The sequence below is a fragment of the Mercenaria mercenaria genome, chromosome 1 (assembly GCF_021730395.1).
Source record: "Mercenaria mercenaria strain notata chromosome 1, MADL_Memer_1, whole genome shotgun sequence".
Classification (NCBI taxonomy): domain Eukaryota; kingdom Metazoa; phylum Mollusca; class Bivalvia; order Venerida; family Veneridae; genus Mercenaria; species Mercenaria mercenaria.
The window spans coordinates 106,634,012-106,765,062 of NC_069361.1; the positions used below are offsets into that span (position 1 = coordinate 106,634,012).

At 34.9% G+C, this 131,051-nt stretch overlaps 5 protein-coding genes across 5 annotated transcripts; 3 read left to right on the plus strand and 2 right to left on the minus strand.

Annotated features, from left to right (window-relative positions):
• Positions 1-10,350: 10,350 nt before the first annotated feature.
• Positions 10,351-13,094, plus strand: LOC123563817 (uncharacterized). The gene is made up of 3 exons (XM_045356857.2): positions 10,351-10,485; positions 12,383-12,566; positions 12,961-13,094. The coding sequence occupies exons 1-3, from the start codon at positions 10,351-10,353 to the stop codon at positions 13,092-13,094; spliced, it is 453 nt and encodes a 150-aa protein (XP_045212792.2).
• Positions 13,095-37,677: 24,583 nt separating this feature from the next.
• Positions 37,678-42,182, plus strand: LOC123545329 (mammalian ependymin-related protein 1-like). The gene is made up of 6 exons (XM_045331660.2): positions 37,678-37,801; positions 39,457-39,491; positions 39,975-40,109; positions 40,825-41,008; positions 41,325-41,415; positions 41,905-42,182. The coding sequence occupies exons 1-6, from the start codon at positions 37,738-37,740 to the stop codon at positions 41,987-41,989; spliced, it is 594 nt and encodes a 197-aa protein (XP_045187595.1). The 5' UTR covers positions 37,678-37,737; the 3' UTR covers positions 41,990-42,182.
• A 3,054-nt stretch (positions 42,183-45,236) lies between these two features.
• On the minus strand, positions 45,237-98,218 carry LOC123527537 (U4/U6.U5 tri-snRNP-associated protein 1-like). Its single transcript, XM_053527536.1, has 19 exons — positions 97,844-98,218; positions 91,408-91,477; positions 87,847-87,902; positions 86,026-86,158; positions 85,094-85,196; positions 84,553-84,633; positions 83,676-83,772; positions 83,002-83,147; positions 81,272-81,418; positions 77,002-77,058; positions 76,611-76,729; positions 66,734-66,792; positions 56,745-56,866; positions 53,953-54,117; positions 53,178-53,288; positions 51,183-51,361; positions 50,373-50,598; positions 49,444-49,559; positions 45,237-46,246 (listed from the first exon to the last, which is right to left on the minus strand). The coding sequence occupies exons 1-19, from the start codon at positions 98,076-98,078 to the stop codon at positions 46,219-46,221; spliced, it is 2,250 nt and encodes a 749-aa protein (XP_053383511.1). The 5' UTR covers positions 98,079-98,218; the 3' UTR covers positions 45,237-46,218.
• On the plus strand, positions 57,784-64,105 carry LOC123527544 (uncharacterized). Its single transcript, XM_045307068.2, has 2 exons — positions 57,784-60,233; positions 61,378-64,105. Exons 1-2 carry the CDS (start codon positions 60,224-60,226, stop codon positions 63,126-63,128), a joined length of 1,761 nt encoding a protein of 586 aa, XP_045163003.2. The 5' UTR covers positions 57,784-60,223; the 3' UTR covers positions 63,129-64,105.
• Positions 98,219-115,498: 17,280 nt separating the features above from the next.
• Positions 115,499-125,359, minus strand: LOC123527528 (signal recognition particle 9 kDa protein-like). Its single transcript, XM_045307047.2, has 3 exons — positions 125,200-125,359; positions 120,761-120,829; positions 115,499-115,962 (listed from the first exon to the last, which is right to left on the minus strand). Exons 1-3 carry the CDS (start codon positions 125,269-125,271, stop codon positions 115,867-115,869), a joined length of 237 nt encoding a protein of 78 aa, XP_045162982.1. The 5' UTR covers positions 125,272-125,359; the 3' UTR covers positions 115,499-115,866.
• Positions 125,360-131,051: the final 5,692 nt, after the last annotated feature.

Here is a 131,051-nt window from a genome sequence, read left to right on the forward strand (position 1 = left end):
TCTGTTACTGGATTTTTATTAGGTGTCTTTTAATCATAGATTTGTACCTCTGAAAACTTTCAATTGATTTAAATTTACCAGGTAAGGAGTTCCAATCCTTTATACCGCTGTAATAAAAAGTCTGTATACATATACTATTGACCTTGGGTACACTAAAATTACATTCATTAGATCTTGTGTTATGTTTTACCTTGTCGCACCTTCGTACAAAATTATCATTTAAATAAGGTGGACATTTGTTGTGAAATATTCTATATACGTGATTTAATCTTAGTTGTGTAACTCTATTTCTAACATTCAACATGTTCAATTCAACAAAATTTCACTTGTAAGGAGAATAACCTTCAATAAATTTAATAACCCTGTTTTGCATAATCTGTAGCTTGTTTTTTTTTTAAATCTTTGTTTAGGCCCTCATACCAGGATGAACAAGAGTAGTCAAAGTGGCACTGTATTAACGCCGAGCATAAAATCTTTCTTGTATTAAAGTCTAAGGATAAATAAGACTATACTAATTGAAATTACATAGACATGGGGAACCCCCAAAAGCCATGCATGTATACTGAAGCCACAGCATTGGTCCCTTTTCTGAGCGGTTGATCTATGTGTCTTTTATTTGTAGCACTGTTATCTTTTAATCGTACACTTTGTGATATCTTTTTCAGTTTAAAAAAATGACACACGACTTGCGCCTCCACAGTTCAATCGTTATTGATTGTTTGGAGTGTTATATGTAAATGCAGATGTAAATGTCTCAAACCCCAAACGCCTTTCTATGACCTAGATATAATTGACTAACTATTTTAATTACACACCTGGGAATAAAAGAATATTCAAGGTTCTACATAGTCTTACACCTCCCTTTTTTAAGGACATATAATATGTCACGCGATTTAACTAACTATGAATAATGACATTCGTCATATTGTCATAATGTGTGTAAAGAAAGTTCATTCCAGTTGGAAAAGTAAGGCAAAAACAATGAAAGTAAGTCATGCTCATCTTCTAGTCAGTTAAATACTGACATTTTGTTATATGTCCCTCCAAACCAGACCAAAAAAAAAATAATACTCGTTTGTCAAAACAAATAGGACAGAAAATTGTGATGTGGCTCCTCTCAAAAGTGAAGGTCAAACATTTGTAGATCCGACAGCAAAAGCCAATATACTCCATCGGCAATTTGAGTCAATTTTCTCTTGGCCTCAGCCCCTTTGCCTCGCCCAATCATGCAAACAGCTGCTGACTCCTGCAAATCAGCCAGTCATGCCCAAGGTCAACATATCCCGGGACGGGGTGGAAAAGCTCCTTAAAACCTAGATCCAAGCAAAGCCTCTGGCCCAGATGAACTGTCACCTAGGTTATTAAAAGACTTGTACTTAGAAATAGCCCCTGTCCTTACTTACATATTCCAAATCTCCCTCAATACTGGTATTGTACCCAATGACTGGAAGCATGTAGTCATTGCCCCTGCATATAAAAAAGGTCAAAAGAGTAAACCCTCTAATTATCGCCCCATATATCACTCACATGTATCGCCTCAATGTTAATGGAACATATCCTAGTCTCCAACATTATCAGTTTAACATCCTTAGCCCTTATCAACTTGGTTTCAGGTCAAAGCACAGCTGTGAAACCAAGCTAATAAGTTTCTTTAAAGAAGTCAGTGATAACTTAGAACTAGATCAACAAACAGATATCATAGTCATGGATTTCAGCAAAGCTTTTGATAAGGTAGACCATCCCAAACTAGTCCATAAGTTACAAAGATTAGGTGTCAACCCACAGGCCACTTTCTGGGTCAAGTCATTCCTTCAGGGTCGCACCCAGCAGGTTGTTGTCGAAGGCCGCAATTCAGACAATCTCCCCGTCCTCTCTGGTGTCCCTCAAGGCTCGGTCCTCGGACTTTGCCTTTTTCCTTTCCTACATAAATGATCTTCCTGAAAGTGTTAAGGGCAAAGTGAGGCTTTTCGCATATGATACGATAGTCTATGTTACGGTCAAATCCAACAGTAATGCCCAAGCTCTACAGTAATACCTTTTAAGCCTCGAAACCTGGGAGTCTGGCTGATCCATTGAATTCAATCCAGACAAGTGTGAAGTCCTAAGAATCAGTCGCAAATCAAACCATGTAATATTCCCTTATAAGCTGCATGACATCGAGTTAAAATCGGCTGATTCTGCCAAATATCTAGGTGTAACCATCAGCAAAGACCTATCATGGACCAATCATATCAACAACATAACATCCAAAGCAAAAAATTCCCTAAGATTTCTCAAACGAAATGTCAAACCCCAAATAAAAGAGTCAAAGAGGTTGCATATAAAACTTATGTTAGACCCCAGTTAGAGTACTGTTCCACCATATGGCACCCGTGGCAAAAATACCTAACCCTCAAAATAGAGCAAGTTCAAAGATCTGCAGCAATATATGTTTATAATGACTACAGTTACACCAGTAGTGTTTCCAAAATGTTAAATGAACTAAACTGGCAAACCCTAGAACAATGCCGTAAGATCAGTGCAGTTACTATGTTGTATAAGATCCAACAATACCTTGTTTTTGTTGACCACAGCCACCTTAGAAGAACTAGAAACCTGAACTATTTGATACCGTATTCAAAGACACACTGTCATGCAAAATCCTTTTTCCCAGAAGTATACGTCTGTGGAACAGTCTCCATGTGTCTTTGCAAGCTATATAGTCTCAGCTAAGAAATATTTGCTGGGCAGCTACCACCCTTCTATCAGTTCTAATTCAACTTCCTGTTTTACTTTTTACCTGGTCTGTAAAATAGTTCTTTTACTTTATCTTTGTGATGCACATACTTTGTGGGTTTTTACTATTTTTAACAGCTATCCCTGACAACGCGCCTGCTAGTCATAATCGATTAATGATTGCTCAGCAGTAAAACATAGACATAGACATATATATCGGGTGCTACAAAAATGTATTTTTTTTCTCAGTATTCTGGTTAAATAAAACACGATCTATTCGAGATATATACAATAAATTCAAAGAATTTCAGTTTTGAAAACAAACAGGCATTACTTCTTACTTTTGTTCTATACAACCCAACAACTACATTTTTGTACTATGTAAAACCAAATAAATGACCTCTAAATATGTTGTTCTTAATTAAGTATACATGCGGCCTACCCACGTGAAACTTAGTGAAAAACCCATTTTCGACGACGTTGTATGAAAATGGAAGACTTTCCGGTATGTCATACACTTATCCTAACTTATCCAGTAATAGAACCAGTAACACGATCAAAGATAGTATTTCAGAGAATAACAAGGACCTTTCCCAGAGTCTGACACATCTTAGTGAAATAGTACAGCTGAAACGAACTGGAACGAACTTTCCTTACACCCTTTATACATGTAGCTATTCAAATAAGTCCTTCCTTTTATCTGCAGTGGTCCAGAATTGTTCTCCGTAGATTAAATAATCGATTACTTTTTGTAAGAACTGACCCTTATTTGTAGTTAAAAGCTGTTTGACCTATACTGAAGGGCTGTGCAGATTTTGTTTGACATATTTTTAAAATAAGGCTGAAGTGGGTAGGTCAGCAGCTCTCAAACACAGAAATATCGGAGGCATATGCTGACACTTCTGGACATCATAAAGGACCAAAATAATAACTGACGAGGTTTGAAAAAACTCCACATACCCAGGTTCCAATACGGACCCCTGTCGAATTTGTGTTTGTTTAAGCGTACAAACAATATTTCATACATAAAAAGCTGACATGTTGCGCTCAATCCTCAATTCTCAAATCATGAAAAGGGGCCAGAATTTGACTCCCCATTAACCTTGGATGTAAACCAATAAAATGAGACTTTCGACGTCAAGAAGCGTTGTCGATCCACTCTTCCAGTCTTAGCGTCCTATCTCCTCGATTTTTGTTGCCTGCAAACCTTTAAACACATCATCTTCAGTCACATTACAACGCCATACTGCACGGCTTTCGAAAAACAAAACGTTCCTGTGACACCAAACTCATTTCCATCACTAGTGGCTTAGCTATACAAAAGCATAAAAACAACAAATACACACTGACCGTCTGGACCTTAGTAACGTCTTTGATCATATTCGTTATCAGTCACCTTTTAACAGAACCTGGGCCTCTACGGAGAGAAGAACAGCGCCAAATCTCAGATAGCCAAGATTTTTGCTTTGTTGTACGCAGCAAATAGACTTTGATGTTGCTAGTTCAGAAGTCTCCTTTATCATTTCTTGTGTCAATATGGCAGAGTTAGAGGCCTTTGAACTTCTCTTCCTGTCGTACATCAACGTCCTCCCTTCTAGATTCAAGCAGTCTGCCTCTTCGCATATGACTGTATGATGTATAGACAAACCAGGAGTGAGGAAAATGCCCGAACAGATCTTGATCTTTTGGTAGAGTGGGAACGTGAGTAGCTCATGCCATTTACTCTAGACAAGTGAAGTTATCTACTTAATCTACAAGCGAAATCCACTTGATTTCACTTACTAGCTAAAACCCACCAACGGAAATTTACCATAAAACCCGATCTCTCTTGGAAAACCCATATAAATAACATCACTAAAAAGTAAACTTCATGATGGTATTCCCCTGCATATACATTCATTCGAGTCCGCTAAATATTGTTCAGGCTTCTCCAGATCATCCTCATCCTCCACGACCAACAAATAATCTCATGCAGAAAACTGGTGTCTTTTAGAACCACCTGCCTCAATTAACATGCCATAAATCAGTTTATGCTGGGGGTGCGGGGGGGGGGGGGGCGGCGGCGTAAATGATGTTCTGGCAAACATCCACTCATTCTGACGCTATACCTTGTTTTATCAAATTTAAACCGTGTATAAAGAGGGAAGGTAAGATGTAAAGGCCCATCTAGACGGTACTCCTTGCTGTATAAACCTGAGGTGTACATATTTTTAAGGAGTACACCTTGTACATCTACACGGCAAATCATATGTGCGTGAAATTAGCCAGAGCAGCCAGAGTAGCAAGAGTTCAGCCAGAGTAGCCAGAGAAGTCAGAACTCTGGTTACTCTGGCTAGCTAGAGTAGCCAGAGTTCAGCCAGAGAAGTCATGACACTGTTTACTCTGGCTGGCTAGAGTAGCCAGTGTTCAGCCAGAGAAGTCATAACTCTGGTTACTCTGGCTGGCCAGAGTAGCCAGAGTTCAGTTAGAGTAGCCAGAGTTCAGCAAGAAAAGCCAGAGTTTCTAGGATGTTAAAATGTTCTGGCTACTCTGGTCAGCCATAGTATCCAGAATAGCCCGAGTCACCTGGATTTTATTTGCTCTGGTTAGTCTGGCTGGCCAGAGTAACCAGAGTTTCTAGGATTTTAAGAGTAGCCAGAGTTACCTGGTTCACAAAACATTTTCCGTCTTAGCTGAGTTTGATTATGAAACTTATTATGTCATTTCTATCTAAATAGCATGTTTAAACTCAATTTCAAGTTAATTACTATTTTCAAGTGGCTATTTAGAGTAGCCAGAGTAGCCAGAGTTCAGCCAGAGTAGCCAGGACTTCTTTGCTCTGGTTACTTTGGCTGGCCAGAGTAGCCTGAGTTTCTAGGATTTTAACATGTTTTCGCTACTCTGGTCAGCAAGAGTAGCCAGAGTAACCAGGTCCCATGTTCACAAAAGTTTTTCAGTCTTAGCTGAATTTGATTATGAAATCTAATAATTGAGCCATGCTATGAGAAAACAAACATAGTGGCTTTGCGACCAGCATGGATCCAGACCAGCCTGCGCATCCACGCAGTCTGGTCAGGATCCATGCTGTTCGCTATTAAAGCATATTGGACTTGGAGAAACTGTTAGCGAACAGCACGGATCCTAACCAGCCTGCGCGGATGCGCAGACAGGTCTGGATCCATTCTGCTCTCAACCCCACTATGTTGCTTTTCTCATGGCGCGACTCTTATGTCATTTCTATCTAAATAGCATGTTTAAAACTGAATTTCAAGTTAATAACTATTTTCAAGTGGCTATTTAGAGTAGCCAGAGTTCAGCCAGAGTTTAGCCAGAGTAGCCAGAGTTCAGCAAGAGTAGCCAGAATTCTGGTTACTCTGGCAGGCCAGAATAGCCAGAGTTCAGCCAGAGTAGCCAGAAATATGGTTACTCTGGCTAGCCAGTGTAGCCGAGTAACCAGGATGTCAATTGCTCTGGTTACTTTGGCTAGCTAGAACAGCCAGAATTTCCGAGATGTCCATTGGTTCTAGCTACCCTGGCTAGCCAGAATAGCCAGAGAAAATACTATAATACCTATTGCGAAATGACCCTTTTGGTACTCTCAGGTTTGATTTTTTAGTGTTTAATATGTATCAAGTGTATCATCGTACCATCGTGCATCGCGGTTTGGTATTAGATAAAGTCACGATTGTCCAAATGGAACGCCGTACATAACAGTGTGAAAATGGTGAAAAGTCAATTTACATTACTGCACACAATTGATAGGTAAGACTAAGTCAGATTAAATGATATTTAATAGTTACCATTATATATTGAATGACCCTCATACACTATACTTGAATTTTTTAGCTCGTGTCACTGTGTGACAAGGTGAGGTTTTGTGGTCAACTTCTGTCTTGTCTATCAGATTGAGTCAGGCTCTTTGACTGAACTCAGTACTTATTCCATTTTATATTGTAAAACCTTAAAAATCTTCTCAAGTATCACAAGACCCAGAGCTTAGATATTTTGCAAGAAGCATTGGCAAGTACATCTCTTTCAAAATTGTTCAAATCATGGACTCCGGGTCATATTGGATCTGCCTTAGGGCTTTAAGTTTCACGTAGAGTAATATATTAAACCCTATAAAAATATTTTTATTTTCCTTTAGGCCCAGACTATATATATTTTGTATGTAGCATGGCCTAGTGAATGCCTCTCTTAAAATTGAGCAAATCATGTCCCCTGATGTCAAAATTGCCCCCGCTTGTGCTAATGAGCTTGCAAAGTCTTACAGGAAACTCTTTTAAAATCTTCTCAAAAGAATTGCAATGACAAGAGTTATGATATTTTACATGTTCAAATCAATACCCTAGAGTCAAAATGGTTCCAACTTAAGTTTTATATAGAAAAAAACATGATATACTTACATAGCAAAAATCTTTTTCAGAGCCACAAGGGTAAGAGCTGAAATATTTTGCATGTAAATTAGCAAAATTTATAATGGAGTTCTTTCAAACTTGATTGAATCACCACCCCCAGGGCAATATTAGTCTCTCTCTGTGGATTATCAATATACTTCTAATCTTATACAATATAAGTTTAAAATTTCCAGAATGCCCAGAATTTAGAATTAACAATTACAAATTGTGAATTTTTACTATGACTGTCATAACCCACAAGGTCCAGGTAAGCGATTCAGGACCTTATTCAGGACCATATGGGTCCTCTTGTTGATATAACTTTGAGTGTAAAAATAAAGAATATTTATTTGAAGGCTTCTGCTTTTGTATTTATTTAACTTCAGTGTTTGCCTTGAGTTTGTACCAAATAAATTAACTTGAAGACATAATATAAAGAATTTGGAGAATAAATTTTTCATACTTGTTAACAGCAACCAATTCCTGAAATTTGCATTTTAAAGTTGTGGAAGTTGACGAAATGCTGACATGTGAACACATACACTTAAAGCGGCTTAATAACGGTATTTCATCTAAACCCTTGGAAAAAGGTAGGTACCTGTGACATGTCAATCAAAACGCAAAATGCCATTCAAAAATTGATTGTGGTCACCTTATGCCATCAGACAATCAACATTCCATGTTGTATTAACTCGGTATTACTTGTGTACGTGTATGAAACGATATTGACTGTGTTTGGATTAAACAGTTATAGGACTGCTAACTGATAAGAAAGACAAGTCCGTTTGATGAATCACTTGATACATGATACACTAAAAAAAACTGAGGGTACAAAAATGGGTCATTTCGCAACATGTTAAAGCCCTAGAAACTCTGGCTTCTCTGGTAGAAGTCCGTTATATGAATAAACACAAAAAAATCAACCTTGAGAGAACCAAAATAGTCAACAATCTTCTCACATCTTTCCAATATAGCTTCCGTTCCAAACATAGCTGTGAGGCTCAACTATTAGCCTTTACACAAGAAACTTTTGACAATCTCCAATCTGGAAACAAACAGGTCTCATTGTAGGCCTAATGGATTTCACGAAAGCTTTCGACAAAATCGATTATCAAACCCTTCTCTATAAAATCGTGAAACTTTGTGTCTACAGAATCTCTCTATCCTGGATTCAATCTTTCCTTAGTAACCGTTCTCAATCTGTAGTAGTTGAAGGCTCACACTCTTTACCAGTTCTATCAGGGGGTTCCTCAAGGTTCAGTGTTGGGTCTTTGTCTCTTCCTTTGTTTTATCAATTACCTTCTTGACTCTGTTAAAGGTAGAATACGCTTATTTGCTGATGACACTATCATATACCTCAACATAGACTCGTTAATAGACTCTTACAAAGTTCAAAATGATTTGACAAAATTAGAAGAATGGGAACGTAATTGGTCTATGGGATTCAATCCTGATAAATGCGAAGTAATAGGAATCTCAAAAAAGGCGAAAAAAATATCATCTTTCCATATAAATTCCTTAATCAAGAACTAAAAACTACAGGAAATGCTAAATATCTTGGGATTACTATTAGTGATGTCTTAACTTGGAAACACATATTTAAATTACATCTTCAAAAGCTAGTAACACTCTCGGATTTATAAAACAATATGTACAATGTGATAACAATAATATTAAAGAAACTGCCTAAAAACATACGTTCGCCCACAATTAGAATACTGTAACACCATATTGCATCCATTGCAGAAAAACTTAGTATATGAGATTATTATCATTATTATATCATCATCATCATCATCATTATTATTATTATTATTATTATTATTATTATCATTATTATTAATCCAGATTTGTTGAGCGCCCATTTAATATAAAATATACGTTCAAGGGTGCTTAGCAATTAAACATGTGACATATCGCAGATATGTAGGAAAATCACAAAAACATGGCATACAATATTAAAACTGAAACTGAATGATTTGATTAATGGTTATTTGTACAACATTATTCGGGATGCATGTATTCTTCTGTGTTCTAGTGTCTGCCATTTAAGTTTCAAGCATTGATGTTACGCTGCTTTGGTATGAGTAGCCAGAACATGTTAAAATCCTAATAAAGTCTTGTTACTCTGGCTGAACTCTGCCTACTCTGGCTGAACTCTGCCTACTCTGGCCAGCCAGAGTAACCAGAGTTCTGGCTACTATAAATAGCCAATTGAAAATAGTTATTGACTTGAAATTCAGTTTTAAACATGCTATTTAGAAAGAAATAACATATTAAGTTTCAAGATCGAATTCAGCTAAGACTGAAAATGTTTTGCGAACACGGGACCTGGTTACTCTGGCTACTCTGGCTGACCAGAGTAGCCAGAACATGTTAAAACCCTAGAAACTCTGGCTACTCTGGCTGAACTCTGGCTACTCTGTTAGATACAGCCAGAGTAACCAGAGCAAATGATATCCTGGTGACTCGGGCTACTGTGGCTACTTTGGCTGACCAGAGTAGCCAGAACATGTTGAAAATCTAGAAACTCTGCCTACTCTCGTTGAATTCTGGCTACTCTGGCCAGCCAGAGTAACCAGAGTTCTGGATACTGGATGAACTCTGGCTACTCTTGCTGAACTCTGGCTACTCTGGCTGAAATGTGGCTACTCTGGCTAGCCAGAGTAACCAGAGTTCTGACTTCTCTGGCTACTCTGGCTAAACTCTGGCTGAACTCTGGCTACTCTGGCTGAACTCTGACTACTCTGGCTGCTCTGGCTAATTTCACGCACATAAGTTTTCATACATCTGTCATCTAAGCGAAAGTTCAATCTTTCAATAAATTTTCAATAAAGAGACGTTGCACAATGCAAATTAAGGACTTATTAGAACACATGTGAAAACTTTGTAAACTGCTAAAAAAGTCACACATGACAGCTGATATGCGTAATATAAGAACCATAACACTCTTTGCTTTTAAATTTATCTCCCTTTATAAAATTTAATTAAATTCTTTAACCGATATCATTTAAAATTTAATGGGCCTGTCGAAAAACTGTAAAGAAATTGCAGTGTGTATCTACATCTTTACTGAAAAGTGTAGAGACGTTGTTTTCCTGTCTACATGAAATATTTGGTTCAGCGTGCCGAAAGCCAAGTTCAGTACAGGTACTGTTCAAAACTTGTATTTGCGTGCGATGGAAAGTAAAAACAACACCCTAAGTGTCTTGTGCAAGTGGTATTTAGTACTTTGTATGTTTATTTTATATTCTTTTACATGGACAGATACAAGCAGTTTTATGAACTGGCTGAGCACTACTTCGACGAGATGTATATGCGCACGTTTAGCATAGAAGAACGCGAGGTGGGAAAGGAGCGTAATTACTATGCTAAACTTCATCTTTATAACGAGGTAAGTTACATGGAGAAAATATAGTGAATACCATTTTGATTTAGTTTATGTCGCAAGGAATACACTATTTATTCCCAAAGTTAAGAAGAATGATTCATAGTTCATATTTGATCAAAACACCATTGGAAAAGAACAAGCTGGAAGACAAGTTTTAAATAATTCTCATTCTCCTTCATCAAGGCCGTCGCGGGCGGTCCGGCCGGTCCGGCCATGGCCGGACCACTTTTTTGGCCGAGCATGACCAGTTGTTTTTTCGCATAAAATTTCAGCTTTTGCTTAGATTGAAAGTGCCTTGCTAATTATCCGCAACGAGCGGTATCTGTCATAATTGCCCGCGGGGTGTGAAAACTTCGGCACACTTCGTGTCAAAAGTATCGACCCTGCTTGATTGGATTAATCATAATTAAACGCTTATCTGATATATCTTTAATCCGATATGATCTAAAGGGCATTTTTTTTATAATCTATAATAATTGTTTTGATGAAGAAAAAAATAGTCGTATGTTTAAAAAAATTAGAAAAGATGTGTTTTTCGTGGTATAATAAAACAAAACTAACCGAAAGCTAATTTCTTCTAATTATTTTGAATAATCTTAAATAATTGCTTTAAATCAAATAAAATGCTTACGTACATCTCAACTATATAAAATAATATAAACTTCGTTTCTATCTTCTCTAAATTCTGAAACCGTATGCTTAACTCGTTGCTTAACGTATTGCTGCAAAATGGACATACCTGAAATCCAAACACACCTAAGACATTTAAATTTCCGAAACGCACCTTTGGTCGGAAAATCCGGTGAACAGAAGTTTTCAGCCTTTGTGGTTCACTAATAGATCGTGGTTGCATTACGATGAAACTAATGACCTTGCTTACTGTCATGTGTGTATGTTTGCTCACATAGACGGCAAGTTGTCAAGTTCGAATCTTGATAAAGCCTTCATTATTAATGCCACCGCCTGATGAGACTCACAGAGGGGTCAACATTCATTGGGCAAATGTCGGATAGTTATCCTTGAAAACTGTTATAAAATTGCCACTGCCTGATGAGACTCACAGAGGGGCAACATTCATTGGGCAAATGTCGGATAGTTATCCTTGAAAACTGTTATAAAATTGACTGAAAATCTTAATGGAAAATGCTTTCAAGATGCAAGGAAAACGTACTTACGGGCATCCCATATCTTAAAATTTTCTCGGGGGAGACCCCCCAAACCCCCCTTACGAGAGGGGGAAACCCCCTCTCCTGCTCTCCCCACTCTCCTGCCGTCGGCACTCGCGGGACGCCTTCGACGTCCCATGGCCGGACCACTTTTTCGAACCCGGCGACGGCCCTGTTCATACAATAATCTGTAAAGGGACTTAGCTAAGACGGTAGTGTTGAAACATGGACATATCTTACAAAGACACACCTGATAAAGCGCAATTTCCGTAGCTAAAAGTCCTAAAAACTCGGAGCGATCCTTGAAAAAGCAACTATATCGTTTTGGGACAACAGCTGGGTCTCATAACTGCATTTCTAATGTTAAAACCTTACGAATTTCAATCTCATTTCATGTCCATGTGCTAGATGGCGAAATGTTTAATTGAATATGTTGCACATAGCAGAGTTCTGTGATCCAAGTTCAACTTTATCTTATGTAGGCTTTGGGAAACATACACCAGATTTTACGTTTAGCATCATCACCTATTTCACTGGGTACAACTGGTGACACAAGCTGTAGTAATGCCTATTGTGCGTTGAAACTAACGTCAAGTTCTCCAGCGCTACCGACTGAACACGGTGCACTTACAGTAATACCGAATCTGTGTTCCGTAAATTCCTTGTGTGGTTGTAACGCTTGTCACTCCAGCCGCTCATTACATTTTATTGAAAAACATTTATTCTAATCACAGGGTTTGAACTACACGCTGAATCTAAAAACTATGCTATGTACGGTTTCTAAACTGACCCATTCTTTCCACCGTGTCGGTATACAACCGGATGCACGTTTCCTATTTGAAGGAGAGTATGGAGCCGCCGGAATCCCGGCAGAATCCATCATCGCAGCGACATTTGGTGGAAAATTTGAGGATGGGGGTAAGACATTTCTTCGGTTGTTAATCTATGTTTTTCCATTGTTATTGTGCTTGTTCTTAGCTAGGTTACCAATAGGTATCAATTTCACGACGTTAATTATTAAGCTTTATCTGAACAGAACAGAACAAGCATTTTATTCACACTGACACAAACATAAATGAATAAAAAATAAAAAATACAAGATTGCTTTGCTGGTTCAGACTCTAAGAAAACGTGAGAAGTTCGATAGCATGGCTTTGTTTATGAAACTATCAAATTTTGAATGAAATGGCGGGAAATTCAACCTGCATGCAAGAGCTGGCCTAGAATAAATAAATAATAGAACGTTGCAATCTTACATCACACGATATACTGTATATGATACATTATTTAACATTGCACAATATTTTTACAGCGGAATGCTTAGTTACAGTTGTAGAACCAGACTGCATACCGTTGATGTTCGACGTTCGCAGCAACACTACAGATGAACACTACGAGGAAAGGTCGAGTATATTTCATGATTATTTGTTTATTTCGTGTCTTTGATATGGCTAAAACACTTGACGGTCAGCTTACTCTTCCAGTGCTTCTAGATTCCGTAGCAAAATAAATATACCAAACAATTTGTCTATTCAATATGAATATGGTTTTATTGCTGTAAGATTCCATTATCAAATTCTGAATTAATTCTGGCTGCGTCTACAATTATTCATGTGTATACTGGAGGAGGGTGTACAGGGTCTCATCTGTTAACATAATTACATTTGTATATTAAACGCTTACTTATTGCCGCCACCGCTAATAGTTATTAAATTTAGTTGGTGGCTAGTATAAGATACAGAAACCCCTGAGATGCCAAAACCGTCCTGGATTCATTTGTCCAAATGCTAGTTATTTCATCAAGCTCATGAGGTCTGGTTTTGTATTCAATGTTACTAGTGAACCACTGGAGCCGCTCTATATAATGCTGGCTCCTTTGTTTTTTTTTTCTTTTCATTTGCATTTGGGGATCAGTGACCCGAGTGTATTCATACCTCCCAAGGAATGCACGATGATTCCAGTTCCTCCATAAACTAAAAAGCACTGTCATGTAATGCAAAACTTCCAATAAAGTTTAAAAAGCACTGTCGTATGTAATATAGAATTTCCTATAAACTTTAAAAACCATTTTCGTTATGTAATACAAAATTTCCTATAAACTTCAAAAAGTGTTGCCTTTATGTAACAAAAAAAATTTACTGTAATTGTTTAAAGCGTAGTCATTATGTAATATAGAATTTTATATAAACCTTATAAACTACTTTTGTTATTTAATAAAGAATTAACGATAGCCCGGCTTATAAGTCATTCGATCTTGCACTTTTTAGTAGAGACAAGCCATGAACATAAAATGATGGAAGGTTATGTCAAATAGAAATCTGGATATGGAACACTGACTTTTCGCACCTTCTCTTGTCAGGAGCAGACAACTCAAATAAACTATAATAAGGATATTTTCAGCATTTCTTTTTAAATCGTCATATTTCGCTCAGTTTTTAATAAAACTTTAAGATTTTTGGGATTTAAGTGTTTTATGTCAATATCTTTCTGTTTATAGTATTAAAAGCAGGTTCACTCTCAAGTTTATTCATGCGCAACGACTTCCGTTATTTTGATAAAAATGCTCTTAGTAGTTATATTTTTTAATTAATCCTGACAAAATTGTTATATAATTTATCTTTATAGGAAAGCAAAATTGACATAATGTAAATAAATAATATATTTCAGAAAATGACACAAATATTCATTGTGGTTTATAAACAGCTATCGGTCCTTCCTTTTTTATCAAAATTACCGTAAAATGTTTGTAATATAATATTCATTTTTCAATTCAAAACCCTTAAAACAACACTTATTACACTTTTGTGACATTATCCGCGATCGAATATATCATTTTCCCCGAAAAAAAATCAGTTAATGCAATTAAAAGGGAGATTATCGGTAAATGGAAATATATTTTGCATATTTGTCGCATTACCGTGATTAATGTGTTATAATATTGGTTAGTTACAAGTATCCAGGCCCTTATGTATTTAGATTAAAAGGTTCGTGGTCTCAATAGGAATAATTGAGTGGAATCATTCATGGCGATATACCATTAAATAAAATGGACATTCTGACATAGCTGGATTTGGTTGCAAGTTAAACAAAAAAGAAAGTAGTCAATCTCTGTATATTTAAGAAATAAGGATTAATACCACGTAAAATTTGTGACGTCAGGAAAATGTATTGATATATAAAAATACACAATAATCAGCTAGGAAAATGAATTCGGTTGTTTTAGAATTAAGAAATAATTAAGAATCGGCTCTGCTGGCACGAACAGTAAAATACGTGTGGAAACATGAAAAATGCCATTTCCTCGTATGCCACATACGAGACAGGAAAGGTTGACATTAGGACATAATATCATTAGAAGCTTCAGATGTTCTTAATCAACGCTTCGTCTCGCCAGTTTTTTCTAGCGGGAAATTGATTGCGCGTTTACCAACCGTGTACAAGAAACTTTAACGGAAAAATATAGCAGATTGGTTGCTATAAAAATCCAACAAGTACATTTTAAGTATATGCAAAATACAATGGGTAAGGGGTAGGTAAAAGGATGGAGGTGTTGGGGAAAGTGGAGAAAAGCAAGGGAGAGCCAAACTCCTAAATCGCAGTCTCCCTACACCGGAAACCACAGCAGTGAAAACGCGCATGTACACAAGACAAACGCACACGTACATGCGTGCGCGCGCACATACACACACAAATACACACACATGCACGCATGCTAACACACAGAACACAGGAAAAAACAACGCAGTGGGGTACCGCTAAGGGAGTGATGGGGGCGATGGTGAGGTGGGGAAGAGAAAAGATTCATCAATAATAAACAAACAAGACAGTATATTTAAGATGAAATACGAAACGGACAACACACAAGTGGAAAATATGGGCATTGCCTTGCCTATAATAAGGAAACAAAATACCAGATTATGTAAAGTAAAACATATAAATAGGGTCAATCTATGTATAATAACACAAATGTACTCAACAATTTGTCTGAAATCAGAGTACAAAGAGCCTAACGTTTAAGGTCTCGACTAAGCAAGCTGAAAGCAAAATTTCCAGTCACTCCATCCGTATCTTTTAGTATGTAGGAGAATATCATTACGTAGTCTTACATTTTATTAGACGTCAATCAACAAACATGCACTGTGCTTAACGACTTTCGCACTGTATCCCACCTACACATTTTACAAATATTTGATTAAAATAAACATTATGTTTTATTTTCTGAAGTTTATAAACTACATTCCCATAGTATGAGGGGAGTGTAAGACCAAGTTTTAGTTATAATTCTTTAAAAGTTCCGACGATCTGTAGTAAAATGTAGCGGAAGTCTTCCGTAGTATATGATACCGGTAACTATGTTGTAATAGCTTTTTGGTGATATAAAAATTTCCATCCCCAGCTTATATTATATTTGACTGTCTTATCGTAGTAGGTTGTCCCCCTTGAAAATTATCCGATATTCAATATTGGTTTCCGTGCTGATATAACTTTGAGCAATAGATTATATAGGAAATTTATTTTCAATGATTAATTTCAAATATGTGTTTTGGTTTGTGAATATTTTATACTGAGATATGACAGTATACATCAATTTCTTCTCTTCAATTTGATGTGAAAATATTTATTCTGACTTAACATCTTCTTGCTTCCAAGTGTGTTTAAAATCACCATCACTTATATTTAACATACAGTGAAAATCACTAAATTTTTCAATTTCTTTTACTTTAGAGGCAAATAAATTATATTTTCAGTAGTAAAGTAATTGTTTGTGCGAAAACAGTATAACCTCATTTGACCTTTTGACCCTTGGTCAGGACTGGTCAATGCCGGACAATTTAAAATCCACAGGTTTTAAACCCAGTAAAAACCTCTGATTTAACTAAAGATGATTTAAAATGAAGAAAACACATGTCTTTATTTAAAAATAGTTTCCACTTAAAAACTGTAAACACTACACCAGGAGACAAAATGTAGAATAAGTTTGGCCTAATATAACATACAGGAAGTAAAATATAATGCGGTTGAATTTAGACCACATTTATTTTCTGTTTAAATTACTCTTTTACTTCCTTGTTTTGTAATCCTTCTACATAGATAAAACAACTGTTAAAGACATTAGAAATGACACAAAATGTACACAATACCAATAAATACATTAATAATTATCCATGAAACAAGAAAATTTCAAACTAAAAATAACACAGACCGGGAAACCAAATGCTAAATATAACAAATATAACAAGGTCAGGTTATCTATAAATCTATCCCCCTTTTTAATAATTGAAATTAAAAAAAAAACAAGTAATATCTCCCTTTGATAATTGAAATTCATACAGATTATTTTAATTAATATTGGAAGAATAAAATTACTTTAGGAGTTGTTATTATTTAAAAACAAAAAGTAATTGAATAAATTATAACACATGAAAATAAAATTATGATAATTTCAAAACCATAACACTATTATAATAAAGAATATACTCTATATATAACCGGTTTCAACTTTTATATCATTGAGTCGTGTTGTGTTACGCTTAGTTCCGGAAGTCAATCTGACGCTTCCTTGTCTGTTTAAAGGTAGCTTGCAGTATGGTTTGTGTACTGGGTCGCCTTGTCTGTTAACGGTTACAGCCTGCTGTTATGACATTGACTGGTTGTGCACATAAAGAATTCTTCCGTCAATGTTGTAATAGCACTGAATTGCCTTACTTCGTTCTTGTCTCTAGTTTCGAAGGTTTCGGGAGGCAACGAACAATGGGGTTGAAGGTGATTCTGGCTGCAAAACCGGGCAGGTTTGATGATTTAGGAAAAACCAGCTGTATGGTGAGCCTACAGATGAGGTCTCTTAGGAAAGACTAATGGTTCACCCCGGCGTCGGGTGTGCACGTAATAAATTCTACCTGGCGTCGGGGTTAAAATAAATGTACATAACACGGCTTTTGCATTTTTTAACAACTATTAAAGTATTAAGTATTACAAGATTTAAGTACAAACAACTGAAATCACTCAACCGTTTGAGTATGCTATAGGTATACACATGATTGAATATCATAATACTTTTATGTTATGAAAATCACTCAATCGTTTGAGTATGCCATAGGCATATGCATGATTGAACATACGCTTTCATTTATATTATTAAATATTCCCATTATATTAATTATTCCAGTTAAATAAAAACACAGTAATTAATTAAAGTTTTAATTAAAGTTTTTAACTTAAAAGTTTGTTTACGAATTCAGGTTCATTAAATATATGTTCATCCGATATGTAGAATCTGATGTAACTATCCTTCATAAGCGTAAATGTTACTTCTGTAGATGTTGAATCGTTATAAGGATGAATGTCAAACATTGTCCCTTGTGTTAAAAAATTTTTAATTTTTTTCTTATACATAGATATTAACTGATCAGTGTCATAGTCCTCAGCTGCTATATTTACAGTATTGATAATTGTACTAAAAATTAGATCATCATCATTATTCCACCACCTAAATATAAAATGTGATATTGGGCTTTTAGTCGGTTTATACGGTTCACCTATAGGGCTCGAACCCGTTAATAAAATCTTAATATTTATTATATAAATTCCGGTTTTTTCGACCACAAACACACCCCTCAAAAGCACATCTGGTACAACTATTTTATGTTTTTGGTTTATTTGTATAAAATCTTTATAATCTACAATAATTCAAGGTTTTAATTCAAATGCATTTAAATAGTTCAGACCGATCAGATTTTCATATGTTGAATATATCCAGGCACCATGACGGTTAAAATACTTTTTCATTTTTATGTAATCAATAAAACTGTTATTATAGTATTCGAAGAGAAACACTTCATGTCCCACTTCCTCTAACCTTTTTTCTATTTTTTTATCATTCTTTTTAAGTTGAAGAATTATTTCAGCTAAATCATCAAGTCGTTTTGTTGTAGCAACTTCAGAAGCAGATAAATTGTCAACAACACCTTTTGTTCTAGCTAATTGTGTTTCTTGTTTTAGAAAAACATTTTTTACTTTTGTAATTTCTTGGGTATTAGTAGAAATTTCTTGAGTATTAGCAGTAATTGATTCTCCTTGTTTAGCTGATATTTCAACTACAGAGTCCAGATCATTTATTATTTTTTTAATTTTATCATTAAATTTATCTTTAAATTCATTAATATCTTTTTGTAATAAACCTGTAAGTGTACTTAATTCCGCGTACTTTAAATTGTGGCGTGTGTCAACAGTACTAATCAAGTTCCGAAGTTGTTTTTTAAAATTTTCTAGCTGATCATTAATTGTGTTAATTGCTTTAACATTAGCAGTAATTGATTCTCCTTGTTTAACTGATTTTTCAACTACAAAGTCCAGTTCATTTTTATGTTTTTCAACTTTAGTATTAAATTCATTAATATCTTCTTGTAATTTTTTTGTAATATTACTTAAGTCTGCATACTTTAAATTATGACGGTTGTCAACAGTACTAATCCAAACTCGAATTTGTTTTTTAAAGTCATCTATTTTAGAATTGAGCTCTTTTTTAAGGTTATCTAATGCTGTGTCATGATCATCACCTCTTTGTGAAGCTGCCTTTTCCAATTCAGATTTATATTCTGCAAGTTTATTTGAAATTAATTCTAATAAATCTTTATGCTTATTTTCAATTTCAGTATTTAGTTTATTTATTTCTGTTCTGATTTCTAACTGATATATATTTTGTAACTTTTTCTCAGCCTCAATTATCTTGTCTTTTAGTTCTTCATGTTTAATCATACTATCTTTTAATTCTTGAATTTGAGTGAATAAAATGTTTAAATTAACTCGAAATACTTCTTTTATGTTGTCATCTGTCAAATCAGATTTCTCTTCAAGTTCTTTAATAGAATCAACCATAGCTTTCATTTCTTTTTCAATTTTATCTTGTAATTCAACTATTAATAATGAATTGTTTTTTAAGTCTTTTGTTAATTCTTCAATATTCTTTACTTCTGCTTCTAGTGTTTGTTTTATAGATTTGATGTCTTCAAGATTATAGTTATCTATTACACTTTGAACTTTTTTAAACATAAATCGTCTTGAAACTGCATCGTTGGGTTTATCTGGATCTCCTAGGTTTATAAGGTTATTACCTCCCATATCTAATGCTCTGTTCATTGTGTTATCAAGTTCCTTATTTTTGTGAAGATACGATTCCGTTTCCTTTTTAAGTTTTTTGAATTGTTTTTTAGTAGCATAATCACTTAAATCAATATCAAATTTAACTTTACTTATACTGCCAGGTTCACTTATTTGTTCTATATTATTAAAAACTCCCATTATATAATTATTATATATTACCAGTAAAGTTTTTTCTAAAAAACTTCCTTGGTTTGTCAATATATAAGAAATCATATTTTTGATTTGTTGCATTAGCAAAAGAGTTAGGGTTAATATTTTGTTCATTACAAATCATATCATTTTCTCGTTTACCTGGACTTTCAAATAAAATATAATGTGAACAGTTAATACGGATATCTTTTGGTGTTTTATAGTAAGACTGACTTAAATAAATAACACAACAGTTTTTGTGACGTCCTTGAATAAAGTATTTTGTTATTTCATTTTGAACCTTTTTATCTTCACATACAAAATCATCAAATATTACTACTTTTTGTTTTTCTGATTCAAGATTCTCACAAGGTTCAATTTGGTTGGAATCAGCTGAATATTCAAGTATTTCAAGCTACAAATCGAGATATGTACACTGAAATTTATAAGCCAATTACTGAAAAAATAGAAAGTCAAAAAGAACAATTATCAAGTCAGTTAAAAGCATTACCTGGAATTAAGGAGCAATTAGCGCTACTTCCAAAAAGTATATCAGAAGATCTGACACAAGGTATTGCTGAATTAACTAAAGGAATGCAAGATGAATCTAAAAAGCAACAAGTTTTAAAACCGGTTTCATCGATAGATTGGGGAGATGAATTTCGGGAATTAGAAGATTATGGAAGAAAAAAGATGGGAATAACTGAAACAACTGATGATACAACTGAAGAATCAGAAGAATTGGGAGCAAGACCAAAAGAAAAGAAAATACCTACAGTAGATTTAGATGCTTTTCTGGATGATAATGTTTTAAATCAATATGGATATTACAAACCGTCTGAAACGTTTGACCTTTTAAATGCAAATATACTTGATCCTAATAAAATAGATAAAAAAGATCTTGAAGGTATAATAAATGGTGTTACTGAAGATATTAAAAAATTAAATGGTCCAATAACTGGCAAATCAAGATCAAAAGATTCAGATAAACAAAAAGAAGCAAAAGAATTAAAATATGAACAAGGCGAATTATTAAAGTACAAAGAACGGTTAAATCATATTCTTGGTATGTCTTCTACATATGGACAAGGAATAAGATATCATAACCCATATAAAGTTTCACCAAATGGACAATATGGTAATTTAATTATTAACTTAAATAAACTTTATGGTCAAAACAAATTAATTGCTAAGGATCAAAGAACTGGAAAAGAAGTAATTAATACTGAAGTAGATGATGATTTGATTGATTTGATTAATAAAAGATATAACAATAATAAAAAACATTCAATTCATTCAAGAAAAATATTCAAAGAATTAACAGAAAAGTCAGGATTACCTATCAATAAAAGATCTATGAAATTAAAAAAAGTAATTAGAGGACAAGGTTATGACGTTTGTCCATGTAATCCAGAAGAATTGGTTAATTAGTTGGAGTTAATTTGTGGTTCGATTGATGCAGGAAATAATAATGAAGAATTAAAAACTGAAGGTATTAGAGTTGTAGATCAATTATTAAAAATGAATTCACTCTTACCAGAACAACATGAAATGTTATATAAAAATTATTTTTCTTGAATTTAAATTTTAGTTATATATAAATGGAACAAAAAATAGTATTAAGTTCTGAAACAGTTAAAGATAATAACAAAAATACTCCGAGTGATTTTACAATTAGATTTAGTCGTTCTTTAATTTTAGATAAAAACAAAACTTATGTTGTTGGTTTGGATAGTATTAACACTATGACCTACTCTTGGCATAATATTAGTGATGAATATGATAATAAAAGAATTCGTTATAATAATGGTAAGGATTGGAAAGATATCATATTTACAAATGGTTCTTACAGTTATACAGATATTAATAATTATATTAGAGATTTGAGAAAAAAAATAGGAAAATACTGAATGATGAACTACAACACCAAATATAACTAACTCTGTGGATACAATTTACATTCATTGTGATCTTATTGATAATTCACTTGTAGATGGTAATTTCAGTGATATTATTTATGCTTTAAGTACTGCAGATTTAACAAGAGCTTATCCATTTACAAAAGAACCACAAAGAGTTGGATATTCTGAAATTAATAAATATATTATAAATTCAATTAGAATATATATTACAGATGTATTTGGTAGAATAATTAATTTTAATGAGGTTGAAACAAGTTTTACACTAATTTTAAAAGAAATTAATTAATTATGAAATTATAAATTTTAGTTTTATATAATGTACAAAAAAGTTTATGACAAAAATAAAGGAATATTTATTTATGTTGATGCTCAGACCGAAGAAGAAATCATACACGGAACAGGTATCTTTGACACTTTAACGAAATTGTTTTCAAGCGGAGTTGCATCTTCAATTAGCACAGCTGGAAAAAAAGCATTAGAAACAGCAGGAAAAGCCGCACTAGAAAGTGGAACAAAAAAGGTTGGAACAGAAGTTGGAAATTTAGCTGTAAATAAAATTTTTGAAAAATTTAAAAAGAAACCTGCTCCGGCAGTTGGTAATTTAATTGCTAAGGAATTACAAGAAAAGAATAACAGTAAAAATAATAATAAAAATAATAAGGAGGAGGAGGATATTAATATAAGACTAAATAGATTATTGTCAGGATCGGGGACGCGTAAACGTATTAACAGATTAATCTATAAAAACTAAAGTTTTAACTTTAATAAAAAAATAAAATAATATATAATATATACATGTTTAGAACAAAACAAAATTGTGAAAGATATGAATTAACTCCTATTCAATTAGATACAGCCTTAATATCTGTCCTGGGAAATAATGTTAAGCAACAAAAAAACGGATATCACTTTACAATTAATGATAGAAGATCATATTTTGATTGGTTTAATGGTTATTTTGAAGTAAGTTTTAAAGTAAATAAGCTTGCTAATGGTAATAATTATGCTGGTGGAGATCAAATTGCCCTAATTAATAATGCAGCTTCATTAATTGATCAGTTAGTGGTTAAACAAAATGGAAAAATTGTTTATGATTGTAATAATTTATATAAGGTAGTAAATGTAAAGAGTTTGGTTGAACTATCTGAAGATTATGCAAAAACAACTGGAACAAATGAATTTATCTCTTTAGATACTTCTACTGTTGCCGAGAGCAGGAATGATCAAGCTGGATATAATAAAGGTTTTGCTACTAGGAAGTTATTAATCGAAGGTGGTGCTGAGGTAAATACTAAAATTCCATTAAATAATTATTCATTTTTTCAGGGTTTAGAAACTAATATTTTACCTCCAAGTCAAATTCAAATAACACTACAGCTGACAGATGATGATGAATTAATTTTTAGAGCTAATGCTGCTGATCCAGGTAGGGTAATTGTAACAAAATTAATTCTATGGGTTCCACGTTTGGTTTTTAATGAATTTGGACTTAATTTAATTTCTGAAAGATTTACAAAAGCAAGATGGTCATACCTTCGGGAAATGATGATGCAATCAAGTGACACACAACAGATTAATACAACTTTTAGATTAACGGCTGGTGTAACAAAACCACAACATGTATTTGTTTATTTACAACGACCTGATAAAAGTAATGCACAAATACATAATCCACATTTATTAGATACATTTAAACTTAATGCAGCAAATGATGATTTTAATTGCACTTTGAGCTCTTGTCGTCTTGAAGTTGTAAATGGTGTTTTTTATCCAGAAACAGAATATACAAGTATATCAAGAATATATGATGATGTAATTAATTATTATTATAAACAAAATAACAAAACTACTGGAAGTCTCTTAAATAGATTTAATTTTCAAAGTTTGTATGGATTTGTTCATTTTAACTTGGAATATAAAAAGGAAGTAACTACAGAAGATCCTAAGCAGATTACATTAACAATTAAGTTAACTACACTTCCCACTGCAAGATATCGTATTTACGCAATTGTATTATATGAGGAAACAGTTGAAATAAATACTATTGGAAATGAACTTGTTATTGTTTAAATAAAATAAATATAAATTATATATAATGGTATCAAATTATATTGAATATAAAGTTAACCTTACAGATGGACAAAAGAAAAATTTAGCACAAGCTTATAATAATAAAATTCCACATACTTTTAGATTAAAACATGAACAATTACATGGAAACTTTCCTTTACTTTTAACAAAAACACAAATTAATCAAATTAAAAAAGCTGTTGCAAATAAGAAGGGATTAGAAATTAAAATTTCAAAAAAACAAATATCCAGTCAAGGTCAAAATGGCGGATTTTTAGGAGCTTTGGCTGGTTTGTTAGGAAAAACAATTCTTCCAATGGCAGCGAAAATAGCTCCAAAAATATTAGCCCCTCTAGGCATTGGAGCCCTTTCTGGACTGGCTAGTACTGGTGTCAGTAAGTTACTTGGGAATGGTATGATTTCGGTAGCTAATGATAAGAGAAATATGATATCACCATATCTTACACCTAATCAAAGAAAGCAACTAGTAGGATCTGGAGTGATTAAATTAACACAAAAACAAAAACAAAATGGCGGCTTTTTAGGTATGTTGGCTGCTAGTCTAGGGATACCTTTGATTACATCTTTGTTAAGTGGTAAGGGACATGGCCAGGGCATACAGATTGATTCTCAACGGAGACCTTACAGACGAATTCCTATAGTAAAAAAAAAAATAAAACTTATAAACAAACCAATATCTAACTTTGAAATTGAACAATGGGTAAACCAATTAAAAATTAAAAACTTTAGGGGAGTGTTTAGTAGAAATAATTTATTAAAATTAAAAGTAAAGGACGAGTGTGGAATTATAAATTTGGACGACTCTATTGGTCCTGGAACACATTGGGTCTGTTACGTAAATAATATGTATTTCGATCCATTTGGACTTCCTCCGCCGAAAGAAGTAATTAAGTATATACCAAATGTAAAATACAACAATGTTCAATATCAAGACAAAACAAGTACACTTTGTGGTTATTATTGTTTATTTTTCATTAAAATGTTACAGGATAAAGTACCGTTGTATGATTTATTGTATAAAATACTAAAAGTTAACAATCAAAGAGTAAATGAACAAACTATTATAAATTATTTTAATAAAAAAGGTTAAAACAATAGTTTTAATTAAAACTTATTAAAACTATGTTTTTATTTAACTGGAATAATTAATATAATGGGAATATTCAATAATATAAATGAAAAAGTAAATAAAATAGAAAGACAATTAATAAGAAAACCTCCATTGTTTTTAACATGTTATACCCAAGATACCGATAGTGGATTATTTCAATGGAAAACTGTAAATGCTAGTCCTGGTTTAGTTCAAAATGGCAATAATGTAAGAATTAGTTTTAATTGCATTTTAATTATTCTTGTTGATGCAATTAAATTAGATAAAGGAGAAGCTAAATTACAACTAAAAAATAAAGAAAATGTAATTCTTCAAAGTTACGATGTAAAAAATAACAGAAAAAATGAATCTATTTCTATTAATTATGCTAATAAATTTAAAATAAATGATGTTATTTATATTAATTCTTTAAACGTTAAAAATATTCAGTTAACAATTTATGGTTCTATAATTTAAGAGTTAATTTAAGAGTTAATTTAAGAATTAATTTAAGAATAAGCTAATGTATCAATACCATTATCAAGAATATATCTTTTATCATCATAACATGATAAAGATGTTTTATTTATAACATAACTGGAAAGATTATGCTTATCAGAACGAATAACTTTAAAGGTGTGATTACTTTGGGTTGAATTAAACAAAGTATCTTTGTAATTTTTATGAACTATTGTTTTCTTAACAACAAGTTTTTTAATTCCTTTACATTTTTTAATATTAACTTCGTTTTCTAATAAATATGAATACATTTTACTTCTTAATCCGACAAATTCAACAATGGGAATGCCGGCAGCTTCATCTTTAAATTTTCCAATTACTTTTTTATTATTATCGAAATAAAATTTTGAATTACTATCATAATCACTATTATCAAATAAATCCTTGTCCTTATAAAAATCCTCATATGCATCTTTGGTTTTTATTTCATAACATAATGAATCAGTGTCAGTGAATAGTAATTTACAATTACCCTCGTACTTTTCCTTAATGTAATTATAATGAAAATCATACATTAAATATTTTGATAAATCTAAAATGCACATTCCAACATAACAAGGTCTGTTTAATAACAAACTTTCTTTTATTCTATGAATTCCAAAAAGGTTAGAGTTAAACATCGTTGAACTAACAAATGAAGGTTTGGCTATATATTTTAATAAAAGGTTTTCATCATGAGTTAATTTAATATTAATCCTCTTGCGTAAATTCTCCATCGTCTTACCGAATACAGAATTGTTCATTAACTTAAAAAAGTCTTTTTCAAATGAATTTTTTGCTTTAGATCTTTTTTGAGTATTAAAATCAATATATTTTTTTAACCAAGGACTTTCGTCAAAAGTTAATATTTTGTGTATTTTTGTTACTTTTAACCCTAATTGTGTATATAGTTCAAGATTTTTATAATGAACTACATAATTTTGTTTTTTCATTAAAGTTGGAACTAATTTTTTACATTACTTTTTCCTATTTCAAATTCTTTAATAGTTTTACTATAATTGGAAAGCCATTCGTCTGGTATTTTAATTTTTTCTGGAGCTAAAGGATAATCGTTGTGGGTTTTATGTAATTCTTTTGGATATTCAAGATCACATTCAACTATAAAATTACTTTTACCTTTTGCAATTAATTTCTTGAATTGTTTTTCGGATATAAATTTAAAGTTTCCAGAGGGCAAAGGTTGACACATAGCCCAACCGTAAAGGTTATTGGCGTCGAGGTACATAATGTATTTGCTGTCAAGTTTAGGATCATAATCTTTCATATATTTATTGTTTGCTTTACTGTATCTGTTTGAAATATAACTTATTCCTCCTCTCAGTCCCTTTTCAATAAAAAGATACATATCAATATCAGTTATTAAATCTAACTTAATTCCAGTCATTTTTAACATTGCATCCCAAGCTAGCCCAGGACTACTAAAATAATGACAAGGATCTAATTTGTAGTACTCTAAACATAATTTTCTAAAATTTTCGAATACATCAGCTAAAAGTAATACGTCAGTTTTTAAATATAGATCGTGATATTCTCCCATTGTTTTTATTTTAATTTTTTTCCAGATATTTTTAGCATGCTCATATTCGTTGTCTGATATGTGTGTTTCATTTAAAATTGAATAAAAATCTTCTTTAGAAGGTAATTTTGTTTCTTTGAATTTTTTAAATGAATCCATGTAATCATATGGATAAACACCTTTTGTTTTTAATAAATTAATGCTTTCACAATCAAATTCTTGAGATAAATATTTAAATTCTGGAATATTTTTTACTAAGTTATCCAATGATTGAGACATAAACTGGAATGAATCAATAAAGACCAAGTCAGAAATCATAAATGCCATATATCTTTCCATATTGTTAGGAATAACATTAATTTCTTTTTTGAATTTCCCTATTTGTTGCATAATAAAATGACCGTCATAACCTCTTAAATTGTGAAAAATAACAGGAATTTTGTGTGTTAGTCTAAAATTAATATTACATTCTGAGTGAGCACTTCCTCTGAATTTTCCTGTTATATGACAATGATCCCGGACCTTTGGTCCGTTTGGAAAACTTTGTTTTTCATCACGTACTGGCACTTCACCTTCTATATATTCTTTTTCACAGATATGACAAAACTTTTGTTTTTTAAATTCACTTTCATCTTTTTTAGACATTCTTAGTTCTTTGTTAAAATTATCTCTAAATATTTCTTTACAATATTCCTCTTCCTCAAGCATTTTTTCAATAAACTTATAAACTGCATTAGGGCCTCTATAAATCTGGGTTGGTTTAGTATAACTGTTATCATAACAACAAACAACTTTATAGCCGTAACCACAATCTATATGATTTTGATATGGTTCAGTAAATGAAGATTCAGTTGATGGTAAAGCAGTTAAAACTTTTTTAGTTATTGATTCAAAATCAGCATAAATTACAAAAGGTACTGCTAAACCTTTATGATAATTTTTAAATTGTACTTTACTTCCCTCTTTTGGCATTTTTACACCTTGGATACCATTAATAGCTAAACAGTTTGGTATGTGTTCATTTAATATTCTTTCTTGAGTAAAATGTTGCAGGCAAGATCTACAAAAATGTTTCTTGTTTGTATTTTTTGTTTTGTTATTCATTAATCTATTAAAGTCTTTTATCCAAACATAATGTTGGACTACAGTGGTTTTAACCCTCTTACAGTCATCATCAGTTATTTTATCATTAGTAATTAGCAACATGTCACAGTGTTCTTCGTATTGATATTTTGATATGTACAATGGATAAATTCCCGTAGGTTCTTCATATCCAAATATATTAAATGATATTTCATTTAAAACTTCTATTTTAGGTATTTGATTTAATGTAACAGGAAATTTAATTCCAGTATAATCAAGATCGTTTATATGTTTTTTATATTTTGAAACTCTATGAGGGTTTTCTTTAACAGGAAATTTATAAGCTAAATGACACCATCTAAAACATTCATTATCATCGTTCTTTATATTTATTAATCCTTTCATTGAATTTTGTAGTTTATTTGGTAATTCTAAATAACTTGAAGCAGCCAATGGACTATACTTATATCTATTTATATAATGAGCATCAACTGACTCTATTCTCCAGCCACTTCCTTCAGAAATCCAATTCTATTTATTATTTCATCAAAAGCTTGATGTAAAGTTTTTTTTTATTTCATTTGTGTTAATAATTTCTAAAGCCTTTGATTGAAAATAAGCTGATTTATATATTGTATCAGTTTTATCCATTTTTGCAAAAGTTATTTTTAAAACAACGTTTATTTTTATACCTTTTAAAGTTTTAAGTTCAGATTTAAGTATTTCATAAGAGTCGTTTATAGTTAAATATAATTGATTCTTTGGATCTTGTCTATATGTAATTTTAATTTCAAATTTCTTATAATATTGTTTTGTAGATCTCTCGATTTCCATCTATATATTATATTTAGAAAATAAAATTCGTTAAGCAAAAAAGGATTAAAAAAATAATTAAAAAAATAATTAAAAAATAATAAAATAAATAAAGTTTTAAATTATCTTTAAGAAGAATTAAAATATTTAAACTTATATCTTTTTCCATTAGTTTTTGATATTCCACATTTTACTCGGTTTTCTTCTTTGCAGCACATTGTTATTAACCCAGAATTAATACCAAGGTTTTTAGACGCTGCATAATTGCTTTTATATGTTTTTTCTTCATTAGTAGCACAGTCGGTTACAATAACATTTTTAGGATTGTTTCGAATATTATTTGGTCTGGGACAATCACATAATCTTTCAGCATTTTCTTCTTCAGTTAATAGACAACCGCAGTTCCATTCAAATAAATTATTTTTTAAAAGATAAGGATCTATAACATTTTGTAATTTATCAATGACATGATTTTTATATTCATCGCTAACTATTTGATCAAGTTTTGATTTAATAACATTTCTTCTTTTAAGAACTTTCTTATATGAATTTTTGTCTGGATTCATTATTTCTCCTAAAGTGCTAAATAATTTTGGCATAATCATTCTATCTACCTTTCTATTAACCATCTATATATAATATACTTATAGAAAAAAATCTTTAAAAACGCACCTAATGAAATTATATTGATTTGAGAAATTTGTTTATATTATCTATATCTTTTGAATAAGATTTTAAAGTCATTTTTTCTAAATTGTCATCAACTGTTAAAATTTTAATACCTTCTTGAAACATTCTGTTTAACCATTCTTCGTGTAATTTGTGTAGTTTTTCTAAATAATCTAAACCAACTTTGTTTTCTTCCGTTCTGTTTCTTTTTTTTGAAGTCTTTTAAAACATATTTCTGGATCGGTTTTAACATAAACAAATCCATCAATTGGGTTTTTTCCATATGGTTTTATAATATGATCAGTTAAGAAAAGATTATATACTGCCCACTCGGGGTCATTTATAACATCGTTGTCGTGATGTTGTTTTGTAAAAACGTTACTGTTAGTTAAATAACAACGTTCAAAGACAGAAACACCATCAAACTGTTTAGCAGAAGATAACATTTTTATATGACTGTTTAAAGTTGTTAGCTGAAAAGGAAATAAATATTTGGAAGGTTCTTGAGCAGCAAGTTCAAAAAGGTTATATGAATTATAATCAGAGTCCATAACATTTTTGCCATTCGTGAATTGGTTCTGGAATTATACATGTATTAAAATTAGGATTATATTCTTTAATAATATCTAAAAACGTACTTTTTCCTGATGCAATATTACCTTCAACTGATATAATTTTTCTCATTTATATAAAATACTTATAGAAAAAATCTTTAATTAAAGTTAAAGTTAATACAGCTCTTCTTTTTTTTTACTTTTATATCCGTTAAGTTAAAATTCCTTCATATGCATTTCAGAGGTGTTGAATAATTTTTTTCTTTTTTGCATTTCTAATAGTATTGTAAAAATATCCTGAATAACTTTATTGGATCTTCTTTATTTACTTTTCCAATCCGTGCTTTTGTTATAAGTTGTTTTATTTTGTGATGATGTGTTTTTAAAATAAATTTCTTGTCGTCAAGTTTTAGTTGTTAGTAAATATGGTAATTACTGATGGAACAGCACCAGCAACTGCTACAAATACAGGAATAGCTGGAACAAGTGCTAATGCAGCTGAACAACCAAAGACACCTGCTGTAATATATAACCCAGTACTTACTCTCCCACAAAATTTATAACTTTTTCTGTAAGCAGCAGCTAGTTTAGTTAAGTGAATAATTAATTGATCTATCGTTTCTATTCCATTATTATTAGAAATTAGATTTTTATTACTCATTTATATAATTAAACTTTTTATTTTCTAAATTAAATTTCTTCCAATTCACTAAACGGAACCCAACTATTAAATTTTTCATTGTAACCTTTCCATTTTACTAAAGCTTGTTTTTTCTTATAGTCTCGTCTGATAACTTTTTCTATTCTAAAAACCTCTTGTGTAGTAGGTAAAAGTTCTTGTCCGTAAAATGAACCTTGAACTATTTCATCATTTAAATCTTTAAAGGTCCAATACTAAGGAAAGTGAACATTTTAATTTCTTTTAAAAAGCACAGAAACTATTTCATTTTATTGGAAAATGAAAGTTGGTATGTAGAAATTCGAAATAAATCGCAGTATATGTACAATTATTTTCCTATGAAGTATGAAGAAAGTTAAAAAGACCTGGGGGGTCATTCTGTCGATTCATTGAAATTTCAACATAATACACATACATTTCTTTGAGTTCCAAAGACCTTCTGCAAATTTTGACCTGCCAATCTTCATTATTTAGTGTCTTGCAGAAGTCTATGCACTGGCTATGAAAAAAATTGCCAACTCACTTTCCCTTAGTAATGGACCTTTAATAGTGTATGTTCTGGGATTTGTATTATTAATTTTATTAATTATGAATATTTCCTCTGTCCAGTTTGGTGTATATCCTTTTTCAAAATGTCTTTTAAGTTTGCTTAAGCGAACTCGATCACCAATTTTAAATTTTGCTTTACTTTTTGGTGTCTTTAAATCACCGTATAAATTAAAGTAAACCGTACCTTTATTTAAGTTTTTACTAGCTTCGGTTGGTGTCATTTTTATACTAGAATGTTTTGTTTTGTTATATTTATCAACCATATCCTGCAAATTATCTAAATAAGTATAAGTATTATTTGCTGTAAAATATTTCCACATTATTCTTTTTAAAGTTCTATTGAATCTTTCAATTACTACAGCTTTGCCTTCATTAAATGTATGATACATATTAATCTTATTTTTATTCAAAAATGATTCAAACTTTTTATTATAAAATTCTTTTCCTTCATCCACCCATAAATTTACTGGTAATCGTCCTTCTAAAATTATTTTTTCAAATGCTTCTGTAACAGATTCTCCAGTTTTATTCTTTAATGGAATAACCCAAGCATATTTACTAAATATATCAATAATGGTTAACAAGTACTTTACTCCTTTATTATATTTTGAAAAGGTTTGCATATCAACTAAATCAGCTGACCAAGTATCATCAATGTCATTAACTATTACCCTTCGTTTTTGAAATTTTCGTTTAATTGGTTTGTGTAATTCTTCTGCTAATTCATCACTCCAATTTATTTTGGGGGTAGTAAAAGTTTGCTCTACCCCCTTTTCCCGTTTTTTGACTTTCGTTTTTGTCCCAACCCAAGTTTGTATTTCGTTTTAATTACAGGTTTTACAACTAAATGTTTTGCAATCTTTTCTCCAAATGTTTTTGATTTAGTTTTATTTAAATTGGAAAGCATTTTTTTGTCGCATGTACCCTTTTTTTACACCGCTGTCATAGCAAAAGTCATGGTCCATACATACTGCATCCAGTTCGTTGACAGGAGGTCCGTTATCTAAAGGATTTCCTGGTCCACAATAGTTATATCCTGGGAGTGTTAAACCTTTCTTAGGTAATAAAGGTAACATTACTTTGTGAATATCTAAATTACCTGCTGTGATAGTACTTTTAACAAACTTTGATTTCATTTTTCCACAAGATGCGCAGATAGCCATTAACATTCTTTTCCCATTTTTTGCTGTAACATAGTGAGGATTTATATTATCAGTAAATTTTCTTTCTTTCAAACAATATATTTTATTTTGTAAACTCATTATATTATATGTGTTTAAATTTAACTTTAAAACTTTTTAGTCGGTTTTTACTGGGTTTAAAACCTGTGGATTTTAAATTGTCCGGCATTGACCAGTCCTGACCAAGGGTCAAAAGGTCAAATGAGGTTATACTGTTTTCGCACAAACAATTACTTTACTACTATTTTCCAAAGCATGACAATTTATTATCACATATGTAGGTATTTGTGACTTTATAAACAATACAATAGTATAATTAAAAGTGTAATTGTGTAAAGGCTTCTTGCTTCCATTTAACTTCAAAGTGTATGAAGAAATAAAAACTTGTGGATTTCTTAAAGTTCTGATGTAACTTAAACGATGTAACGATTTACGGAACTGCATATACCAACAATTGACGTACGATTCAATATAGTCTTTTGAAATAAAAATGTTCATAATTGTCTCATAGTCAAAAAATAGAAAAAAATGAACAGAACAGAATAGAACAGAGCTTTGTTTTTCACCAAACTGTTGATGAGAACAATACGAATCAACATAAATTGCAGTTTTTCTGACTGAAAGCTAAAATCTTTGGAATATTGAAACATTCGACGACAGGAGAAAAACTACGCCAAGGAATAGTTTTCTTATGAAATGGTGTAATTTGCAAGTTAGGCTCTCCTTGAAAGCTGGTGAGTGGGGGAGAAAATGTATACATTTATTTAAACAAAAGACACAGCATGGTTTCCATGCTTTGCAAAGAAAGGGTGAAATTAACAGACGCGCAATATCATTTCTATTTTAGAAATAAAATCCAAGCTTGAAAACAAAATAAGATATATTTATAATAGCGTGCTTTCCGTGAGTTTGCACGGTAGGATTATCTCTCTAGTACGACCTAATTTTTGTCACGGTTTGTTCGTGGAAAGCATGCAAAAATAGCCATCTTTACAGCCGAAGACTTAGTTTACATGGATAAATTTGATTTCATGATTGCATTGTATAGTATGTACAAACACATATCTGAATGGCATATTTGATTTATGTATATCAATGATTATACAAGACGGTAACTTAGACACTAGATATGTAGACAAGGTGAATCAGAGCTAATTTTAAAAAAGATGAGTTCGGATCTCAGTGATACATATACACCAATTTTGATAAGAAAAATCAGAAACTTGATTCATAATTAATAGATTCTTTCTTTCCTTGATTTCTATGGAAAACCTAGGATCAAGGCCAGTTAATAAAACATGTGTGTGCGTGTTTTATTTTTATTTTTTTTGCCATTGCCTATCAAATACAGTATTGTTTATTCTATTACTTTATTTTATCACGTTTTAAAGAGTAAACTTCTAGGCGTGAAAGTTAAACAGAAGTACCGTTATATGGACAAGAACATTCAAACAAAATCGGAATACATGTACATGTATCTTCACTCAAGTTTCGTTTTTCTCGAGGAAAAACTATTATGCGTGTTTTTGTGGGAAAGCTCGTTTATGAAATAATCCTCGGATTTCAATGTTTAGCGACATTCGACGTTTCAAAAGAAAAGAAAAGAAAAGAAAGTATTTAATGTCTTCATTTTCTGTTACATGACAACACGAATTTCGCAATATCATAAGCTAACATAATAGTTTCTTTTTTACAGAAATTTTTTATATCTTTACAAGAATAATGCTTCTATATGAATCTATACACAACATGATTTATAAAAACTGGCTACATGTTTTCGAGCTTTCTATGGAGTAACTTGCGACCTTAATTTCCATGTATAATCCAAAGCAAAATTTTAGATTAATGCAAAATCCATGACAGAATTATTGACTTGGGTCATGACTTTAGCTAATGTAAGGGAGGCAATCCAATATAAGGGAATTGCTTTAACACAGTCAATAATTATGGGAGAGAATTCTTGAAAATTCTCGTTAAAAGCTGACCATGATTAAAATCCTCTAACTTTGAGGAAGCTCTAGCAAAACGAGTAAGTTGTGAAATGATAGACAGCGTGGGACATCTCCATCCAGGTGGGTGAAGTTTGAAATCGTCTCTTTCGTCACATGTTTTTGTTTCTAGGTTATAATTTACAATTGTGAAATGTAAGTCCAAAAGTGACGCTTATATTACTGTGGTATTAGCTTGTTTAACTGTAATTCTTATTGTATAAATATGTTTCACCAGTTCTGATAAAATGTTGGTGGTCCGTATTAAAAATATTATCAAGGTACTTTGACATTCCATTAAAAGCTTCAATTAGGCGGGCAACGTTTGGCGAGGCGACGTTGGGCGGGCAACGTTTGACGGGCGACAGTTTTGTCGTTGTGTTGAAATAACGAAATGGCACAAATCAGCATCCATACCATAGGGATACAAATTACATGGTTATAGGTTTTAGACAAGAATTTAAAAGAAGAGACATATTTTTTTGTAGTGCATAAGGTTGGATTAGCAAAGAATCGAGCTTTATACGGGGTTTTGTGTAGTTGACGGATCCAATGAAGAATAGCAAGCCTCCACGGATTGTCGTCAAGTCTGACATTAAAATGTATACATTGATCTACACGTTATTTTTTTGATATTATTCTTGTTGCGATTTCGTATGTTTCAATTTATTTTGTAACGTTTCTGCCATATAACAACAAGGTATAGTCTAAGGAAGCAAACAAAACACTGGTGCTTTTATACAGAAAACAGAGTGCAAAAGTCCTTAAATCGTGTTCTTGTGATAGATAATGTTTACAGTAAAAGTGAAAAATATGATACTGACTGTTCACTCATTGCAAACGTGCTTATCTACTAAATTCAAGGAAAAGTGGCAATCATGTATTAACTCAGAGACTGCAGTCAGTGGCCGTAACAGTGGCAATATACTTAGATAATATAAACGATTTAAGACTGAGTACAAAACTGAAGCGTATATTACGTCAGAAATTTTACAGAGACACCACAGAAGTGCTCTAGCAAAATTTAGGTGTGGCGTTGTCCCACTTAAAACTGAAAGCTTTACCAATTGAACAAAGAACATGTTATAATTGTCAGACTGAAGTTGAAAATGAGTCACATGTTTTAATTCATTGTCCTGTTAATGAATCTCTTAGACAAGAACTTTTTAACAGTGTTACAAAATACAGTATGTCTTTCTCAATGTATACTGACTCCGAAAAATTTATTTATTTGCTATCAAACGAAAATATTGTTAAATACACTGCCAGAACCTGCTTTAAAATATATTGTGAAAGACGAAATAAGCGATATAATGTTACTTAACTTGTACAAAATTTGTTCTTTTATATGAACTTTTAAAGATGTATATATGAATATATGTATGTACTTTTATAAGGCAATTAACATGTATATCGTTCTATCAAAACGTTCTTATCGGCACAGTATATTAAGGTGCTATTTTAGCTCTTTCAGAACTGTGCGTGCATATCTTAATATTCAATTTTTTAAGTGATTCATTGTCTTAGGATTTTAGTCTCTCATAACTCTTATAGAGTGGTTTTGTACATGTTTTTACATCTTAAAATATGCTTTATTATGTTATGTGTGTACAAAAGTGAGACTTTAATAAACTATTGTTGTTGTTGTTGTTGTTGTTTAATGATAAGACCAATGGATTGAGTCCTGTTTTGAACGGAAAGTCTACACATTTTGTGTTTTTCTTATGTAAATTTGTACTCGCTAAAAACCCTCACTAAAATTTCATAATTGAAACTCGCACGATAATGCACTTTTTCGTACATGTATAATACCACAGTGACCTGTAATTGACTGTTTTTGCTGAAATCGTGTAAAACAAGTGACCAAGTATTGCAGTGGCAAGACAGAAGTTCCCTATTAGTAGAAAACTTTGTTAGTATTCTTCCCTTGTGGTTGTTGGCAACAGACACTGTTTGAGTACATGTAATTGCACGGAGGGCATTCCTATAGTCCCCTTCGGTTTTCCATTAGTATGGAACTAAAATGCTTCAAGGCATTTAGGAGATAAGAAACAAAAACTGTTTTTGCTTAGATTTAAATAGTGCGCCTTGACCTACAAGCTTAGATCATGTACACGACACATTGTCTCATCATTGGGGGACATTTGTGTACAGTACTAAAATAATCCATCAATGCACATAAAATGGAGCGGAAACAATTTTACTTGACCTTCAATAGTGACCTTTACTTTTGACTGATAACCATGGGTCATGTGCGCGACACATAATCTAATCATGGGGAACATGTCTATGTAACAATAAAAATCCCTACAATACAATTAAAAGTTATGGAGCAGAAAGCTTTATACTTGACCTTCAATGGTAACTTTGACCTCTGATTGATCGGTCCGGGGTTCGATTCCCGACGCGGTCATCTTTTTTTCTTGATTTGGAACTTTTAAAATATGTTAGAAACAAAAATTCATATTCTATTGTTCATAATATGATCAAACTTCAATTTGAAAGAAAGATTATTTTTTAGCCAAATCTGGAGGCTTTCTGCTTTAACATATGACCTACAAGCATAAGTCATGTACGTGCATAATCTACATATTGCCCTCTATTCACATACCAAGTTTTATTAACCGAGCTTGAATACTTTTTTAGTAATTGCAGGATCCAGATTTGCGGACAGACAGACGGACGGAGGGCATTCCTATAGTACCTCCGGTGTTCCACTAGTAGGGAACTAATAAGTAAATACATAAGTGGTTGATAATATATCTTCTTGGAGTAAACAATGGTATTTAGCGAGTAACGCATTGCTAGTGCGGCCTTATGACGTTGTGCTACAAAACAGGGGACCAAGGAGTAGATATTCGATGTTCTTTTGCAGAAGAATTAATAATACCCTGGCATAGCACATAAAAATATTTAAAAAATGCAAAGCAGTATATTAATTGTCTTGTTAATATATTTCCTCCTGTTAACACATGGCCGCATCCAGCGAAGAAAGAATGTCAAACTTTTCACATTTTAATCACTATCACGACATAATTACGTTGTTTAAAACCCTTGTCTGATAAGAGGCATGTTTTGGGTTGAAACATAAATAAGAACATCAAGATAGCGTATCATTCAGTCTGACCTTGCTAGTGGAACGAGTCATGAAGATCTTCGTCTGCTTTGCCCTATTTGTCGTCTGCTGCGCACAGGTTCCAGCACCCTGTGGTAAGTGTTGTTTTTTTTTCAGCATTTAATAGGTTGTATAAGGTGTCCGACGGGTCGTTCCTTTGCAAACTTCTGAAACTGCTTAATGGCACGATTGCACACTGAGATGGGTACTACGACCTAAGTTAGCCAGTTGTATGCATAAAGTTCGATCGCTGGGACCAGATGGTTCGAACGTTGTTTGAGCGTTGAATTTTACCCAGAGCGAGTGGAAAAATCTAGACGAAATGATATATACAAATGTCAGTTCGTCGGCTCGGTCTGCGTTGAATTTACCACTCAGACAACAGTGGAACCACCTATGTAGTGAGAGTCAAAGACAACTGACTAAAACTTCACTGCAATTGAGGTCCCAAAATTCGGCCGGGCATTATTACTTTTTCATGTCTTTTATGTTTATTATCGCCGCTGTTTGTCCTTGCGTTACAATTTCTTGTCTTAAGTATAACTTTTAAACCAATGCCACTTGGTAGGAATAACTAGAGCTATCACTAAAGGTGATGAATGTACCCCCAAATGCACTGACACAGTACATTGCAATTTGACGCACACAAGATTGCATAATTATGTGGACTGTATTTAGATAGACTGTATGTATACAGTATAGTAACAAAAAACAAAGTCCCATAACTATGCAGAATATTTATCTAAACGAACGTAACATGCACCATGCACAACTAAGGTTGATACTGATCACTTGTGTGAAGTTTCATTAAACTGTGTGCAAGGGTTGGGAAGATTAGGCGCGCACAAGATTGCATATGCAGACTGTATGTACATAGTATGTGAACAAGAAACAAAGTTCCGTAACTCTGCAATTTTTGTCGTTGAAACAACCTAACATGCCCGATGCACAAGTACTGTTGTTACTGATCACTTGTGTGAAGTTTCATTAAATTGTGTCAAGGGGATGAGGAGAGATGGTGCGCACAAGATTGTGTCTACGGACAGACAGACAGACAGACAGACAGACGGACGGACAGACAGACAGACAACCTGAAACCAGTATACCCCCCTTACAACTTTGTTGTCGTGGGGTACAACAAGCCAACCGAGCCGGAATGCAGAACCACAACTCTAGCTTGAGTGTCCAATTACTAGTATAACTATAAATGTGGCGTTTTTAAAGAGTGAATTTACAATGTATGTCCCTTTTAGGACAATAACATGTCTTGTCTGAGATGAAAAGATACTTAATGATAATTGTAATAAATGAGCCATGACTTAAAAAACTCTAGCTCAATCATTTCTAAAATTGTGTATTTTATTGTCATTTATAAAGCAATATATATACTTGTCCGAGTCATATCTTTTAACTGAGAATTTATGACATTTCACTTGACACTTGAATCATTCTACAACTGAGAACCGTAACCCTAGCTTCAGTTTAGCCTGGTCCCCGGTGTGTACTAATAGTTAGCAATTAAGGGGCAGGTAATCCAGACTATGATCAGTTTACGTTTATTTTAATTTAAAAAAAAGAAATAATTTACATTTCTAATTGTCCAAGAAAGTTAAGATACTTGCCAAATTTATCCACATATTTGATTCACAGCTATGTGCTTCTATGTCCTTCAAATATTCGGGTACTAGTAGTAATATATTCATTTGTTTTGATCTGCAGATTGTTACACTGAAGGTATGTTTTATTCCAGAATCGCCGAAGCAATGGACAGGGAGACGTATACGCGTAAGTTTTCATACATCTGTCATCTAAGAGAAAGTTCAATCTTTCAATAAATTTTCAATAAAGAGACGTTGCACAATGCAAATTAAGGACTTATTAGAACACAAGTGAAAACTTTGTAAACTGCTAAAAAGTCACACATGACAGCTGATATGCGTAATATCAGAACCATAACATTCTTTGCTTTTAAATTTATCTCCCTTTATAAAATTTAATTAAATTCTTTAACCGATATCATTTAAAATTTAATGGGCCTGTCGAAAAACTGTAAAGAAATTGCAGTGTGTATCTACATCTTTACTGAAAAGGGTAGTTCTTGATAACGTTGTTTTCCTGTCTACATGAAATATTTGGTTCAGCGTGCCGAAGGCCAAGTCCAATACAGGTACTGTTCAAAACTTGTATTTGCGTGCGATGAAAAATAAAAACAACAAAAGTGTGCAAGTGGTATTTGGTACTTTGTATGTTTATTTTATATTCTTTTAGATGGACAGATACAAGCAGTTTTATGAGCTGGCTGAGCACTACTACGACGAGATGTATATGCGCACGTTTAGCAAAGAAGAACGCGAGGTGGGAAAGGAGCGTGATTACTATGCTAAACTTCATCTTTATAACGAGGTAAGTTACATGAAGAAAATATAGTGGATTCCATTTTGATTTAGTTTATGTCGCAAGGAATACACTATTCCCAAAGTTAAGAAGAATGATTCATAGTTCATACTGGATCAAAACACCATTGGAAAGGAACAGACTGGAAGACAAGTTTTAAATAATTCTCATTCTCCTTCCTAGACAATAATCTGTAAAGGGACTTAGCTAAGAAGGTCGTGTTAAAACATGGACACATCTTACAAAGACATACCTGATAAAGCACAATTTCCGTAGGTAAAAGTAAAAAAAAACTCGGAGCGATCCTTGAAAAAGCAACTATGTCGTTTTGGGACAACAGCTGCGTCTCATAACTGCATTTCTAATGTTAAACCCTTACGAATTTCAATCTGTGCTAGATGGCGAAATGTTTAATTGAATATGCTGTACATAGCTGAGTTCTGTGATCCAAGTTCAACTTTATCTTATGTAGGCTTTGGGAAACATACACCAGATTTTACGTTTAGCAGCAACACCTATTTCACTGGGTTCAACTGGTGACACCAGCTGTAGTAATGCCTATTGTGCGAAGTTCTTCGGCGCTACCGACTGAACACGGTGGTGTAACTACAATCATACCAATCTGTGTTCCGTAAATTCCTTGTGTGGTTGTTTTGAAAAAAAATACGCTTGTCACTCAAGCCATTAATTTCATTTTATTGAAAAACATTTATTCTAATCACAGGGTTTGAACTACACGCTGAATCTAAAAACTATGCAATGTACGGTGACTAAACTGACCCATTCTTTCCGCCGTGTCGGTATACAACCGGATGCACGTTTCCTATTTGAAGGAGAGTATGGAGCCGCCGGAATCCCAGCAGAATCCATCATCGCAGCGACATTTGGTGGAAAATTTGACGATGGTGGTAAGACAGTTTTTCCGTTGTTAAACTATGTTTTTTTCCATTGTGCTTGTTGTTAGCTAGGTTACCAATAGGTATCAATTTTATCACGTTAATTATTTAAAAGCTTTATCTGAACAGAACAGACCAAGCATTTTATTCACACTCACACGAACAAAAACGAATAAAAAATAAAAAATAAAAGATTGCTTTGCTAGTTCAGATTCAGCATGCATGCAAGAGCTGGCCTAGAATAAATAAGAAACAGAACGTTGGACTCTTACATCACACGATATTCTGTATTTGATACATTATTTGACATTGCACAATATTTTTACAGCGGAATACTTAGTTACAGTTGTAGAACCAGACTGCATACCGTTGATGTTCGACGTTCGCAGCAACACTACAGATGAACACTACGAGGAAAGGTCGAGTATATTTCATTATTTGTTTATTTCGTGTCTTTGATATGGCTAAAGCACTTGACGGTCAGCTTACTCTTCCAGTGCTTCTAGATTCCGTTGCAAAATAAATATACCAAACAATTTGTCTATTCAATATGAATATGGTTTTATTGCGGTAAGATTCCTTTATCAAATTTTGAATAAACTCTGGCTGCGTCTACAATTATTCATGTGTATACTGGAGGAGGGTGTACAGGGTCTCATCTGTTAACATAATTACATTTGTATATTAATCGCTTACTTATTGCTGCCACCCCTAATAGATACTAAATTTAGTTGGTGGCTAGTATAAGATACAGAAACCCCTGAGATGCCAAAACCGTCCCGGGTTCATTTGTCCAAATGCTAGTTATTTCATCAAGCTCAAGAGGTTTGGTTTTGTATTCAATGTTACTAGTGAAGCACTGGATTCGCTCAATATAATGTTGGCTCCTTTGTTTGTTTTTTTTTCAGGTATTACGACTTGCATTTGGGGATCAGTGACCCGAGTGTATTCATACCTCCCAAGGAATGCACGATGATTCCAGTTCCTTCATAAACTAAAAAGCACTGTCATGTAATGCAGAACTTTAAAAAAAGTACTGCCTTTATGTAACAAACAGAATTTCCAGTTATTGTTTAAAGCATATAGTCATTATGTAATATAGAATTACATATAAACCTTATAAACTACTTTTGTTATTTAATATAGAATTTACGAACGGAATGTGAATAAAACTGTCCGCTAGTTAGCTGGTTCATTTTTCTGTATTGACTTCAAGACAGGGACCATGTAGAAAATTGGCAAGAAATGTTGCATGATCTAAGAGGTGGTATTTAAAGTAGTAAGTCTCATTTGATAAACATTTTCTGTCTATACATTCTGTGACAGTTATTTTAGGCAACGGTACGGCATGTTACAAACAGTTAATTGTATGGTTATTGACTTCTATCAAATTTGGTCATGTTCTCCCTTTAAGGATAATCTTTGTAAATCAATATTTATTCCTTTTGATTTCAAAAATAGTCTGTGTGTAACTATTCCATTTGACCAGGCCCAGGGAGAAGGGGACCAGTTTAGAACGAAGGCGTTATTACCGGCGAGGCGCATAGCGCCGTAAGGTGGTTGGTATTGAAGGAGGCCCTCCGCTCGTGTAAGCGTGGTCAGTGGAAATTTTTGAAATGTAAGAATGAAATGGTGGCCTCTGTGGCATTTTGGGGTCTAAATTTTGAGGTATGGGACAAAATACTCCTCTCATTTTAAGGGGATTCAATGGGTCTTCTCTCCCTAGAACATTTTGAAACACAGGTATGAAATGTTGGCTTCTGGTGCATTTTTGGGTCTAAATTTTCGGAAAATGTTATTCCTTTGCCAAAATAATTGGGTTCAACTTTGACGGGTATTATAGGTCACTTCTCATCCAACTGGAGGGGTGGTGGTGCGGGGGGGGAGGGGTGGAGGGGGCCACTGTGTCCGACCCTGTTGACAGTAGTAAGGCTACATAATAAAGTTACATTTGAAGCCAGTGTTAACTTCATAGACTTTTATCATTTTATTTGGTTTGGGGTCACACCAACAAAATTTTGGCCAATTGGCAACTTTTCAAGCTACTGATGGAGGAAGGCCCCAGGTGGCCATCTAGCCATTGTTTCAGATGGGGCGGATAATTGGGTAGAACTAATGACCTTCTGTAAATCAGGCTCATTCTACACCCAATGCAAGGTTTTGAACTCACAGAGATTCTAAGTCACTCTGTAAAGGAAGCCCACAGAATTAGGGTGTAACCAATCTATTTAACTAACATATATAAAGTGAGGTTGTAAAATGTTAAAATTGTCGTTTAGTTTCAAACTTCTGTAAAAATCCTTCTTTTCTTTTTTAAGTTTAGTGAAAATTGTAATGCAGTCTTTTCAATATGTCTAAAAAAAAATTAATCAGATACGTTTATTAATTTTACTCTCATGTTTAAAAAACTGAGCAACCAGTTTATACAAACAAAAATTATAAAATACTTCCAGTTCATGCCTAACATTACCCAACTGCTCTCAGACTGGAAAATAAAAACAAGAGCTGCGCAAAGCAGGGCAGTATACGCTCAAAGAGGTGGAAAAAAATAAAGATTTTTTAAGGGTTGTGTCAGAGGAACTGTGATATAGTGGTAATGGGTGGCGGTTGTGGGTTTTTTCATGTGTCGGCAGTGACGAAATACCAAGGCACAAGAAATTAAAAATTATTCTTTCATGGAGTGGGGGATATTAATGCCAAGTTGTGCTCCGGACACAAAATACAAAGGACAGATTTGACATTTGAACTCCATTTAACCAACCAAGTTAATATTCTCTGCACATCGTCTCATCGCCACGTATCTATTATCTATATGCCAAGTTTGAAGTCTATACACAAAGTACGACGGACAGATTTTGCATTTGAGCTCCATTTTTGTCCTTGACCCTTTATGTAACAATCTGGTTCATGCACTCTGCACATTGCCAACAACCTATATGACAAGTTTAAAGTAAATACCTGAATATTTATCAAGTTATGCTTCTGACACAAAATACAAGACAGATTTGACATTTGAACACCATTTGGGATTTTGACCAACCTACCAGGTTCATGTGCTCTCCACGTCGTCTTATAACCACCCAACTGTCAACTTGAACAGTTATTAAATTATGCTCTGTACACAAAATAGAACAGATTTGATCTTGCAGTAACCTTGACCTTTGACCTACTGACCAAGTTCATGCCTTCTGCACACCCACCTAACATACAGATATGACCTTGCTGTAACCTTCACTTGCGACATACAGAACCTTGTTCATGCACCCTTCACATCATCTCATTGCCACCTACCAATATGTCAAGACTGAAGTCAATACTTAAGATGGCTATGAAATTATCCTATTGACACAAAATATGAAGGACAAATTTGACATCTGAGCTCCATTTGTGACCTTGACCTTTAACCTAACAACATAAGTGTAGGATATCACTCCAAAATATTTTAAACAAATCCATGACCATGTCAAAAATCCAATTGACCACCTTTAAAACCATGCATAGGCAGATCTTTTAACTTTTTCTATCAAGAGGTAAGTTAAGGCAACAATTATGAACAAGCGTAAGGCAAGAGTTGACTTGTTTCTGACAATTTAATTTGTACTGAAACCTGAAACAAACAATAGATCCACCTGACACAGGTGTCCCCTCAAAAGTATGGTTTCACAAACAGAATTTATCAAGGGCCACAACTGTGTAAACTATAGCTGCTTCAATAATTGATATTGTACATTGTAGATGTTTAAACCAGTGCCTTCCCGCTGTAGTCTACCTTGGTCAAAAGGACGCAGAGAATTTTATCTGTATCTAGTCCTTGATGTCCACTTCTTCTAAAGTCTCCATACACCAAGACAAAGTCTCTGATTCATTTAACACTATATGCCTAAAATCATTTTGTTAAATAAAATTGTGTGTGTGTGTGTGTTGTGTTCGGGTTTAACGTCTTTCTAAACAATATTTTATGACTGAAAAATGTTGAGAAAGACGTTAAACCTGAACAAACACACACAATTTTATGTAACAAAATGATTTTAGGCATATAGTGTTAAATGAATCAGGGACTTTGTCTTGGTGCATGGCGACTTTGAGTGTACACTTTGACCTTCAGCTTGATTTTATTAAATGTTTGTTATGTACAAAAGCTTAGTGGTGATGAAATGGTTCAAGCAATGACTGAACTATAAAACAAAGCAAATCTGAGGCAACATGTATAAGCAAAATGGAATAAGACTGTAACAACAAATATATTTTGGATGCATTTTATTGGACTTTATTATTAATGTTCACAAGATAAAAGGCCATATTCTACAAATGTATTACAATTAACATTTTCACAATAACAGTCTGCATTCTGACTGCTAACAATACAAAGTCCCAATTTTTGAACAAGGTAAGTATAAACTTTGCAACTGTTCTCATTTTCTAAAATTCACTGACAACATAAATCAAACAAGAGCAGCGCCTACCGGTGCCATCGCTTGTCTGCAAGTGCTGGACAGTATGTAAGGAAAGAGTTACAGTTCAGAATTTCTAAGTACAAAAGGGCCATAATTCTGACAAAATGCGTATCAGAGTTATGGTTCTTGAACTACATAGTCACCTAATGATGATAAACAAGTAAGCAAAGGTTCAAAGCAGTAGCTCTTATTTTTTTCTGAGAAAAAAAACACAAAAATTTTAACCAAGAAACTCAAATTTAAATTTTAACCAAGTAACCAAAGTACAAAAAGGGCCAAAATTCTGATAAAATGCAAATCAGAGTTATGGTTCTTGGCCTACAAAGTCAACTAATGATAATAAATAAGTGTGCAAAGATTCAAAGCTGTAGCTTTTATAGTTTTGGAGAAAAGGTGGACCTAAACAAAAATTTTAACCAACACCAACGCTGACAATACCTTGTAGATTTTTTTCAAAAATCAGACAAGCTAAAATATATATATTGCATCTAATATTTTTCTAAGTTTTCCTGTTGACAGATAGGGCAAACAAATTATTTCACTGGCAATTTATAATCTAAATTTTGTATGCAGCCTGTGTGCTTATGCATCAAAATCATTCAGAACTACTGGTATATTAAACTGTTACAGTCTTTGGAATGAAACTCGGAACATCTTGTTGCTTTTAACACGATGTAAAATAAGCATCCTTCATACTGGAACAGTATTTCTGAACAGCACTATATAATACTGCATCAATAAGTTCATATTCCATATTCCACAGCTGTATCAAGTTGTAGGTTTCACCATTGTCTGTCTGTGAAACAAAGAAAAAGAAAGCATTTTACATTATTGAAAACTTTGAAGAAAACAGTATATAGCTATTTGATGCACTTTTCTAAACACACATGACATAACTCCTTTATTAAACAGTTCATTACAGTAGGTAACATTTAAAACTGTTTCACTCTTTCTCATGCAAGACTGAAAATTTGCTAGACTTAATCATTATTAATAAAGAGCATTACTCAGTAATAGGTTAGCAGTGAATTTTAGAAAAAATACCATAAAATCAGAAAAATTTTAAGGGTGCTTATTTCCATTAAAATTGAAAACTGTATTTATTGAAAGAAATATACACAAAAGTGTTGTCTTTTATGAAAGTTCTATATATTTCACAGGTTGACCATACATTACGAATATTCTCCCTTATAATTTCAGAAACTAATTCTAATTTTTAAAATGCAGTACTCCTAGCCCCACGATAACATTTAAATGTATTACACACTACCTGAAAAAAAGTTTAAATCTAAGTAGACTTTTTGCTTGTGTAAAGAATTAAAATTTCAACCATTGTCTTCTTACATTGGGTAGTGTTCCTTGTTGCTCCTTAATTTTGAATTGTTTAGTTGGGGTTAGAGTCACTCTGACACAATGTAGATCATATATGGCAAATTTTCTGGCTTTCGAGGGTGGAAGAATGATCCCAGGTGCTCCTTGCTTTGTTTCATGATAGTTTGGTAGTTTATTTCAATATTCCATAAAGCCAAATCACCCACGAGGACATAAAATACATGATATATGGCAAGACAGTGTACAACATATAGATCTAGATACAACTGAAGTTGATGTGCAGAGAAGGTTTAAAATACATTTCATGCATTGGTGGCACTTAGAATGAAGCTTAGGTAAGCCAGCTGGATGGCATTCTGATATAAAGAATTCTACACCCCAAGAGAGCTTTTGAACCTCTGTGTGGGGCAAGTAATGCTCAGTGACCTTAACCTCTCTGCCATGGAGGCCCCTTTCCTTAATTTTGTTAACTGTAAGCCAGGTCATAAAACTGAAACTAGAAAATGCTTTTGTAAAAAAAGCGCATGTCTCCCCCAATGCAAAGTCCTATAGGCAAGAAGTCAATAGGGGTCAGGAGCGAAAGTCAAAGAGACACTGATGGTTGGCTACAATAGGGATCATCTACTTGGCATGTCCAGTCATCCCGCCAAATTTCAACACTCGTGGCCTAGTGGTTCTCAAGTCACTGTTCAGGCTCCTGTGACCCTGACCTTTGATCAAGTGACCTCAAAATAAATAGGGGTCATGTACTCTGCATGTCCAATCATCCTATTAAGTTTCAACATTGTAGGTCAAGTGGTTCTCAAGTTATTTCCAAAAAATGATTTTACATGAACAGGCCACTGTGACCTTGACCTTTAATAGACTGACCCCAAAATCAATAGGGGTCATCTACTCTGCATGTTCAATCATCCTATGAAGTTTCAACATTCTGGGTCAAGTGGTTCTCAAGTTATTGATCGGAACTGGTTATCAATGTTCAGTCCCCTGTGACCTTGACCTTTAACGGAGTGACCCCAAAAACAATAAGGGTCATTTACTCTGCATGAACAATCATCCTATGAAGTTTCAACATTCTGGGTCGAGAGGTTCTCAAGTTATTGATTGGAAATGGTTTTCCATGTTCAGGCCCCTGTGGCCTTGACCTTTAACAGAGTGACCCTAAAATTGTTAGGGTTCATCTATTCTGCATGACCAATCATCCTACGAAGTTTCATCATTCTGGGTCAAGTGGTTCTCAAGTTACTGACCGGAAATGGTTTTCAATGTGCGGGCCCCTGTGACCTTGACCTTTCACAGAGTGACCCCAAAATCGTTAGGGGTCATCTACTCTTAATGACCAATCATCCTATTAAGTTTCAACATTCTGGGTCAAATGGTTCTCAAGTTACTGACCGGAAATGGTTTTCAATGTTCAGGCCCCTGTGACCTTGACCTTTAATGGAGAGACCCCAAAATCAACAGGGGTCATCTACTTTGCATGTACAATCATCCTATGAAGTTTCAAGATTCTGGGTCAAGTGGTTCTCTAGTTATTGATCAGAAATGGTTTTCAATGTTCAGACCCCTGAGACCTTGACCTTTGACGGAGTGATCCCATAATCAATAAGGGTCATCTACTCTTTATGACCAATCATCCTATCAAGTTTCAACATTCTGGGTCAGGTGGTTCTCTAGTTATTGATTGGAAATGGTTTTCAATGTTCAGGCCCCTGTGACCTTGACCTTTCACAGAGTGACCCCAAAATCAATAGGGGTCATCTACTCTTCATGACCAATCATCCTATGAAGTTTCAACATTCTGGGTCAAGTGGTTCTCTAGTTATTGATCGAAAATGGTTTTCAATGTTCAGGCCCCTGTGACCTTGACCTTTGACGGAGTGACCCCAAAATCAATAGGGGTCATCTACTTTTCATGACCAATCATCCTATGAAGTTTCAACATTCTGGGTCAAGTGGTTCTCTAGTTATTGATCGGAAATGGTTTTCAATGTTCAGGCCCCTGTGACCTTAACCTTTGATGGAGTGACCCCAAAAACAATAGGGGTCGTCTACTCCAGCATCCCTACAACCCTATGAAGTTTGAAGGTTCTAGGTCAAATGGTTCTCCAGTTATTGCTCGGAAATGAAGTGTGACGTACGAACGGACGGACGGACGGACAGGGCAAAAACAATATGTCTCCTGGGGGAGACATAATTAGAGACTAGTTTCAGAATGGAACTTTACCATTGTTCAATTTCTAAAAACACAACAAATCAGAAGTCGGAGATATGAGACTGGTATCAGGTTTATAACCGTGTAGAAAGGACCATTCACTCAGACAAGAAATAACGTAACTTGTGATACATCAATGACTGATTACCTCAGGACCAAAAATGATGTAGTACTATGTAGAATAACTTTTCCCACATGAGACATAGGAATAGACCAGAAGTTGTTAGTTGTGAAGCTAAAGTCAGTGAAATCATCAAGCAAAATATTAGCCAGTTGGAAAACTAAACCCACAACCTTTGTGTCATAGCCCCAAGGTCACCATGCCTAGAAACATTGGTCAAAACTGGGACATATTATATGGCAAGCTTTCAAGAAAAAAAGGGCACACTATTTTAAATGGTTGCTGAAACTTTGGTTAGTGAACAATGAAGGATAAGTGTACATACGTAAATCCTTTATTTCCAGTGAGAAGTATATATGGTGTTTTCTCTTGCTGTTGTTTCTCCTTTAACAAAGCTACAGTATTTAAGGGTGTGTCAGTCGCACTCATCTTCATCATTAACTGTAAACAAAGAACAATATCTTCAAAACAATATATCAAAAAAAAAAAAACTCTAATTATCATTTCATATTTATTACATACTAATATGCTTTTTCATAAGATATAAGACTGTAGTCAGAAAACAGATTTCCCAAGTTTCTAATCAGGCCAATTTTATTCTGCAAATAGTTGAAAATATATTCATGAAACAGATGTCAAAATGAGAAAACCATCTATTTTTAAAGGATATTACACATTATCCCCAGATTTGTATTGGAAATATGACAAATGAGCCGTGCCATGAGAAAACCAACATAGTGGGTTTGCGACCAGCATGGATCCAGACCAGCCTGTGCATCCGCGCAGTCTGGTCAGGATCCATGCTGTTCGCTAACAGTTTCTCTAATTCCAATAGGCTTTGAAAGCGAACAGCATGGATCCTGACCAGACTGCGCGGATGCGCAGGCTGGTCTGGATCCATGCTGGTCGCAAACCCACTATGTTGGTTTTCTCATGGCACGGCTCAAATGTCCTAAATATGCCATAGTAAACCAGCAAATTTTTGCAAATGGATCAGATCTGTATGCAGATATATATATAGGCAGCTACATCATTTTCAAATTACACATAAATCTGAAATTATGATATTTGAATAAAAAACAAACAAACAGATGCAGTGATATTTGTCTATGGCTTTTCATCTTTACAAAAATTTGGTATTATTTTTTCCTTTCATTTTGTTTTAAATGTTTGAAAGCAAGAATTTTCAATATTTTGGACTTTCTCCCATTAACGATGTTTAGTTTAATAAATTAGCTTTTGTAAAAGTCTTACATGCTCCTCGTCCATCTTCTTTCCTCGTTTCTCAGTTTTCTTCTTGCCAGATCCTTTTCCATGAAATCTATGAGAGAGCTGTCTGAACGCCTCTTTCCGATTCAAATGACGCCCTGATTCATCAACGTACTCTAATTTCACCTCAGGCTTATAACTGTCTTTCTCTTTAAAGTCCATTAACATTCCTTGATATCTGTCACGTTTTTTATACTTCTCATCCAGATCACTGAAAGTGAATGCAAAATCAATGTTAAAACGACCTATAATTACTAAACATGATAGAAAATCAAGGACAGTTTGTTTTACAAAGATTGCCAAACAGCATCAGTAATGAGAAAAAAAATCAATTTTCTGTGGTTTCTTATCTGAACTTACTTTTTCCCGCTATGAAATAGCGGCTGAGAACCAGTGACTCTGGAATTCCATGTATTCAAAATGTAAAGATATTCTTGGGCCAGGCCCAATTTTATGGGTTTTTTTTTTTTTTGCAGGGAAAAAGTGGGGGGGGGGGGGGGGGGGGGGGAAGGCGACTAATTCAATGTTTCTGTTATGTACCAGTCCTAATCTGTTCTCCATAAATTACTGCTAACTTCTCCAAATGTATAAACACAATATGGAGAACATACACCTTACCCTTGGATCAATCTTGCAACACTGCAATATAAAGATCTGATTCTCCCTTCTGAGCTCAGCTACACTTCTTACATAACAATCAATACAAACATTTGCAAGCTACCTTACTTAATAATTTCAATTATTAGAAATTTAAAATACAGTTATATATGAGCACAGAAGTCAACAATAACATACTCATATCTTTTATCCTCTATGGAATAATTCTGTGCTGTCATTTCCAACATTACTTTGCTCATCTTCTGTGACTTTAACTTCTCCTTCTGCAGGAAGCCTTTATTTACAGCAACATTGAGAGCCTGCCCTATACCTTTGTTCAGCACTGGCTCATCCTCTAAAATAGCCCCTTCTTCTCCCTAGAATTAAAACGAAAATACAGACATGTTTTTGAAACCTCAGTAGCCTACAAATTAACTGTTATTACAAGTGATCTGTCCATAGTTAATGCTTTTGAATGGTCTACAGTTCTACCCTAAATTTTGCTGGAGTAAAAGTCAAACTTAACTAGAGCTATCACTGAAGGTGATGAATGTACCCCCCAAATGCACTGACATAGTACATTGCAATTTGACGCACACAAGACTGCATAATTATGTGGACTGTAAGTATAAAGACTATGTATATAGTATAATAACAAAAAACAAAGTTCCATAACTCTGCAGAATATTTCTCTAAAAGAACGTAACATGCACCATGCACAAGTAGGGTCGGTACTGATCACTTGTGTGAAGTTTCATTAAATTGTGTGCAAGCGTTCGGGAGATTAGGTGCATGCAAGATTGCATATGCAGACTGTATGTATATATTATATTAACAAAAAACAAAGTCCCATAGCTGTGCAGAATTTTTTTCTGAAAGAACCTAACATGCACCATGCACAACTAGGGTTACTACTGATCACTTGTGTTAAATTTCATTAAATTGTGTGCATGGGTTCAGGAGATTATGCGCGTACAAGATTGCATATGCAGCCTGTTTGTATATAGTATAGTAACAAAAATCAAAGTCCCATAACTCTGCAAAAATTTTTTCTGAAAGAACCTAACATGCACCACGCACAACTACTGTTGTTACTGATCACTTGTGTGAAGTTTTATTAAATTGTGTCAAGGGGATGAGGAGAGTTGGTGCGCACAAAATTGTGTCTATGTATATATTATAGTAACAAAAAACAAAGTCCCATAACTCTGCAAATTTTTTTTCTGAAAGAACCTAACGTGGATCATGCACAACTACTGTTGTTACTGATCACTTGTGTGAAGTTTCATTAAATTGTGTCAAGGGGATGAGGAGAGTTGGTGCGCACAAGACTGCATATGCAGACTGTTTGTATATAGTATAGTAACAAAAATCAAAGTCCCATAACTCTGCAAAATTTTTTTCTGAAAGAACCTAACATGCACCACGCACAACTACTGTTGTTACTGATCACTTGTGTGAAGTTTCATTAAATTGTGTCAAGGGGATGAGGAGAGTTGGTGCGCACAAGACTGCATATGCAGACTGTTTGTATATAGTATAGTAACAAAAATCAAAGTTCCATAACTCTGCAAAATTTTTTTCTGAAAGAACCTAACATGCACCACGCACAACTACTGTTGTTACTGATCACTTGTGTGAAGTTTCATTAAACTGTGTCAAGGGGATGAGGAGAGTTGGTGCGCACAAGATTGTGTCTATGTATAAAATATAGTAACAAAAAGAAAGTTCCATAACTCTGCAAAAAATAATTCTGAAAGAACCTAACATACATCATGCACAGCTACTGTTGTTACTGATCACTTTTGGGGGGGGTACAAAAAAAAAAATCATGAAAATTTAATCGTTACGTTATGTAATAACACACTTATTGAATGGGTTGTTGGTCAATAGTCAAAACTATTAACCATTGGTCCTTGGGCAATAGCTTTGGCTACTGAAAAGCAATCCATCAGTAAGTGTACAATGTTCAATCTTCGTACACACTTAAAGAACTGACCTCAATGCTAACTTGTGTTTCCTCAACCAATATAACTACTAACCCATGTCATACTTCTTTCAACATTGACTGGTCTATTAACAGATTGAGAAGGGAACCATCTCGCCAGTAATGACATGTCTCATCAACCATGAGATACAAACCTTGAAAACATGATCAAAGAACAAAATTTAACAATTACCATCAATATTTACCTGAATATTAACTGGTGTTTCATCTATCTCCACCCTATTCCATCCAGACTGTTCATCCTCCTCCTCCTCTTCCATCCTCCGTCTCTCCTCCAACAACTCCTTCTCCAACTCCTACATAAACAGTATACAGTCAAATAATTTAAACAATGTTACTTATATAAATATTTACATATTTTCATGAAAAATATCAATGGTATATTTATGTTGTTTTTAATACTCAGTCCATACTTTGAAAGAAACAAACTTGAGAGACCTTACAAGGACGCTACACACAATTTTTTTGATGATCTACTGAGTAGTTCACAACAAGAAGTCATTTAGAGGTGAAAAGCTAACACCAGACGACAGACACAGCCCAATTTATACAAAGATGTTTCATCAAAAGTAAATTAAATGTATCATCTTGTATAACCTGAATTAAATAATTTTATCACATGTTTGACGTCGTTGGGGTGAAATAAAGCCATTACATAAATTTGATAATACACTAATGTAATAAAGCTTTGATGCTGACGTCGTTTATTTATAGGAGACGTTGGTCGAATTTACTTGGTATATAATAGGTAAAGAAAGAAGAAATTTTGTTGTTTCAACAGGAAAAGCTTACATGTGATAAATATAATATTACATTTATGTCTTTCCACATTGAATTTATTAAACTCATTGAATAAAACTGATGAAATGCTTGGCAGCGCCTCGCATTTTATTTTATTCAACTCATTTAATAAATTCAGTATGAAAAGACTCATGTAATATCCTCTATATAATTACATACCATGAGCTCATCCTTTTCAATTTCATTCCTATTGCCTGACTGTCCGTATGTTGGTATATCACCAAGAGCTCGACAGAACTCTGAGGTAGAGTTCATTGTTATCGATACACCTTTTTGTTTTACCTCCATATCAGTGTCCTCTGCAACTTTGACTCTCTCTGCTATCTGAAAATCAGGGAAAAATTGAATACGAACATTTAAAAACATCTATGGTATCATAGACTTCATTTACTACGATTTGTCTGTTCATTTCACCACAGCGACTGCATTTACAATTTAGTACAGACTTAAGTAATTTGAGCTGACAAAGCAGGTAAACTTTCCAACCCCTGCAAATAATTTCAGAGAAAAACAAGTGAATGAAGTATTGCCATGCAATACAAAGTCCCCTACTGGAAGGCACCTAATTTTCTCTATTGCAGTATAACATAATGAACTGATATCTGTCAATGATGTATAAACAATATTGTACTATATATACAATATAATATAACAAAGCACTTGGATTAAAGTTTGCATATATAAAAACATACAGTTGTTTTCATTTGGAATTTTTTTGGCCGATTATACAAAAAGTTATCATAAAAGTTATTTATAGTAACAACAAAGTGAATTTAATCCTAAAAAAAAAAAAAATTCTATAAAATGTAAGTCCACAAGAAAATCTTTACCAGGTAGAAATAGATCAAAATACACCTAAATATTGGATGTAACATGCATGTTGTACCACAGAAAAGTGGTCTCGATTTTTCCCTACGGCCAGTAATAAAAAAGTTACAATGTAATCTATTTATAGTAACAACAAAGGGACGTAATTCTAAAAAAGTGTGCCTCATGGTGGTGAACATTTGTGCCAAGTTACATCAAAATCTCTCCATGCATGAAGAAGAAATGCTCCCGACAAAGTCATTCTTGAATTTGACCTTTGACCTCTAAGTATGTCCTTGACCTTAGACCTAGCAACCTGGTTCTGGCGCAAGACAATTTGTCTGATGGTAGTGAACATTTGTGCCAAGTTACATTAAAATCCCTCCATGCATTAAGAAGAAATGCTCCAGACAAAGTCATTCTTGAATTAGACCTTTGACCTCTAAGTATGACCTTGACCTTTGAGCAAGGGCTCCGGGATTTGCGTGCATGACATGTTGTCTCATCATGGAGAACATCTGTGCCAAGTAATATTGAAATCCCTTAATGAATGACAGAGTTATGGACCAGACACGAAACAGACCCTGTTCATGCCATGTTAACATTTGACTACTAAGTGTGACCCTGACCTTTGAGCTAGGGGTCTGAAAGTTGTGCTAGACACATTGTCTTATTATGACGTACAATTTTGCCAATTGATATTAAAATCCCTTCATGGATGAGAGAGTTATGGACCGGACAGGAAAAAAGCCCTGTTGACCTTTGACCTCCAATTGTGACCTTGACCTTTGAGTTAGGGGTGCGGGTTTTGCGCATGACATGTCGTCACATCATGGAGAACATTTGTGTCAAGTAATATTAAAATCCCTTCATGGATGAAAGAGTTATGGACCGGACACGAAACAGACCCTGTTCATGCCATGTTAACATTTGACTACTAAGTGTGACCTTGACCTTTGAGCTAGGGGTCTGAAAGTTGTGCATGACACATCATCTTATTATGAGGTACAATTGTGCCAAGTGATATTAAAATCCCTTCATGGATGGGAAAGTTATGGACCGGACAGGAAAAAAGCCCTGTTGACCTTTGACCTCCAGTTGTGACCTTGACCTTTAAGCTAGGGGTCCGGGTTTTGCACGTGACACGTCGTCTCATCATGGGGAACATTTGTGCCAAGTAATAATAAAATCCCTTCATGGATAAACGAGTTATGGACCGGACACGAATTGCGGATGGACGGAATGACAGAATGACGGAAAAGCGCATTCCTTTGTCCCCGAAACTGGTTTTCAACCAGTTGGGGACTAATAAAAACATGGCAACTAGCGGAAAAAACATCTTTTCAAAAGTAATGAACTAATGATAAAATAGAAAGAAAAGATTGAAACTCAAAATTAAAACATTAAACAGTTTTCTAGCATTTTTCTTGAATCTTACTGACTGGAAATGGTTTTCCATGTTAAGGCTCCTGTGACTGGAAATGGTTTTCCATGTTAAGGCTCCTGTGACCTTGATTTTTAATAGAGTGATCCTAAAATCAATAGGGGTCATCTACTCAGCATGTCCCATCATCCTATGAAATTTCAGCATTCTGGGTCAAGTGGTTCTATAGTTATTGATCGGAAATAGTTTTCCATGTTCAGGCCCCTGTGACCTTGACGTTTAATAGAGTGACCTAAAAATCAATAGGGGTCCTCTATTCTGCATGACCAATCATACTATGAAGTTTCCACATTCTAGGTCAAGTGGTTCTCAAGTTATTGATCGGAAATGGTTTTCCATGTTCAGGCCCGTGACCTTGACAGAGTAACCCCAAAAACAATAGGGGTCGTCTACTCCAAAAGCCCTGTGCCCCCCCCCCCCCCCCTATTAAGTTTGAAGGTTCTAGGTCAAAAGGTTCTCCAGTTATTGATCAGAAATAAAGTGTGCTGGACAGACAAATGGACAGACAGGGCAAAAACAATATGTCTCCCCCAGTGATGGGGATGAAGGAGACATAAATAGTAGTTGCCAAACAGAAAATTGCTATTTTGTCTTCAACAACACACAAATTTTTATATTTGAAAGTTGGCATGGACATCTAACTCAAATAAGTTACCAACATGCATGCTAAATACATTTCAGCAACCAGGTTACGTATTACCTTGTCAGGATTTATTTTCTCCTTTTTCTGTTTCAATTTTCTGGCTTTATCAAGCGCTGACTGTAATTCCATGTTGGCCTCATCCTCGTCTATCCTCACCCCAGTCAAATCCTCCACCTCAACTGAAATATGTGATATATGTCAGTAAATAATTATTATCTATCCTCATCTCAGTCAAATCCTCCACCTCAATTGAAATATGTCAGTAAATAATTATTAACTATCCTCAATCCTGTCAAATCCTCCACCTCAACTGAAATATGTCAGTACATAATTATTATCTATCCTCAATCCTGTCAAATCCTCCACCTCAACTGAAATATGTCAGTAAATAATTATTAACTATCCTCAATCCTGTCAAATCCTCCACCTCAACTGAAATATGTCTGTAAATAATTATTATCTATCCTCAGCCCAGTCAAATCCTCAACCTCAACTGAAATATGTCAGTAAATAATTATTATCTATCCTCAACCCAGTCAAATCCTCCACCTCAACCTCCACCAGTAAATAATTGTTATCTATCCTCAACCCGGTCAAACTCTCCACCTCAACTGAATTATGTCAGTAAATAATTGTTATCTATCCTCAACCCGGTCAAACTCTCCACCTCAACTGAATTATGTTAGTAAATAATTGTCATCTATCCTCAACCCGGTCAAACTCTCCATCTCAACTGAATTATGTCAGTAAATAATTTTCATCTATCCTTAACTCGGTCAAATCCTCCACCTCCACTGAATTATGTCAGTAAATAATTGTAATCTATCCTCAACCTGGTCAAATCCTCCACCTCCACTGAATTATGTCAGTAATTAATTGTCATCTATCCTCAACCCGGTCAAATCCTCCATCTCCTCTGAATTATGTCAGTAAATAATTGTCATCTATCCTCAACCCTATCAGATCCTCCATCTCAACTGAATTATGTCAGTAAATAATTGTCATCTATCCTCAGCCCTATCAGATCCTCCACCTCAACTGAACAAGAGCTGTCTAAAGACAGCACACTACTATTTGAAGCCCTTCCATCTAACACTAGCTTACATACAAAATCATTAGCAAAATTTTCTAAGTTGAAAAAGAGGCAAACTTTTGCCAACAGGTGAGACCATCCCATGATGTCAAAGATATATGGAAAATATGAAACATTCTTACATGCAAAAAATGTTTAAATGGGTATAATTTTGACCAAATAAAGCTAGAGTAAAGTAATTTGCCATATGAGGTCACTTCATGATGCCACAAAGACATGTGTGAAGACTGAAAGCATATGGCCAAGTATTTTATGAAAAATATGCTTACATGCAAAACTTTTAACGAAGTTGAAATGGGGCCATAACACTGGCAAAATTGCGGGATTGTAACTGAAATCGAACTTGGTCTGCATTTTATAATAATGTACCTTTGTACCAACTAGATACCCATGGGCAACATGTCGAGCCCGCCCTTTGACCCCTAACTGTGACCTTGACCTTTGAGATAGAGTCTGTCTCATTGAGTTAAACATTCATGCCAAATATAAACAAGATTCCTCAATGCATGTCAAAGTTAAGGGCCGGACAAGATCTGACATGACCTCCTACTGCTATCTTGACTGTTGAGATAGGAACCTGGGGTTTGCGCATGACACTCCGTCTCAATGAGGTTAACATTCATCCCAAATATAAACAAGACTGCTCCATGCATGTCAAAATTATTGTCTGGACAAACAAATCTGGATGGACGCACGCACATACACACATGCATGCACAGACACACGCACATACACCAAACAGCCATTTGGACAACTAGCGGGCTCGACAAAAATGAATTTAATCAATTAGCCTTTCAAAAGTTATCAAACAAAAATCAACATTTTGCAAAATTTCAAGTCAAAAATGGGTCATAACTCTGCCAAAAATTGGTAGACTGTAATCTGTGTACCAAACAAAAATTCTATTCATCCTTTTAATAGGGGCATCAGCATTTTGCAAAAAGGGGCCATAACTCTACCAAAAATTGGCTGATTGTATTAAAATGAAAATCAACTTTGCCTGTTTTTTTTTATAATCATGTACCTCTGTACCAAAAATAAATTCAATCCTTTCATCCGTTTCAAGAGTTATCAAATGAACATCAACATTTTGCTAAAAGTCAAAAAAGGGCCATAACTTGTGCAAAAATTAGTGGATTTTAACCAAAATCAGCTCTGTATCTTATGATTATACACCAGTGTTTCTTTACTTGCTGAGCCATTTTTAGTCCGATAGTCACTTGTGACTGTAACCTTTGAGCTATTTCCTCCCAAAATAACAGGAGTAGGTAAAAGTAGGCCCAAGCATTCTGTAGTTATTGTATGGAAACCAAATTGTCTACCTGTGGACAAACCAGCAGACTTACCAACTAACTGATAATGAGAAAACTATATACTACCCTCTTTTTTGAACTGGGGCATAACAAAAACAAACTCAGATACAAGACATTAAATATCTAACATCTAACCGAAGCATATATACACATCTAATATTTATGTATATTAATTAAAGACCTCTGCATCTAGATGCTAGGGTACAGCGTCCGACTGCTAACCAATAGGACAAAGTTTTTAACCCCAGATAGAGTGGAATTTGATCAAGGTTGCTTAACTTAATGTACTTGTTTGAATTTCAGAAAGAAGTAAACATATTAACCTTAAGCCTGCTGCTGGCAAGTGATTCTGCCTTTGCGAGAAGTGTAGACCAAGATCAGCCAGCACATCTTGATCACGGTCTGCACTGTTCACTAATTGGTCAGTAAATTTTCAGTGACACCCCTTCAAATAATACATGGAACTGCCCAAATTGAATGATGGACCAGTCCATTTTAGAAATTTAGCAGAGTAAAGGTAAACAAAATATGTAAAAACTTTCAATGTATAGCTGGACCTGCCTTAGCAGTCACCTGTAATAAACAATCACTTGCCTTTAGTCAGTCGGCTTACTTCCCAAATATGACTTTTTTATTTCAACTTGTTTAATACAGCCAGACTTTGTCGTTCCCTCGACTGGCTGCTTAATACAGGTTTGATGTACACTAAATTACTTTACATTTGTTCAACTTACTCAACAGTTAAATACCAAAAGCACCTTGTAATTAATTACAACAGACCAAAAGAAACATAAACTAGGAGGAATGGCTTAAAGGTCAAGGACATTAAGCAAAAAAGATGAACAGACATGATACACATGTACTATGAAATGATGGGCTAAATTCAGAACCACTTTACAATCATCACATTGCATACAAACATTTTTAATCATATTACCCAGTATGCATTTACAAGCATTACTTCCTGTTTAATACAGATAAATGCTTTCTGTACTTTGATTGTTTAAGTATCTTAAAGCCGGACAACAAATGATATGAAACATGACTCTCCTTACATATAAGATTATCTGTACTGAATGTGAAACCGGGATAAGACACAAGATGACATTAAGATTTTGGAGAGAACGACAATGACTGAAGGTAGGTATATGTAGTACATGTATATAATTGTGTTCTGCACATCAATATAATTCTTATTTTACACAAATGATTAATATCACTTGTTGCAAATATATGTGAAGATTTGAATTAATTTTCTTTTCCTTAAGGGTAATTCTAATACTATAAGAAATAATCTAATCCTTTCAGATGCTATCACATGTTTAACAATGATTATAGTCATGCAAATGATATGTTTAGCACTGTCAAAATCTAGTTATGCACATCTGCTAATCAATTGATTATTCTAACACGACCCAGCAAATAACCTATATACACACAGAAGAAAAGCAATCAACGGTTATTTTGCGATAACCCATGCGCGTGCAAAGTAGTGACGTCATCCTCTATGTATAGAACAATCCAGGTGCGTAGCACAAAGTGTAGTTCATGTCGTAAAAAGTAGTTGCCATTTTTTTTAACATTGTTGATACTAGTATGTCCTGTTAGAATTAAAATAACAAGTTTCCAAGTGTGATTTATCATAGAATAACCCGAGTTCTTCTTTCTTATGTGAAACAATATATCATAAAGGCTGTATGTGATAAATCACACTTGGAAACTTGTTATTTTAATTCTAACACGCCATACTAGTATCAACAATGTTAGAAAAAATGGCAACTTTCTTATGCGAAACAATATACCACTCAGGCCTACGGCCTTCATGATATATTCTTACGCATAAGACCTCAAAACAACATTGTTGATACTAGTATGTCTATTAGAATTGAAATAACCAGTTTTCAAGTGTGATTTATCATAGAATAACCCGAGTTTTTCGTTCTTATGCAAAACAATATATCACTCAGGCCTACGGCCTTCATGATATATCCTTACACATAAGACCTCAAAACAGGGTTATTCTACGATAAACCACGCTTGGGAACTTATTATTTCTTAATTAGAACAGAAGAAACAAGTGGTTTTGTCAGGTTATACCAGCAAAAAGATAACGGTCATCTTTTTATCAGATTTGAAGCTCATCTAGGAAGTTTGTTATTAGTAATAACTGTTGGGAAATGTGTGTGTCAAATTAATTAAATATCACCCTATACCGATCAAATAAAAATTTTTACTGCTTAGTGTGACCTCGACCTTTAAGCTAGAGGTGTGAATCTTTTTGTAGGTACTGAAACAGCCAGCAAGACAGATACAAAAGTTTATGAATTGGATGAAGAGATGGAAATGTTTTGTGAATTCTGTTACAAAGATGGAAAACAGAACCAGCCAGCTGATGGATTTTGTGTGGAATGTGTCACTTACTTCTGTGCCACATGTTTGAATTATCACGAGAAGTTTCATCCAAATCATACCCAGCAAGACAAGGACAAAATGCCTCAAGACTTCTATATACAGACATGCTCACAACATTCTGATGCACTGATTAAATTCTACTGTCTAACATGTGAAACCACAGCATGTTCCACTTCTAGAGTTAATGATCATGAACACTGTGAGGAAATACATCATTTGCCACAATTAGTTAAGGACTTTGACAAAATCAAAGAACTTGTTGATATAAAAAATGCAATAGAAGAAGCTGAGAAAGAGGTGGATGCTATAGAACTTATTGTTGATGGCGGCATGGAAAAAATAAAACAGTACAACAACGAAGCAAAATGTGCATTGAAAAAGGACAGAAAAGAAATAAATGAACTATTTGATGAACTAGAAAATGAAGTAAATGACGTTGAAACGTTGGACAGTGAAAACCTGGAAATGGTGGAAGGAAATATTATATTAACAAAAGCCAAAATAAAAACTCTTAAATCTCAAATAGAAAATAAAATAGTAGATATTACAAGAAGTGAAGTTTTTGTGGCAGCAAAAGAGGCAAAGATGAAAAGTCAATCAATCTTAAACAATCTGAAAGACACAAGAACACATTTAGAAGAGACTGAAATATCAAAATATGTGTATGTACCAACTAAAAAGACACCTCAAGATAGTAGGCATGGAAAACTAACAGCACATAAAGAAAAAGTTAAAAATGATAAATTACTGGTGTGGTTATTGGTTGTGCTTTTATCAGCTTTAACAATTGATATTTTTCTGATTCACTTCGAAACATCACCAGAATCGCATGAAATCAAACTGTCCTTTGATCCACAACAACTGTGCTATATTTCAAAAGAAAATCTCTTAGCTATAGCATTTTCTCAAAATACTCTTCATACTATTAATATAACAGATGGCAGACATAATGAGATTCTGAATGGCAGACGAGCCTATACTAGTACAAGCATAACTACAATGAAGGATAACATGGTAGCAATTTTGTCGTCTGATGGTTATATCCTAATGCATGACGTTACGTACACAAATGTCAAAAAGTACAGACAAAGCATATATGTACCGAAACATGGACAGCATATCGCATACAGCAATAATATTTTCTATATTCTGTACGGTGGTGAGGAACGCCACATAGAAAGCTACAATATGAATGGTCAACTTCTAACCAACATCCCCATATGGAATAAGTTTCAAATCATCAGCCCCTGGAACATTGCAGTCAGTCCTAATAACAACATCATATATTTAACTGATTCAGACCTAGTGATAATGTTAACTATGGATGGAACTGTTCAAGGCTATTTCAGACATATAGATCTTATAAGACCAATTGGAATGGCAATAGACACAGCAGGAAACCTATATGTTTGTGGCTATGTCTCTAACAACGTGTTTAAAATTTCCCCCGATTTTTCTCATGGCTATGAAATTCTTGGCAAAAGACATGGTCTGAATCGTCCATTTAGTATCACACAAAATGAAAAGGAAAATGAACTTCCTGTTGGATCTTTCGGTAGAAAATCCATACAAGTCTTTAAATTAAGTCAAACATGGTTTCAGTATATCAGATCATTTTTTTAAACTACTAGTAATGTTCTGCTGTTGCCTCCATCAAATATAACAAGAGCTGTCAGTGGACAACGCGCTCGACTATTCTGAGTGCTTGATAGTATAATATAAGCTAAGATTAAAACTTTAACATTACAATAAGCATATTCTAAGTCGAAATGGGGCCATAATTCAGTCAAAATGCTTGATAGAGTTGCCTCCTCCTTTTTACAGACTGGAGTCATGATGGTAAACAAGTATGCAAAATATGAAAGCAATATATCAATGGACTTTGAAAATATTTGGGGTGGTACGCAAACTTCAACATTTGTGTGACGCTCAAGCCGACGCCGGGGCGAGTAGGATAGCTCCCCTATTCTTTGAATAGTCCAGCTAAAAACCTAAGTTACATAGTTTCTTTTTTCTTTTTCTGTTTTCTTAACCCAGTTTTAATCTTGGCCAAGAATTCAAAGAGACAAACGGTCTTGATGCATGCAAATCAAGAATCAAGATGTAAGACAATCAAGAACAAGCAAATTCGATGAATTGGTATCCCCCGCCGAAAGGGTTTGTGGTGAGGAATGGCAAAAAATATATCCGTCAAAAAGTTAAGGATGTTAATAAGAAGCAAATAATTTCATTAGTCAAAATCAATTTAACAGAAAACAAATGTTTAATTAAAGAGTACACAATAAATGTATGATACTTTGATCCTGACCAAAGAATTTATTTTGAATGGGATATGCTTATTGTAATAAGCTTAGCTTTTAAAATTCAATGCAGTTATGTGAGCTTGAAGTTTAACTGGAACGAAATATTGCCTTTGAGTGGTTTGGCACCAGGTGTTGCTGATTATCATGTACATTTGAACTTAAAAGAACAAATGTCCTTAAGAGAACACAGGTAAGATATCTTGAACATGGCTGAGGGCAATTCACATGTTGATTATAAATATTGATGGAAAATTAAAAATAAAAAAAAATAAAAAAAAAAGTAAAAAGGGTGAAGTTGGGGGGGGGGGGGGGGGGGGGCGCAGAGGATGCATGATTAGTGGGTGGGCATGACTGTATGGAGGAGTGAGGTGGGAGAACTTGCATGTTGATAAATAATCATGGAAGGTTTGAAAAAAAATCTGAAATAAAAAATGAAAAAAAGTGGGGAAGTGGGGTTGGGAGGGGGAGGGGGTGGGTGCGCAACTTCACATGTTTCTAATAAATGTTCACAGAAAAGAATGAAAGAAATTTAATGAAATTCTGCCGAATGGTAAATTTGTTATGTACAAATATGTGGGGGGTTTTTTTTTTTCGGGGGGGGGGGGGGGGGGGGGGGGGGGGGGCCAGGGAGCATGATCAGTGGTGGGCATGACTGTATGGAGGAGTGAGGTGGGAAATGGTACAACTTGATGTTGATAAATAATCATGGAAGGTTTGAAAAAAATCTAAAATAAATGAAAAAAATAATTTTTTTGGGGGGGGGGGGGGGGAGGGGGGTTGGGATGGGGAGGGAGTGTGACCAAGGCAATAGGTGACGAGGTGTGGTGTGCGTAACTTCACATGTTTATTATAAATGTTTACAGAAAAGAATGAAGAAATTTAATGAAAATTCTGCCAAATGGTAAGTTTGTTATGTAAAAAAATATTGTGGATTTTTGGGAAATTAAAGGGCAATAACTCTAAAATCCGTACAAAATTTTTGTGTGCAAAAACCCATTTAGTGCTCAAATTTTCTTTTAAAAAGTTTCTTTAGTTCAATGTCAAATATATCAAAATTTTATAAATTGCTGAAATTGCCATATCTATGATCTTTGTTTGTTTTGTTTGTTTTGGGTTTTTTAACCCCGTTTTTTCAACGTTTTTCAGTCATGAACGGGGGGCGTTAACCAAACCCAGTGTTCCTGGGTTTGTCCCCGTACCCCCCATTTTTCCCCGCAAGTAACTCCCCAATTTCCCCACATAAATTTTTCGGGAGGTGGGGGGACAAATAAATTTCGCCCCAAAAATGTCGTTTATAAAATTAGTCAGGGGAGAACTTCCCCCCGGGCCGAGGATCAAACTCGCGACCCGGGAGATCCGTGGGACCAACGCTTTAAACCCTACTGAGTAAGCGGGCGGGTTTTATCTATAGATCTATAGTACCTATTTATAGTTAACACTAGAAATTTCAGGCCATAACTCTGGTTTTATTTGGGGCCCAATCTGTTGAAATCGATGGACCCCAAAAACCTCTAGTGGTGAACTTGTTTATGAAGTCTGTCTAAAAAAAAATGTAAAATAAGGGAATTTTTTTTATTTTTTTTTTTGGGGGGGGGGGGGGGAGGGGTTGGGACAAGGAAAGGGGGGACGAGGTGTGGTACAAAAATTCCCCATGTTTTCCAATAAAATGTTCATGGAAAAGAATGAAAAAAATTTTTAATGAAATCCTACCAAAATGGTAATTTTTGTTTTTTATGTACAAATATGGGGATTTTTATAAAATTTTAAAGGGAATTTAAACTCAAAAATTTAAAATAAATCCAAACAAAATTGTGTGAAAAAAACCACATTATGGTGATCTAAATTTGTTTAAGTTTCATATTTTAAGGTGAAATATATCAAAAGTTATGTTGCAAAAATTTGCCATTTTTATAGTACCCTATATAGAAAAACCCTAAAAAAACTTCAAGGGGCCCATAACTCTAGTGTTTCTTGGACAATCTGCCCTAAAACTTGACGGGCCGCAAAAAAATCATAGTGGTGAACATGAAAATATGAAGTTTTAAATAATTTTCCCCAACCCTTTTCCCTGGGATATGGCCCCGGGAAATGGAGGACGGAAGGGAGGGAAAAAAAGACAAAACCGAAAAAACGGATGGAAGGACGGACGGAGAAACGCCAAAACTATATCCTTCCGACTTTGTGGGGGGGGTAATAAAAATGTAGCCACTAGAGTGTTATCAAGTTTTCTATAATTTGACCTGGACCTCAGATACACCAATCTGATCTTGACCAAAATTTCAAAGAGACAAACATTTTGACAAAGGCCTTATGTGACCCAGGTAAAAAAAAAATGTGGCCTTGAATTTTTAAAAAGGTTTGGGCCCTAGTTAAAGACCTCAGGAAAGCCATTGCTGAAAAAAGGATTTTATCTCAAAGAGAAACCCTTTAAAATTTGTTTATCCCAAATCAAAAGAAAATGTAGCATCTAGAGTGTTCCCCAAGGTTTTCCTGCAAATTGACCTTGGGGAACCTATTTTTTTGATCCAAGGGTGATACTTTAAGGTTTTGGGCCCAAAAAATTATTGAGAGAAAATTTTGCCAAGTTTCATTAAGAAGGGTAAAAAATTGAACAGTTTGGAGTTTTTATCAAAAAATTTTTGGGAAAAATCCCAAGAGGAAAAGGGGTTACGGGGGGAAATCAAAAAAACTCCCCTTGAGCACTATGTGCTCAGCTGAACTAAGAAAAAAGGTAAAGATCATTTAATAGAAAGGGAAAAAAATTTTCACAAAAAAGGGTATCCCTTTAAATTCATTTTGACCTTTGAAAAAGTTTTTTTTTGGCCCCAAACCCAGGGAAAATTACTTCCCAGAAACTTAAATTATTTCACAGTGCTTGTCTTCAAATCCTTCATGCTATCTTTAAACATATTCACAAATACCTACCATCATCCTCCTCATCAGAATCCATGGTAATATCATCGCTTAGGTCCTCTAATGTAGGTCTGGGTTGGGAATAAATGGTTTAACATCTTCAAACAAAGTAAAAGGGAAACAGGTTGTGATATTTTCCAGACCGGGTTTGGTGCACTACCCTTTTTCTCTTTTCCCTTGAGATCTATAAAAAAAAACAAGATTGTATAGTCCAAATCAAAATGTGCATTCTGTAAAAGTTATAGGAATATTCATTGTTCAGTTATTAGTGGAAAAGGGAAAAAAAAGGGGGTAATGAAATTTTAAAAACATTTTTAAAGGGAGTATTGCAGTGGCAATAAGAAGCCCTACTAGTATAAAATTTTGGTTAGTTTTTGTCCCCTGGGGTTTGTTGGCAACAGATACTGTTTGGGAAATTTCCCGGACCCCAGATTTGCAGGGGGAAACAGGTGGGGGGAGGGAAAAAGACAGAGGGTTTGGGAGGGGGCATTCCTCAGTCCCCTCCAGTGTTGCATGGGGTGGGGGATTTAAAAATTTTGTTTTAAACATTAAGGGCAAAGAAACAGAAATAATTTTTACTAAAATTTTCAATAGTGCCCTTGCCCTTTCAAGCATAGAAATTTTCGTGACACTTGTCTAAATCAGGGGGAAACTTTGTTTTGCCATACAAAGATAATTCTTCAATGCCCCAAAAAAGTTCGGAGCAGATCCCAATTTTACTTGACCTTCAAAAATGACCTTGACCTTTGACCGTCAACCATGAGTGTACGCGAAGCGTAGTCAATTATGGGGAACATTTCTATGCAGTAATAAAAAAATCCTTCGAAGCAATTAAAAGTTATGGAGCAGAAAGCTTTATACTGGGGAAAATCATTTAATTTCGTGGGCAGAAATTTTGGTTTTTTTGGGAAAAAAGGCAGTTTCGGTGAAATATGAATTCGTGGGATTACAACTTTTTAACTTTAAAAAGGGGAATTGGGGGGTTTTTTTTTGTTTTTTTGGGGGGTTTTAAAATTTTGGGGATTGACTCAACCCCCAAAATTAGTCCCCCACGAATATTAAAGGGTTTTTACAGTATTGGGTTTCCTGGTAACTTTGACCCTGATAGGCATAGGTATGCAAACAACAAAAATCTTTGGGTTTTGAGTGTTTTAAACAAAGGGGCCATGATGGTCCCGAATCGTCACCCCTTCCCCATGACCCCGTTTTGAGTTTTGACGTCGTTTTTTTTTTTTTTTATTTTTGACATAGTGACCCAGTTTTTTTAGCTAAAGTGACCCAGTTTTGAATTGATCTAGATTTATCAAGATAAAAAATTTTGCCAAAATTTTTATGAAGTTTCCCTTGGGAAAAAAATGGTCTCTAAAGAGGTCCAAGGGTTTTTTTTTTAATTTTACTATTTTACCTTGTTTTCGAAGGTACGTGACCCTGTTTCAAAATTTTTCTTAGATAAACATCAAGGTGAACATTCTCAAAAATTTTTTATGAAGATCTCATGAAAAATTAAAGGCCCCTAGAGGGGGCAAAGGCTTTTTCTATTTTTTTACCTCTGGCCTAGTTTTTGACCCCACGTGGCCCCGTTTCGAAAAATGACTAGATATCTTTAAAGGTTTTAAAATTTAGATCAATTTTCATGAAATTTCCCTTGAAAAATATGGCCTTTAGAGGGTCAAATGATTTTTTTAAAAAATTTTTGACCTTTACCTAGTTTTTGACCGCACATGACCATGTTTCGAACTTTGGGTCTAGATATCATCAAGGAAACTTAGACCCAAATTTTTTATTCAGATCCCCTTTAAAAATATGGCCTTTAGGAGGTACAAGGTTTTTCTATTATTTGACCTACAGATCTAGTTTTTGAAGGGACGTGACCCCTTTCGAAATTTTTTTAGATTATTTTTAAAAATGAACATTCAAAACCAACTTTAACCGATCCCTGAAAAAAAAGGGCCCCGGGGAGAGGTCCCAAGGTTTTTCTTTTTATTTGGGCTTACTGACCCAGTTTTTGGGCCCCCACGTTAAACCCCGTTTTGAACGGGCCTAGATTTCTTCCCAAAGGGGAAATTTGACCAATTTTCATGAATCTCATGAATATATGGGTCTAGAGAGGTCACAAGGTTTTTCTATTTTTAGGGCCTAGACATAGTTTTTGAAACCCCACTTGGGTATGTTTCGAATTGATTAGATATCATCAAAAATGAACTTTTAGGGCCCACTTTTTATAAGAAACCCCTGAAAAATTTTGGCCTTTTGAGACCCCTCACAAGGTTTTTCTTTTTTTTGACCCACTGACCCCAGTTTTTGATGGCTGTGACCCCCGTTTCCCAAAATTTACCAGATTCTTTAAGGTGAAAGGTTTTGAAAAATTTTTTTGAAGATCTTTTGAAAATTATGGCCTCTAGAGAGGTCACAAGGTTTTTTTTATTTTTAGACCTACTGACTTTGTTTTTGACGCCCGAGACCCTGTTTTGAAAATTGACCTAGATATCATCAAGAAAGAAAAATTCAGACCCAAATTTTTTACAGATCCCATGAAAAATATGGCCTTTAGAGGGGGGTCAAAAAGGTTTTTTTTTTTATTTGACTACTGAAATAGTTTTTGACGGCATTTACCCCCTTTTGAACTTGATTTAGGAAACAAACAAGTTTAACATTCAGACCCAAATTTTACAGATCCCCTGGAAAAAAATGGCCTGGAGGGGGTCACAAGGTTTTTTTATTACTTGACCCACTGACCTAGTTTTTGAAAGGCAAAGGACCCCCTTTCGGGAAATTGACCCAAAATTTTCATCAAGATGAACATTCTGACCAATTTTTGAAGATCTCATGAAATATATGGCCTCTAAAAAAGGTCCCCAAGGTTTTTTTTTATTTTTAGAGTTTCTGACCTAGTTTTTGACCGCATGTGACCCAGTTTCGAAAATTGACCTAGATATCATTTAAGATGAACATTCAGGGCCAACTTTCATGAAAAACCATTGAAAATTATGGCCTTGGGGTTTGGGCACAAAGGTTTTTTATTTTTAGACCTATGATTTTAGTTATTTTGGCCGCCAAATGACCCAGTTTTGAACTTGACCTAGATATCATTTTAAGGTGACTTTGGGGCCAATTTTCATGAAAATTCCCTTTGGGGAAAATTTTGGCCTTAGAGTGGGACAAGGTTTTTCTATTTTTAGACCCACTTTTGGCCCCCGTGACCCAGTCTCGACCCTTTTAAAATAGGAAATTTTAAAGATGAAAAAATTCGCCCCTTTTCATAAAAATTCCCCTGAAAAAAAAATTTTGCCTTAGAGATTTTACAAAGGGAAAAATTTCCGGGACGGGGCGATGGGGCGCTGTGCGATCACAAAAGCTCACCTTGTCACTTCTTGACAAAGTGAGGGTAAAAATGCTTAAAAGCATTTTTGAAACTTAAAGGGAAAAGAACTATAAGGTAAGGAAATTTCCCTTTAATGCATTTTAAATTTTGGAAATGGAAAAAAATTTTTACTTGACCTTTAAAAAAGTTTACCTTGACCCTTTTAAACCCCAAAATTTAGTTATGTTTCTTTTACTATTTCTCATTTTTTTGGGGAAGTTCGTGTGTAGCATTTAAGGGGTTTTAAAAAATCAAATGCAAACAAGTTATGGCCCAGAAACAATTTTAAATGGCCTTCAAAAGTTTACCTTGACCCAAAATATAAGTTATGTTTGTCATAACTAATATGCCCCTTTTCCATACCAAAATTTTGAACCTAGCTTGAAAACTTTTTGAGTAACTGCAAAGGGTCCAGATTTGCGGAAGGGAAAAAGGACAGACGGGCGATTTGGGGAGCCCTTCCTGTAGTACCCCCGGGGGTAAATTTCCCTTTTGGGAGGAAGGGCTAATTTAAAAAGGGTCAATGGCTATTGTTTAAGCATTTGTGTACACCCCTTTTGGGGCTGAAGTTAAATTCACTTTATCAAAGAATGCATGACCTTTGCCCATTTTGAAGCAGACTGTAACAATATCATGAAGCAAGAAATACATTAAACAGTATTACAATTATTAAAGTCATCATGTGGCCACTTCTGTGAAGTCACCATCTAATTCTGCCAAAGGCTTTTGAAAAAAAGTTTCCATTATTCTCTAAAAAGCAATCAGATACAAGAACTAAATATATCCAAGCAATCTTATTACATTTAAGTGCTAGATATATCCAAGAGATCACATATAAGAACTGAAATTGGCCCAGATGTCATATGTAAGACATGAAAATAGCCAACCAATCGCTTATAAGAACCGAAAATTCCGGTAGCCAAGAAATCACATGAAAAAAAAACCCTGAATATTTCCACACAATCACATGGAAGAAATGAATATAGCAAAGCAATCACATGGAAAAACTGAATATAGCAAAGTAATCACATGGAAGAAATGAATATATATTGCAAAGCAATCACATGAAAGAAATGAGTATTTCCATGCAAGCACATGGAAGAAATGAATATAGCAAAGCAATCACATGGAAGAAATGAATATAGCAAAGCAATCACATGGACGAAATGAATATAGCAAAGCAATCACATGGACGAAATGAATATAGCAAAGCAATTAACATGAAAGAACTGAATATGTCCATGCAATATGATGAAAGAACTGAATATAGTAAAGCAATCACATGGAAGAACTGAATACAGCAATAGCAAGCAATCACATGTAAGAACTGAGTATAGCAAAGCAATCACATGGAAGAACTGAATACAGCAATAGCAAGCAATCACATGTAAGAACTGAGTATAGCAAAGCAATCACATGGAAGAAATGAATATAACAAAGAAGTGACACGAAAGAAATGAATATAGCAAAGAAGTGACATGTAAGAAATGAATATAGCAAAGAAGTGACATGTAAGAAATGAATATAGCAAAGCAATCACATGGAAGAAATGAATATAGCAAAGCAATCACATGGAAGAAATGAATATAGCAAAGAAGTGACGTGGAAGAAATGAATGTAGCAAAGCAATCACATGTGAGAAATGAATATAGCAAAGCTATCACCAGGGTTTTCCCTGACATACAAATCCTGCGTCATAGTCGCACTTTTCTGAGAAATGACCCGTAAAAATAAATAATAAAACAAGAGGACCATGATGGTCCTGAATCGCTCACCTCTTCCAACATGACCCAGTTTTGAGTATGATATAGTTTTTTCTATTATTTGACATAGTGACCTAGTTTTTGAGCTCATTTGACCCAGTTTTGAACTTGACCTAGATATTATCAAGATAAAAATTCTGACCAATTTTCATGAAGATCCATTGAAAAATATGGTCTCTAGAGAGGTCACAAGGTTTTTCTATTATTTGACCTATTGACCTAGTTTTCGAAGGTATGTGACCCTGTTTTGAACTTTACCTAGATATCATCAAGGTGAACATTCTCACTAATTTTCATTAAGATCTCATGAAAAATATGGAGAGGTCACAAGGTTTTTCTATTTTTATACCTACTGGCCTAGTTTTTGACCGCACATGACCCAGTTTCGAAACTGACCTAGGTATCATCAAGGTGAACATTCAGATCAATTTCCATGAAGATCCATTGAAAAATATGGTCTCTAGACAGGTCAAAAGATTTTAATAATTTTAGAACTACTGACCTAGTTTTTGACCGCAGTTGACCCAGTTTCAAATATGACCTAGATATCATCAAGATGAACATTCAGACCAACTTTCATACAGATCCCATGAAAGTATGGCCTCTAGAGAGGTCACAAGGTTTTTTTATTATTTGACCTACTGACCTAGTTTTTTAAGGCACGTGACCCAGTTTCAAACTTGACCTAGATATCATCAAGGTGAACATTCTGACCAATTTTTATGGAGATCCATTCACAAGTATGGCCTCTAGAGAGGTCACAAGGTTTTTCTATTTTTAGACCTACTGACCTAGTTTTTGACCGCACATGACCCTGTTTCGAACTTGATCTAGATATCATCAAGATGAACATTCAGACCAATTTTCATAGAGATCCCATGAAAAATATGGCCTTTAGAGAGGTCACAAGGTTTTTCCATTATTTGACCTACTGACCTAGTTTTTGATGGCACGTGATCCACTTTCAAACTTGACCTAGATATCATCAAGACGAACATTCAGACCATTCTTCATACAGATCCCATGAAAAATATGGCCTCTAGAGAGGTCACAAGGTTTTTCTATTATTTGATCTACTGACCTAGTTTTTGAAGGCACATGACCCACTTTCGAACTTGACCTAGATATTATCAAGGTGAACATTCTGACCAATTTTCATGAAGATCTCATGAAATATATGGCCTCTAGAGAAGTCACAAGGTTTTTCTATTTTTAGACCTACTGACCTAGTTTTTGACCGCACGTGACCCAGTTTCGAACTTGACCTAGATATCATCAAGATGAACATTCAGACCAACTTTCATACAGATCCCATGAAAAATATGACCTTTAGAGAGGTCACAAGGTTTTTCTATTATTTAACCTACTGACCTAGTTTTTGATGGCACGTGACCCGGTTTCGAACTTGACCTAGATATCATCAAGGTGAACGTTCTGACCAATTTTCATGAAGATCTTGTGAAATATATGGCCTCTAGAGAGGTCACAAGGTTTTTCTATTTTTAGACCTTCTGACCTAGTTTTTTGAAGGCACGTGACCCAGTTTCGAACTTGATCTAGATACCATCAAGGTGAACATTCTGACCAATTTTCATGAAGATTTTGTGAAATATATGGCCTCTAGAGAGGTCACAAGGTTTTTCTATTTTTAGACCTACTGACCTAGTTTTTGATGGCACGTGGCCCAGTTTCGAACTTGACCTAGATATCATCAAGATGAACATTCTGACCAACTTTCATAAAGATCCCATGGAAAATGTGACCTCTAGAGTGGTCACAAGCAAAAGTTTATGGACTGACGCACGCACGCACGGACAACGGACGCTGCGCGATCACAAAAGCTCACCTTGTCACTTTGTGACAGGTGAGCTAATAAATCGGGCCAATTTCGTTTACAAAGAGCGATTTTATGAAAATGTACTTTCAGTTTCATAATTATATTCAGACTGCGTCACCAATTTACTATATTTTTGTCGTTTCACATTTCACAAATTTAATACCCAGTCTGATACTTTGACTGATTAACACTTTGTAACAGTTGTTATCGCTGCTCGCTACTTGTACCAGTCTGCTGTTTACTAATAAAAACTAAAATGGCTCAAAAGCAAAGCAAGCTGACGATGTTTCTGACGTCGTCAGCAGCAAGTACAGTTAGACCCAGAGGTTCATATCACCTGTTTCTACTATAACACTGCCTGGTAAAAGTACTAAAACCTATTTCAGCACATATCAGCTGTTTTTATCATTTTATTCAGTGACAAATATGAGGAAACACTTCAATCTGTATAATCACTAGTATAAGTTTTATTCAACATACTAAAAGTATATCTGCATGACCCCTAAAATTTGGAAATGACCCCCAGATGTGAAACACTGGGGGTCACAATGACCCTCATTTTCAAAAGTCAATGGAAAACACTGAATCACATGAAAGAAATGAATATAGCAAAGAAGTGACGTGGAAGAAATGAATGTAGCAAAGCAATCACATGGAAGAACTGCATATAGCAAAGCAATTAAATGGAAGAAATAACAAGAGGACCATGATGGTCCTGAATCGCTCACCTATCTCCACATGACCCAGTGTTCAACTGAGTATGACATCGTTATTTCTATTATTTGACATAGTGACCTAGTTTTTGAGCACATGTGACCTAGATATCATCAAGATAAAAAATTCTGACCAATTTTCATGAAGATCCATTGAAAAATATGGCCTCTAGAGAGGTCACAAGGTTTTTCTATTATTCAACCTAATGACCTAGTTTTTGAAGGCACGTGACCCACTTTTAAACTTGACCTAGATATCATCAAGGTGAACATTCTCACCAATTTTCATGAAGATCTCGTGAAAAATATGGCCTCTAGAGAGGTCACAAGGTTTTTCTATTTTTCGACCTACTGACCTAGTTTTTGACCGCACATGACCCAATTACGAACCTGACCTAGATATCATCAAGCTGAACATTCTCACCAATTTTCATGAAGATCCATTGAGAAATATGGCCTCTAGAGAGGTCACAAGGTTTTTTCTATTTTTAGACCTACTGCCCTTTAGTTTTTGACCCCACGTGACCCAGTTTCGAACTTGACCTAGATATCATCAAGATGAACATTCTGACCAATATTCATGAAGATCTCATGAAAATATGGCCTCTAGAGAGGTCACAAGGTTTTTCTATTTTTTAGATCTACTGACCTAGTTTTAACCCACGTGACCCAGTTTCGAACTTGACCTAGATATCTTCAAGGTAAACATTCTGACCAATTTTCATGAAGATCCATTGAAAAATATCGCCTCTAGAGAGGTCACAAGGTTTTCCTATTTTTAGACCTACTGACCTAGTTTTTGACCGCACATGACCCAGTTTCGAACCTGACCTAGATATCATCAAGGTGAATATTCTGACTAATTTTCATGAAGATCCATTGAGAAATATGGCCTCTAGAGAGGTCACAAGGTTTTTCTATTTTTAGATCTACTGACCTAGTTTTTAACCCCACGTGACCCAGTTTCGAACTTGACCTAGATATCATCAAGATGAACATTCTGACCAATTTTCATGAAGATGCATTGAGAAATATGGCCTCTAGAGAGGTCACAAGGTTTTTCTATTTTTAGACCTTATGACCTAGTTTTTGACCCTACGTGGCCCAGTTTCGAACTTGACCTAGATATCATCAAGGTGAACATTCTGACCAATATTCATGAAGATCTCATGAAAAATATGGCCTCTAGAGAGGTCACAAGGTTTTTCTATTTTTACATCTACTGACCTAGTTTTTAACCCCACGTGACCCAGTTTCGAACTTGACCTAGATATCTTCAAGGTAAACATTCTGACCAATTTTCATGAAGATCCATTGAGAAATATGGCCACTAGAGAGGTAACAAGGTTTTTCTATTTTTAGATCTACTGACCTAGTTTTTGACCCCACATGACCCAGTTTCGAACTTGACCTAGATATCATCAAGGTGAACATTCTGACCAATATTCATGAAGATCTCATGAAAAATATGGCCTCTAGAGAGGTCACAAGGTTTTTTCTATTTTTAGATCTACTGACCTAGTTTTTAACCCCACGTGACCCAGTTTCGAACTTGACCTAGATATCATCAAGATGAACATTCTGACCAATTTTCACAAAGATGCATTGAGAAATATGGCCTCTAGAGAGGTCACAAGGTTTTTCTATTTTTAGACCTTATGACCTAGTTTTTGACCCTACGTGACCCAGTTTCGAACTTGACCTAGATATCATCAAGGTGAACATTCTGACCAATATTCATGAAGATCTCATGAAAAATATGGCCTCTAGAGAGGTCACAAGGTTTTTCTATTTTTAGACCTACTGACCTAGTTTTTGACCCCACGTGACCCAGTTTCGAACTTGACCTAGATATCATCAAGGTGAACATTCTAACCAATTTTCATGAAGATCTTGTGAAATATATGGCCTCTAGAGAGGTCACAAGGTTTTTCTATTTTTAGACCTACTGACCTAGTTTTGATGGCACGTGACCCAGTTTCGAACTTGACCTAGATATCATCAAGATGAACATTCTGACCAACTTTCATAAAGATCCCATGAAAAATGTGACCTCTAGAGTGGTCACAAGCAAAAGTTTACGGACGCACGCACGGACGGACGCACGACGGACACCGCGCGATCACAAAAGCTCACCTTGTCACTTTGTGACAGGTGAGCTAAATATAGCCAAACAATCACATGCAAAAAATGAATTTCAAACAATAGATTTTACCTTGATCCATAATCCTGGACTGTACTTTCATCTGGCAATGGAAGAAGATCGTCTGCCTTTAACATTTTCTTTTTCCTTATTTTACGCACCTTTTTCTTCACTTTCTTAAACTTGGCTTGCTGTAAATACAGACATAACTTGCTTTAACCAAGAAAACTTTTTGCTATTTACTGCAAATTTTTGCTAATTAATACTTTTGTTTACTGATGGAAACAAAACTAAATAGAAGGCCTTAGATTAATTACTATAAACTGACACATGCCCCAACAGTGTATCTGTTAAACTAAAAAGCCTATCACAACTATCTATATTCCAACATATATTTTGTAAATTTTGTAAAAATAGGACAAGCTTACAACAGGTAGAGGAAATCATTAAACCATCTACTTACTGCTTCCTCTGCTGTCATATACTCTGATGCTACTGTCAACTGTGAAGATAATGTTTGCTGAAATATAATAAAGTTGCTAATTATAAGCTGCATCACATAATGCTTTATATAAAATGGTAGAGATTTCTAACGTAGAGGCTAAATGGTACCCAAAATATCCTCCTAAATTCCAGCACAATAAAACTTTCTAACGCGGTCAGCCATAGAAGAATTCCATGGTACATTCCTTATGAAAAATGTGCAAATTTTTCACATTTTCAAAACTAGAACACTGAAAACAAGAGGGCCATTGTGGCAAGTCATTCACCTGACCTTGGCTGTTTGACCTTGAATGAATGTACGACCCACTGAATCATGAACAGTAACAACTGTATTTAGTATAAACTATTGGCTTCAAAAAGGGGCAAAGTGTCCCCAATGGAAGAAATTTGGGTGAGGACCTTAAAATGATGCTACAGACCAAGTTTCATGAAGATCCATCAAGCAGTTCATGAGAAGAATACATGTAAAGGTATTTCTATTTTAAGCATAAGGGGCAGCTTGAAGGGGCAGAGTGCCCCAGTTTGAACAAATGTTGGGAGAAGACCTTATATAAATGCTACAGACTAAGTTTGATGAAGATCTATGAAGCGGTTCATGAGAAAAAGATTATCAAATGTTTTTTTTTATTCTTAACTTTTGCGGCCCATAAAAAGGGGCGTTAGGCCAACATTTGAAAATAATTTGGAGAGGAACTTATGGCGATGCTACAGACTAAGGTTGATGAAGATCCATTGAGATGTTCATGGAAAGAAAGTTGTTTAAAGGCATCTCTATTTTTCGCTCTACCGGTTCCTAAAGGAGCCAAGTGCTCCCATTTCAAACAAGAGCTGTCCGTAAGACAGCGCGCTCAACTTTTCCCAGTGTTTGACTCTGAATTAGAGCTTTTCCAGTAAAAAAAATTCCAAGTTAAAAAGGGACATAATTCTGTCAAAATTCAAATCAGAGTTATGGGAATTGTGTCTCCTGGTGTAGACATTGATAGTAAATAACTGTTTTGAGTTTCAAGTCAAAAGCTTTAATAGTAACAGAGATATTTGACTTTATCAAAAATTTTAACAAAATATTCTAAGTTAAAAAGGGGCAAAATTTTGTCAAAATTCAAATCAGAGCTATGGGGATTGTTTCTCCTGGTGTAAACTTTGATGGTAAATAAGTATTTTAAGTTTCAAGTCAAAAGCTTTGATAGTAACAGAGATATTTGACTTTATCAAAATTTTAACAAAAAATTCTAAGTTAAAAAGGGGCATAATTCTGTCAAAATTCAATCAGAGTTATGGGATTGTTTCTTTCTGGTGTAGATTTTGATGGTAAATAGTATTTTAGTTTCAAGTCAATAGCTTTGACAGTAACAGAGATATTTGACTTTATCAAAAACTTTAACCAAAAATTCTAGGTTAAAAAGGGGCATAATTCTGTCAAAATTCAAACCAGAGTTATGGGGATTGTTTCTCCTGGTGTAGACTTTGATAGCAAATATCTATTTTAAGTTTCAAGTCACTAGCTTTGATAGTAACAGAGATATTTGACATTATCAAAAACTTTAACCAACGCAGACGCAGACGCCGGGACGAGTGCAATAGCTCTACATTTTCTTCGAAAAGTCCAGCTAAAAATTGAAAGAGAATGCTACAGACCAAGTCTGATAACTAGATGCCCATGGGCAACATGTCAAGCCCACGCTTTGAACCCTAACTGTGACCCTGACCTTTGAGATAGTCCGTCACATCGAGTTAAACATTCATGCAAAATAGAAACAAGATTCCTCAATGCATGTCAAAGTTATGGGCCAGACAAGATCTGACATGACCTTTGACCTCCAACTATGACCTTGACCTTTGAGATAGGAACCTGGGATTTGCGCAAGACACTCCATCTAATAGAGGTTAACATTCATACCGAATATAAACAAGATTCCTCAATGCGTGTCAAAGTTATGGGCCGGACAATATCTGACAAGACCTTTGACCTCCAACTGTTACCTTGACTTTTGAGATAGGAACCTCGGGTTTGCGCATGACACTCTGTCTGACTGCCGTTAACATTCATGACAAATGTAAACTAGAGCTATCACTAAAGGTGATGAATGTACCCCCCCCCCCACCCCCCGCATGCACTGACAGTACATTGCAATTTGATGCACACAAGATTGCATAATTATGTGGACTGTATGTATATAGACTGTTTTTTGATACTATACTGTATACATACAAAGTCCCATAACTATGCAGAATATTTATCTGAAAGAACCTAACATGCACCATGCACAACCAGGGTTGGTACTGATCACTTATGTGAAGTTTCATTAAATTGTGTCAAGGGGATGAGGAGAGATGGTGCGCACAAGATTGTGTCTATGTATATAGTATAGTAACAAAAAACAAAGGCCCGTAACTCTGCAATTTTTTTTTTTCTGAAAGAACCTAACATGCCCCATGCACAACTACTGTTGTTACTGATCACTTGTGTGAAGTTTCATTAAATTGTGTCAAGGGGATGAGGAGAGATGGTGCGCACAAGATTGTGTCTATGGACAGACAGACAGACAACCTGAAACCAGTATAGCCCCCCTTACAACTTTGTTGTTGGGGGGTACAACAAGATTCCTCAATGCATGTCAAAGTTATGGGCCAGACAAGATATGACATGACCTTTGACCTCCAACTGTGACCCTGACCTTTGAGATAGGAACCTAAGGTTTGCACATGAAACTCCATCTTACTGAGGTTAACATTCATGCCGGATATAAACAAGATTGCTCCGTGCATGTCAAAGTTATTTCCAGACAAACAAATACGGACGGACGGATGGACGCAAGCACATTTGGACAACTATATCTTCCCTTCCGCAAGTGGGCTCGACAAAAATCTTCAAACAGTTTGTTTCTATTTTTGTATCTAGCGGCCCCTAAAAATGGTTCAACAGAACTACTTCAACAAATTTGAATTAGGACCTTACCAGGATGCTATAGACTAAGTTTAGTGTAATTCTGATCTGTAGTTTCACAGATGTTTACGTAACATTGTGTATGAAGGACGGTGGACTACAGAATTTGGACCATCTGCTTTTACTAACAGCTCACCCTGAACCTTAGTTTCAAGTGACACATAAATACATCATGTGCTTTAGCACATATAAGCATTTAAACTGACCTTTTCCTGTTACCTTAACCATTACCTTGTCATAGATATTTCCATATTAACTATTGTTGGTACAATAAAGCAGGTTCATCTAAGAACAAGCAATAAAAGTATACATAAGGTATTTGCTATATTTAAATACCGTATTTTGGTGCGTATAGGTCGCACTTTTTCTACCCATTTTGCTGCCTGAAAAAGTTCCTGCGACCTATACGACAGAACATTGCCAGCAGTTTTTTTTTTCGGGCCAATTTTCTGACCGTAGCTCTCGCAAAATTACGTGCATCTGTTACGAACGAACAAAATGGATAAAAAAAATATCAATATCGGCGGCTTTTCAACCAATAGCGGTTACTTTCAATAAAATATATCGTAAATAACCGATACAGACTATTAAAATTACGAATGACTTTAATTCAAAGATGTTTTTGCAGTCTGAATTACGTTTGTTTCTACTTTCGTTTTACTGGACGCCATTGACATGTACTCCGGGTTGGATAAAATCCGGACAGATCCGTCCTCCATTCCAAACATTGTTTCTACTAATTCTTAGTGTATTAAAAAACCTGAAAGATAATTTTTTACTTTTGATTTTTCAATAAAAGAAAAAAATCCAAAAAGAGATATTTTGTTAATCTTTTTACTCAGAATCAAAAGAACGCAGCTAATTACATGACACGGAAAGGTGCTATAATTGCAGTGCAAACAATTCACACTTAAACTTGCATGATAACAGAATGTAAACGCAAACTGTCTGCTGCCAATTAGTGTCAAAAAGCCCCTTTTCTTTGATGTAGTCTGTTACCGATACTACAGTTGGTACGAAACGGTTGGGAACGAAAATAACACTGTCCGATTTCCACCAATCAGGTTCTGATAATAATTCAGTCCGCGGCATCAATATGGCCGCCGCCATTACTTTTTCGCCAGTAAATATTGAATATTGCTGGGGAAAAAATCCGAGATTTAACTGCGACTAATACACTAGAAGTTAAATTTTCCGACCATTTCCAGAGCAAAAATTAGATGCGGACTATACATTACCGCGACCTATACACACCAAAATACGGTACCAGTATTGCTATACATACAGACTGTGCCCTGAGTTCTGCCTTGATTCTCTCCATCTGTTTGTCCTGTTCTGAACTGTATGTACCTCTCGCTCCGAGCTGGAAATCTTTCTTCCTTTCTCCTCCAATCTCTTCATCATATTTTGATAAAACCTCTTTGGGTTTAAACTGGAATAGAGAATAAAGATATATATACATGTCAGAGACGTTCATCTTCAGTTTAATTTTCATCAGTACATAAACTGCAAAACAGCCATAATTATCTGACCAGATCAAACTATTTCCATACACATATGCATGCTGACACAATAATAGGTCATATGGCGACTTTGAAGGTTTTCATGTAATTATGTTAGTTTAAAACTGTATTTTCAAGCTTTACTAGTAGACATACAAATGAAGTACAAATTTCAATATCCCCTTGTGAAGTTTAGCGAATTTATTTTTCAGGATTCTTTTTCCAAGTTGCTGATTCTTGACAGATCTTGCAGAAATCTAGTAACCGTTCATTTGTCATGTTTCATGTATTGTTTACACTAAGTTTTGACCATAATTACTAAATTGACCAAAAAAAAACAGTGTGTGTGTTCAGGCAAAAATAATGGGTCACAAAAATATAAGACATTTGATTTCAATGGTGTAAGAACTTACTGTCAACATTGTTTTTGTAACTTTATTCAATAAATGTTTATGTTTCTATGTGTTTGAAAGGTTTTACTTATAAAACATACAATATTCTGGTAGGATCATAATATTATATACGATTTTTGCTGAGGTGCAGACATCTATGTTACTATAAATAGTAATAGGTTGGATTTTCGAAAAATTTGTGTGATTTCATTTGCAAACAAAACTTAATATGCAAAAATTGTCTTTGGATAACCTAACCTTCATTTAAGGTAGTTATGCACGTTTGGATCAAATTTTTTTCTACAATGTAGGATTTGACTAATCCCTGATTTTTCTAAACCTCAGAATACACTAAGAAAATTCAGCAAATAAAAAAGATAGGGTCGTGTGCTGGGATTTTTTGCTAGATTGATTTGAAAAGTTAGGAACTCGCGCAAGTTTTCATAATGGAAAATCACAATTTTCATAACATTTTCACGAATAGAATTTTTTCTACAATGTAGATTTTAATGAAACTTCTCACAGTCGCAAATAAACATATGGCCTATAATACAGTGAAATAAAATGTAAAGGTCCGTGTGCTTGTTTTTGAGATATCTGCCCATGATTAAAGTGACCCGCACATTTCAAGCTTGTTTTAAGACATTATTTTGAATCATTAAACATGTCACATGTTTTAATACCATATTTTAACTTTAGAAAGATAGTAACGTTGCTATCATAATAAATCTACTCACAGGTCGCCATTATTTAATAAAATGATTTTCATTTCTGTACGTCTAATCCAGGCTTTATTCTACATTTCCGGATGAAAGACGATACGCCATCACTTCTGATTTATCAAATGTGCAGAACTACCTTAATAGGGAATTTTTCCTTTGGACTGGACATTTTTTGTTTCATATTGGAAAAAATGGAGCCTAATTGGCATAGGGAATGGGGCAGACATTTAGTCCTGTGGGAGAGTCGACAAACTTGAAATACAGATGCCTTATTTTGGGTTGGGACAGGCACCTGAATAGAATCGCAACCCTTTCATAAGTAAGCTGGATGGCTTCCTATGTTGTCTCTTATAAGTTAGCTAGATGGCTAGAGGTCCTAATGACTGATGTCAGACTTACCACGCCGTATTCATCTTCCTCAGCCTCATCATATGGATTATAGTCTGGTTTCTTCTTCATCAGTTCTACAAACTTGTTAGCTTTCTCCTCATCTACCATGTTAACATTCACCAACGTTTCTGCTTCCTCCTCATCATCCAAAACACCTACAGTTGTTACAACAAGAATATTTATAGGTAGGTTATATTATATTAGTCAGTTCTCCTGCATTGATGATTCACTGCAGGTTCTGATACTGACCTGAAAATGGAATCAGAAAATATCTCTAACAAACAGCAAACTTGGTAATGTTCCACAAATTATATACCTTTAATTTACAGAACCTCCCCCTGTGTCATGAACAAAGAAAATATTTTTGCAAACAGAAATGTTTCTACAATGAAGATTTTAATGAAATTTCTCCCAGTCTGAAAGCTGATCTATAATAAGGTAAAATCAAATGCAGAAGTCCATACCCTTGTTTTCTGTCCCTAATTACAGATATCTGCATCTTTAAATCTGATTTACAGACATAATTTGGAATCACTTAACATGTCGAACTTTTTAATATCATCTTTTTATCTTTTGAAAAGAGTCTAGGCTTTATTCCACATTAACCAGATAAATGGCGTTATGCAAATACTTCCAGTTTATCAAATATGCAGAACTTTCTTAAAACTTGACTTACGACATACCTCTATCTTGTAATGTTAATATCACAGTCTGGCCTTCTTTGAAACTGCCCACATCATGCTGAACTTTCAACCCTTTTAAATCTCTGGACGAGTAATTCTAAAACAAATAATTATCAAAATGAAATCACAACTCACCCAAGTACACCATAGAACTCCTTCAAATGAACACAGATTACCATTTGATTCTTTCATTCTGCCTTCTACTTTAACCTTTCGCCTATACACGCAGGCTGATCATGGTCTGCACAGTTCGCTATTCAGTCAGTAAATTTTCAGTGAACACCCCTTTGAATAATAAATCGTATTGCCCAAATTGAACGATGGACCAGCTCATTTTAGAAATGTAGCAAAGTAAAGGTTAACATCTATATGAATCCATACTTATCTTATACATTAAAATAAATTATAAATTTTAGACAAAGAGATTTATTTGTTAAATGATTACTGGCGATGAGAAACCTTGCACTTCTCAACACTACTTTTGGACACCTGTAAAACTTTCTGAAACTATCAATGCATTTAAATCATTTCAATGAATCAAGATGCACGCAAAAGACATTCACAATATAGACATTAATGCGAGATTATGTCTGAAACATGGTTTGCTTTCTTGACGAGTTTTAACAAATAAAGTAACAATATAACAGTGCAGGTCATACATGTCATCTACTTTTCAGTTTTACTGGCGAAGGGAAACCCTAAACGTGCCCTTCCATGTAGTATTTCAACCACAACTAGGTATTTGAGTAGAACCACCAATCTTCTGCAAGTCAACTGGATGACAGCATTCTACACCTTAAACCTGGTTCTTCCACAGCAAACTACTGAAAAAATTTCCCTTACCATTAACTGATCTGTTATATGATACAATACATACTTTGGTTGTATCCTTTTTAAATTCTTCCTCTACCAGATTACCAATACCAAATTCTTCATCCATTTCTTCCAACATACGTGCCTGAAATAAATTGTTAAGTTCCATTAAATTACATTGTTCTTTTTCTGCTGGCACAGCAGCCAAATTTTATAGACATGTAAATACACCTGTCAAAACACTAAAACTTCTGGATTTTAGTATACTTTAAATTCTTCCTTGAAAGTATGTCACGCTCTTAATGTAAACCACTAGTAGATGTCAAAAAACTTATGTATTTTAATCTTTACAAAAACAGTGAGAATACGAGCCTGTGGATCAAACATGTAACCTATTAGAGATTGTGTTACAGTCCTGTCCATTTCCTTTTTAATCTGACTACTCATGCAAAGATACAGTATCAGACTTCTTCTTTATAACTGTGTAAGCTTGTAAAGGGGAAATAACTTGGCAACTTCTAATCTGTTCCTTTATTTACAGTCACAACAAAATACGAAAACCGTATCATTTATAAACTGTTTAGAGATTTCATAAAGCTACAAACTGTTTTCTCTGCCCTGTCTTTTTCTCTCTGTTTCATCCTGTTTTTCCTCACCCATGTGGCAGCATCCTCGTCTGAGTCACTCTCTCCTAATGTTTTTATCTTACTGTAAAACAAATGTACATAAATGCTGTAAAACATGTATTCTGCTTGATGAGACATGATGTCAGTATTTCTGTACAATCTTGAGATTAAATTCTTTTTTCTGACCGTACTTTTACTTGACTGCAGGCAATCAGCTCGTCAAGTTCTTGGTTACAACTACTACGCTGTTCTCCACGATAAGTGAAAACTTTCCTTCAAGAGACAGACATGGAGGAGGAGTGGCACCAAATTTATTGGTGAGGATACTAAGACATATAGGAGACTATACACCCAACATCCAACTTGGTCCAGCAGATAACGAAAGTTTGTCATTAACAAACCAGCTGTTACTGTAACATAAATGTAGATAGTCATTCTCATCTTTAAGGTTTTACCTCATATCGACACACTTTTAGGTCATATTTATAACAACTTTCAAGCTGTAATGTGTCAGAACATTAAGTCCCCCTCTTATCATTTAATGCTGACTGGCACCTAAGCAGAACATCCAAAAGCACACTGGACGGCTTCCTTACAGGTAGGAATTAAAGGCACTAAATAAAAGTATGAACCTACAAGAGGATTAGGAATCTGTGAAAACAACTATATCCACTCAGCCATAGAGAGCATACTATTAGCATTCTTGCTTTGAAGACCTGAACTAACTGGTTATTTGTTTCAATATTTCTACTCAGACTTACAGCATATGCTAAATTCTACTATGAAAATGAAAGAAAAGAAATTCTTATGTCAATACCCATATCATCAATTTACTGATACAACAGTTCTGCAATATACAGAGTTTAAACTACTGGTAATCCATTTTAATTGCACAAAAATAAATTACCTACCCTAATTTGTTGCTTATTTCTCTTCTCTGTTTTGACCTCTCTAATTTTTCCTTGATTTTCTCTGTCTTTTTTGCCTGTGTCCAGCTTTCAGCTGGCTTGTGTATATCATCTTTTAAAGATTCTTTCTCCAACTCTAAAATGATGAGAATATATTCTACATTTAGATAAGGCTGTTGGGAGGAAATTTCTTAAATGAAAGTTGTGAAATAAAGAATGCTTGCTGCTACTTGCAGAGATGACAGTCTTCATTTGTTTGTAAAGGATTTGGTCAATAACATAACTTAAGTGCTATTATGGGTGTTTACCATTCATTCCAGAATTTATCAGATTTCACTTGATGGGTGTAGAAAGGGTTTTAATTACTTTGGGTGAAGAGCCAAAATGGTCTTTCTGACTTTATTTTAGGCACTGGCAGACACCTGGGCAGAACCAACAATCTTAAGCAAGCCAATCACTCGCAAAGAAAGAATTATACCCTAACAGCAGTAAGCAGTGAAAGCCTGGCAAGTAAAGGCACCTGTAACCACTCTACTGTGAAGGCCAGCCACAGGCTGATTGCAAATAGATAATGAGAAAAGAAATTAGATGTGTGTCAATAGGACACACGTGCCCCCACTCCTGTCACTGAACATGGTTTCGCTACTCTATGTGAAATATACAACACAAACTTCAGCACTTTATGTGTAGTTTTCACTAACAAAAAGGAACATAACTCTAAACTAGCTGAGTGGAATCCCAAAGAGAACACCAAATGCACAACTTCACATGCTATATTAATCCTTTAATGTTTTTATCACATGTCTGACGTCACGGGAGTGTAGTAAAGCCATTACATAAATTTGATAATACACTTGAGTAATAAAGCTTTGATGTCGACGTCGTCTAAAGTATCGGAGACATTGGTCAAATTGACTTGTTTATAATAGTTAAAGAAAGTTTAATTTTTTATTTTTCGACTTGAAAAGCTTACATGTGATAAAAAGAATATTACATTTGTGACTTTCCACATTGAATTTATTAAACGAGTTGAATAAAATTGATAAAATGCTCGGCTAGGCTCTCGTTTAATAAATTCAATATGAAAAGACACTCATGTAATATCCTCTATATAATCTAGGTCAAGAACATTTTGAGATACATGGAAAACAAACTTCCATTTTCTGATTAAATCAAGGGCCACAACTCTGGTCTTGCGAAGTGAAATATTCAGGTGCACAAATTCATATGCAGGATAATATTCCTACATGGTTTCACGACTCTAGGTAAAAATATCTTTTAAGATATATACACACAAAAATATCTTTTAAGATCTATGCAACACAACTTTTTAACATTTTACGTGTATTTTTCACTAAGTCAAGGACCATTACTCTGGTCCGGTTGAGTTAAATTCCAAATAGAACCAGGTGCACAACTTCACATGTTATATAACAATCCCCTAATGTTTTATGACTCTAAGTCAAATACTTTTTGAGATACATGTGACACAAAATTTGTATGCCCTTTATACATATTTTTGACAATAAAGGGCCATAACTCTGATCTGACTGAAAGAAATATGGAACAAAATCCCAGGTGCACAACTTCAAATGCTAAATTATATATTTGTGCATATTTCTGACTAAGTCAAGGGTCATAACTCTGATCTATGTGAGATCCCAATTGTAACACTAGGTGCACAACTTTCCCCATGCTGAATAACAATCCTGTGAGGCTATGATGACTCTGATTAAAATACTTTTTAAGATAAGCACAACACAAATTCAGATGGATGGACGGACAGACAGACAGGCAAGGGCAACTTTATGTACTACCAATTACCTGGAGCTCCTGCTGACACCTCCAATGGCTTCAGACCAAGTTTTGCCCTCAGCTTACTGAAAAAGAACAAAACAAAAACAAAACTTTTGTTGCTTGCAGACTCAGAAAAGACAAGCTTATGTTTCATGAACATATGTACAACTTCTCTTCAAATATTGTTTTATATACATAAAAAGTTTTTATATACATGCTAAATTTGGAATGCCACTTTATCAGCACCAGACATACATGATGCAGAAGCATCAACACATAAAGCACAAACAAATTTTCTGGTTCAATCTTTCATGGAATTCTGAATGTCCTTGGATTAATTAAAATGCTGTAAGTAATCATCATGCATTCTTTACACAACTGTGGGCTCCACTTATCAATTCAGTATAGATAACTTGATGATTTTTTCACGAAAACGGCTATATAGCACGTAAAAATGAGCGAATAAAAGTCTCCCTTAATTTTACCCAAATCTCCCTTAAAAAAAGCCCTGCTGAGGCAAATCTCCCTTATTGACCGTCTGAAAATATGGCATGTATGCTTTAGATCATTTAAAAATAGTGAAAAAAGCAAAGGTGATAAATTTTCCCCTTGACGAACTCCAATATTACAAGAGAAAAAGTTAGAAAATTTTGAATTTACTCTAACACAGGATTTTATATCATTATACATGTTTCTGATTACATGGAGACACATTCCGTTGATTTTAGTATTCATTAATTTTTCCCATAAACCATTTCTCCAGACCGTGTCGAATGCTTGTTTTAAGTCAATAAATGAGCAGAATAATTTCCTTTTGTTATTATTTAGATACTGAATAATGTGGTGTAAGATGAATAAATTGTCTGCTGCATACATGTTTATTATGTTTTTTTCCAGTGATACAGAAAATAATGCCTAAGTAATGCTAAGCATTAGTATTAGCATTACTTACTTTGGCATTAAATTAGCATTATTTTCAATGCTAAAAGTGTGGCATTAATCATTACCTGGCATTACTTGAAAAAAATAATGCATTACTAATGCATTAGCATTAGCATTACTACAACCCTGCATACATCATGATAAACTTCAACTGTATCTAGATGAAATGCAGAACTGCCACGAAACCAGGTATTCAACATTTGTGGAAGCATTTATCTTTTTTTAGTAACAGTGTCCTTGGACAAAGTAATAGAAACACAATTTCAACCTTTGTCTAAATAAAAAACACCTAAGCACCAAGTTTGGTGATAATAGGTCTATCTAAACTGAAGATATTGAGTGGAAACTATTTTTTATTTTTAGTAACAATGAACTTCACGTGACCCAACCATAATCCCCACCCTTGTCTCAATAAAAACAATCTACAAACCTATTTTAATTTCAAAACATCAAATCAGTTTTAGTAAGGAAACTGTCCTTTCTATTTTTAGTAACAGTGACCTTATCTTCACTCAAATAAACCAAAGTGCAATCCCAACAAGCAACCTATAGGCCAAGTTTTTTCAATATTTCAATATCTCAACCAAAACTATCGTCGCACCACATAATTTTACGCACACCTATTTCGACGCCATTTTTGTTTTGACCTCATTCTCGATTAACTTGGGGTTTCCGATGACGTAGTAACTCGGTGTAATGACAGAAAACATCATGGTTAATTTTACCGATAAAAAGGTTGGAAAGTTTAGGATATGAAGATATTTATCAACTTACATTTACCCTATACATGATTTTTAATGTTTCTACTAATGTAAATTTTCATCCATTTTAAAAACGTCCCTGTGGAAGCTTAGATTAAAAAAGTTCCTGGAAATGTTGTTGTACGTCTGCAGCCGACTTTGGTGCTATCAAGGTCACATCACTGCCATGTGACATATGTAGTCGCACTATTTTATGCATTGTTTTGGAAGGTGTACGGATTATATATCAATGCGATCATTTTTACTCACTTCATTTTTTTTTCTCTTGTCAAGTAGGCTGCGAACACTGGGTTCATCTAAAGTTTTGTATAAAACAAAATGTACCCAATTCCTCTGTAAACACTGCAGTCCAGAAAAATGAAAGAAAAAACAGGAGACAGTGTGTATTAAAAAAGCAAAGTGATTATTTATGTTCTTAGCCCCTTATGTTCATGAATGTTTAAATGTTTTCAGATTTATTTATATCATTTGGCCTTAATATTGATGATCTACTTGCATCTGCTTTTGTGTCAAGTTTTATTGCAGCGTCCATGACAGTTATGGTGTAGCACATTACTTACAGTGATTGCACAAATATTTAAGCCAATCAAAAGCTTCGTAATAAGTATCATGTAAGATGCGTCGAAATAGGTGTGTTAGAAAAAAGTATGGCCGACCACACTTTAGTTGTTGTTTACCTTTTGATTTCTGGCAGTCAGTTGTTTAGAATAAGATGTTATTGGTATGATTCAATGCATAAAAGGTTTGTGCACATGCAACATCTAAAAGAGTCACGTATGTTACTGAATGAAAAAGCGCGGCCATGTTGCTTGTTATGTGCGTCGAAACTGGTGAGTCTGGGATAAAGGTATTGAGTGGAAATGATCAGTTTGATGCTGCCCACCTACTTGCCCAAATGATGATGCACCTCATCCGAAATTAACCAGGCTTTTTTTGAAAACCTGGTTAATAATGGTATATTCTAACACGATCCGCAGCAATTGCTATATAAACATCAAGCGAAATCGCCTATACATAAATCTTCAATAAAATATGATTGGCTGATACATTTTGCCCCCTATGACTGTAACATTAGACACTCTACTTCTGTTCCATTAACTACGAATTATTTCTGGACCAAACATTTGAAAACAACATTTCAAAAACATAATTATGATAAAAAGTCATACTGACTTATGTGTAGGGCCGTAAAACACGTTTTGATCTCTACAAGCGAATTCAATTAGCTTAATTATGATTCAGCGGTGATGTCATTAAGTGTATGACATAAAGTTTGACGTCATAATGATGTAACGTCAAACAAAATTTAAGCTCGTAACTCGTATCACAGGGTCAACTAACCTTATTTGATGATTCTGTTTATAAACAGTCAGCAAGCTGTTAGATTACTAATTTATAAATACTTCTCAAAATTCTGATAAAAAAGAAACAAATATCTATATGTTCAATTGGCTATACAACACCTTTTAACTATGGGGGTAAATTGTAACAGCATATGACCGGAATGACGTATTACGCTGAAAATGTAGTACTGTAAAATGTGAATTATTTGCGTTGTTAGAATCGAAATAATAAATATGTTCCAACAATTTTATCAGTTAATAAAATATGAGCAGTCGTTCAGATGTGAATAATTAAATCACTCGTACTACTACTAGACACTCGTGATTTAATTATTACGCATTCTAACTCCTGCCCATATTTTATGAACTGATAAAATATAGGAACAGATTTATCATTTCTTAAACATACAGGGGCCTAACTGCAACTCATGTACCACACATTCCAAGTATAAACTGTAACATCAAAGAAGGTATACAAAAATCATGTTCAGTCAACTTCTCATCTACAAAACATGTGTATTATCAGTTTCAACAAAACTTACTTTGTTTCTTCGATAGACAGACTGATATCTCCACCTCCACCACCACCACCACCACCACCAGATGATGATCCTGAAAAAGATATAAATTTCCTCAACAATTAGAAAAGGTAAGTTTATGTTGCAAAATGTTTACAAAAATAAATCTGGGATTGCTTGCAACATAATTAAATAATTATGATACAAGTTTTATACAGTTATCAAACTTCAGAACAGTCAATTGAAATGCTTTTTAAACAAGAAGCTGCGTTCAATAAACCCTTGATGCCCCCGGTGGCATCCTTGTCAATACAAAGCAACCTAAGTCCAAAACGAGGTCAAGGTCAAACTGAGGTCAGGTGATGTTTAAAGATGAGGAATGGTCACAGGTTACATCTGTATTAGTATCAATTCATTATTGTAAGCGGTATTGATGCTAGACGAAACGGTCCCATTTGGTTAACCAAGAGATGGCCCAAATAAAGCAACCTAAGTCCAAAATGAGGTCAGGTGATGTCTGAAGATGAGGAATGGTCACAGGTTACATCTGCATTAGTATCAAGTAATTCTAGTAAGGAATATTGATGCTAGACAAAACGGTCTCATTTGGTTAACCTCGTACGGACGGACAAACAAACGGACGGACAGACAGGACAATCACTATATGCCTCCCGCATCAGTAGATGCCGTGGGCATAAAAAGTTACCTTCCATGGAACTGCACAAGCATTTACATCCTTTATTTATGAATTCAGACTATGCAAATAGCTATTGTTATATTTAAATTCCATTTAATACCGAAACTTATTTTTAGAACCTGAAATTGAGAGCATAGTATTTTGGTTGGTTTTCCCACTTCAAAACTTTCAGGATATAAACAATCAACAAAGGTGACTGCAAGCAGTAGTTCTGAGATTTCAGTAAGATAATTTGACCATAAGTAAATTTTGGTTTACAAAGGATATATTATTTTTCAAGATAATCTTAAATCATTTCTGTCTCAGTTTCTTGTGGCCCGACAACAACTGTGCTACTTTTATAAGCTTTAAGTGTATATGTAGTTGATGACAATTAGGGGTTTCATGGTTTTTTCCCCTATCGAAATCTTAGAAAGTGTGCCGATTTCAAGAATTTGCACTGCTTTAATATTGAAAATAATAATTGATTGGTGTGCAAGTAGAGCAATTTTTTCTGTAACAGAAAGTAACTTTTAGCCAAAGAGTCTTGAGAGAAATTTCAAGTGTTACGCAGTAGTTTTTAGTGCTTACTTTAAGTAAATGTGACTACACAACAAGAGTCTCACTCATGCTTTATACATGTAATGAAATCCAACACACAACATGCAACCTCAAGGTTCTGCATGAATTGTTTCAGATATCCATGAAGTCTGGTAATAGTGAACTTTGTAAAACTGAAAGTCCATTTCACAACAGCGAACTATTATAGGCGCACTTTAACAGTATTTTAAATAATGCTTCTCATACATGAGATCATTTGAATATTAATCATCACTAAGTTATTTGATTTCTTTGTCATATTAAAAGGCATTTTCTTATGAATTCGGGGACATTCTTGCAGTATTTCCAATTATTTCCTTTTTTTCAATTTTAGGAGTATTTTACAGAATGGGAATTACCAGTAAATACAAATTCCAGCCAACCCTCTTTCCTGATGTGATGCCACACTCTCAATTTTTTTTAATTAATTGTTAGAAATTAGCAATTCTGTGTTCTGTATGGAAGCTTTTATGAAATTTGTGATTTAGATAAAATTTTACTTCTTGCGTAAGTAACAGTGACCAACATAAAACAGCTGTTAAAATTTCATATTCAATATTTCTCCAACCAGAGTGAGAGCTATTTATAAAAGATATTTGTTTGTTTGTTTTGGGTTTAACGCAGTTTTTCAACAGTATTTCAGTTATGTAACGACGAGCAGTTAACCTAACCAGTGTTCCTGGATTCTGTACCAGTACAAATCTGTTCTCCACAAGTAAATGCCAACTTCCCCACATGAATCAGAGGTGGAGGACTAATGAATTCAGACACAATGTCGTTTGTCAAATAGTCATGGAGAACATACGCCCCGCCCGAGGATCGAACTCGCGACCCTGCGATCCGTAGACCGACGCTCTACCTACTGAGCTAAGCGGGCGGGTTTAAAATAAAACAAACATGTAATGATGCAAAATTTGTCACAACTACCAGTAATCACAGCTATTCCTAAGCAATTACCATATATACCTGTAGTATAGTACATAATAGTCCAATATTAGTGGGCGGAATCACCCGATTGTCATCGATAGCTGGGTATAGCCAATCAGCATTGCCTGTTTGCAAAACACCGCAAGACAGGATGGCATGTGTATGATCTACACAATTACAGTGACTGTCAGCGTGTTTGCAAATGTGACAATCTCTGATTGTAAATGACAGTTTATAAAGTGTTGTAAGTAACTTCGAGTGTTTTCACACATACTAATTACTTGGCAAAATTAAAGAACATATTAGAAAAGTGATAGTCTTAATTAATTTATAATTCTTTGAATAATTTTAAGATGCTGTTGATGTGGCCTTACCATGATTTTTTCTCTGCAAAATTGCAGAGTTTGTTTCAAATTTTGTTACAATGCCGGGTCAGCAAACACTGTTTAGTGTAAGGATAAAAAGAAAAAGAGATGATGCAAGTGAATCCTCGTACTCTGAGAACAATACATAAATATCTTAAACCATACACTGTATGCGTCACCACTTTAGTATTGAAATTCAAGAAAAGACCAACAGCTTTAATGTGACTAATCAAATGTGTCTGTCAGTGATGAACATGAACTTTTCCATTTCCAAATGTGATGAGTCTGATTCAGTCTATGTTGAAAATAGTTACAGTGTTTGAGATGACTTAAATGTTACAGAAATCCCTGTAAGTGTAAGTGATCTTGGTGATGTAGTTCTAAGTTAAGGTTAAGGTTGACACTACAGACTCAGACTAGAGTGATACATTATCTGACACTGATAAACCAGTCAGTAATGTGGTGCCAGACGATGTACCTCTTTCGTCCAACGTAAACATCGAAAATCAGGGGACCCTTGATCGATTTTTGGATACCGGCGCTGCAGTGAATAGTTTTGTGGATCCATTGGTCGAGAGGGCTAAGATGCTTTCCTACGGATGTGAAGGACTGGGGTTCTATTACTGGCTACTCACATTGCATAGCCCACATTGCATTGTGTCCTTGGGCAAGGCACTTTATCATGACTGGGCCATATATGCAGTCAACCCAGCCGTAAATGGGTACCAGCAAATAATTGGTTTTAACTTTTCTAAAAATAGGGTTGCTCAAAAGCTCTATAGAGCTTATGTTCATTGTTTCACAAAGGGACAGTAAATAAAATTTACCTTTCAGGAATCACTTTTGGCCGCGATTTCACGATATTCTCGCATTATTTTGGTGAAAATCGCATAAATTTTGCTCAAATGCGCTTAAAAATCGCATCCGCGTGGCCATAGATCTTTTGCCGAAATTGCAACTTTTCGCTGCAATGCGGTTTTGCCGTTACTTAATTTTCATATGACGTTCATTTAGGCGCTTGAATTTCGCTTTTATCTCCATAGAGCGTCCGATGATTATGACTACCACACAAAAATAATCTGTTTCCGCGATGTTTCAAAATACCACTGAAACAGAAATTTAAGCATTTGGAAGGCCAAACTTTCTGCCTCCATCCGCGCGGATGAATAGCTATGACAATAACAAGATGGTGGAGAAACCCCCGGTGAAGCCCCTTCATAAAAAAACGCTGAACGCCCGAATTTCCAAACGAAATGGTTGAGGGTAGGGTTATAAATAAGTTTGACTTTAAAATTGTTTTGACCTAATGGAAGTGTATCAAGTCCAGAAAAATTAAAACATAACTGAACTTCAACTTTGACAAAGCAGTTTGAAGTAAAATCATTAGGGGAAAAATGCGTGTGGACCCAAGACTTGGTTACAACTTTCATCAACCTATTCAGAAATTCCTGGCACTGAACTTTGTAGAGTTGTAAATGGTGTCTCTGAAAGGAACTGTTTTGTTTATTTACAAGATAACTGTTCTTACAAATAAACAGATGTTTGCTTCTGAATGTAATAAAAGCTGTCCGCCGATGTAAAATCTCATTATAACAAGAGCACCGCCTTGCGGGTGCTGACGCTCATCTGATTTTTTTTTTGTGTAATAGAAATATTGTCCTACCCATGATTTTCTAAGTCTAAAAAGGGGCATCATTCTTGCAAAAAGCAGGATAGAGTTATGTTTCTTGATGTTCAGTGTCCACTTATGATGGTGAAAAACTGTTGCAAGTTTTAAAGCAATAGCTTTGATAGTTTATGAGGAAAGTTGACTTAAACATAATACTCAACCAAGAAAATGATTTTCTAAGTCCAAAAGGGGCAATAATTATTGCAAAAAGCAGGATGGAGTTATGTTGCTTGTTGTACAGGGTCAGCTTATGATGGTGAACAAGTGTTGCAAGTTTCAAAGCAATAGCTTTGATAGTTTAAGAGAAAAAGTTGACCTAAACATAAAACTTAACCAAGAAGTCTGATATTTTCTAAGTCCAAAAGGGGCCATAAATCTTGCAAAAAGCAGGATGGAGTTATGTTCCTTGCTGTACAGGGTCAACTTATGATGGTGAACAAGTGTTGCAAGTTTTAAAGCAATAGCTTTGACAGTTTAGGAGAAAAGCTGACCTAAACACAAAACTTAACCAAGAAAACTGATTTTCTAAGTCCAAAAGGGGCAATAATTCTTGCAAAAAGCAGGATGGAGTTATGTTTCTTGATGTACAGGGTCTGCTTATGATGGTGAACAAGTATTCCAAGTTTCAAAGCAATAGCTTTGATAGTTTAGGAGAAAAGTTGACCTAAACATAAAACTTAACCAAGAAATCTGATATTTTCTAAGTACAAAAGGGGCCATAAATCTTGCAAAAATCAAGAAGGAGTTATGTTTCTTGCTATACAGAGTCAGCTTATGATGGTGAACAAATATTCCAAGTTTCAAAGCAATAGCTTTGATAGTTTAGGAGAAAAGCTGACCTAAACATAAAACTTAACCAGGCAACGCCGACGCAGACGCAGACGCCGACGCCGACGCCGACAACCGCTCAAGTGATGACAATAACTCATCATTTTTTTTCAAAAAATCAGATGAGCTAAAAAGAAAAAATCCCATTCATTTTGTCAAAAATCTCATTGATTCAAGGCAAATGGGAATTAATCTCATAGCAGTATCTGCCAAAAGTGATCCCTGCCTTTACCTTTGAGCTCACTTTAAGGCTTTGACTTATTTCATATCAACTACCTAGTCCAAATAATTAGACGTCAGAACTGACTCAGAGATATTTTCGTGATAGGGCATAATCCCTCTCTTAACGTCAAAACTAGTAAAGACTTTTTCTGTGGTGAATATAGATTTAGGTAAAAGCACGATCAGACAATATACTTGAATGATGAAATCAAAAACAAAATAAAACTGGATCCTTTTAAATGGTATAAACAAAACAGTAAAACACCTTAAAAAGGCGTAAACATTATAATGTTTCATTTTGGCTACTTTGCCTTACTTATATGTCCCCCATTACACTCGTACTAGTCATAGTGCGGATAGTTGTTATCGATCACATGACACGAATAGGAGCCATGTAAAATTTGTGTAAACTTCATGGTTCATTGAGATATTATATCGATTATTTTAATACCTTTATTTTAGTTAAAAGTTTGAAATTTTACACAAGGAGTCTATGATAATGTCCTAGTAAAATGTAATAATTACCCAAGTGAAATTAGTATTATTCTGCAATGTTTTGGACATGTTATAATTATGAATATCGTGACTCGCGTACAATTGAATTCATCTACATCTACATCTACATCTACATCTTTCACCCAACCGTCGATTTCCGACTATCACTGGGCGGCGCTGTCAGAGAAACAGTTGTTAAAGAACTGATATGTTACAATGTTAAAAGAATAAAAGCTAAAAAAAGACAGTATGCTACAGTTAAAATGGGACAGAGGCAACAGAATTACATACTGACCACCGCCAGCCTCTCTCTAAAGATACTGAGACTGGGGCTAGATTTAACATGAGTTGGTAGGGAGTTCCAGAGTCGGATGGTCCTAGGGAAGTAGGAGTTAGAAAAGTACTGAGTGTGAGACATGGGGATTAAGTAATTTAGGTTTCTAGTTGGAATAAGATGAGATTGGTCGACTGCAACTGTCTGGGTCCTTATTTTATAAAACATTACTAATGAATTGTGTAACCTTCTATATTGGAGTGTATTCCATTCTAAGGTTTTCAGCATTTGTGTAACACTACTGGTGTAACTGTAGTCATACATGACGTACCTAGCAGCTGACCTTTGGACATTTTCGACTTTGCTAGTGAGGGTTTTTTGCCAAGGGCTAATCAACTACCTACCAGGTTCTGGCTTCAGGGCAGGATTGTTGTAAGGATCATCGATTTCCCCTTCTTCTCTATCGACTCCCTCTGGATATGGATCATAGTACCTGTCACCATCTCGCTCTCTGTGGCGCCTTTTACCCTCTCTTCCCTCTTTTTCCCTTGAACGAGACCTTTCCCTGGATCTTGACCGATGTTTTCGCTTCTTTTTATGTTCACGATCTTTGTCTTTGTGTTTTTTTGATGAACCCATATTGTGTTAACAAGGCAATCACCAGGATGTTGGCAATTAAACAATTATGCAAGAATAACTCTTGAAAATAAGAATATAAACAAAAGTACGAAAAATTCACGTCCAGATTTAACCGGAAACGGAAACCGAACGTTTATACCGGTGAACTTGAAAAATGTAAATTTTAATTTTTTTGATGGTATTACAACACTAATAGTACGACGAGTCTCGGGGTTAAAAGGTACTAAATGTCTCCAGTAAAAATAACAATATATAACATGTGTAATCAGCGTTGCTAGCCTTTCACTTCTCATGTGACTACTCTTGCCTTGAAGGTGTTTGCTTATGCAATAAAAAAAATATGGGGTTGACCATAATGTAATGAAACCATGGTCTTATAAGACACAAGATGAAAACCTTAACAGGTAGGTTGACATCAGGAAATATATTATTTCTCTTTTATTTTACCCAGCTCCTTCGGCATAAACTTGGAAGCATATAATGTAGCTTAAATTCCTCTGCATACATCCTCTTTACAACTGTAACCGTTCTATGAGACTGCTCAGACTTTAAATAGTGTCAACCCAAGCTGATCAAGTCAAGTCAAGTCAAAAAAGTTTATTAAATGTAACAAAGGCCTCCGGTCCAAAATACACTACATAATATATAGTAAGTGGTTCAATCAGATAGTTGTGATCCCACAAAATGTATACATATACACTGATTAAGTTGAGATACACATTTCATAGATTCAGCACACAGTCGACTAGCAAACATATCTTAACATAATAGTTCTCTAGGCTGCTGAATATCATAATTAACTGGTCAAACATTATTTAAAAGCTTCTCAAGATACAATGCTGTTTGATATAACACCTTTTCATTATCAGAGCTAAGTATGTTATAAAAACTTTGTATACTTCTGTCAGATGAATACCAATTAAGGAGATACTGATTACAGATCTCACTAAATTTCTCACACTGAAAAAAAGCATGATATTCACATTCAACAATACTAGTGTTACTTCTATTATAACAAAATTGGCAGATACGAGATTCAAAAGGGGTATTGTTGTGCCTACCAGTTTCAACATGCAGTTTATGGCTTGAACAACGAAATTTTGACATTGCTAGCCTGTATTTAAATGGCAAATTTATTGTAAGGTAACGTTCTGTATTTAATAAAGTTTTAAAATGTTTATAATGGTGACATCTACTTGATTCATCGATAGACTCTTTCCAGTTTTGTGTATGACAATCTACGAGTCTTTGACGAAAAATACTAACGAAGTAGTCAATATCTCCAACATCATGTGAAACCCAAACATAACCAAAACAATACAAAAATAGTAAGTGTTTGACCTGAGTAGCCCAGGTGATTCTGCCTACGTTATCTAAAGATTTAAGCATATAATAACACCGTTTAGGGTATCTTGAGTTATCCATCTGTATTAGTTTACACCAATACTTAACACAGTTTGAATAATAGGTTATACACACTGGTAGTCTGCCACATTCTCCCAAAACAATTATATTATTCGTTGAGTTTTTAACTCCAAGAAATTTTTTACAAAACTTAGTATGTATGGTTTCTATTTCTGGCGAATATTTATATCCCCAAATCTGAGATCCATAGCAGAGTACTGGTTTTACCATAGCATCAAATAACTGAAACAACTGTTTAATGTTAAAATATCCAAATGGCCTTTGATAGTTATACATAGCATATATCGACTTTTGTGCCTGTGATGCTAACTTTTCTTTAGCTGCTGTCCAAGATAAGGTCGGCGTAAATAAGATGCCCATATACTTATAAACAGTCCTAACGCTAACTAATTGGCCACGGAAAAACCATCTTTCATTAATTCTTAAGGGTCCACCATTTCGAAATACATTTCAGTTTTACTGAGGTTAATTTCCATTCCTGTTGAATTACAAAATTAATCTATTACGTTGAGTTGTTGTTGTAACTTAAATACAGTTTCTGCACAATTTGCAATGTCATCTGCAAACATCAGACATAATATATCAGGTACTGAATTGTCGATAAAAATACCTGAATTAATTTCTTTTTCGCGCAGTAAGGAGGATAATTGATCAATAAATAAGGAAAAAATCACAGGACTACTTATGTCCCCTTGTCTTGTACCAATGTTACATGGAAAATAATCTGTTACTCTCCCCGTTGATGTCTTAACACAAGATTGTAAATTTTGATACATTTGAGCAAGGATCCTGAGAAAATTACCGTTTACACCTTTAGATTGTAAACTTTCAAATAACTTTTTATGGTTAATCTTATCAAAAGCTTTCTTGAAGTCGACATATAGGCAGTAAAAACGACCACCAGATCTAGACAAGTATTTCTGAGCCATGGCTTGTAAACAAAACACGTTATCAATGGCAGAATAACCACGTCTAAAACTTGCTTGGGCTTCATCAATTTTTTTATTGTTTTCAGCCCACGAATATAAACGTGAGTTCATTATATTAGAAAAGATTTTGTACATTGTGGTAGTTATAGATATACCTCTATAATTGCTCGGATCATTAAGGGCTCCTGACTTATGTATTGGACAGATTATACTTTGGCCCCAAGAAGTGGGGAAACTCCCACTCATGAATATCTTGTTAAATACAACGCATAGTACATGAGCTATTATATCATCTGTATTCTTATAAAATTCAGCATTCAATCCATCATTACCTGGGCTTTTGCCGATTGCTAATTTTAAAATGGAGCTTTTAGTTTCCTCTAAGGTAATTTCAGAATTTAGAAATTGGTCGCGGGGACCCTCATCATTAATAACAATGGCTTCTGCAGACTCATCAAATAACAGGCTACTGAAATATGTAAACCATTCATTTGCTGAAACAGTTAAACTATTTACACTCTGATTAGGTCTACATTTCTTCAGTACTTTCCATAACTGATTGATGTTATTACAACATTCAACGAGTTTAATGCGTTCTCTACTTTGAAATGCATACTTTTTCTGATTTACAGCATTTTTAAAAATACTTTTCCTCTCTTTATAACATTCAAGGTCTTGATTACAATTTGTTCCTCTAAACTGAAGCAGAGCCCTATATTTACTGAGTTTTAATATTTCGCACTCTTCATCCCACCATTTTGGTTGAGTTACTGATAATGTAGTATTGCTAGATTTAGAATACACTCGCATATGTGATGCTGCTTCTTGATATACATTAGTTAATGTACTAACTGCTCTATTTATGTCTGTATTTATAAGATTGAGAAAGGAGTCTCTGTGCTGTTCAAAAAGATTATCAAAAACAGTGAAAAAAGTATGGCTCTTATTAGAATCCCATTTAAATTTCGGAAATATCATTCCAGATGTACTCTCTGAGACCAATGTTTGTGTTTCATTATGACTGTATATACTGTTAGATGCTTTTAAATTGCAACCCTCAAGTTCACTCAAATTTCACACAGCATGAACCTTTCCAGTCATGCTATAGCTCCAAAGAGCAGATATTTCAACAGGGTGGTTACTACCCTAGGTTCGTACACTGGGTATATCAAGTTTACTCTAAAGTTAGATCAACTAAAGACCAAGCTGAATAATGGTTTTCAAATTTTTTTACAAAGCCCTTAACAATAGTGAACAGCCAAGTTATAATACAAGAATATCATCCTCAAATAAAATATGACAACAAGTAAAACCATGAATACTATAGTCTATAGATCGGGATCCGCTAAGCAACCCGCGGGTTGTGACGGAAGAGGATTAGATTTACTGTGAAACAAATGTAATGTAAATGTTCAGAATAAAAGGGAATTAATTCATGTGATTACATAATTAAGTTAGAGTTACTAAACTTCTAATTAGCATATAGAAAAGTCAAAACCGCTACACAACAATCAAGCGTCATTAAACCCTATACCTGACATGAAAATAGTCTTTATTATATGGGTAAATTGCACTATATACAGATATGGACTACATTCGAGTATACAGTGGAGGTATGTCAAGCGAATTACTACCTTCTTACCTGTAAGACAACAACAGGACCAAATGGTCCTGGATCATTGGACTGAGGGACATGCACATATGTCATGAGGAACATCAGTGAAAGGTTTTTTTTTAAAAAATAAACCATGAATTATAAAGTCTTGGTCCATATTTATAAGTGGTTTTAAACATTTGACATTCATAACTATCATCATCTTCAGTAATCGCCTCTCTCTAAAAGAGTATACTTGCGATTTGTTTAAAATACTGTACATGCATAAGGGACAACTATTTACATCTAAAAGACTAAAAGCCTCTCCTTGAACACAGTTTAAAAAACTGATAAAATGAAGACTGACATTTAGAATGTGTTGATATTTCTTAGAATAGCCTTAAAGCTCTAGCATAGGCTGATTTATGGCACATTGAGGCAGGCAGTTCCAAATGACAACAGTGGCTTGGAAGAAGCTGTGTAGGTATGCACTTGGATTGCTACAGGAGATTTGGTTGTACTGTTGGTTGTGGATTCTGGCTGATCTTGTCAATTGCCATAAAGGAGGATCAGGAATAATGTCGACAAGATTATGTCTAATTTTGTACAACATGGTTACTCTGGACATATGGCGTCTGTGCTGAAGTGTGTCCCCCTGGAGTACATGGAGCATATTTGACACTGAACTTGTTCGTTGGTAGTCGTTTTTGATGAACCTTGCAGCTCTTCGCTGAATCATCTCCAGCTGGCTGATGTGGCTGTCAACGTATGGGGACCACACAGTGAAAGCATACTCCACCATGGGATGGACATATGTCTTGAAGACCATTGCTTTGGCACTTGGTGGACTTGAGCTGATGTTCCTGCGGATGAATGCCATGGTGGAGTTGGCCTTTTTGGTGATGTTATTTATATGGGTTTTGCAAGAGAGGTCGGGTGTGATGGTGACTCAGAGATATTTAGCACCTTCTGTAGGTTTCAGCCGGGTTCCATGGATGTTGTATGTAAAGTCAAATGGATTTCGTTAGTTGATTATGTGAATAACTTCACACTTGTCAGGATTAAATGACATGAGCCACTCACGTTCCCTGTCTTGCAAACAATCAAGATCGCATTGGAGTTGTCTGATGTCTTCCTGGCTTCTGATTTGTCTGTACATTAGACAGTCATCTGCAAAAAGGCGGACTGTTGATCTGACTCTCGAAGGCAAGTGGCAAGTCATTGATGTACGTAAAGAACACTGCCCTGTGGGACACCACATGAGACAGAAGAGACTTCTGAACTAGCACCATCAAGGACTACTTGTTGTGCAGGAAATTGGCGATCCAAGAATGAATGCTGTCCCTGACTCCGTAGTGAATTAGCTTCTGTAGGAGGCGTTGATGACTAACCTTATCAAATGCCTTACTAAGATGTAGAAGAATAGCATCTATTTGCTGGTTTTTGTTGATGCCGTTAGCTAGGTCATTTATAGTGAGAATAAGCTGGGCATCACAGGAAAGTTTCTTTTGGAAGCCATGCTGGAAATCAGCGAGTAAATTGATAGAATCAAAGTGAGACATGACTATGACCTATATCTTTGACATTGGGACCCTAGACTGTGAGTTGCAAATGGATTTAACATGGAACTCTTACAGTTAAACATTTAACTTTGATTCATGACATTGAACTTCGATGTGATGGCTCATCTTGTCCCAGGGAGCATTAGTGCCAAGCTTAAAATCATGATTTCAAGGATGGATTACAAAATTGCCAATTATCCAATCCAGTTTGTTTAACATAAGAACAAAGGTCCTTCCTACATCAAACATCCAATTCTATTTGGTGAACATCAAAAAATAAATAAAGGCACTAGAGAATGTATATTCTTAAAATCAATCACAAGAGGACCATGATGGTCCTGAATCGCTCACCCGCCCCCACATGAACTGAGTATGACGTCATTTTTTCTATTATTTGACATAGTGACCTAGATTTTGAGCTCATGTGACCTTCTTCTGAACTTGACCTAGATATCATCAAGATAAAAATTCTGACCAATTTTCATGAAAAATATGGCCTCTAGAGAGGTCACAAGGTTTTTCTATTTTTGGACCTACTGACCTAGTTTTTGATGGCACGTGACCCAGTTTCTAACTTGACCTAGATATCATCAAGATGAACATTCTGACCAACTTTCATAAAGATCCCACTAAAAACTTGACCTCTAGAGTGGTCACAAGCAAAAGTTTACAGACGCACGCACGGACGCAGCACGATCACAAAAGCTCACCTTGTCACTTTGTGACAGGTGAGCTAAAAAGCGCACAACTACCACACAAGTTATCTCATCCAGCTGGTTGAGATCTTGTGTCCATTAAAGATATGACCCAGTCTGGTGAACAAAAATATATAAAGCCATGCACAAAATGGGACACAAACTTAACAAGAGCTGTCTTATGACAGCACACATGACTATTTAAGGCTTGTCAGTAAAATGGATTTTCTGTCTTAGAATAGGTATATTGTCCCAATTCATGCAAGAGTTATACAACTTGATGTTGTGATCTTGTTCAATTGCACACAAAATCTGTTTAAATTTTCAACCAAGTATATGCACTAGTTTTGCAGATAGTAATTTAAACCTGCAAATCGGTGTTCCCATATGAAAATCAAAGCCTTGAGACATCTGGTGGTGGAGGGTTTTGGTAGATTTATTTTCAGTTTAATGGCAACTGTTGTGTACCTCAATGCCTTTCATTAACAGCTAGGATAAATCAGAGAGCATCTGAATTTACATTTTGTCTATTAAAAATGTCATGTCACCTGTACAAAATATAACTTTATAAACCAGAAAATATCGGTAAAGCCGATGGATGCTCTCCCGGAATATGCATTATTACATATCAAAAGAACAAAAGTGGAATTCACTGACGATGATGGCGCTACAGTTTACTAATGTTGAATAATCAATGGCAATATCTGTGAAAATCATCTGAACGAAACATGAAGACAATATGCGCATCTCCTATTGGAAGTGAAGTTTACAATGAATTCCAGCCAGTGGTTGCTGATGAATATTCCATACAAGATTATATTACTGTAGTATAGTATGTTGAATACTAAAAGGGCAGTAACTCAATGAAAAAGCTTACGACCAGAACATAGAGACAATATGAGCAACTCCTTTTGTGATTGAAGCTTCCCATGAAGGTTTGATGAATTCCAGGAAGTTGTTGGTGAGGAATACTCCATATAAGAAATTGTACTATAGCATACTAATGGTTGATAATCACAGGACACTATAACTCATTAAAAATCCGATCAACATACATAGATAATATGCGCATCTCCTTTTAATAGTAAATCTTTCTATGAAGTTTGGCTAAATTCTAACCAGTGGTTGGTACAAGAACTGTACTAGAGTATACTAAAATTGAATAATCAAAGGGCAATAACTTGGTGAAAAACATCCGACCAGAACACGAAGAAAATTAGTCATTTCTCCTGAGACATCTGGTGGTGGAGGGTTTTATCAAAGCCTCTATTGTATACACAAGGTTTTTCTTTGATTTGACCTAGTGACCTAGTTTTTGACCCCAGATGACCCATTTTCGAACTTGGCCTAGACTTCATCAACATAATCATTCTGACCAATATTCATGAAGATCAACTGAAAAATACAGCCTCTATCGCATACACAAGGTTTTTCCTTAATTTGACCTAGTGACCTAGTTTTTGATCCCAGATGACCCATTTTCTAATTCAGCCTAGATTTCATTAAGATTATCATTCTGACCAAAATTCATGAAGATCAATTGAAAAATACAGCCCCTATCACATACACAAGGTTTTTCCTTGATTTGACCTAGTGACCTAGTTTTTGACCCCAGATGACCCATTTTCGAATTCAGCCTAGATTTCATCAAGGTAATCATTCTGACCATAATTCATGAAGATCAATTGAAAAATACAGCCCCTATCGTATACAAAAGGTTTTTCCTTGATTTGACCTAGTGACCTAGTTTTTGACCCCAGATAACCTGTTTTCGAACTCGGCCTAGATTTCATCAAGGTAATCATTCTGACCAAATTTCATGAAGATCAGATGAAAAATACAGCCTCTATCGCATACACAAGCTAAATGTTGACAGACGACAGACTACGGACATCGAGCGATCAGAAAAACTCACCTGAGAATAAAAAGGGCATAACTTTGCCAAAATCAATTCAGGTTTGTAGGACATACACCTTTCACTACATTTTATCCAACAAAATAACTTTTATTAAGTTTCAGTTTAATATCTGCATTGACTGGACAGCAATTTGTATGCAAAACTACAACCTAGATTTTCTATGTCCAGTATGGGGGGACAATTTTTTTAATTCATGTAAGAGTTACGAGACTTGATGTTGAGACCTTGACTTATTACCTGAAAGATGAGTGTGAAGTTTTAACATAGAACCAATCTGCAAAGGAACTACCGAAGTATGGAAAAACCAGTAGTTTACATCCCGAATGGGACATTTCCCCTACAAAAATTAGCACTACTTCAAAAGCCACAACTATGGCAACTGTAGTGTAACAATAGCTTGCCGAACACGAAATGCCCCCCTTGATGCATTCAGTAATTGCACAAGAAACAGAGTGATCTTGGCGCCATCCACTGAGCCATTTTTGAATGTTCAAAATTTCAAGACTAGCTCAAGGTCAAAATCAAGGTCAAATTTCATTTCGGTACAAAACAATGTGTATGTGGTCCAAATTTGAAAACTGTGGTTTGAGAAATGTGAAAGCAGGTCACTAGACCAATTTCAAGGTCAAAGTTCATTTCGGTAGACAGAACTATGCATGTGCTTCAAATTTGGAGGCTGTAGCTTGAGAAATGTGAAAGTAGGTAATAGGTAAAAATCAATGTCAAATTTCAATTCAGAACACAAAAAATATGCATGCGGTCCAAATTTGAAGTCACTAGGTCAAAATCAAGGTCAAATTTTATTTCGGAACACAAAACTATACAAGTGGTCCAAATTTGAAGCCTGTACCTTCAGAAATGTGAAAGTAGGTCACTAGGTAAAACTCAAGATCAAAGTTCATTTCAGTACACAAAACTATGCTTTGGTTCAAATTTGTAGGCTATAGCTTGAGAAATGTTGAAGTATAGGTCACTAGGTCAAAATCAAGGTCAAATTTTATTTTGGAACAAAAAACTATGCATGTGGTCCAAATTTGAAGCCTGTACCTTCAAAAATGTGAAAGTAGGTCACTAGGTCAATAACAAGGTCAAAGTTTTTTTCGGTACACAAACCTATGCATGTGGTCCAAATTTGAAGGCTGTAGCTACAGAAATGTGAAAGTAGGTCACTAGGTCAAGATCGAGGTCAACTCATGTCAAGGTTCATCTTGCCACTCAAAACTATACATGTGGTCCAAATTTGAATGATGTATGTTATGGACATGAAGATTCTAAGTTTTTCCCTATATAAGTCTATATGAACCATATGACCCCTATGACAAAGCCATAGTCTTTGTGGTTTGGACAAAAATATTTTCCCTATATAAGTCTATGTAAACCATGTGACCCCCAGGGCGGAGCCATATTTGACCCTAGGGGAATAATTTGAACAATCTTAGTAGAGGACCACTAGATGATGTCATATACAAAATATCAAAGCCCTAGGCCCTGTGGTTTTGGACAAGAAGTTTTTCGAAGTTTTTTCCTATATAAGTCTATATAAACCATGTGACCCCCGGGATGGGGCCATATTTGACCCCAGGGAAATAATCTGAACAATCTTGGTAGAGGTCCACTAGATTTTGCTACAAACCAAATATCAAAGCCCTAGGCCCTATGGTTTTGGACAAGAAGATCAGAAACCGTTTAACTGTTCCTGGCTAATGTGACCTTGACCTTTGACCTAATGACCTCAAAATCAATAGGGGTCATCTGCTGGTCATGGCCAACCTAACTATCAATTTTCCTGACACTAGGCCCAAGCGTTCTTGAGTTATTGCCTGGAAACCATTTTACTGTTCCTGGTCACTGTGACCTTGAACTTTGACATACTGACATCAAAATCAATAGGGGTCATCTGCTGGTAATGACCAACCTCCCTATCAACTTTCATGATCCTAGGCCCAAGTGTTCTTGAGTTATCATCCGGAAACCGTTTTACTATTCAGGGTCACTGTGACCTTGACCTTTGACATACAGACCTCAAAATCAATAGGGGTCATCTGCTGGTAATGACCAACCTCCCTATCAACTTTCATGATCCTAGGCCTAAGCGTTCTTAAGTTATCATCCGGAAACGGATTGGTCTACATTCCGACCGACCGACCGACCTACCGACCGACATCTGCAAAACAATATACCCCTCCTTCTTCGAAGGGGGGCATAATTAAATATGACTTACAAAAGGAATAAATACCTTATGGAGAAACAAGCTGTGTGCATTTAAACAAGCTGTGTGCATTTTGCTCAAGTGAGTTTTTGTGATCACCCTGTGTCTGTCACCATCAATTTTTTACTTGAACGTTTATCTTCTCCTGGTCAGAATTTCACTAAACTTGGTCTGTAGCATCCAGGCAAGGTCATACCTCAAGTTTGTTCAAATAGTTCTGCTTGACTGATTATAGAGCTGATAATAGAAAAACCTTTCAACTACTTCTTGTGAACCACCTGATGGATCATCACCAAACTTGTTCTGTAGCATCACAGTAAGGTCCTCTCTCAGATGTGTTCAAATCAGGCCAGTAGTTTCTGACAAGGGGATTTTTAAACATTCCACCATATACATACAAGAAAAAATTTTGATCACGACCTCTGGCTGCCATGTTTTTGATGAATTTAATAATTTAAACAATCTTTGTAGAGGGTCACACAAGAACCATTTGTGTGAAATTATTTTAAAATCATTGAGTTCCCACACAAATAGGGAAAAGTGACCAAACCCTCAGGCGGACATGCTTTTTGACAAATCAAAATAATTTGTTCAATCTTGGTAGAGAGCCACACATGGACCATTTGTGTGAAATTATTTTAAAATCGGGCCAGCACTTCCATACATGAAGATATTCAAAGTTTCCACCTATTTATTACATATAGGGAAATGTGACCACACCTACCCAAACCCTTGTGGTCAGGTCTGCTTTGACAAATCAGAATAATTTGAACAATTTTGATTTCATGAGGTCATCTTGTGTGAAATTATTCCACAATTAGACTAGCTTTTTAGGAGGAATTGTCCTTTGAAGATTTTTCTATTTTTTAAATAGCTCTGGCAGCTCCTATGTGCAACCAAGCCGAACAGGAAAAAGACCACCCAAGGAACAAGTCAATCCAAGCCAAGTTTCATCAACTTCCACCACACTGGTCCAGAGGAGATGTTGTTTGAAGAAAAGTGTGGCCGGACACTGGATAGACACAGAACGGTGAGTGATCACAATAGCTTACCCTGAGGCCTTTGTGCTCAGGTGAGCTAAAAAGCAATGCTATCAAGATCTGAAGTAACTGAACTTTATTTAAATATTCATAATATACAGCAATTCAATGACATTAACAACATAAGGTAGCGCCCCAGTATTTACACTCGGCAATTGTTTGTATAATTTAGTATTCTTCTTTATAGGCAATTCAGCATTCTTTGGACATAAAGAAGCTCAGGAAGCACAAAACTGTAAACAAGAGGGCCAAGATGGCCCTAGGTCGCTCACCTAAGAAACACTCCATAACAGTGTAAAACATGTTTGACCTAGTGATTTCATGGAAACAAATATTCTGACCAATTTTCATAAAGATTGGACCAAAAAATTGGTCTCTTACGATAAAACAAACATTTTCTTAGATATGTCATAGTTTTTGACCCTAGATGACCCATGTTCAAACTCGACCTAGATTTTATCAAGGCAATCATTCTGACCAAAATTCATGAAGATCAACTGAAAAATACAGCCTCTATCACATACAGAAGTTTTTTCTTTGATTTGACCAAGTGACCTAGTTTTTGACCTCAGATGACCCATATTCAAATTCGACCTAGATTTCATTAAGGCAATCAACCTGACCAAATTTCATAAATATCAACTGAAAAAAACAGTCTCTATCGCATACACAAGATTTTTCTTTAATTTGACCTAGTGACCTAGTTTTTGACCTCAGATAACCCATATTCAAAACCGACCTAGTTTTCATCAAGGCAATCACTCTGACCAAATTTCATGAAGATCAATTGAAAAATACATTCTCTATTGCATACACAATGTTTTTCTTCGATTTGACCTAGTGACCTAGTTTTTGACCCCAGATGACCCATTTTCGAAATCAGCCTAGATTTTATCAAGGTAATCATTCTGGCTAAATTTCATGAAGATCAGTTGAAAAATACAGCCTCTATTGCATACAAAAGGTTTTTCTTTGATTTGACCTAGTGACCTAGTTTTTCACCCCAGATGACCCATTTTCGAACTTGGTCTAAATTTCATCAAGGCAATCATTCTGACCAAAATTCATGAAGATCAATTGAAAAATACAGCCTCTATCGCATACACAAGGTTTTTACGTGATATGACCTAGTGACCTAGTTTTTGACTCCAGATGACCCATTTTCGAACTCGGCCTAGATTTCATCAAGACAATCATTCTGACCAAAATTCATGAAGATCAATTGAAAAATACTGCCTCTATCGCATACACAAGGTTTTTCATTGATTTGACCTAGTGACCTAGTTTTTGACCCGAGATGACCCATTTTCAAATTCGGCCTAGATTTCATCAAGGTTATCATTCTGACCAATATTCATGAAGAAGAATTGAAAAATACAGCCTCTATCGCATACACAAGGTTTTTCTTTGATTTGACCTAGTGACCTAGTTTTTGACCCGAGATGACCCATTTTCGAACTCGGCTTAGATTTCATCAAGGTTATCATTCTGAACAATATTCATGAAGATTAATTGAAAAATACCACCTCTATCGCATACACAAGGTTTTTCTTTGATTTGACCTAGTGACCTAGTTTTTGACCCGAGATGACCCATTTTCGAACTCGGCCTAGATTTCATCAAAGTTATCATTCTGACCAATATTCATGAAGATTAAATGAAAAATACCGCCTCTATCGCATACACAAGGTTTTTCTTTGATTTGACCTAGTGACCTAGTTTTTGACCCGAGATGACCCATTTTCGAACTCGGCCTATATTTCATCACGGTTATCATTCTGACCAGTATTCATGAAGATTAATTGAAAAATACAGCCTCTATCGCATACACAAGCTAAATGTTGACAGACGACGGACGACAGACGACAAACGACGGACATCGAGCGATCAGAAAAACTCACCTGAGCATTGCTCAGGTGAGCTAAAAAAACCCAAAAAAACCTGGAAAATGCTAAAGTCACATACAGAGAATTTGTGCGTCATTATGAGTCCACTATTATTTTAATTGCAAAATGCAATCAGGATCCAATAGTGTATATTTGCGAGGCTCTACATCTCAAGAAAATAAATCCTCGCGTAAATATTCACCTTTAGTATAATCTAAATTCAAGTAGTGGCCATTTTTACAACTGTCGAATATTAAACCTTGCGAACATACTCAATATTTCAAATTCATGAAATTTTGACCCAGCGAAAATATGTGCTTTTACAGTACATGAATGCTTCCTGCACTAGCCATCTACAAACATTGCCTGACATTTCCATTACATTTGGCACTTTTCAGTAATTCAAAAGGTGCAAAAAATGGTTAAATTTGTGAATGACAGTGACAGAAAATGCTTTATGAATTACTTTGTGAATATTTTCATCTATTTCATAACTCATTTTTCACATTGTTTGTTTGCATTTTAATGCTCCTTCTGTTTGCTTCTGGACAAAGTCACTGACACACGGGTATGAAACGTTGCCTGCGGCACAAAATGTGCCGCACTGAAATGAAGGCATCGGGCTTCCGATGGCGCAGGCATTGCGCAGGATGTTTACAAGAATAACGAGCACGGTGAGTAAAATTGAAAGTTTTTGGTTATTGTCTTTTTACAGTAAAACCTTTTTAGAAATCGGGGAATGCAGCGGGATGTAGTTGTGTCTTGTCGACAAATCCATGCCCAGTTTGGGAAGAAATATGTAATATTGTTATTTTGCGCGTGTTTTTCATCGGATACAGTAACGTGAAAATTACAAAAGCAGTCAATATTCCGAGTCATTTCACCTCCTGCTGAAAAAGAAATGATGTATTTTTGTTGTATATATATAAAGACATGATATCTGATCGATTGAGAAAAGAAACATGTCAAGGAAAAGGCATATCCACTTGTTCTGCTGACTTTTCAGTCCAGTGCCGCAGGCATCTCGATGGTGCCGCAGGCATCGTGAGGGGCGCAGTCATCTTGAAAACTATTGTCGTCAGTAGTACGTGTAATTTCGACAACAATGTTTTTTCCTCCAGTTCTGTGTAAGACAAATCTCAATCCGACATTTGTAATATTAATAGCTATTTTAAGAAGTTTGCAACCATTTTTCTCGCTGTTTTTGGGGGATGGGGCCAGGTCCCTTCCAGTTGAGAAAATCACGTTATTTTGTATCGAATTGGGATCATTTGTAACAAATATTGATTTAGTTAAAAGCAAGGTATGAAAACCAGCATTGGAGCACAAAAACTGTCATAACATTTTTCAACCAATTTTGATGTTTTTGTTTCAGCATCAAGTTTTGTTGGGTTTTTTTCTTTACAGTTTGGGCGTACTGTTTTCATTAGCGATGAGCTGAATTTCGCCACCCCCCCCCCCCCGTCCCCTACCTCCCCACTCCCTCCACCACAAAAAAAATGGCGAAAAATCACTGTTTTGACTTTCCGAAGAAAAGGAACAAAAAAAGGACAAAAAACGTAATTTAAACATGAAACTTCCCTTAAAACGATACTGTTCCCAAGTTTTGTGTGGAAAAGAAGAAATGAAGTTATCTATAGTTAAATATCTTGTTTATATTATATTTTCAGATGGATGTTCATGCATTCAGTGTATATTAAAAGGATAAAGAAAATCATTTCTCCTTATGGTTAGACGTAAACTTAATATGTACAGTCAGTGCATAGACCTAAATCATATTAGAACGACAAAGAGTGAGTAAAATACGTTAATATTTTTGTAGAATTTCGGAAATAATTAGAACAAGTTATGCCCCATTGTGGACAATTTTTCGAAATATCTCCAATTTATTGTTTCTTTTCCACACAAAACTTGGGAACAGTATCGTTTAAATATTCTTCGTTTGTATCTAAATATCTTGACTTAACAGTGAATTTGGTGCAGATATACTGTTAAAGAAATCCATGGCGCGAGATGAGCAAGAGAAGAACTCTTGCTGAAACAAAAACATTAAAATTGGTTGAAAAATGACAAAAGTTATGACAGTTTTTGTGCTCCAATGCTGGTTTTCATACCTTGCTTTGAACTAAGCATCAATAATTGTTACAAATGGGAATATTTGGTAATTGAATATTGTTATAATAGGGGAAAATAATCCCAGTTCGATACAAAATGACGTGATTTTCCCAACTGGAAGGGACCTGGCCCAATTCCCTAAAACAGCGAGAAAAAATACTGCAAACTTCTTAAAATAGCTATTAATATTACAAAGTTCGGGTCGAGAAGATTTGTCTAACACAATAACTGGAGGAACAACATTGTTATTGATATTTTTTGTACTTTAATACATGTAAGATGGTCAAAATTACACGTACAACTGACTATAATAGTATTCAAGATGACTGCGCCCCTCACGATGCCTGTGGCATCATCGAGATGCCTGCGGCACTGGACTGAAAAGTCGGCAGAACGAGGGGATATGCCTTTTCCTGGACATGTTTCTTTTCTCAATTGATCAGATATCATGTCTTTATATAATATACTACAGAAATACATCATTTCTTTCTCAGCAGGAGGTGAAATGACTCGGAATATTCACTGCTTTTGTAATTTTCACGTTACTGTATCCGATGTAAAACACGCGCAAAATAACAATATTACATATTTTTTTACAAACTGGGCATGAATTTGTCGGCAAGACACAACTACATCCCGCTGCATTCCCCGATTTCTTAAAAGTTTCACGGTAAAAAGATAATAACCAAAAAACGTTCAATTTAACTCACCGTGCTCGTTATTTTTGTAAACATCCTGCGCAATGCCTGCGCCATCGGAAGCCCGATGCCTTCATTTCAGTGCGGCACATTTTGTGCTGCAGGCAACGTTTCATACCCGTGTGACATTTACCAATCTTTCCAATATTTGTAAATTTCTCCAACTTTTCTGTCACACTTGGGCTATAATGCAAAATATTCAGTTTGGTATAATACAGTTTTAACAAAAGATTTTTGCATTATTTCAGCATAAATCAAAACACAGTAAACCATTACCTGCAGAAGAATTATACCAATCTCACAATTCATAATTACGTACGTCTAATTACTCGGTATGAAAAATTCACTTTATAATTCTATTCAGTTGCTTAAACATGACTGATATGTATGAAGCCTTATGTAGTTGCGAATACCACTGATCAATTGACATTTTACAATATTCCATTACCCATTTTGAACAATTCAGTGAAATCACGTCTGTCAGGCGTACATGACTTTTCATTCATTGAATTTCTTTACATCCAACACTAATTTTTTCAGACAGCTCTTCACAACCTAGATCTCGGTGAAGAAACTAATAATCTTATATAATCATTTATTATACATAGTTACATAAACTCATTTTTAACTTTAATTGTTACAATTAAGGTCTTACATATTTATATATACGAGCCGTGCCATGGGAAAACCAACATAGTGGGTGTGCGACCAGCATGGATCCAGACCAGCCTGCACATCCGCGCAGTCTGGTCAGGCTCCATGCTGTTCGCTTTTAAAGCCTATTGGAATTGGAGAAACTGTTAGCGAACAGCATGGATCCTGACCAGACTGCGCGGATGTGCAGGCTGGTCTGGATCCATGCTGGTCGCACACCCACTATGTTGGTTTTCCCATGGCACGGCTCAATTATTATCAATAACTCTTCTTTCCTCATATGTATAATAATAAAGTAAATATAGTACTTCCAAAATGTGAATCCACATCTATGTTTTCGATCTTTTGCTGAATCAAACAGGTTAGAATTACTACTTTGAGAACAACAATTTTTTTGTTTGTCTGGGTTTAGCACTGTTTTTAATCAGTATTTCATTCATGTATCTCTAAAAAGCAGACAGATTACTATAACCAGTGTTCCTGTATTCTTTCCCGCAAGTACTGGTAACTACCAACTTCTCCACATGATTCAGAGGTGGAGGACGAAATGACTTCTGACACAATGTCTTTTATACAATTGTCACAGAGAACATACGTCTCACCCAAATATCCAACTCACAACCCAGCAAAACGTAGATCTGCGCTCTCCCTACTGACCTAAGTGGGTGAGGTGAACAAGAATGAAGACAGTATAGTAAACTCTACAAGTTTTATAATACAGACATACAAGTTTTCAACATTCATAATATAAGCCTAACTTCTAATTGTTTCATATATGTATCAAAAAGTAATACTAATGTTTCAGTACATATAACCTATGATCAGACCATTATAAAATCAAGGTACAGCTGTTCTTGATGACTCCAAAAGTGATATTCACTTCCCAGTTCTAGATGTATCAAATTCAAAACAGTTACCACATTGTAACATGTCACTACACTGAAATAGATATTCCAAAGGAGCTCCAGCTTCCTAATCCTCAATGAAGAATTCTGTTTCAGGTTATCCATGATCAATCTTATAAATTAAAATGAAATCGAAATATGAAAATCAAATGTAGCACTCATTTCTCCTTCGATGCCATATGTCTCATTAACTGACTGGTTAGTTTTTCAAGCTTTTTCACATCTTGGGCATGTTCTGTTCTGTATTGCAAACACTGTAAAAAGAGAAAGAAAACGTGTCTTAACTCTGTAGTTCAAGAACATTCAACATGCTGTAAACATTATAACAAAGAAACAAAAGACAATTTAACCCACATCTTTTTCCAGAGAGATGATAAATGAACATGAATTTAGACTATGCTGCCTGCAATACATTGGCTACAATCGCTACACTTAACTGATAATGTTAAAAAAAGAGGGTTCTGAGGACAACAATGTTTGACTTTTCAAAAGCCTTGCCATTAAAGCAAGGTAAAACAAGAAATTCATATACACAAACAGGCACAAAAGGGGCAAACAATTTGTGTTCCTCTTATGATACTAACTGAGAGAAAAGATCACACCGAAAAAGCTGCAGTCAAAGAAGAAGCGTAACTTTGTGTCAGAAAGCAAAGAGAATTTAACAGATTTATGGGACCTGTGCACTGCCTGTCATGTCACAGTGAACAAGTATTGGTACGTCAAGTTTCTGTCAATTCCCACAAGTGATTAGTGAGATACCAGCTAACATACCAAATCAAACAAAAAATGCCAGTTGAAAAAGAGGCATTTCTTTGTCAAATCAAACAAGAATGATGTCAGCAGTGCATGACACTTGCCACCTGAAACTATTTAATAGAATAATATTCTAATGTCTGAAAAAAGGGCTCAACTAAAACCGTATCAGTCTACCAAGTTTAATTTACACTGGATGGAAACTGTGGGACTTGAATACATGTATACAATTTTGATTATTTGTAATAATTCAAAGCCCCCAAAACGGTCACAACTCCAGGAAAATATTATCAGGCATGGAAGTCTCAATAATTTGTGCAGGTCCATTTCATGTTTATGAAGTATATCAAGTTAATTTCAATTGGACAGAAACTGTATAAGGATGAAGTTGCAATATTTTAAAGTCCCTGAAAAAGCACAAACTCACAAAAAAATCAGACATGTAAGTCCTAAAAATAATGTATGCACAAGTCCACTTCATGCTAATGATGAATGACCAATTTACCTTCAATTGCATGGAAACTGAAAGTTGAGTAAAGAATGTTCTGATATAGTGATATTTCAATGTCCAACAAAGGGTCATAACTCCAGAAGAAAATAATCAGACATGGAAATGATGTCTATTAAGTTTAATTTCAATTGCACTGAACTTGTAGGAGGAGTTCAGTACACAAGAATGACAGACTGACAGTTCAAATACTATATGCCTCACAACTCTTCCACACTGGGGGCATTAAAAGAGTAATAAAACCTGCATAATAGTTTTAACATGTTAGATTATCACAGGGAACAGGCATATGAAGTTTCAAACCATTTCCATTAGTGGTTTGTTACGTAACTGGGACACAAAATCTGGTTTGTACATATATGAACAAACAGATGGACAGTTCTGTTTTAAAAAGAATACAATATTTCAAAGACTTAACTTCAAAATATGTACTGCAATTTAGAGTGAAGTCCAAGCAATCAATTATAATGTTTAAAGGTGGATAATCAGATTTTGGCCATGTAACGGATTTGTTCGAAACTTTAACATCTGATCATTTACACTCATTTATGTTCACTTAACACTTAATACAAATTAGATTTTCACTGGAGGTATTTTTAAAATTTCATTTTCCTATCCTGGTTGCCCAACCAAGATAGAGTTATTTTATCATAAGTATAAATTTGATAAACATACTTTGCCTAAGGAAATGTATAAATATTAGACATATTGAAATATATTTGTAAAATATTTGCATTAAAAATTATGTATTTAGATGGAATTCATTAGAAACGCAAGTTTGAAAAATTATTATTACCTCCCTTTGTCTATCTTGGTTGCGCAACCAAGATAGATTGGAAATAAATGAATTCAGAAGCTACACACAGCTTTAAAACTTAAAGCATTTTGGTTCAGATTGTTCAATAGTTGATATGTCTATCAAATGCAAATGTAAAACTAGACATTGTATCGAAATAAAAAGAAATACCCAGCTTTTTATCTACTTTCATATTAAAGGGGAGTAATTACAAAATTTTATAAAAATAATAAAATATACATTTCAAATAGGAATCTAACTCTATGTAATCGGTCTTTTTGTTCCTTAAATAATTCTCTACCAGAATATACAAAAAGTAAAAAATGTCATTAAATGTTGTTTAAATGTGATTGACCACCTTTAATAGTAAGTGGTGTTTGACATTGTATACATTCGGGTTGATCTTCTTTCTTCAGAAGATAGGAATGAGTCAAGGGTTATGACATATTCAACACTGAAAAAAGAACAACTTTCTCTCTCTGGTAATTATGAGAATTATAAAATACTTCGTACAAAAGTAAAGCAACTAACAATAGATGCTAAAAAATCTTTTTTCAACACAGTGATCAACGAAAATAAAAAAGACACAAAGAAAATGTGGCAAAATTTAAAGCACTTATCTGGGAAAAGTACTAATACTCAAACTCATTACATAAATGATGATAATGGAGATCCAATTACTGATCCTTATCAAAGTGCAGCGCAGTTTAATGAATTCTTTACCAATATTTTCAAAAGAGCACCTAATGTTGATAGCTATCCTGAATCATACAAAACCCTATTAAGAAATCATAATTCACATTGTCTAAAAACTGATCAAAAGTTTCAAATTCCCCCAGTCTCTGAAAAATTTGTGAGGAACATGCTTGAAACCCTTGACTGTAGCAAAGCAACTGGCCTTGACCAAATAAGTGCTCGTTTCTTAAAACTAAGCTGTCATGTTATTTCAAGACACTTAGTTAAAATCATTAACCTCAGTATTGATACAGCTAAATTCCCTACTGCATTTAAAATGGCTAAAGTTATCCCAATCCACAAAAAAGGGTCTAAATCTGATAAAAATAACTATAGACCCATTTCTATTTTACCTGTTTTATCAAAACTCATTGAAAAGCATGTCTCTGATAACCTTAAACAATTTCTTGAAGACAATAACCTTTTTCATAAAAAACAATCTGGGTTTAGAACAAATCACTCTTGTGAAACTGGTCTAACATCCATAGTAGACAACTGGATTGAGCAAATCAATAACAATAATCTTGTTGGTACCATATTTCTAGACTTAACAAAAGCCTTGATCTGGTAAACCATACACTACTCATTGAAAAACTTAGTTGTTACAATATCTCAAACCATACGCTACAGTGGATTCAATCATACTTAACAGAAAGATCTCAGAAAGTATCTGTGTCAGGCACCTTTTCTGAGGCTCTGGATGTATCTTCTGGAGTCCCTCAAGGATCTGTCTTAGGACGCATCTTATTCCTTACCTATATAAATGATTTACCCCTACATCTTGAACACTCAGAAATGGATATGTTTGCAGATGATGCTACCATAAGTGCTACGGGGCATTCAACTGAAACATTAAACTTAAAACTTCAAAAAGACCTAGACTCTATTCAAGAATGGTGCAATCATAGTGCAATGATACCTAATACAGACAAAACCAAAGCTATGTACATATCAGCCTCCAAAAAGACCCAAAATGACATTCAAGCACCAACAAATGCACCTCTTCGGTTACTTAACACTGATATAGCGTTCACTAAATCTGAAAAACTTCTTGGAGTTCAAGTTGACAATTGCCTAAACTGGAAACTACAAGTGGAACAAACAATAAAGAAATGCAACAGTAATCTCTATCTTCTTTTACGGATAAAACAATTCCTTAATATACATGCCAGGAAACTTTTCTACAATGCTTACATCTTACCCCATATAGACTATTGCTGTTCAATATGGGGAAACTGCTCAAATGAACTTCTTGAGAGAATGATAAAATTTCAGAAACGTGCAGCTCGCATTATTCTTGATAAAGAGGCAGATGCACCATCTGACCCTCTTTTCAAAGAATTAAAATGGATAAAATTTAACGACAGAGTTGAGTACAAAAAAGCTGTTTTAATTTACAAATCATTAAATGACGAAAACTCGCCATGCTACATGAAAGAAAAATTTCAATTTGCTTCAACTCTACATAACCGAAATCTCAGATCAACAAATAATCTTAATCTATATATTCCTAAGCCTAATCTTGAGTTTTATCGAAAATCACTTTCTTATTCTGGAACTAAAATCTGGAATAATATACCTCTCTTTGTACGCCAATCTGAAAATACTGAAAATTTCAAAAAAGCTTATTTAAAGTGGAAGTACTCTGGCTAACTTTCCTTCAGTCAAAATTATTATTCCATGCTTATATATAATTTTATGTTTGTAATTTTGTTTCTGTGATTTTTCTTACTACTGATTAACATTTTGTGTTTATTTCATTTTGTAATTGTTTAATTCTGTATTTAATATTATTGCTACTGTTATTTGATGTAAATGTTGTAAAAATGTTGAGGCACATATGGAAGATCGTTTTGGCGAATATGTAGCCTCGTTAAATAAAGTCTTTATTATTATTATTATTATTATTATTATCTCCCTGCGAACAGATCTGCTCCCTTGGTACCATTCACCTGAAGAGGGTTTGATATTCCAAAGTTTACTGAACAAAGCATTGTCCCATGAGAATTACTGCTTAGATTAAATATATGTATTTACGTTTTGATTAAATTTATATTCATGCAGTTTCAATATTCCTTTGTGCAATATATAAAACCAACCTAAGCATTTCCTTAAATTAAGCTGACCAGAATCATGATCTAATTCCCTTTTCAATAATAACATTACTGTGCACTGTAGAAAAATATTTTATAAAACCCTGTGTGATTTATAGTATGACTTGTGTTATTTATAATACGACCTGTGTGAAGTGATTTCTTACCACTGAATCATCTGTGACCTTGACCTCCAGTTTCCCATCACAGTGTCTGTATTTTGTAACAAATCGACACTGAAAAGAATCAAAGATGTATAATACATGTATTATGTGCCTTAATATTCAACAGCTGTACATGTAAAAAAGACATCATACTATAAGCATGCAGATGAAGATCCATCAAGAAATTCCTATGATTAAGTTGTTAAAAATGTATTTCTATTTTCATCGCTTGTGGGTACTATAAGGGGCAACCTTCTCCCATTTCTAAGAATTTGGCACAGGACTTTACAACGATGCTACAGACCAAGTATGCTGAACATCCATCAAGTGTTTAAAGATTTTCCTGTTTTTTTCAGCTCTAGCAGCAAATAAAAGGGGCCAAATGACCAAATGATGCTACTGACAAAGTTTGATGAAAATCCATCAAACTGTTTAAAGTGTTTTTCTATTCTTAGCTCTAGCAGCCCATAAAAGGAGCTAAGCAACCCAAATTGAACATATTTGAGAGAGCAGCTTGTAATGATGTTACAGACTAAATGGTTTATGAGAAGAAGTCATTTAAAGGTTTTCTGCTTTTAGCTTTAGCAGCACCTAAAAAAGGCCAAGCATCCCCATTTTAACAAATTTGAGAAAGGACCTTTTAATGTTGCTACAGAACAAGTTTGGTAAAGATCCACCTATACTAATAGCTCATCCTGAAAAAGATGCGAACATGCCATGAACATGCTGCAAACATGTCATGAACATACCCATTCGCGGGATGGTCACTTCTAGCTGCAAACATGCTGCGACTGATTTGATACTAGCTTGAGGGATCGTCGCAGTAAGTTCAATGATAGCAGTTTATTCTCCAGGAGAATTTAGAAGACTGTTCTTTTTTTAAATTATTCACAGCATATTCACTGGAAAGGTTTTGGTTTCACCTGGTACGTGTTTTGGTTCTTTATTTTGGGTTTAGCATTGTTTTTCAACAGTATTTCAGTTATGTAATGGCTGGCAGTTAACCCAACTAGTGTTCCTGGATTCTGTACTACCAGTACTAACCTGTGCCAACTTCTCCACACAGATCAGAGGTGGAGGATGAATAGTTTCTGACAAAATGTCTTTTATCAATCATCACAGAGAACAAACGCCTTGCCCCATGATCAAACAACTTATAACCCCACCATCTGTAGATCTGTACTCTTCCTATTAAGCTAAGCAGGAGGACACCTGGTTATTGTAGATCAAATAATTAGTAACATTATCTGTAAGTCACTTCATTTATACTGATCCCATGTGTTGAAAATTTTGGTGATCCCTTTGAAAACTTTTTTTCAATAATTATTTATAAAGTAATGAAATATAATGAGTAAATTACATGGGAAAATTTTGACTTGTAATTTTAAACATGGGAACATTTGACTTTCCCCAAGTGGGTATATTTTAACTTTTTGTGGGTACATTTTAGTTTGGTTACGTTTTGACCTTTACCCTTTCCGCATACAAAAAGTGAAACATTTCAATTTAAAACAATTTTTTAAAAATTAGTTTAACTTGAAATTGTTAGTTATATTGAAATGTTTTACTCTATATATAGCCTTACTTATTTGGCTTATCGGGATGACTTATTTTATGATCTGTTATTTCAGTTGTTCATATATAGTCGTCATCCTTCTAAAACCTTATCCGTATCTACATTTTACTGTTAGGAAAACAAAGACGTTAAAAATCAAAAAAAGTCATAAAATACTGGTAAAACTTACTTGATCCAATAAATTAAACATTAATACTCAAGAAGAAACTTCAAATTGGTTGAATAATATTATAATCCATAATTCAACAAAAAAAGAGACTTAAATCTTCAGAAATATTTGTAAACAGATGCGAGGAGATATCTACCGTGACATCGGTTTCAATACATAGCGGACTGCCTATGACACTAAATTGCAGAAACGAAACACAAAATATTACATTAAAAAAATGTCAGTGAGACAATTTTTTGCTTTAATGTCAACATATATTAAATTCATTATCAGAGATGTAATCGTTACAAATACATATACAGTTGAATATCGTTACCTCGATATCGGTTAGCTCGATACTCCGGTTAGCACGATGTGTTTGAGTCGGTCCCGATTTTTCCCTATTTATCTTAATGAAATTTTTTATCATTACCTCGATATGATTAGCTCGATATTTTGTTTAGCTCGATGAGATTTTTCAGTCCCGTCAACTTACCTGTACTGTTTTTACACCTGGTTTCGCCGATATCACAGCTTGTCAAAAAATATCCATGTTATTTGTAAGGTGTGAAAATCACAATATTGTTGTCCTGCGATGTATTAATCGTATGCAAGTTAGTTAGTGTGTTTGTTTTGTTCGTTATTTAATCCAATTTAAATGTCAGAATGTTTTCATTTAATTCCCAATAATTAGTCTTATAAAACACCGTGCAATAAGAAAGCTGTTTTCCTATGTAACAACTGATTTGGATGAAATATTTTCTGTTTGTCGGAGTATAAATCTGCCATTTAGGATTGAGTAGGAATATGCGTGTTAAACTGGCAAATTTTCGTTATCGAAGCACAGTCAAAATGACTACTCAACTAGAGCATTACCGCTGCATTCAGACTTGTTTAGGGAAGGAATAAAAATGGTAATGTTTAAATGTATATTTGGAAAAATTAAAAAGATGTATGTATGTATCTAATTAAAATGTTTTATTGGTCAAGAAAATTAAAATCGTATTTACGTTTTATAATAATTTCTTTCCCCTTTCAAACCCTCTAAAAAAGCATTGGATATAGTGGCAATATAGACGTCCGTCACAAATACAAGGTAAGTCCCAGATAGTCGATATCGTTACGTCGAACTTCGGATACGTCGATGCAATTTTTACAGTCCCTTGAATATCGAGGTAACGGTATTCGACTGTATGTACATGTACCAGAAAACGTTCCCAACAGATTTCCTAACAGAAATATGCAGAATAACTTCAGTATCCCCACATCACTTATTACCGGTGGTTACCTATTACCGGTGCAATCCGAAAATCTCGAATATTTACTTCCTGAAGAGCACTTCCGGAATCCTTTGTTTACAAAATTACACGACTATTCCTCAAGTGTATCTTTCGTGAAATATGTCCTTCCTAAGGGTAAGTTACTTATTTATTCTATATGATTTGATAAAAAATGTGTTTTTCCAGTGTACTTGACTGATAAACTTCAATAACACTCGATGAATTATGAATAATTCCCCAGAAAAAAAGTGACAGAAGGAGTTTCCTCTTGTAAATGACGTCATCAAGCACTGCCTCACACATGCGCTTTTTGGCGCCCTTTTTGATGAACAATACTACTGGACTAAACTTCCGACTTTTCATTGTTAAGAACTGAGAAATCAAATTTCATTCAATATTGTGTGCATGTTATGCATGTGGTAAGGTTTTTTGTTTATTTCATTACAGTTACAAGCTAAAGTGTGATAAGTGTGGTCATTGGACACACCTGAAATACTGCTGTGCTGTGAAGTTTTTAAGGAGTCATGATGAGTTCTTTAAATCACCACTGAATGTGATAATTCTGGTTTATCAGTGATTTTGACAAAAATGTGACAAAGTGCTGTTTGTGATATTATTCATTTATTTTATTCATGTTATATGTTATAATATACTGTTCTTCTCCACAGCAGATTAAATAATCCAGTAGCCAGAACTTTAAGCTGTGTTTACTTGTTATTTTTGTGTTTCTGGATTGAAGTTTAATGCAGTAGCATTATTTCCCACAATTCCACCGGTAATAGGTAACTGCAAACATCCAAGATGGCGACCATGGTAGGTCAAAACATGACCTATTATTGACGATAATTCTGTTCCCAGGTGAATAAAATTAACTTTTAATGAAAAGAAAATACTTTTTTCTTGAAAATGAGTTTAATTTTAGTAAGCATATGAATCAAATGTCATGTATTGTGGAATATCAATCATTAATACACCGGTAATTAGTACATCCAGGATACATTTGGACGCAATGGGATAGCGACAGTCAGAAAGTTTTCACACTGTCCCAAACTGTCCTATCATTTGGACTACTCTATATACAGACTGAAAGATCTTCAAATTTGTGGAATGTCCAAATAGAAATGTCTGTAAAATCTTTGATATTCTGGACCTATTGTACTCATGTCCCATATGGACAAAAAAAAGGCAACAATAATTAGAATAATTTCAATTCTCATTTTCTGACAATGTGCATTTAAAAAATATTGAATAATCAAGCAAAATTTATGTTTTTAAGACATATCATTACGGGAATGTCACATAGAATAATCATAATTACTGAGAAAACAATACAGCCAGCATAACCATACTGGATGTCCGGCTATTGATACACTCAATACTTCAAAGTGAAAGTAGAAGCGAACACAAATATAATTCATTTTACAATACATAAACTTACTTTAGCAGGATCATTAGTATAAAGTCGTTCTGCTGCTTTCGAAAATTCTTCCCATGAAGTGAGGAACGTCATATTTAAGCGATAAATCTTTCAAAAATGTGCGAAAATCGATACGTGTCTCAAACCGGAAATAAATTACTTTCATACGGAGCAAATATATTTTTTTTTTTCAGAAAAATACTTTTGTCTACAGACAATGCAAAAATATGGACCAAATTGGAATATTGATAAAACTTTGATACATGTGAAACTATGGAAGTTTTTTTTCTTTATTTTTTTTCTCATACATATAAATTCCGTCCACCTTCGTGTTACATCCGGGTTGTCACGACATGAAATCTGTATGTAAGGTTACGTCGTAGAGACCAATAACTAGCTTTAACACGATGGGGGAGTGCGCAAATTATTTAGTCACACAAATGTATAGAGTTCTTGAATGATTGGATTGAGTCTGAATTCACTTGAGAGTCGTTTAGTTTGTTCCAATCATACACAGTTCTGACAAAGAAAGAGTTTTTATAGTTTTCCGTTTTGGCAAATATTGGTTTAAAGCACTTTTGGCACTCTCTCGCACACCGCTTACATTAGTGTATGGTGAGGTACGAACGACAACTCTGCTTGGAGATTGCACTTTTGGTTGTTACACACTGATTTGTCCACAATGTTCACACTAATGAGGTCTTGAAAAGTTTTTGTTCTTATGGGACGCCTATAGCTCTGGGGTGTGAGATAATCCCGTATGTTGATTGCCGGCACTTGCCCTTCCACCACCTTATAAATGAAGGTCAATCTGTGCAACCGCCGGCGTTCTTGGAGGCTTGGCAGGTCTAGTTGCTGGAGCATAGATGTAATGCAGCCTGGATTTCTGTAAGGTGTAGTTGTTGGTGATGCATCTGGCAGCTTTTCTCTAAATGCGTTCAAGTTTTTCAGTTTCTGTTTTGGTGTAGGGATCCCAGATGGTGCAGCCGCATTCAACTTTGGATCTTACTAGTGCCAAGTAAGCATTCTTGCGACATAGTTTTGGACAGTGGCGTAGGTTTCTTCTGAGGTTTCTTCTGAGGAATCCGATAGAGGAGTTGGCCTTTTTACAGATGTTGTTGATGTGTGTTGTCCATTTCATATCTTCCGAGAAGGTAATTCCGAGGTAGGAGTTAACTTGAGATTGTTATAGGATGTTTCCAGCTATGTTGTAGAAGTGTATGGATCTTGTTTTAGAGCTGAGTAGGTAGCATTTCTTTGAATTGAATTTCATTCCCCATGTAGTTGCCCAGTTTTGTAGGTTATCAAGGTCTTTCTGTAGTTGCAGATGGTCTTTCTGTGATTTGATTTGGCGATAAAGAAGACAGTCGTCAGCAAATAGCCTCAATTGCGAATTGACGTGGTCCAGGAGATCATTGATATGACACAGGAAGAGTAGCGGCCCTAACACGGTACCCTGGGGGACGCCGGAACCCACCTTGACTGAGATAGACTGTTCCCCTTCCACGACTACGCTCATCTGTCTTTGCATTAAGAAGTTGGAGATCCAGGTGTGAGGTTTCCTCTAATGCCGTATGCTGGGAGCTTGTGTAGGAGTTCATTGTTGGGTACCGTGTCGAAGGCCTTGCTGAAGTCTAATATGATGGTGTCTTCTTGTGCATTGGAGTCATAACTTGATAGAAGATCATGTGATGTTACTACTAGCTGTGATTCGCAGGAGAAGCCACTACGGAATAAAATCTGGAAAGTAGAAATCTGGAAGCCGTGGTTAAGAGAAGACAAGGCACTGTGTTTTTCAAGATGTTTCATGTTGTGTCGATAAATTATATGTCCTAGAAGTTTGGTAAGTATGCAGGTTAATGAAACTGGTCTGTAGCTTTCTGGTAAGTGTCTGTCCCCCTTTTTGAAACTTACATATGCGTTTCTCCAATCTAGTGGTAGTTGGCCTGAGTTGATGGATGTTTGGAATATTGATGTTACTGCAGGGGCTAGTTCTGTTGCACATTGTTGTAGTACCTTGTTGGGGAGTTGGTCTCGGACGCCCGCTTTAGACGTGTCATGGTTTTGCAGTAGTTTACGGATGCCGTCTTCTGATATGGTTGAGTGGCTTATGGTTTCTTGAATTCTGGTTGGGAAGTCTGGTAGTTGGTCCTCTTGTTCTTTGGTGAATACAGATTCGAATTGTTTGATGAGTAGTTCGGCTTTGGTCTTGCTATCGCTATTTAGTTGTCCGTTTTCTTTGAGGGGGGCTACACCGATGTTATCCTCTTCTCTTTCTTTTACATAACGCCAGAATGGTTTGGTGTTGTTAGTTTCCAGCCCTTCATGGATAATTTCATTTATGTGGTTCCATTCCGCTTTTCTAAGTTCCTTTTTGCAATGTTTTTGGAAGTCTTTGTATAGTGCCCAATTGTTAGTAGTTCTGGATTTCTTATATATTCTAGCTTTCCGTTTCAGCATTTTCTTTAATCTTCTGGATAGCCATTGATGAGATAGTCGTTGGCCAACCCGGCGATAAAGAGAAACGTGACGAGAATTCGGAGTGATATATAGATCAGGTCTACAGGGGGAGACATGCCGAAAGTTTGGTATTCGGAGAGCACCAAAAGCCTGTTAATGAAAATGCCACAACTTTGAAAGACAAAATAATGAACAAAAGTGCAATTACTGACCGGGTCGCCTGTTTTTATCGTGAAACAGTTCTGAAAGGACCTTAATGATGTATGTCCACCCTTTTCAAATTGAACATCTTCTAATTAATGTATCCAATCCACAAACATAAAAGTGGATAGACAGGGCAAAAAAATTTCGTCATGCAAGGGAGGTAATTCAAATAAGGCAAGAAACACATTTCGACAACCGGGATCAGGATCAGAGGGTTTACCATCTCAGTGGAATTTGCCAGCAGTCACAATCACAGAGGAAATCGTTGCGTCCAAGTAAAAGGACTGAACTGCAAACATATGGTTTGTCAAAAGTAAACGGGTCAAAGTTCTTTTAATAAAATTAAGAATCTTACACAGTTTGTAAACATCTCTGCAAAAGTTAGCTTTTGATATTCATTGCCGCCAGAAGAGTCTTTGAATGACTACTAATTTCAAAATCAGCTTCAAAATTGCGCAAATATTTTGCTAAATTTTATTATCGTAATTCTGATTTAGTTCTAAAATTCAATAGTAATTTAAAGACACTTCTGCGAGAAGGTATTTCTAAACCCGTTTTTTATGGCGATGTGGTTTACAAACTTCGTAAGATCTTGGGTCATGGTAATTTTCCAAATGTATCTGGTAAAATTATAAAACGTTTTATTAAAAGAGGTTACGACCCAACTGTTTTGAGACATACCGCATGTTTAGTGTTCAACCCGTTTACAGTTGGACACTACGCTTCCCTCTTTGATTGTGTCTGACGGAAGAGGGGGAGGACTCTCTGATAAGCAGTTTTTAAATCCTACCAGGACTGAACTGTTTTGATATCTGTCTTCTGGCCTGTTTCGTCGGCCCTTAAGGGTTTCTCTTGTTGCTCTGTCTTCTGAAAAGGCATTGAGTACATACGTTTTTGGTTCTAAAAGTTTGCTTTTTATATTTTTAAACACGAGCATTTTTGTGTTTTACATGCCATGCCTTTTTGTTTCCATTACGTGTGTTAGAGATTCACCTGGAGGGGATTACTTTTATTTACACTGTCCCGTTTCTTTGGAACATGGTGGGGGTAAGAGTGAGGTTGGGTGCGCACCATAAACCGGTTTAAGCTCCCCAGTGGTGTTTTTGCCACTGACCGTTCCAAGGCAGTGCCCCACTGTGTTCCTTTGTTTGTTCGTTTTGTCCTCTTGTGTAGGCTTTGTGTGTGTGCGCGTGTATGTTTGTGTATTCCTTTGTTTGTTCGTTTTGCCCTCGTGTGTTGGCTTTGTGTGTGTGCACGTGTATGTGTGTGTGTGTGTTCGTGGTGTGAACGTCTGCGTGCTGTAGGTTTCGTTTTGGGGAGGCTGCGATTTTGGTACGTGGCATTCCCTGTTTGATATTTGTCTTTGTTTTTTTTTCTGATTTACGAAAGTAACACTTCGTAAAATAGTTACGCAGTTTATGATATTGGTTGATCTGTTGAGAGAGTTTATTGGCAAAGTATTTGTATTGGTTTGTTGATACAATATGTTAATAAATAAAGATTAGATAGTATCCGAATTGTAAGTTTTACTTCGCAGGAGCTCTTTGGGGTATATATAGTATCGATCATTACAGAAAACATAGGATTGCCCGTATTAGGATGATAAACCAGATAGCATGAAGTATTGATAACATCAGACTACCTATCCCGAGAAATGCTTGATGTAAAATTGAAATTCATACCCATACAAAACGAAATCTAAGACAAAGGGGTTCTCAAGTAGTTCATGGGAATACCAGTTATCTACAAGACAAATGTTGCTCAGTAAAAGATAGGGAATTACAAGTCCACATAGTATTATGATTAACAATGTCTCAAACCGCGTTCGTCTTTATTTTACTTTGTTGTCATCTATGCTTTGTTGTAATCTATGCTTTCATACGATCTTCTTACATATTTTATTAATTATCACAACATCAGTCTGTCATGTGATGGCCAAAAAATTCCGGCACTTGAACTCAGTGTTTATACTTTTTCAGGTTCTTTGCAATCATGCAGTCCATTTAGTGTTTTATATGAAAGAATTTTACTTTAGCTGGTGCTAGTTGGGGGTAGGGGTGAGGGGTGTTGCATATTACCTCTGATGAACAGACAGTCTGACATAATTTTGCTTGGATGCATTATAAGCTTTAAAAGGATTGTCTTACAAATTTTATTTACTTTGCTTTTAATTCAACATTCTTCAAGACACGTGCGGCGGTCGTAAAATTGACTCGCTGTTGTTATAGTTTATGGTCCTTGTAGCCCTATCAGTGTTCTTTATGAAAGAGTTCCGTTTAAGCCGACGATTGGGGGTGTAAGGGGTGTTGCAAATTGTAATATCCTGTCATGTAAAGACCCAATCAAACTGGATCTATTTTTATCTCCTTATAAATTTCATTTCAAAACAGTTACAGCTCCTTTTTGAGGACACTATGATAAGTTACAATTTACAAAGAATTAGCACACAACATTTAGATAAACTTATGCGATTTGTGCTTTAATTATACTTTAGTATCGTTCCAACTCCTAAACATTTTAAATTTTAAGGTTACCCGTCAATGACGAGATTGGTGCGGATGAAAACAATATATATGTAACACAACATATGAAATAATAATAAAATCTATAAGAAGATCCTTTGGAAGCACAGAATGCAACCAAGCAAAATAATAGCAGACTCGATTTGATTGAGTCTGTTCATGAGAGGTAATGGAAAGTGCAACACCCCTCACGCCCCCTAGCACTGGCTTAAGCGGAACTCTATTACCAAGATATTGAATGGAATCCATAGAAAATATAACATCACTGAATCCAAGTACGGAGAGACTTTTTACAGCAGCCACACGACACTTAAAGATTGCTGTTGTGATTGTTAATAAAATCTATAAGAAGATCCTTTGGAAGCACAGAATGCAACCAAGCAAAATAATAGCAGACTCGGTTTGATTTAGTGTGTTCGTCAGAGGTAATGGAAAGTGCAACACCCTTCACGCCAACTAGCACTGGCATAAGCGGAACTCTATTACAAAGATATTGAATGGACTCCATGATCCCAAAGGACCAGAAAATATAACAACTCTAAAATGTAGTACTTAAGTAAGATTATTTACATACAAACAGAACTAAAGTATAACTAAAAATAATTAAAAGATATAATTTTGTAAGAAATAATATATACGAACGTGGACTTATGCAAATATGTAGGAGTCAGTGAAATAAATCTACTT

Excerpts from the sequence above, each read along its gene's own strand:
- LOC123563817 (XM_045356857.2), top strand. The coding sequence starts at position 10,351 with ATGGACAGATACAAGCAGTTTTATGAACTGGCTGAGCACTACTTCGAC. Across the intron at positions 10,486-12,382 it reads AACTTCATCTTTATAACGAG|GGTTTGAACTACACGCTGAA; the intron begins GTAAGTTACATG and ends TTCTAATCACAG. Across the intron at positions 12,567-12,960 it reads TGGAAAATTTGAGGATGGGG|CGGAATGCTTAGTTACAGTT; the intron begins GTAAGACATTTC and ends ATATTTTTACAG.
- LOC123545329 (XM_045331660.2), top strand. The coding sequence starts at position 37,738 with ATGAAGATCTTCGTCTGCTTTGCCCTATTTGTCGTCTGCTGCGCACAG. Across the intron at positions 41,009-41,324 it reads TGGAAAATTTGACGATGGTG|CGGAATACTTAGTTACAGTT; the intron begins GTAAGACAGTTT and ends ATATTTTTACAG. Across the intron at positions 41,416-41,904 it reads GATGAACACTACGAGGAAAG|GTATTACGACTTGCATTTGG; the intron begins GTCGAGTATATT and ends TTTTTTTTTCAG.
- LOC123527537 (XM_053527536.1), bottom strand. The coding sequence starts at position 98,078 with ATGGGTTCATCAAAAAAACACAAAGACAAAGATCGTGAACATAAAAAG. Across the intron at positions 91,478-97,843 it reads TGCCCTGAAGCCAGAACCTG|GATCATCATCTGGTGGTGGT; the intron begins GTAGGTAGTTGA and ends TATCTTTTTCAG. Across the intron at positions 85,197-86,025 it reads GAAATAAGCAACAAATTAGG|TAAGATAAAAACATTAGGAG; the intron begins GTAGGTAATTTA and ends TTTGTTTTACAG.
- LOC123527528 (XM_045307047.2), bottom strand. The coding sequence starts at position 125,271 with ATGACGTTCCTCACTTCATGGGAAGAATTTTCGAAAGCAGCAGAACGA. Across the intron at positions 120,830-125,199 it reads ATACTAATGATCCTGCTAAA|TGTCGATTTGTTACAAAATA; the intron begins GTAAGTTTATGT and ends GATTCTTTTCAG. Across the intron at positions 115,963-120,760 it reads AGGTCACAGATGATTCAGTG|TGTTTGCAATACAGAACAGA; the intron begins GTAAGAAATCAC and ends CTCTTTTTACAG.